Source organism: Gorilla gorilla, chromosome 18, assembly GCF_029281585.2.
Source record: "Gorilla gorilla gorilla isolate KB3781 chromosome 18, NHGRI_mGorGor1-v2.1_pri, whole genome shotgun sequence".
Classification (NCBI taxonomy): Eukaryota; Metazoa; Chordata; class Mammalia; order Primates; family Hominidae; genus Gorilla; species Gorilla gorilla.
In genome coordinates this window covers 2,931,902-3,064,554 of record NC_073242.2, presented here as the reverse complement: position 1 = coordinate 3,064,554, position 132,653 = coordinate 2,931,902, and the positions used below count along the sequence as shown (strand labels likewise).

Genomic DNA, 132,653 nt, shown 5'->3' with positions numbered 1-132,653 from the left:
AGGGTCAGGGCCCAGGGTTAGGCTTGTTTTAGGGTCAGGGCCCAGGGTTAGGGTTGTTTTAGGGTCGTGGCCAGGGCCCAGGGTTAGGGTTGTTTTAGGGCCAGGGCCCAGGGTTAGGGTTGTTTTAGGGTCGGGGCCCAGGGTTAGGGTTGTTTTAGGGTCAGGGCCCAGGGCTAGGTCTGTTTTAGGGTCAGGGCCCAGGGTTAGGGTTGTTTTAGGGTCAGGCCCAGGGTTATGCTTGTTTTAGGGTCAGGGCCCAGGGTTAGGGTTGTTTTAGGTTCAGGGCCAGGGCCCAGGGTTAGGGTTGTTTTAGGTTTAGGGCCAGGGGCCAGGGTTAGGGTTGTTTTAGGTTCAGGGCCAGGGCCCAGGGTTAGGGTTGTTTTAGGGTCAGGGCCAGGGCCCAGGGTTAGGGTTGTTTTAGGGTCAGGGCCCAGGGTTAGGGTTGTTTTAGGGTCAGGGCCAGGGCCCAGGGTTAGGGTTGTTTTAGGGTCAGGGCCAGGGCCCAGGGTTAGGGTTGTTTTAAGTCCAGGGCTCAGGCTTAGGGTTGTTTTAGGGTCAGGGCCAGGGCCCAGGGTTAGAGTTGTTTTACGGTGAGGTCCAGGGCCCAGGGTTAGGCTTGTTTTAGGGTCAGGGCCAGAGCCCAGGGTTAGGGTTGTTTTTGGGTGAGGGCCACGGCCCAGGGGTTGGGTTGTTTTTGGGTCAGGGCCAGGGCCCAGGGTTAGGGATATTTTAGGGTCAGGGCTAGGGCCCAGGGTTAGGGTTTTTGTAGGGTGAGGTCCAGGGCCCAGGGTTAGGGTTGTTTTCGGGTCACGGCCAGGGCCCAGGTGTATGGTTGTTTTAGGGTCAGGGACAGGGCCGAGGGTTAGGGTTTTTGTAGGGTGAGGTCCAGGGCCCAGGGTTAGGGTTGTTTTATGGTGAGGGCCCAGGGTTAGGGTTGTTTTAGGGTCAGGGCCCAGGGTTAGGGTTGTTTTAGGGTCAGGGCCCAGGTTTAGGTTTGTTTTAGGGTCAGGGCCCAGGGTTAGGGTTGTTTTAGGGTCAGGGCCCAGGGTTAGGCTTGTGTTAGGGTCAGGGCCCAGGGTTAGGGTTGTTTTAGGGTCAGGGCCCAGGATTAGGGTTGTTTTAGGGTCAGGGCCCAGGGTTACGGTTGTTTCAGGGTCAGGGCCCAGGTTTAGGTTTGTTTTAGGGTCAGGGCCCAGGGTTAGGGTTGTTTTAGGGTCAGGGCCCAGGGTTAGGCTTGTGTTAGGGTCAGGGCCTAGGGTTAGGGTTGTTTTAGTGTCAGGGCCCAGGGTTAGGGTTGTTTTAGGGTCAGGTGCAGTGCCCAGGGTTAGGGTTGTTTTAGGGTAAGGGCCCAGGGTTAGGGTTGTTTTACGGTCAGGGCCCAGGTTTAGTGTTGTTTTAGGGTCAGGGCCCAGGGTTAGGGATGTTTTAGGGTCAGGGCCCAGGGTTAGGGTTGTTTTAGGGTCAGGGCCCAGGGTTAGGGTTGTTTTAGGGTGAGGGCCCAGGGTTAGGCTTGTTTTAAGGTCAGGGCCCAGGGTTAGGGTTGTTTTAGGGTCAGGGCCAGGGCCCATGGTTAGGGTTGTTTTAGGGCCAGGGCCCAGGGTTAGGGTTGTTTTAGGGTCGGGGCCCAGGGTTAGGGTTACTTTCGGGTCAGGGCCCAGGGCTAGGTTTGTTTTAGGGTCAGGGCCCAGGGTTAGGGTTGTTTTAGGGTCAGGCCCAGGGTTATGCTTGTTTTAGGCTCAGGGCCCAGGGTTAGGGTTGTTTTAGGTTCAGGGCCAGGGCCCAGTGTTAGGGTTGTTTTAGGGTCAGGGCCAGGGTCCAGGGTTAGGGTTGTTTTAGGGTCAGGGCCCAGGGTTAGGGTTGTTTTAGGGTCAGGGCCCAGGGTTAGGGTTGTTTTAGGGTAAGGGCGAGGGCCCAAGTTTAGAGTTGTTTTAGGGTCAGGGCCAGGGCCCAGGGTTAGGGTTGTTTTAGGGTCAGGGCCAGGGCCCAGGGTTAGGCTTGTTTTAGGGTCAGGGCCAGGGCCCAGGGTTAGGGTTGTTTTAAGTCCAGGGCTCAGGCTTAGGGTTGTTTTAGGGTCAGGGCCAGGGCCCAGGGTTAGAGTTGTTTTAGGGTGAGGTCCAGGGCCCAGGGTTAGGCTTGTTTTAGGGTCAGGGCCAGAGCCCAGGGTTAGGGTTGTTTTTGGGTGAGGGCCACGGCCCAGGGGTTGGGTTGTTTTTGGGTCAGGGCCAGGGCCCAGGGTTAGGGATGTTTTAGGGTCAGGGCTAGGGCCCAGGGTTAGGGTTTTTGTAGGGTGAGGTCCAGGGCCCAGGGTTAGGGTTGTTTTCGGGTCAGGGCCAGGGCCCAGGTGTATGGTTGTTTTAGGGTCACGGCCAGGGCCCAAAGTTAGGGTTGTTTTAGGGTGAGGGCCAGGGCCCAGGGTTAGGCTTGTTTTAGGGTCAGGGCCAGAGCCCAGGGTTAGGGTTGTTTTTGGGTCAGGGCCACGGCCCAGGGGTTGGGTTGTTTTTGGGTCAGGGCCCAGGGTTAGGGTTGTTTTAGGGTCAGGGCCCAGGGTTAGGCTTGTTTTAGGGTCAGGGCCCAGGGTTAGGCTTGTGTTAGGGTCAGGGCCCTGGGTTAGGGTTGTTTTAGGGTCAGGGCCTAGGATTAGGGTTGTTTTAGGGTCAGGGCCCAGGGTTACGGTTGTTTCAGGGTCAGGGCCCAGGGTTAGGGTTGTTTTAGGGTCAGGGCCCAGGGCTAGGTTTGTTTTAGGGTCAGGGCCCAGGGTTAGGGTTGTTTTAGGTTCAGGCCCAGGGTTAGGCTTGTTTTAGGGTCAGTGCCGAGGGTTAGGGTTGTTTTAGGTTCAGGGCCAGGGCCCAGGGTTAGGGTTGTTTTAGGGTCAGGGCCAGGGCCCAGGGTTAGGTTTGTTTTAGGGTCAGGGCCCAGGGTTAGGGTTGTTTTAGGGTCAGGGCCCAGGGTTAGGCTTGTGTTAGAGTCAGGGCCCAGGGTTAGGGTTGTTTTAGGGTCAGGGCCCAGGATTAGATTTGTTTTACGGTCAGGGCCCAGGGTTACGGTTGTTTCAGGGTCAGGGCCCAGGGTTAGGGTTGTTTTAGGGTCTAGGGCCAGGGCCGAAAGTTAGGGTTGTTTTAGGGTCAGGGCCAGGACCCAGGGTTAGGGTTGTTTTAGGGTCAGGGCCAGGGCCCAGGGTTAGGGTTGTTTTAGGGTCAGGGCCAGGGCCCAGGTTTAGGGTTGTTTTAGGGTCACGGCCAGGGCCCAGGGTTAGGGTTGTTTTAGGGTGAGGTCCAGGGCCCAGGGATAGGCTTGTTTTAGGGACAGGGCCAGAGCCCAGGGTTAGGGTTGTTTTTGGGTCAGGGCCAAGGCCCAGGGGTTGGGGTGTTTTTGGGTCAGGGCCAGGGCCCAGGGTTAGGGTTGTTTTAGGGTCAGGGCTAGGGCCCAGGGTTAGGGTTTTTGTAGGGTGAGGTCCAGGGCCCAGGGTTAGGGTTGTTTTCGGGTCAGGGCCAGGGCCCAGGTGTATGGTTGTTTTAGGGTCAGGGCCAGGGCCGAGGGTTAGGGTTTTTGTAGGGTGAGGTCCAGGGTCCAGGGTTAGGGTTGTTTTATGGTGAGGGCCCAGGGTTAGGGTTGTTTCAGTGTCACGGCCCAGGGTTAGGGTTGTTTTAGGGTCAGGGCCCAGGGTTAGGGTTGTTTTAGGGTCAGGGCCCAGGTTTAGGTTTGTTTTAGGGTCAATGCCCAGGGTTAGGGTTGTTTTAGGGTCAGGGCCCAGGGTTAGGCTTGTGTTAGGGTCAGGGCCCAGGGTTAGGGTTGTTTTCGTGTCAGGGCCTAGGATTAGGGTTGTTTTAGGGTCAGGGCCCAGGGTTACGGTTGTTTCAGGGTCAGGGCCCAGGGTTAGGGTTGTTTTAGGGTCAGGGCCCAGGGTTAGGGTTGTTTTAGGGTCAGGGCCCAGGGTTAGGGTTGTTTTAGGGTCAGGGCCAGGGCCCAGGGTTAGGGTTGTTTTAGGGTAAGGGCCCAGGTTTAGGGTTGTTTTAGGGTCAGGGCCCAGGTTGAGTGTTGTTTTAGGGTCAGGGCCCAGGGTTAGGGATGTTTTAGGGTCAGGGCCCAGGGTTAGGGTTGTTTTAGGGTCAGGGCCCAGGGTTAGGGTTGTTTTAGGGTCAGGGCCCAGGGTTAGGCTTGTTTTAGGGTCAGGGCCCAGGGTTAGGGTTGTTTTAGGTTCAGGGCCAGGGCCCATGGTTAGGGTTGTTTTAGGGCCAGGGCCCAGGGTTAGGGTTGTTTTAGGGTCGGGGCCCAGGGTTAGGGTTGTTTTCGGGTCAGGGCCCAGGGCTAGGTTTGTTTTAGCGTCAGGGCCCAGGGTTAGGGTTGTTTTAGGGTCAGGCCCAGGGTTATGCTTGTTTTAGGGTCAGGGCCCAGGGTTAGGGTTGTTTTAGGTTCAGGGCCAGGGCCCAGGGTTAGGGTTGTTTTAGGGTCAGGGCCAGGGCCCAGGGTTAGGGTTGTTTTAGGGTCAGGGCCCAGGGTTAGGGTTGTTTCAGGGTCAGGTCCCAGGGTTAGGGTTGTTTTAGGGTCAGGGCCCAGGTTTAGGTTTGTTTTAGGGTCAGGGCCCAGGGTTAGGGTTGTTTTAGGGTCAGGGCCCAGGGTTAGGCTTGTGTTAGGGTCAGGGCCTAGGGTTAGGGTTGTTTTAGTGTCAGGGCCCAGGGTTAGGGTTGTTTTAGGGTCAGGTGCAGTGCCCAGGGTTAGGGTTGTTTTAGGGTAAGGGCCCAGGGTTAGGGTTGTTTTACGGTCAGGGCCCAGGTTTAGTGTTGTTTTAGGGTCAGGGCCCAGGGTTAGGGATGTTTTAGGGTCAGGGCCCAGGGTTAGGGTTGTTTTAGGGTCAGGGCCCAGGGTTAGGGTTGTTTTAGGGTGAGGGCCCAGGGTTAGGCTTGTTTTAAGGTCAGGGCCCAGGGTTAGGGTTGTTTTAGGGTCAGGGCCAGGGCCCATGGTTAGGGTTGTTTTAGGGCCAGGGCCCAGGGTTAGGGTTGTTTTAGGGTCGGGGCCCAGGGTTAGGGTTACTTTCGGGTCAGGGCCCAGGGCTAGGTTTGTTTTAGGGTCTGGGCCCAGGGTTAGGGTTGTTTTAGGGTCAGGCCCAGGGTTATGCTTGTTTTAGGCTCAGGGCCCAGGGTTAGGGTTGTTTTAGGTTCAGGGCCAGCGCCCAGGGTTAGGGTTGTTTTAGGGTCAGGGCCAGGGCCCAGTGTTAGGGTTGTTTTAGGGTCAGGGCCAGGGTCCAGGGTTAGGGTTGTTTTAGGGTCAGGGCCCAGGGTTAGGGTTGTTTTAGGGTCAGGGCCCAGGGTTAGGGTTGTTTTAGGGTAAGGGCGAGGGCCCAAGTTTAGAGTTGTTTTAGGGTCAGGGCCAGGGCCCAGGGTTAGGGTTGTTTTAGGGTCAGGGCCAGGGCCCAGGGTTAGGGTTGTTTTAGGGTCAGGGCCAGGGCCCAGGGTTAGGGTTGTTTTAAGTCCAGGGCTCAGGCTTAGGGTTGTTTTAGGGTCAGGGCCAGGGCCCAGGGTTAGAGTTGTTTTAGGGTGAGGTCCAGGGCCCAGGGTTAGGCTTGTTTTAGGGTCAGGGCCAGAGCCCAGGGTTAGGGTTGTTTTTGGGTGAGGGCCACGGCCCAGGGGTTGGGTTGTTTTTGGGTCAGGGCCAGGGCCCAGGGTTAGGGATGTTTTAGGGTCAGGGCTAGGGCCCAGGGTTAGGGTTTTTGTAGGGTGAGGTCCAGGGCCCAGGGTTAGGGTTGTTTTCGGGTCAGGGCCAGGGCCCAGGTGTATGGTTGTTTTAGGGTCACGGCCAGGGCCCAAAGTTAGGGTTGTTTTAGGGTGAGGGCCAGGGCCCAGGGTTAGGCTTGTTTTAGGGTCAGGGCCAGAGCCCAGGGTTAGGGTTGTTTTTGGGTCAGGGCCACGGCCCAGGGGTTGGGTTGTTTTTGGGTCAGGGCCCAGGGTTAGGGTTGTTTTAGGGTCAGGGCCCAGGGTTAGGATTGTTTTAGGGTCAGGGCCCAGGTTTAGGTTTGTTTTAGGGTCAGGGCCCAGGGTTAGAGTTGTTTTAGGGTCAGGGCCCAGGGTTAGGGTTGTTTCAGGGTCAGGGCCCAGGGTTAGGCTTGTGTTAGGGTCAGGGCCCTGGGTTAGGGTTGTTTTAGGGTCAGGGCCTAGGATTAGGGTTGTTTTAGGGTCAGGGCCCAGGGTTACGGTTGTTTCAGGGTCAGGGCCCAGGGTTAGGGTTGTTTTAGGGTCAGGGCCAAGGGTTAGGGTTGTTTTAGGGTCAGGGCCCAGGGTTAGGGTTGTTTTAGGGTCAGGGCCAGGGCCCAGGGTTAGGGTTGTTTTAGGGTAAGGGCCCAGGGTTATGGTTGTTTTAGGGTCAGGGCCCAGGTTTAGTGTTGTTTTCGGGTCAGGGCCCAGGGTTAGGGATGTTTTAGGGTCAGGGCCAGGGGTTAGGGTTGTTTCAGGGTCAGGGCCCAGGGTTAGGGTTGTTTTAGTGTCAGGGCCCAGGGTTAGGCTTGTTTTAGGGTCAGGGCCCAGGGTTAGGGTTGTTTTAGGGTCAGGGCCAGGGCCCAGGGTTAGGGTTGTTTTAGGGCCAGGGCCCAGGGTTAGGGTTGTTTTAGGGTCGGGGCCCAGGGTTAGGGTTGTTTTCGGGTCAGGGCCCAGGGCTAGGTTTGTTTTAGGGTCAGGGCCCAGGGTTAGGGTTGTTTTAGGTTCAGGCCCAGGGTTAGGCTTGTTTTAGGGTCAGTGCCGAGGGTTAGGGTTGTTTTAGGTTCAGGGCCAGGGCCCAGGTTTAGGGTTGTTTTAGGGTCAGGGCCAGGGCCCAGGGTTAGGTTTGTTTTAGGGTCAGGGCCCAGGGTTAGGGTTGTTTTAGGGTCAGGGCCCAGGGTTAGGCTTGTGTTAGAGTCAGGGCCCAGGGTTAGGGTTGTTTTAGGGTCAGGGCCCAGGATTAGATTTGTTTTAGGGTCAGGGCCCAGGGTTACGGTTGTTTCAGGGTCAGGGCCCAGGGTTAGGGTTGTTTTAGGGTCTAGGGCCAGGGCCGAAAGTTAGGGTTGTTTTAGGGTCAGGGCCAGGACCCAGGGTTAGGGTTGTTTTAGGGTCAGGGCCAGGGCCCAGGGTTAGGGTTGTTTTAGGGTCAGGGCCAGGGCCCAGGTTTAGGGTTGTTTTAGGGTCACGGCCAGGGCCCAGGGTTAGGGTTGTTTTAGGGTGAGGTCCAGGGCCCAGGGATAGGCTTGTTTTAGGGACAGGGCCAGAGCCCAGGGTTAGGGTTGTTTTTGGGTCAGGGCCAAGGCCCAGGGGTTGGGTTGTTTTTGGGTCAGGGCCAGGGCCCAGGGTTAGGGTTGTTTTAGGGTCAGAGCTAGGGCCCAGGGTTAGGGTTTTTGTAGGGTGAGGTCCAGGGCCCAGGGTTAGGGTTGTTTTCGGGTCAGGGCCAGGGCCCAGGTGTATGGTTGTTTTAGGGTCAGGGCCAGGGCCGAGGGTTAGGGTTTTTGTAGGGTGAGGTCCAGGGTCCAGGGTTAGGGTTGTTTTATGGTGAGGGCCCAGGGTTAGGGTTGTTTCAGTGTCACGGCCCAGGGTTAGGGTTGTTTTAGGGTCAGGGCCCAGGGTTAGGGTTGTTTTAGGGTCAGGGCCCAGGTTTAGGTTTGTTTTAGGGTCAATGCCCAGGGTTAGGGTTGTTTTAGGGTCAGGGCCCAGGGTTAGGCTTGTGTTAGGGTCAGGGCCCAGGGTTAGGGTTGTTTTCGTGTCAGGGCCTAGGATTAGGGTTGTTTTAGGGTCAGGGCCCAGGGTTACGGTTGTTTCAGGGTCAGGGCCCAGGGTTAGGGTTGTTTTAGGGTCAGGGCCCAGGGTTAGGGTTGTTTCAGGGTCAGGGCCCAGGTTTAGGGTTGTTTTAGGGTCAGGGCCAGGGCCCAGGGTTAGGGTTGTTTTAGGGTAAGGGCCCAGGGTTAGGGTTGTTTTAGGGTCAGGGCCCCGGGTTAGGCTTGTGTTAGGGTCAGGGCCCAGGGTTAGGGTTGTTTTAGGGTCAGGGCCTAGGATTAGGGTTGTTTTAGTGTCAGGGCCCAGGGTTACGGTTGTTTCAGGGTCAGGGCCCAGGGTTAGGGTTGTTTTAGGGTCAGGGCCCAGGGTTAGGGTTGTTTTAGGGTCAGGGCCCAGGGTTAGGGTTGTTTTAGGGTCAGGGCCAGGGCCCAGGGTTAGGGTTGTTTTAGGGTAAGGGCCCAGGTTTAGGGTTGTTTTAGGGTCAGGGCCCAGGTTGAGTGTTGTTTTAGGGTCAGGGCCCAGGGTTAGGGATGTTTTAGGGTCAGGGCCCAGGGTTAGGGTTGTTTTAGGGTCAGGGCCCAGGGTTAGGGTTGTTTTAGTGTCAGGGCCCAGGGTTAGGCTTGTTTTAGGGTCAGGGCCCAGGGTTAGGGTTGTTTTAGGTTCAGGGCCAGGGCCCATGGTTAGGGTTGTTTTAGGGCCAGGGCCCAGGGTTAGGGTTGTTTTAGGGTCGGGGCCCAGGGTTAGGGTTGTTTTCGGGTCAGGGCCCAGGGCTAGGTTTGTTTTAGCGTCAGGGCCCAGGGTTAGGGTTGTTTTAGGGTCAGGCCCAGGGTTATGCTTGTTTTAGGGTCAGGGCCCAGGGTTAGGGTTGTTTTAGGTTCAGGGCCAGGGCCCAGGGTTAGGGTTGTTTTAGGGTCAGGGCCAGGGAACAGGGTTAGGGTTGTTTTAGGGTCAGGGCCCAGGGTTAGGGTTGTTTCAGGGTCAGGTCCCAGGGTTAGGGTTGTTTTAGGGTCAGGGCCCAGGTTTAGGTTTGTTTTAGGGTCAGGGCCCAGGGTTAGGGTTGTTTTAGGGTCAGGGCCCAGGGTTAGGCTTGTGTTAGGGTCAGGGCCTAGGGTTAGGGTTGTTTTAGGGTCAGGGCCGAGGGTTATGGTTGTTTTAGGGTCAGGTGCAGTGCCCAGGGTTAGGGTTGTTTTAGGGTAAGGGCCCAGGGTTAGGGTTGTTTTACGGTCAGGGCCCAGGTTTAGTGTTGTTTTAGGGTCAGGGCCCAGGGTTAGGGATGTTTTAGGGTCAGGGCCCAGGGTTAGGGTTGTTTTAGGGTCAGGGCCCAGGGTTAGGGTTGTTTTAGGGTGAGGGCCCAGGGTTAGGCTTGTTTTAAGGTCAGGGCCCAGGGTTAGGGTTGTTTTAGGGTCAGGGCCAGGGCCCATGGTTAGGGTTGTTTTAGGGCCAGGGCCCAGGGTTAGGGTTGTTTTAGGGTCGGGGCCCAGGGTTAGGGTTACTTTCGGGTCAGGGCCCAGGGCTAGGTTTGTTTTAGGGTCAGGGCCCAGGGTTAGGGTTGTTTTAGGGTCAGGCCCATGGTTATGCTTGTTTTAGGCTCAGGGCCCAGGGTTAGGGTTGTTTTAGGTTCAGGGCCAGGGCCCAGGGTTAGGGTTGTTTTAGGGTCAGGGCCAGGGCCCAGTGTTAGGGTTGTTTTAGGGTCAGGGCCAGGGTCCAGGGTTAGGGTTGTTTTAGGGTCAGGGCCCAGGGTTAGGGTTGTTTTAGGGTCAGGGCCCAGGGTTAGGGTTGTTTTAGGGTAAGGGCGAGGGCCCAAGTTTAGGGTTGTTTTAGGGTCAGGGCCAGGGCCCAGGGTTAGGGTTGTTTTAGGGTCAGGGCCAGGGCCCAGGGTTAGGGTTGTTTTAGGGTCAGGGCCAGGGCCCAGGGTTAGGGTTGTTTTAAGTCCAGGGCTCAGGCTTAGGGTTGTTTTAGGGTCAGGGCCAGGGCCCAGGTTTAGAGTTGTTTTAGGGTGAGGTCCAGGGCCCAGGGTTAGGCTTGTTTTAGGGTCAGGGCCAGAGCCCAGGGTTAGGGTTGTTTTTGGGTGAGGGCCACGGCCCAGGGGTTGGGTTGTTTTTGGGTCAGGGCCAGGGCCCAGGGTTAGGGATGTTTTAGGGTCAGGGCTAGGGCCCAGGGTTAGGGTTTTTGTAGGGTGAGGTCCAGGGCCCAGGGTTAGGGTTGTTTTCGGGTCAGGGCCAGGGCCCATGTGTATGGTTGTTTTAGGGTCACGGCCAGGGCCCAAAGTTAGGGTTGTTTTAGGGTGAGGGCCAGGGCCCAGGGTTAGGCTTGTTTTAGGGTCAGGGCCAGAGCCCAGGGTTAGGGTTGTTTTTGGGTCAGGGCCACGGCCCAGGGGTTGGGTTGTTTTTGGGTCAGGGCCCAGGGTTAGGGTTGTTTTAGGGTCAGGGCCCAGGGTTAGGATTGTTTTAGGGTCAGGGCCCAGGTTTAGGTTTGTTTTAGGGTCAGGGCCCAGGGTTAGAGTTGTTTTAGGGTCAGGGCCCAGGGTTAGGGTTGTTTCAGGGTCAGGGCCCAGGGTTAGGCTTGTGTTAGGGTCAGGGCCCTGGGTTAGGGTTGTTTTAGGGTCAGGGCCTAGGATTAGGGTTGTTTTAGGGTCAGGGCCCAGGGTTACGGTTGTTTCAGGGTCAGGGCCCAGGGTTAGGGTTGTTTTAGGGTCAGGGCCAAGGGTTAGGGTTGTTTTAGGGTCAGGGCCCAGGGTTAGGGTTGTTTTAGGGTCAGGGCCAGGGCCCAGGGTTAGGGTTGTTTTAGGGTAAGGGCCCAGGGTTATGGTTGTTTTAGGGTCAGGGCCCAGGTTTAGTGTTGTTTTCGGGTCAGGGCCCAGGGTTAGGGATGTTTTAGGGTCAGGGCCCAGGGTTAGGGTTGTTTCAGGGTCAGGGCCGAGGGTTAGGGTTGTTTTAGTGTCAGGGCCCAGGGTTAGGCTTGTTTTAGGGTCAGGGCCCAGGGTTAGGGTTGTTTTAGGGTCAGGGCCAGGGCCCAGGGTTAGGGTTGTTTTAGGGCCAGGGCCCAGGGTTAGGGTTGTTTTAGGGTCGGGGCCCAGGGTTAGGGTTGTTTTCGGGTCAGGGCCCAGGGCTAGGTTTGTTTTAGGGTCAGGGCCCAGGGTTAGGGTTGTTTTAGGTTCAGGCCCAGGGTTAGGCTTGTTTTAGGGTCAGGGCCGAGGGTTAGGGTTGTTTTAGGTTCAGGGCCAGGGCCCAGGGTTAGGGTTGTTTTAGGGTCAGGGCCAGGGCCCAGGGTTAGGTTTGTTTTAGGGTCAGGGCCCAGGGTTAGGGTTGTTTTAGGGTCAGGGCTCAGGGTTAGGCTTGTGTTAGAGTCAGGGCCCAGGGTTAGGGTTGTTTTAGGGTCAGGGCCCAGGATTAGATTTGTTTTAGGGTCAGGGCCCAGGGTTACGGTTGTTTCAGGGTCAGGGCCCAGGGTTAGGGTTGTTTTAGGGTCTAGGGCCAGGGCCGAAAGTTAGGGTTGTTTTAGGGTCAGGGCCAGGACCCAGGGTTAGGGTTGTTTTAGGGTCAGGGCCAGGGCCCAGGGTTAGGGTTGTTTTAGGGTCAGGGCCAGGGCCCAGGTTTAGGGTTGTTTTAGGGTCACGGCCAGGGCCCAGGGTTAGGGTTGTTTTAGGGTGAGGTCCAGGGCCCAGGGATAGGCTTGTTTTAGGGACAGGGCCAGAGCCCAGGGTTAGGGTTGTTTTTGGGTCAGGGCCAAGGCCCAGGGGTTGGGTTGTTTTTGGGTCAGGGCCAGGGCCCAGGGTTAGGGTTGTTTTAGGGTCAGGGCTAGGGCCCAGGGTTAGGGTTTTTGTAGGGTGAGGTCCAGGGCCCAGGGTTAGGGTTGTTTTCGGGTCAGGGCCAGGGCCCAGGTGTATGGTTGTTTTAGGGTCAGGGCCAGGGCCGAGGGTTAGGGTTTTTGTAGGGTGAGGTCCAGGGTCCAGGGTTAGGGTTGTTTTATGGTGAGGGCCCAGGGTTAGGGTTGTTTCAGTGTCACGGCCCAGGGTTAGGGTTGTTTTAGGGTCAGGGCCCAGGGTTAGGGTTGTTTTAGGGTCAGGGCCCAGGTTTAGGTTTGTTTTAGGGTCAATGCCCAGGGTTAGGGTTGTTTTAGGGTCAGGGCCCAGGGTTAGGCTTGTGTTAGGGTCAGGGCCCAGGGTTAGGGTTGTTTTCGTGTCAGGGCCTAGGATTAGGGTTGTTTTAGGGTCAGGGCCCCGGGTTAGGCTTGTGTTAGGGTCAGGCCCAGGGTTAGGGTTGTTTTAGGGTCGGGGCCTAGGATTAGGGTTGTTTTAGGGTCAGGGCCCAGGGTTACGGTTGTTTCAGGGTCAGGGCCCAGGGTTAGGGTTGTTTTAGGGTCAGGGCCCAGGGTTAGGGTTGTTTTAGGGTCAGGGCCCAGGGTTAGGGTTGTTTTAGGGTCAGGGCCAGGGCCCAGGGTTAGGGTTGTTTTAGGGTAAGGGCCCAGGTTTAGGGTTGTTTTAGGGTCAGGGCCCAGGTTGAGTGTTGTTTTAGGGTCAGGGCCCAGGGTTAGGGATGTTTTAGGGTCAGGGCCCAGGGTTAGGGTTGTTTTAGGGTCAGGGCCCAGGGTTAGGGTTGTTTTAGGGTCAGGGCCCAGGGTTAGGCTTGTTTTAGGGTCAGGGCCCAGGGTTAGGGTTGTTTTAGGTTCAGGGCCAGGGCCCATGGTTAGGGTTGTTTTAGGGCCAGGGCCCAGGGTTAGGGTTGTTTTAGGGTCGGGGCCCAGGGTTAGGGTTGTTTTCAGGTCAGGGCCCAGGGCTAGGTTTGTTTTAGCGTCAGGGCCCAGGGTTAGGGTTGTTTTAGGGTCAGGCCCAGGGTTATGCTTGTTTTAGGGTCAGGGCCCAGGGTTAGGTTTGTTTTAGGTTCATGGCCAGGGCCCAGGGTTAGGGTTGTTTTAGGGTCAGGGCCAGGGCCCAGGGTTAGGGTTGTTTTAGGGTCAGGGCCCAGGGTTAGGGTTGTTTCAGGGTCAGGTCCCAGGGTTAGGGTTGTTTTAGGGTCAGGGCCCAGGTTTAGGTTTGTTTTAGGGTCAGGGCCCAGGGTTAGGGTTGTTTTAGGGTCAGGGCCCAGGGTTAGGCTTGTGTTAGGGTCAGGGCCTAGGGTTAGGGTTGTTTTAGGGTCAGGGCCGAGGGTTATGGTTGTTTTAGGGTCAGGTGCAGTGCCCAGGGTTAGGGTTGTTTTAGGGTAAGGGCCCAGGGTTAGGGTTGTTTTACGGTCAGGGCCCAGGTTTAGTGTTGTTTTAGGGTCAGGGCCCAGGTTTAGGGATGTTTTAGGGTCAGGGCCCAGGGTTAGGGTTGTTTTAGGGTCAGGGCCCAGGGTTAGGGTTGTTTTAGGGTGAGGGCCCAGGGTTAGGCTTGTTTTAAGGTCAGGGCCCAGGGTTAGGGTTGTTTTAGGGTCAGGGCCAGGGCCCATGGTTAAGGTTGTTTTAGGGCCAGGGCCCAGGGTTAGGGTTGTTTTAGGGTCGGGGCCCAGGGTTAGGGTTACTTTCGGGTCAGGGCCCAGGGCTAGGTTTGTTTTAGGGTCAGGGCCCAGGGTTAGGGTTGTTTTAGGGTCAGGCCCATGGTTATGCTTGTTTTAGGCTCAGGGCCCAGGGTTAGGGTTGTTTTAGGTTCAGGGCCAGGGCCCAGGGTTAGGGTTGTTTTAGGGTCAGGGCCAGGGCCCAGTGTTAGGGTTGTTTTAGGGTCAGGGCCAGGGTCCAGGGTTAGGGTTGTTTTAGGGTCAGGGCCCAGGGTTAGGGTTGTTTTAGGGTCAGGGCCCAGGGTTAGGGTTGTTTTAGGGTAAGGGCGAGGGCCCAAGTTTAGGGTTGTTTTAGGGTCAGGGCCAGGGCCCAGGGTTAGGGTTGTTTTAGGGTCAGGGCCAGGGCCCAGGGTTAGGGTTGTTTTAGGGTCAGGGCCAGGGCCCAGGGTTAGGGTTGTTTTAAGTCCAGGGCTCAGGCATAGGGTTGTTTTAGGGTCAGGGCCAGGGCCCAGGTTTAGAGTTGTTTTAGGGTGAGGTCCAGGGCCCAGGGTTAGGCTTGTTTTAGGGTCAGGGCCAGAGCCCAGGGTTAGGGTTGTTTTTGGGTGAGGGCCACGGCCCAGGGGTTGGGTTGTTTTTGGGTCAGGGCCAGGGCCCAGGGTTAGGGATGTTTTAGGGTCAGGGCTAGGGCCCAGGGTTAGGGTTTTTGTAGGGTGAGGTCCAGGGCCCAGGGTTAGGGTTGTTTTCGGGTCAGGGCCAGGGCCCAGGTGTATGGTTGTTTTAGGGTCACGGCCAGGGCCCAAAGTTAGGGTTGTTTTAGGGTGAGGGCCAGGGCCCAGGGTTAGGCTTGTTTTAGGGTCAGGGCCAGAGCCCAGGGTTAGGGTTGTTTTTGGGTCAGGGCCACGGCCCAGGGGTTGGGTTGTTTTTGGGTCAGGGCCCAGGGTTAGGGTTGTTTTAGGGTCAGGGCCCAGGGTTAGGATTGTTTTAGGGTCAGGGCCCAGGTTTAGGTTTGTTTTAGGGTCAGGGCCCAGGGTTAGAGTTGTTTTAGGGTCAGGGCCCAGGGTTAGGGTTGTTTCAGGGTCAGGGCCCAGGGTTAGGCTTGTGTTAGGGTCAGGGCCCTGGGTTAGGGTTGTTTTAGGGTCAGGGCCTAGGATTAGGGTTGTTTTAGGGTCAGGGCCCAGGGTTACGGTTGTTTCAGGGTCAGGGCCCAGGGTTAGGGTTGTTTTAGGGTCAGGGCCAAGGGTTAGGGTTGTTTTAGGGTCAGGGCCCAGGGTTAGGGTTGTTTTAGGGTCAGGGCCAGGGCCCAGGGTTAGGGTTGTTTTAGGGTAAGGGCCCAGGGTTATGGTTGTTTTAGGGTCAGGGCCCAGGTTTAGTGTTGTTTTCGGGTCAGGGCCCAGGGTTAGGGATGTTTTAGGGTCAGGGCCCAGGGTTAGGGTTGTTTCAGGGTCAGGGCCCAGGGTTAGGGTTGTTTTAGTGTCAGGGCCCAGGGTTAGGCTTGTTTTAGGGTCAGGGCCCAGGGTTAGGGTTGTTTTAGGGTCAGGGCCAGGGCCCAGGGTTAGGGTTGTTTTAGGGCCAGGGCCCAGGGTTAGGGTTGTTTTAGGGTCGGGGCCCAGGGTTAGGGTTGTTTTCGGGTCAGGGCCCAGGGCTAGGTTTGTTTTAGGGTCAGGGCCCAGGGTTAGGGTTGTTTTAGGTTCAGGCCCAGGGTTAGGCTTGTTTTAGGGTCAGGGCCGAGGGTTAGGGTTGTTTTAGGTTCAGGGCCAGGGCCCAGGGTTAGGGTTGTTTTAGGGTCAGGGCCAGGGCCCAGGGTTAGGTTTGTTTTAGGGTCAGGGCCCAGGGTTAGGGTTGTTTTAGGTTCAGGCCCAGGGTTAGGCTTGTTTTAGGGTCAGGGCCGAGGGTTAGGGTTGTTTTAGGTTCAGGGCCAGGGCCCAGGGTTAGGGTTGTTTTAGGGTCAGGGCCTGGGCCCAGGGTTAGGGTTGTTTTAGGGTGAGGTCCAGGGCCCAGGGTTAGGGTTGTTTAAGGGTCAGGGCCTGGGCCCAGGGTTAGGGTTGTTTTAAGTCCAGGGCTCAGGCTTAGGGTTGTTTTAGGGTCAGGGCCAGGGCCCAGGGTTAGGGCTGTTTTAGGGTATAGGGCCAGGGCCGAAAGTTAGGGTTGTTGTAGGGTCAGGGACAGGACCCAGGGTTAGGGTTGTTTTAGGGCCAGGGCCAGGGCCTAGGGTTAGGGTTGTTTTAGGGTCAGGGCCAGGGGCCAGGTTTAGGGTTGTTTTAGGGTCACGGCCAGGGCCCAGGGTTAGGGTTGTTTTAGGGTGAGGGCCAGGGCCCAGGGTTAGGCTTGTTTTAGGGTCACGGCCAGAGCCCAGGGTTAGGGTTGTTTTTGGGTCAGGGCCACGGCCCAGGGGTTGGGTTGTTTTTGGGTCAGGGCCCAGGGTTAGGGTTGTTTTAGGGTCAGGGCCCAGGGTTAGGATTGTTTTAGGGTCAGGGCCCAGGTTTAGGTTTGTTTTAGGGTCAGAGCCCAGGGTTAGGGTTGTTTTAGGGTCAGGGCCCATGGTTAGGGTTGTTTCAGGGTCAGGGCCCAGGGTTAGGCTTGTGTTAGGGTCAGGGCCCTGGGTTAGGGTTGTTTTAGGGTCAGGGCCCAGGATTAGGTTTGTTTTAGGGTCAGGGCCCAGGGTTACGGTTGTTTCAGGGTCAGGGACCAGGGTTAGGGTTGTTTTAGGGTCAGGGCCCAGGGTTAGGGTTGTTTTAGGGTCAGGGCCCAGGGTTAGGCTTGTTTTAGGGTCAGGGCCCAGGGTTAGGTTTGTTTTAGGTTCAGGGCCAGGGCCCATGGTTAGGGTTGTTTTAGGGCCAGGGCCCAGGGTTAGGGTTGTTTTAGGGTCGGGGCCCAGGGTTAGGGTTGTTTTCGGGTCAGGGCCCAGGGCTAGGTTTGTTTTAGGGTCAGGGCCCAGGGTTAGGGTTGTTTTAGGGTCAGGCCCAGGGTTATGCTTGTTTTAGGGTTAGGGCCCAGGGTTAGGGTTGTTTTAGGTTCAGGGCCAGGGCCCAGGGTTAGGGTTGTTTTAGGGTCAGGGCCAGGGCCCAGGGTTAGGGTTGTTTTAGGGTCAGGGCCCAGGGTTAGGGTTGTTTTAGGGTCAGGGCCCAGGGTTAGGGTTGTTTCAGGGTCAGGGCCCAGGGTTAGGGTTGTTTTAGGGTCAGGGCCCAGGTTTAGGTTTGTTTTAGGGTCAGGGCACAGGGTTAGGGTTGTTTTAGGGTCAGGGCCCAGGGTTAGGCTTGTGTTAGGGTCAGGGCCTAGGGTTAGGGTTGTTTTAGGGTCAGGGCCCAGGGTTAGGGTTGTTTTAGGGTCAGGTCCAGTGCCCAGGGTTAGGGCTGTTTCAGGGTAAGGGCCCAGGGTTAGGGTTGTTCTAGGGTCAGGGCCCAGGTTTAGTGTTGTTTTAGGGTCAGGGCCCAGGGTTAGGGATGTTTTACGGTCAGGGCCCAGGGTTAGGGTTGTTTTAGGGTCAGGGCCCAGGGTTAGGGTTGTTTTAGGGTGAGGGCCCAGGGTTAGGCTTGTTTTAAGGTCAGGGCCAAGGGTTAGGGTTGTTTTAAGGTCAGGGCCAGGGCCCAGGGTTAGGGTTGTTTTAGGGCCAGGGCCCAGGGTTAGGGTTGTTTTAGGGTCGGGGCCCAGGGTTAGGGTTACTTTCGGGTCAGGGCCCAGGGCTAGGTTTGTTTTAGGGTCAGGGCCCAGGGTTAGGGTTGTTTTAGGGTCAGGCCCAGGGTTATGCTTGTTTTAGGCTCAGGGCCCAGGGTTAGGGTTGTTTTAGGTTCAGGGCCAGGGCCCAGGGTTAGGGTTGTTTTAGGGTCAGGGCCAGGGCCCAGGGTTAGGGTTGTTTTAGGTCAGGGCCAGGGCCCAGGGTTAGGGTTGTTTTAGGGTCAGGGCCCAGGGTTAGGGTTGTTTTAGGGTCAGGGCCCAGGGTTAGGTTTGTTTTAGGGTAAGGGCGAGGGCCCAAGTTTAGTGTTGTTTTAGGGTCAGGGCCAGGGCCCAGGGTTAGGGTTGTTTTAGGGTCAGGGCCAGGGCCCAGGGTTAGGGTTGTTTTAGGGTCAGGGCCTGGGCCCAGGGTTAGGGTTGTTTTAAGTCCAGGGCTCAGGCTTAGGGTTGTTTTAGGGTCAGGGTCAGGGCCCAGGGTTAGGGTTGTTTTAGGGTCTACGGCCAGGGCCGAAAGTTAGGGTTGTTTTAGGGTCAGGGCCAGGACCCAGGGTTGGGGTTGTTTTAGGGTCAGGGCCAGGGCCCAGGGTTAGGCTTGTTTTAGGGTCAGGGCCAGGGCCCAGGTTTAGGGTTGTTTTAGGGTCACGGCCAGGGCCCAGGGTTAGGGTTGTTTTAGGGTGAGGGCCAGGGCCCAGGGTTAGGCTTGTTTTAGGTTCAGGGGCAGAGCCCAGGGTTAGGGTTGTTTTTGGGTCAGGGCCACTGCCCAGTGGTTGGGTTGTTTTTGGCTCAGGGCGAGGGCCCATGGTTAGGGTTGTTTTAGGGTCTGGGCTAGGGCCCAGGGTTAGGGTTTTTGTAGGGTGAGGTCCAGGGCCCAGGGCTAGGGTTGTTTTAGGGTGAGGGCCAGGGCCCAGGATTAGGCTTGTTTTAGGGTCAGGGCCAGAGCCCAGGGTAGGGTTGTTTTTGGGTCAGGGCCACGGCCCAGGGTTTGGGTTGTTTTTGGGTCAGGGCCCAGGGTTAGGGTTGTTTTAGGGTCAGGGCCCAGGGTTAGGGTTGTTTTAGGGTCAGGGCCCAGGTTTAGGTTTGTTTTAGGGTCAGGGCCCAGGGTTAGGGTTGTTTTAGGGTCAGGGCCCAGAGTTAGGGTTGTTTCAGGGTCAGGGCCCAGGGTTAGGCTTGTGTTAGGGTCAGGGCCCTGGGTTAGGGTTGTTTTAGGGTCAGGGCCTAGGATTAGGGTTGTTTTAGGGTCAGGGCCCTGGGTTACGGTTGTTTCAGGGTCAGGGCCCAGGGTTAGGGTTGTTTTAGGGTCAGGGCCCAGGGTTAGGGTTGTTTTAGGGTCAGGGCCCAGGGTTAGGGTTGTTTTAGGGTCAAGGCCAGGGCCCAGTGTTAGGGTTGTTTTAGCGTAAGGGCCCAGGGTTATGGTTGTTTTAGGGTCAGGGCCCAGGTTTAGTGTTGTTTTCGGGTCAGGGCCCAGGGTTAGGGATGTTTTAGGGTCAGGGCCCAGGGATAGGGTTGTTTTAGGGTCAGGGCCCAGGGTTTGGGTTGTTTTAGTGTCAGGGCCCAGGGTTAGGCTTGTTTTAGGGTCAGGGCCCAGGGTTAGGGTTGTTTTAGGGTCAGGGCCTAGGTTTTGGTTTGTTTTAGGGTCAGGGCCCAGGGTTAGGGTTGTTTTAGGGTCAGGGCCCAGGGTTAGGCTTGTGTTAGGGTCAGGGCCCAGGGTTAGGGTTGTTTTAGGGTCAGAGCCCAGGATTAGGTTTGTTTTAGGGTCAGGGCCCAGGGTTACGGTTGTTTCAGGGTCAGGGCCCAGGGTTAGGGTTGTTTTAGGGTCTAGGGCCAGGGCCGAAAGTTAGGGTTGTTTTAGGGTCAGGGCCAGGACCCAGGGTTAGGGTTGTTTTAGGGTCAGGGCCAGGGCCCAGGTTTAGGGTTGTTTTAGGGTCACGGCCAGGGCCCAGGGTTAGGGTTGTTTTAGGGCCAGGGCCCAGGGTTAGGCTTGTTTTAGGGTCAGGGCCAGATCCCAGGGTTAGGGTTGTTTTTGGGTCAGGGCCACGGCCCAGGGGTTGGGTTGTTTTTGGGTCAGGGCCAGGGCCCAGGGTTAGGGTTGTTTTAGGGTCAGGGCTAGGGCCCATGGTTAGGGTTTTTGTAGGGTGACGTCCAGGGCCCAGGGATGGGGTTGTTTTCGGGTCACGGCCAGGGCCCAGGTGTATGGTTGTTTTAGGGTCAGGGACAGGGCCGAGGGTTAGGGTTTTTGTAGGGTGAGGTCCAGGGCCCAGGGTTAGGGTTGTTTTAGGTTCAGGGCCAGGGCCCAGGGTTAGGGTTGTTTTAGGTTGAGGGCCAGGGCCCAGGGTTAGGGTTGTTTTAGGGTCAGGGCCCAGGGTTAGACTTGTGTTAGGGTCAGGGCCCAGGGTTAGGTTTGTTTTAGGGTCAGGGCCCAGGATTAGGGTTGTTTTAGGGTCAGGGTCCAGGTTTAGGTTTATTTTAGGGTCAGGGCCCAGGGGTAGGTTTGTTTTAGGGTCAAGGCCCAGGGTTAGGCTTGTGTTAGGGTCAGGGCCCAGGGTTAGGGTTGTTTTAGGGTCAGGGCCCAGTATTAGGGTTGTTTCAGGGTCAGGGCCCAGGGTTATGGTTGTTTCAGGGTCATGGCACAGGGTTAGGGTTGTTTTAGGGTCAGGGCCCAGGGTTAGGGTTGTTTTAGGGTCGGGGCGCAGGGTTAGGGTTGTTTCCGGGTCAGGGCCCAGGGCTAGGTTTGTTTTAGGGTCAGGGCCCAGGGTTAGGGTTGTTTTAGGGTCAGGCCCAGGGTTATGCTTGTTTTAGGGTCAGGGCCCAGGGTTAGGGTTGTTTTAGGTTCAGGGCCAGGGCCCAGGGTTAGGGTTGTTTTAGGTTCAGGGCCACGGCCCAGGGTTAGGGTTGTTTTAGGGTCAGGGCCAGGGCCCAGGTTTAGGTTTGTTTTAGGGTCAGGGCCCAGGGTTAGGGTTGTTTTAGGGTCTGGGCCCAGGGTTAGGCTTGTGTTAGGGTCAGGGCCCAGGGTTAGGGTTGTTTTAGGGTCAGGGCCCAGGATTATGGTTGTTTTAGGGTCAGGGCCCAGGGTTAGGGTTGTTTTAGGGTCAGGGCCCAGGATTAGGGTTGTTTTATTGTCAGGGCCCAGGGTTACGGTTGTTTCAGGGTCAGGGACCAGGGTTAGGGTTGTTTTAGGGTCGGGGCCCAGGTTTAGGGTTGTTTTAGGGTCAGGGCCCAGGGTTAGGGTTGTTTTAGGGTCAGGTCCAGGGCCCAGGGTTAGGGTTGTTTTAGGGTAAGGGCCCAGGGTTAGGGTTGTTTTACGGTCAGGGCCCAGGTTTATTGTTGTTTTAGGGTCAGGGCCCAGGGTTAGGGATGTTTTAGGGTCAGGGCCCAGGGTTAGGGTTGTTTTAGGGTCAGGGCCCAGGGTTAGGGTTGTTTTAGGGTCAGGGCCCAGGGTTAGGCTTGTTTTAAGGTCAGGGCCCAGGGTTAGGGTTGTTTTAGGGTCAGGGCCAGGGCCCAGGGTTAGGGTTGTTTTAGGGTCAGGGCCAGGGCCCAGGGTTAGGGTTGTGTTAGGGTCAGGGCCTGGGCCCAGGGTTAGGGTTGTTTTAAGTCCAGGGCTCAGGCTTAGGGTTGTTTTAAGGTCAGGGCCAGGGCCCAGGTTTAGGGCTGTTTTAGGGTCAAGGGCCAGGGCCGAAAGTTAGGGTTGTTTTAGGGTCACGGCCAGGACCCAGGGTTAGGGTTGTTTTAGGGTCAGGGCCAGGGCCCAGGGTTAGGGTTGTTTTAGGTTCAGGGCCAGGGCCCAGGTTTAGGGTTGTTTTAGGGTCACGGCCAGGGCCCAGGGTTAGGCTTGTTTTAGGGTGAGGGCCAGGGCCCAGGGTTAGGCTTGTTTTAGGGTTAGGGCCAGAGCCCAGGGTTAGGGTTGTTTTTGGGTCAGGGCCACGGCCCAGGGGTTGGGTTGTTTTTGGGTCAGGGCCAGGGCCCAGGTTTAGGGTTGTTTTAGTGTCAGGGCTAGGGCCCAGGGTTAGGGTTTTTGTAGGGTGAGGTCTAGGGCCCAGGGTTAGAGTTGTTTTCGGGTCAGGGCCAGGGCCCAGGTGTATGGTTGTTTTAGGGTCAGGGCCAGGGCCCAGGTGTATGGTTGTTTTAGGGTCAGGGCCAGGGCCGAGGGTTAGGGTTTTTGTAGGGTGAGGTCCAGGGCCCAGGGTTAGGGTTGTTTTATGGTGAGGGCCCAGGGTTAGGGTTGTTTTAGGGTCAGGGCCCAGGGTTAGGGTTGTTTTAGGGTCAGGGCCCAGGGTTAGGGTTGTTTTAGGGTCAGGGCCCAGGTTAATTTTGTTTTGGGGTCAGGGCCCAGGGTTAGGGTTGTTTTAGGGTCAGGGCCCAGGGTTAGGCTTGTGTTAGGGTCAGGGCCCAGGGTTACGGTTGTTTTAGGGTCAGGGCCCAGGATTAGGGTTGTTTTAGGGTCAGGGCCCAGGGTTACGGTTGTTTCAGGGTCAGGGCCCAGGGTTACGGTTGTTTTAGGGTCAGGGCCCAGGGTTAGGGTTGTTTTAGGGTCAGGGCCCAGGGTTAGGGTTGTTTTAGGGTCAGGGCCCAGGGTTAGGGATGTTTTATGGTCAGGGCCCAGGGTTAGGGTTGTTTTAGGGTCAGGGCCCAGGGTTAGGCTTGTTTTAGGGTCAGGGCCCAGGGTTAGGGTTGTTTTAGGGTCAGGGCCAGGGCCCAGGGTTAGGGTTGTTTTAGGGCCAGGGCCCAGGGTTAGGGTTATTTTAGGGTCGGGGCCCAGGGTTAGGGTTGTTTTAGGGTCAGGGCCCAGGGCTAGGTTTGTTTTAGGGTCAGGGCCCAGGGTTAGGGTTGTTTTAGGGTCAGGCCCAGGGTTATGCTTGTTTTAGGGTCAGGGCCCAGGGTTAGGGTTGTTTTAGGTTCAGGGCCAGGGCCCAGGGTTAGGGTTGTTTTAGGGTCAGGGCCAGGGCCCAGGGTTAGGGTTGTTTTAGGGTCAGGGCCAGGGCCCAGGGTTAGGGTTGTTTTAGGGTCAGGGCCCAGGGTTAGGGTTGTTTTAGGGTGAGGGCCCAGGTTTAGGTTTGTTTTAGTGTCAGGGCCCAGGGTTAGGGTTCTTTTAGGGTCAGGGCCCAGGATTAGGTTTGTTTTAGGGTCAGGGCCCAGGGTTACGGTTGTTTCAGGGTCAGGGCCCAGGGTTAGGGTTGTTTTAGGGTCAGGGCCCAGGGTTAGGGTTGTTTTAGGGTCAGGGCCCAGGGTTAGGGTTGTTTTAGGGTCAGGTCCTGGGCCGAGGGTTAGGGTTGTTTTAGGGTCAGGGCCCAGGGTTAGGGTTGTTTTAGGGTCAGGGCCCAGGGTTAGGTTTGTTTTAGGGTCAGGGCACAGGGTTAGGGTTGTTTTAGGGTCAGGGCCAGGGTTAGGGTTGTTTTAGGGTCAGTGCGCAGGGTTAGGGTTGTTTTAGGGTCAGGGCCCAGGGTTAGGGTTGTTTTAGGGTCAGGGCCCAGGGTTAGGGTTGTTTTAGGGTCAGGGCCCAGGGTTAGGCTTCTTTTAGGGTCAGGGCACAGGGTCAGGGTTGTTTTAGGGTCAGGGCCCAGGGACAGGGTTGTTTTAGGGTCAGGGCCCAGGGTTAGGATTGTTTTAGGGTCAGTGCCCAGGGTTAGGGTTGTTTTAGGGTCAGGGCCCAGGGTTAGGGTTGTTTTAGGTTCAGGGCCAGGGCCCAGGGTTAGGGTTGTTTTAGGGTGAGGGCCCAGGGTTAGGGTTGTTTTAGGGTCAGGGCCCAGGGTTAGGGTTGTTTTAGGGTCAGGGCCCAGGGTTAGGGTTGTTTTAGGGTCAGGGCCCAGGGTTAGGGTTGTTTTAGGGTCAGGGCCCAGGGTTAGGGTTGTTTTAGGGTCAGGGCCCAGGGTTAGGCTTGTTTTAGGGTCAGAGCCCACGGTTAGGGTTTTAGGGTCAGGGCCAGGGCCCAGGGTTAGGGTTTTAAGGTCAGGGCCATGGCCCAGGTTTAGGGTTTTAGGCTCTTGGCCAGGGCCCAGGGTTAGGGTTTTAGGCTCAGGGCCCAGGGTTAGGGTTGTTTTAGGTTCAGTGCCCAGGGTTAGGGTTGTTTTAGGGTCAGGGCCCAGGGTTAGGGTTGTTTTAGGGTCAGGGCCCAGGGTTAGGGTTGTTTTAGGGTCAGGGCCCAGGGTTAGGCTTGTTTTAGGGTCAGGGCCCAGGTTTAGGTTTGTTTTAGGGTCAGGGCGAGGGCCCAAGGTTAGGGTTGTTTTAGGGTCAGGGCCAGGGCCCAGGGTTAGGGTTGTTTTAGGGTCAGGGCCTGGGCCCAGGGTTAGGGTTGTTTTAAGTCCACGGCTCAGGCTTAGGGTTGTTTTAGGGTCAGGGCCAGGGCCCAGGGTTAGGGTTGTTTTAGGGTCTAGGGCCAGGGCCGAAAGTTAGGGTTGTTTTAGGGTCAGGGCCAGGACCCAGGGTTAGGGTTGTTTTAGGGTCAGGGCCAGGTCCCAGGGTTAGGGTTGTTTTAGGTTCAGGGCCAGGGCCCAGGTTTAGGGTTGTTTTAGGGTCACGGCCAGGGCCCTGGGTTAGGGTTGTTTTAGGGTGAGGGCCAGGGCCCAGGGTTAGGCTTGTTTTAGGGTCAGGGCCAGAGCCCAGGGTTAGGGTTGTTTTTGGGTCAGGGCCACGGCCCAGGGGTTGGGTTGTTTTTGGGTCAGGGCCAGGGCCCAGGGTTAGGGTTGTTTTAGGGCCAGGGCTAGGGCCCAGGGTTAGGGTTTTTGTAGGGTGAGGTCCAGGGCCCAGGGTTAGGGTTGTTTTCGGGTCAGGGCCAGGGCCCAAGTGTATGGTTGTTTTAGGGTCAGGGCCAGGGCCGAGGGTTAGGGTTTTTGTAGGGTGAGGTCCAGGGCCCAGGGTTAGTTTTGTTTTATGGTGAGGGCCCAGGGTTAGGGTTGTTTTAGGGTCAGGGCCCAGGGTTAGGGTTGTTTTAGGGTCAGGGCCCAGGGTTAGGGTTGTTTTAGGGTCAGGGCCCAGGGTTAGGGTTGTTTTAGGGTCAGGGCCCAGGTTTAGGGTTGTTTTTGGGTCAGGTCCAGGGCCCAGGGTTAGGGTTGTTTTAGGGTAAGGGCCCAGTGTTATGGTTGTTTTAGGGTCAGGGCCCAGGTTTAGTGTTTTTTTAGGGTCAGGGCCCAGGGTTAGGGATGTTTAAGGGTCAGGTCCCAGGGTTAGGGTTGTTTTAGGGTCAGGGCACAGGGTTAGGCTTGTTTTAGGGTCAGGGCCCAGGGTTAGGGTTGTTTTAGGGTCAGGGCCAGGGCCCAGGGTTAGGGTTGTTTTAGGGCCAGGGCCCAGGGTTAGGGTTGTTTTAGGGTCGGGGCCCAGGGTTAGGGTTGTTTCAGGGTCGGGGCCCAGGGCTAGGTTTGTTTTAGGGTCAGGGCCCATGGTTAGGGTTGTTTTAGGGTCAGGCCCAGGGTTATGCTTGTTTTAGTGTCAGGGCCCAGGGTTAGGGTTGTTTTAGGTTCAGGGCCAGGGCCCAGGGTTAGGGTTGTTTTAGGTTCAGGGCCAGGGCCCAGGGTTAGGGTTGTTTTAGGGTCAGGGCCAGGGCCCAGGGTTAGGGTTGTTTTAGGGTCAGGGCCCAGGGTTAGGGTTGTTTTAGGGTCAGGGCGCAGGGTTAGGCTTGTTTTAGGGTCAGAGCCCACGGTTAGGGTTTTAGGGTCAGGGCCAGGGCCCAGGGTTAGGGTTTTAAGGTCAGGGCCATGGCCCAGGTTTAGGGTTTTAGGCTCTTGGCCAGGGCCCAGGGTTAGGGTTTTAGGCTCAGGGCCCAGGGTTAGGGTTGTTTTAGGTTCAGTGCCCAGGGTTAGGGTTGTTTTAGGGTCAGGGCCCAGGGTTAGGGTTGTTTTAGGGTCAGGGCCCAGGGTTAGGGTTGTTTTAGGGTCAGGGCCCAGGGTTAGGCTTGTTTTAGGGTCAGGGCCCAGGTTTAGGTTTGTTTTAGGGTCAGGGCGAGGGCCCAAGGTTAGGGTTGTTTTAGGGTCAGGGCCAGGGCCCAGGGTTAGGGTTGTTTTAGGGTCAGGGCCTGGGCCCAGGGTTAGGGTTGTTTTAAGTCCACGGCTCAGGCTTAGGGTTGTTTTAGGGTCAGGGCCAGGGCCCAGGGTTAGGGTTGTTTTAGGGTCTAGGGCCAGGGCCGAAAGTTAGGGTTGTTTTAGGGTCAGGGCCAGGACCCAGGGTTAGGGTTGTTTTAGGGTCAGGGCCAGGTCCCAGGGTTAGGGTTGTTTTAGGTTCAGGGCCAGGGCCCAGGTTTAGGGTTGTTTTAGGGTCACGGCCAGGGCCCAGGGTTAGGGTTGTTTTAGGGTGAGGGCCAGGGCCCAGGGTTAGGCTTGTTTTAGGGTCAGGGCCAGAGCCCAGGGTTAGGGTTGTTTTTGGGTCAGGGCCACGGCCCAGGGGTTGGGTTGTTTTTGGGTCAGGGCCAGGGCCCAGGGTTAGGGTTGTTTTAGGGCCAGGGCTAGGGCCCAGGGTTAGGGTTTTTGTAGGGTGAGGTCCAGGGCCCAGGGTTAGGGTTGTTTTCGGGTCAGGGCCAGGGCCCAAGTGTATGGTTGTTTTAGGGTCAGGGCCAGGGCCGAGGGTTAGGGTTTTTGTAGGGTGAGGTCCAGGGCCCAGGGTTAGTTTTGTTTTATGGTGAGGGCCCAGGGTTAGGGTTGTTTTAGGGTCAGGGCCCAGGGTTAGGGTTGTTTTAGGGTCAGGGCCCAGGGTTAGGGTTGTTTTAGGGTCAGGGCCCAGGGTTAGGGTTGTTTTAGGGTCAGGGCCCAGGTTTAGGGTTGTTTTTGGGTCAGGTCCAGGGCCCAGGGTTAGGGTTGTTTTAGGGTAAGGGCCCAGTGTTATGGTTGTTTTAGGGTCAGGGCCCAGGTTTAGTGTTTTTTTAGGGTCAGGGCCCAGGGTTAGGGATGTTTAAGGGTCAGGTCCCAGGGTTAGGGTTGTTTTAGGGTCAGGGCACAGGGTTAGGCTTGTTTTAGGGTCAGGGCCCAGGGTTAGGGTTGTTTTAGGGTCAGGGCCAGGGCCCAGGGTTAGGGTTGTTTTAGGGCCAGGGCCCAGGGTTAGGGTTGTTTTAGGGTCGGGGCCCAGGGTTAGGGTTGTTTCAGGGTCGGGGCCCAGGGCTAGGTTTGTTTTAGGGTCAGGGCCCATGGTTAGGGTTGTTTTAGGGTCAGGCCCAGGGTTATGCTTGTTTTAGTGTCAGGGCCCAGGGTTAGGGTTGTTTTAGGTTCAGGGCCAGGGCCCAGGGTTAGGGTTGTTTTAGGTTCAGGGCCAGGGCCCAGGGTTAGGGTTGTTTTAGGGTCAGGGCCAGGGCCCAGGGTTAGGGTTGTTTTAGGGTCAGGGCCCAGGGTTAGTGTTGTTTTAGGGTCAGGGCCCAGGTTTAGGTTTGTTTTAGTGTCAGGGCCGAGGGTTAGGGTTGTTTTAGGGTCAGGGCCCAGGATTAGGTTTGTTTTAGGGTCAGGGCCCAGGGTTACGGTTGTTTCAGGGTCATGGCCCAGGGTTAGGGTTGTTTTAGGGTCAGGGCCAAGGGTTAGGGTTGTTTTAGGGTCAGGGCCCAGGGTTAGGGTTGTTTTAGGGTCAGGTCCAGGGCCCAGGGTTAGGGTTGTTTTAGGGTCAGGGCCCAGGGTTAGGGTTGTTTTAGGGTCAGGGCACAGGGTTAGGTTTGTTTTAGGGTCAGGGCATAGGGTTAGGCTTGTTTTAGGGTCAGGGCCCAGGGTTAGGGTTGTTTTAGGGTCAGGGCCCAGGGTTAGGGTTGTTTTAGTGTCAGGGCCCAGGGTTAGGGTTGTTTTAGGGTCAGGGCCCAGGGTTAAGGTTGTTTTAGGGTCAGGGCCCAGGGTTAGGCTTGTTTTAGGGTCAGGGCCCAGGGTTAGGGTTGTTTTAGGGTCAGGGCACAGGGTTAGGTTTGTTTTAGGGTCAGGGCATAGGGTTAGGCTTGTTTTAGGGTCAGGGCCCAGGGTTAGGGTTGTTTTAGGGTCAGGGCCCAGGGTTAGGGTTGTTTTAGTGTCAGGGCCCAGGGTTAGGGTTGTTTTAGGGTCAGGGCCCAGGGTTAAGGTTGTTTTAGGGTCAGGGCCCAGGGTTAGGCTTGTTTTAGGGTCAGGGCCCACGGATAGGGTTTTAGGGTCAGGGCCAGGGCCCAGGGTTAGGGTTTTAACGTCAGGGCCATGGCCCAGGTTTAGGGTTTTAGGCTCTTGGCCAGGGCCCAGGGTTAGGATTTTAGGCTCAGGGCCAGGGTCCAGGGTTAGGGTTTTAGGCTCAGGGCCCAGGGTTAGGCTTGTTTTAGGGTCAGGGCCCAGGTTTAGTGTTGTTTTCGGGTCAGGGCCCAGGGTTAGGGATGTTTTAGGTTCAGGGCCCAGGGTTAGGGTTGTTTTAGGGTCAGGGACCAGGGTTAGGGTTGTTTTAGGGTCAGGGCCCAGGGTTAGGCTTGTTTTAAGGTCAGGGCCCAGGGTTAGTGTTGTTTTAGGGTCAGGGCCAGGGCCCAGGGTTAGGGTTGTTTTAGGGTCAGGGCCAGGGCCCAGGGTTAGGGTTGTTTTAGGGTCAGGGCCTGGGCCCAGGGTTAGGGTTGTTTTAAGTCCAGGGCTCAGGCTTAGGGTTGTTTTAGGGTCAGGGCCAGGGCCCAGGTTTAGGGTTGTTTTAGGGTCTAGGGCCAGGGCCGAAAGTTAGGGTTGTTTTAGGGTCAGGGCCAGGACCCAGGGTTAGGGTTGTTTTAGGGTCAGGGCCAGGTCCCAGGGTTAGGGTTGTTTTAGGCTCAGGGCCAGGGCCCAGGTTTAGAGTTGTTTTAGGGTCACAGCCAGGGCCCAGGGTTAGGCTTGTTTTAGGGTGAGGGCCAGGGCCCAGGGTTAGGCTTGTTTTAGGGTTAGGGCCAGAGCCCAGGGTTAGGGTTGTTTTTGGGTCAGGGCCACGGCCCAGGGGTTGGTTTGTTTTTGGGTCAGGGCCAGGGCCCAGGTTTAGGGTTGTTTTAGGGTCAGGGCTAGGGCCCAGGGTTAGGGTTTTTGTAGGGTGAGGTCCAGGGCCCAGGGTTAGGGTTGTTTTCGGGTCAGGGCCAGGGCCCAGGTGTATGGTTGTTTTAGGTTCAGGGCCAGGGCCGAGGGTCAGGGTTTTTGTAGGGTGAGGTCCAGGGCCCAGGGTTAGGGTTGTTTTATGGTGAGGGCCCAGGTTTAGGGTTGTTTTATGGTGAGGGCCCAGGGTTAGGGTTGTTTTAGAGTCAGGGCCCAGGGTTAGGGTTGTTTTAGGGTCAGGGCCCAGGTTTAGGTTTGTTTTGGGGTCAGGGCCCAGGGTTAGGGTTGTTTTAGGGTCAGGGCCCAGGGTTAGGCTTGTGTTAGGGTCAGGGCCCAGGGTTACGGTTGTTTTAGGGTAAGGGCCCAGGATTAGGGTTGTTTTAGGGTCAGGGCCCAGGGTTACGGTTGTTTCAGGGTCAGGGCCCAGGGTTAGGGTTGTTTTAGGGTCAGGGCCCAGGGTTAGGGTTGTTTTAGGGTCAGGGCCCAGGGTTAGGGTTGTTTTAGGGTCAGGGCCAGGGCCCAGGGTTAGGGTTGTTTTAGGGTAAGGGCCCAGGGTTAGGGTTGTTTTAGGGTCAGGGCCCAGGTTTAGTGTTGTTTTAGGGTCAGGGCCCAGGGTTAGGGATGTTTTAGGGTCAGGTCCCAGGGTTAGGGTTGTTTTAGGGTCAGGGCCCAGGGTTAGGCTTGTTTTAGGGTCAGGGCCCAGGGTTAGGGTTGTTTTAGGGTCAGGGCCAGGGCCCAGGGTTAGGGTTGTTTTAGGGCCAGGGCCCAGGGTTAGGGTTATTTTAGGGTCGGGGCCCAGGGTTGGGGTTGTTTTAGGGTCAGGGCCCAGGGCTAGGTTTGTTTTAGGGTCAGGGCCCAGGGTTAGGGTTGTTTTAGGGTCAGGCCCAGGGTTATGCTTGTTTTAGGGTCAGGGCCCAGGGTTAGGGTTGTTTTAGGTTCAGGGCCAGGGCCCAGGGTTAGGGTTGTTTTAGGGTCAGGGCCAGGGCCCAGGGTTAGGGTTGTTTTACGGTCAGGGCCAGGGCCCAGGGTTAGGGTTGTTTTAGGGTCAGGGCCCAGGGTTAGGGTTGTTTTAGGGTGAGGGCCCAGGTTTAGGTTTGTTTTAGTGTCAGGGCCCAGGGTTAGGGTTGTTTTAGGGTCAGGGCCCAGGATTATGTTTGTTTTAGGGTCAGGGCCCAGGGTTACGGTTGTTTCAGGGTCAGGGCCCAGGGTTAGGGTTGTTTTAGTGTCAGGGCCCAGGGTTAGGGTTGTTTTAGGGTCAGGGCCCAGGGTTAGGGTTGTTTTAGGGTCAGGTCCTGGGCCCAGGGTTAGGGTTGTTTTAGGGTCAGGGCCCAGGGTTAGGGTTATTTTAGGGTCAGGGCCCAGGGTTAGGTTTGTTTTAGGGTCAGGGCATAGGGTTTGGTTTGTTTTAGGGTCAGGGCCAGGGTTAGGGTTGTTTTAGGGTCAGGGCGAGGGCCCAGGGTTAGAGTTGTTTTAGGGTCAGGGTCAGGGCCCAGGATTAGGGTTGTTTTAAGGTCGGGGCCAGGGCCCATGGTTAGGCTTGTTTTAGGATCAGGGCCAGGGCCCAGGGTTAGGCTTGTTTTAGGGTCAGGGCCAGGGCCCAGGGTTAGGGTTGTTTTCGGGTCAGGGCCAGGGCCCAGGGTTAGGGTTGCTTTAGGGTCAGGGCCATGGCCCAGGGTTAGGGTTGTTATAGGGTCAGGGCCAGGGCCCAGGGTTAGGGTTGTTTTACGGTCGGGGCCCAGGGTTAGGGTTGTTTTAGGGTCGGCGCCCAGGGTTAGGTTTCTTTTAGGGTCGGGGCCCAGGGTTAGGGTTGTTTTAGGGTCGGGGCCCTGGGTTAGGCTTGTTTTACGGTCAGTTCCCAGGGTTAGGCTTGTTTTATGGTCGGGGCCCAGGGTTAGGCTTGTTTTAGGGTCAGGGCCAGGGCCCAGGGTTAGGGTTGTTTTACGGTCAGGGCCAGGGCCGAAGGTTAGGGTTGTGTTTGGGTCAGGGCCAGGGCCCAGGGTTAGGGTTGTTTTAGGGTCAGGGCCAGGGCCCTGGGTTAGGTTTGTTTTTGGGTCAGGACCAGGGCCCAGGGTTAGGGTTGTTTTAGGGTCAGGGCCAAGGCCCAGGTGTAGGGTTGTTTTAGCTTCAGGGCCAGGGCCCACGGTTAGGCTTGTTTTAGGGTCAGGGCCAGGGCCCAGGTTTAGGGTTGTTTTTGGGTCAGGGTCAGCACCCAGGGTTAGGTTTGTTTCAGAATCAGGGCCAGGGCCCAGGGTTAGGGTTGTTTTAGGGTCAGGGCCAGGGCGCAGGGTTAGGGTTGTTTTAGTGTCAGGGGCAGGGCCCAGTGTTAGGGTTGTTTTAGGGTCAGGGCCAGGGCCCAGGGTTAGGGTTGTTTTAGGGTCAGGGCCAGGGCCCAGGATTAGGGTTTTAGGCACAGCCCCAAGGCCCTGGGTTAGGGTTTTAGGCTCAGGGCCAGGGCCCAGGGTGAGGGTTTTAGGCTCAGGGCCCAGGGTTAGGGTTGTTTTAGGGTCAGGGCCCAGGGTTAGGGTTGGTTTAGGGTCAGGGCCCAGGGTTAGCGTGATTTCCAGGAAGTGACCTCACAGTGACTCAAGCTACCACTTACTGTTGATTGTGACACAATGCCAGCTGAGGCACATGCCTTGGGAGCTAAATGGTTGTTGCCCTTGACTACTATGAGGAGTGGTGTGGGAAGGGTCGCTTTGGATGCACTTGAGCAGGGTTCCCCTACCCCTGAGCCATAGAGCCGTAAGGAGCCACACAGCGGGTGAATGGTGTCGAGTGAGGGAGTGAGGGAAGCTTCGTCTATATTTACAGCCACTCCCCTTTGCTCACATTCCCGCCTGAGCTCCACCTTCTCAGATGAGCAGCAGCATTAGATTCTCATAGGAGAACGCACCCTGTTGTGAACCGTGCATGTGAGGGATCTAGGTTGCGCTGTGCTTATGAGAATCTAATACCTATTGATCTGTCACTTTCTCCCATCATGCTCAGGTGGGACCATCCAGTTTCAGGAAAACAAGCTTAACACGCCCACTGATTCTACATGATGGTGAGTTCTATGACTATTTTATTATATATTCCGGTGTAATAATGGAAATGAAGTGCCTAATAAACGTAAATGTGCTTAAATCTTTTGGCCCAGCTCCTACCTCCCGGCAGCCTCGCCAGGCCCAGAACTCTCTCCAGTCAGCCTCTACAGACCAAGCTCATGACTCACAATGGCCTATTGAGGCCCATACCCTACCTCACAGCAGTCTCCGCAGATGAGCCTACTGCCTCACAACAGCCTCCACAGGCACAGCTCCATCGTTACAATGGCCTCTTTAGACCCAGCTCCTGCCTCCCAGCCTTCTCTCCAGGCCCTGAACTTTCTCCGTAAGTTGAGGTAGCTGGGACTGTAGGTATACATGACGATACTTGGCTAATTTTTAAATTGTTTTGCAGACATGGGGTCTCACTTTGTTGGCCAGGCTGGTGTCAAACTAATGGCCTCAAGTGACCCTTCCACCCCTGCCTCCCATCCTCGAGGTATGTGCCACCACAAGGAGCACTTGTTCAATTTTCTAAAGAAAAAATTTCTAAAGTAAGGCTGTGGGATGATGGCAGGAAGATAAAAGAAAAACAGAAGAATAAGTTAAAATGACTTATTCACACATATTCTTTTGACAGCAAGAAGAACTTTTAGTATATACATTCCTTACAAACAAACAAACGGCAGATAAACAATGTTGTATAGGAACTTCAACACACACTGTACAATATTCCCACTTTGCTGACATAAGTTATGGAAATTTCGTGGTTTCCTTGAGTGTTGCTACCAGTATTTTGCTTCTCTGATGATTTTTATCAACTTCCTCATCTGTTAACTTCTCTCCAAAGTATGTCATGGCACGACATACTGCCGCTGCACGAACACGGCCAGTGTCGTCCTGTTAAACATGTAGAATGCTTTCCTAATTTCTCTTTTTACTCTCTGTCTTTGTGTTCTGCATTTTCCTTACTTTTATTGTCAGAAACTCCAGAAAGTCAATCGTACTAATTTATCACGATTTGCTTTATTAATTTATACTTTGCTTATATGGAATTTTGCCCAACAGACCTCATTACAATTTCTAACCTGTTTTATTTTGTTTTTTTTTTTTCTGAGACAGGGTGTCCCTCTGTTGTGCAAGGCTGGAGGGTAGTAGTGCTATCGCAGCTGACTGCAGCCTCAACCTTCCAGGCTGAAGCGATCCTCCCATCTCAACCTCCCACGTGGCTGAGACTACAGGTGCTTGCCTCTATGCCCACCTAATATTTGGTATTTTTGTATACGTGGATTCCAGAGGGGTGACAGCGAAACGTGAGTAAGCATGGATTTTGGTATATGCAGAGATGGGGGTCTGTAACTAATTCTGTATACTGAGGGACGGCAACTGTATATGTTTTTACAATTACGCTGTAGGATGCATACTGTTGCATAGCCTTGAAAATAATAATTTTTAATGGAGTGGAAGAATAATAATAATATTGTTAAAAGTAGCAGCTGGCCAGGTGTGGTGGCTCACACTGGTAATCGCAACACTTTGGGAGGCTGAGGCAGGAGGATGGCTTGAGGCCAAGAGTTTGCGATAGGCCTTGGAAACAAAGGGGGAGTCACCATCCCTACAGAAAAATACATGAATTAGCCTAGTGTGGTGGCACGTTCCTGTAGTCCCAGCTACTTGGGAGGCTGAGGTGGGAGGATCACTCAAGCCCAGGGAGGCTGAGACTGCAGTGAGTCATGATCAGGCCTCTGCACTCCAGCCTGGGTGACAGAGTGAGACCCTGTCTCAAAACAACAAAAAAGTAGCAGCTAACATCAACTGACCTTTTATACCAGGTGCCTATTGATACCATAGTTTAATTTGTTAGAACTGTTTCTTATTTCACTTACCAACTCTGTCTTCAGTTACTCCCAGATTTTTACTGTGTGTGTACAGATGACCTTTTGTTTAGATTGAATTGTCTCCCCAGAAGTAAGATTACTGTGAGTCATGGTGAATGGACATTCTCATTACCCTTGATGTAAATTGACAGGGTTTTGGGTGCCTCCCAGCTATAATCTTAGCACTTTGGGAGGCTAAGAGAGGAGGATTGCTTGAGGCCAAGAGTTGGAGGAGGCAGTATGGCAGTATGGTGAGACCCTGTCTCCATTATTTTAAAAAATTGACAAGCTTTACCCGGGAAGGCTTATACACAATTTAAACACCCCTCATAGTATAAGAAAGTGCCCATTTCACTGCACCTTTGCCAGCACAGGGTATTATAATTTAGTAAGTCATTTTTTGTTTGATTATTTTAAATAGATAAAAGACCTCATATTACTTTACTTGTCACATTTCAACATCTTTCCTTAGCTTATTAGCTCTATCTCTTTTCTGTCTGTAAATGGTTGTTGTTGTTTTGTTCTTTGAGACAGGGTCTTGCTCTGTCACCAGGCTGGACTGTAGTGGCATAATCATGCCTCGCTGCAGCCTTGACCTCCCAGGCTCAAACTTCAGCATTCCGAGTAGCTGGGACTACAAGTGTGCACCACCACTCCCAGCTAACTTTTTTCTTCTTTTGGATAGAGACAGGTTCTCACTGTGTTGTCCAGACCGGTCTCTAGCTCCTGGCCTTAAGCAATCCTCCTGCATTAGCTTCTCAAATTGCTGGAATTTCAGGCATGAGCCACCATGCCTGGCCTGGGCTAGTCCTGTATTCTCTAGAGTTCTCTTTACTTTGTGCTAGCCAATCTCTCATTATGCTGTTCACCTGTTATAATAAATAATTCTCCGTATTAAATTTTACCACTTTAAACTTTTGAGTGGTTTATGCTTCCTGATTGGACTCTGACTAATATGTTAGGAAGGGTCCCAGGAGATAAACCCACACAGATGGGATTTGGGCATAGGTTTGGTTTCCCAGGGGGCAGTGCTGAGCTCTTTGCCAGTGGGAAATGGGATGCTGGTGATTTCCAGGAAGTGACCTCACAGTGACTCAAGCTACCACTTACTGTTGATTGTGACGAAATGCCAGCTGAGGCACATGCCTTGGGAGCTAAGTGGTTGCTGCCCTTGACCACTATGAAGACTGGTGTGGGAAGGGTCGCTTTGGATGCACTTGAGCAGGTGTCCCCAACCCCTGAGCCATGGAGCCGTAGGGAGCCACACAGCAGGAGGTGAGTGGTGTCGAGTGAGGGAGTGAGGGAAGCTTCGTCTGTATTTACAGCCACTCCCCTTTGCTCACATTCCCGCTTGAGCTCCACCTTCTCAGATGAGCAGCAGCATTAGATTCTCATAGGAGAACGCACCCTGTTGTGAACCGTGCATGTGAGGGATCTAGGTTGCGCTGTGCTTATGAGTATCTAATACCTATTGATCTGTCACTTTCTCCCATCACGCTCAGGTGGGACCATCCAGTTTCAGGAAAACAAGCTTAACACACCCACTGATTCTACATTATGGTGAGTTGTATAATTATTTTATTATATATGGGATATATAATATGTATATATATTTATATATATGTAATAATGGAAATAAAGTGCCTAATAAATGTAAATGTGCTTAAATCTTTTTAAGCAGATTCTTCAGGCCCAGCATCTGCCTCACTGTGGACCCCCCAAGCCAAGCTCCCAACCTTTCAGCAGCTTCTACACACCCAGCTCCCGCCTGCCAGTGGCCTCTTCAGGCCCATGGGGCTCATTCCTCACAACAGCCTTTCCAGTCCCAGTTTTTCCCTTCCGGCGGCCTCTCCGGGCTGAGAACCTCCTCAAGTCGGCCTCTCCAGACCCACTTGCACCCTCCAGGCGTCCTCTCCGGGCCAAGCTCCTCTTCCTGGCTGCGTCTCCAGGCCTGACTCCTGCCTCTCAACAACCTCTTTGGACTCAGTGCCTACCCATCTCCTGGCGTCCTTGGTCGGCCCACAGCTTCATCAAGCCAAGCTCCCCAGGCCCAGGTCAGGCCTCACGGTGCCCCCTCCACGATGAGCTCCTGCCCTCCAATGGCACCTGCAGGCCCCAAATGGTCTCCGGTCGGTGGGCTCCTCCACGCCAAGCTTGGGCCTCCCGGTGACCTCTGCAGGCCCAAGTTGTCCTGAAGTCGGCATCTCCCGGCCGTGCCTCCCAGCAAGTAAGCAAGCTCTTTTGGCTCAACTCCTGCCCAGCTCCCAACCGCCTTTGTAGGTCCCGAACTTTCTCCAGCCAAGTTCTTTGGGCCTCATTCCTGCCGCCCGGTGGCCTGTACGGGCCCAGCAATGGTTGGAGAACGGCCTCTGCAGGTCCCGCTCTTGCCTCCCAGGGGCCTCTCCAGGCCCAGCTCTTGCCCTCACGGCGGCCACCCGGGGCCAAGTCCCTGCCTGCCTCCCAGCAGCCCTCATGCGGCCCAGCTCCTCCCTCACGGTGGCCTGTTGATGCCCATGCCTCTGGTACCCTGCCCAGAGGCATGAGCCCCTGCCACACACTGGCTCCTCCTATGCTGAGAGAGGTCAGCGTGAGCCCTTGCCTCACACCGGCCCCTCCCACGCTGAGAGAGGTCAGCGTGAGCCCCTTGCCTCACACCGGCCCCTCCCACGCTGAGAGAGGTCGGCGTGAGCCCTTGCCTCACACCGGCCCCTCCCACGGTGAGAGAGGTCAGCGTCAGCCCCTTGCCTCACACCGGCCCCTCCCACGCTGAGAGAGGTCGGCGTGAGCCCTTGCCTCACACCGGCCCCTCCCACGGTGAGAGAGGTCAGCGTCAGCCCCTTGCCTCACACCGGCCCCTCCCACGCTGAGAGAGGTCGGCGTGAGCCCTTGCCTCACACCGGCCCCTCCCACGCTGAGAGAGGTCAACGTGAGCCCCTTGCCTCACACCGGCCCCTCCCACGGTGAGAGAGGTCAGTGTGAGCCCTTGCCTCACACCGGCCCCTCCCACGGTGAGAGAGGTCAGCATCAGCCCCTTGCCTCACACGGGCCCCTCTCACTCTGACAGAGGTCAGCCTGAGCCCTTGTCTCACACCGGCCCCTCCCACGCTGAGAGAGGTCGGCGTGAGCCCTTGCCTCACACGGGCCCCTCTCACTCTGACAGAGGTCAGCCTGAGCCCTTGTCTCACACCGGCCCCTCCCACGCTGAGAGAGGTCAACGTGAGCCCCTTGCCTCACACCGGCCCCTCCCACGCTGAGAGAGGTCAACGTGAGCCCCTTGCCTCACACCGGCCCCTCCCACGCTGAGAGAGGTCAGCGTGAGCCCTTGCCTCACACCGGCCCCTCCCACGCTGAGAGAGGTCGGCATGAGCCCCTTGCCTCACACGGGCCCCTCTCACTCTGACAGAGGTCAGCCTGAGCCCTTGTCTCACACCGGCCCCTCCCACGCTGAGAGAGGTCAGCCTGAGCCCTTGCCTCACCCCGGCCCCTCCCACGCTGAGAGAGGTCAGCCTGAGCCCTTGCCTCACACCGGCCTCTCCCACGCTGAGAGAGGTCAGCCTGAGCCCTTGCCTCACACCGGCCCCTCCCACGCTGAGAGAGGTCAGCCTGAGCCCTTGCCTCACCCCGGCCCCTCCCACGCTGAGAGAGGTCAGCGTGAGCCCTTGCCTCACACCGGCCCCTCCCACGCTGAGAGAAGTTGGCGTGAGCCCTTGCCTCACACCAGCCCCTCCCACGGTGAGAGAGGTCAGCGTCAGCCCCTTGCCTCACACTGGCCCCTCCCATGCTGAGAGAGGTCGGCGTGAGCCCTTGCCTCACACCGGCCCCTCCCACGCTGAGAGAGGTCAGCGTGAGCCCCTTGCCTCACACCGGCCCCTCCCACGCTGAGAGAGGTCAGCGTGAGCCCTTGCCTCACACCGGCCCCTCCCACGCTGAGAGAGGTCAGCGTGAGCCCCTTGCCTCACCCTGGCCCCTCCCACGCTGAGAGAGGTCGGCGTGAGCCCTTGCCTCACACCGGCCCCTCCCACGGTGAGAGAGGTCAGCGTGAGCCCCTGCCTCAACAGGCCACCGTGAGGGAGGAGCAGGGTCGCACGCAGGCTGCTGTGAGGCAGGCAGCGACTTGGGCCTGGGAGGTCGTGGTGGGGTGAGAGCTGGGCTTGGAGACTCCCCTGGGAGGCAACAGCAGGGCCTACAGACTCTGTTCTCCAGCCGGAGCTGGGACTGTTCAGGTACTGGGAGGTGGGATGTGGGTCTGAAGAGCTTGGTTGCAGAAACTTCGGGGTCTACAAACGCAGGCGGGAGCTGAGCCAAAAAAGCTTGTTTGCTGGGAGGTGGGAGATGTAGTCAGGAGAAACAGCTGTGCCTGCAGAGGCCGCCATGCGGGAGGTGGAGGCCGGGCCTCCTCAAATCGGCCTCTCCAGACCCACTTGCAGCCTCCCGGCATCCTCTCCGGGCCCAGCTCTTCCTCCCGGCTGCGTCTCCAGGCCTGACTCTGGCCTCCCAACAACGTCTTTGGACTCAGCTCCTGCCCAGCTCCCAGCAGGCCCAAGTCGTCGTCAAGTCGGCCTGGAATTGGGCCCAGAAGAGCAGCAAGTCGGCCTCCCCGGGCCCAGCTCCGTCCTCTCGGCGGCCTCTCCAGGTGCAAAACTTCCTCGAGTCAGCCTCTCCAGGCCCGGCTCCTCCTGCCTCCCAGTGGCCTCTTTCAGCCCAGACCAGCTCATGGCTCTTGGCGGCCTTCCCAGGCCCCGCTTTTGACTTTTGGTGGCCTCTTCAGGCCCAGAACTTGACCTCCAGTGGGCCTTTGCAGGCCCGGCCTCCTGCCTCTCGAAGGCCTGCACGGGCCCGGACTCACAGCGGACTCACAGCGGACTCTCCATGCCCAGCTAGCTCTCGCCTCATTGCGGCCTCCCGAGTCCAAAGCTCCTGCCTCTCGGCCGCTTCGGCAGGCCCAGCTCCCGCCTGCCAGTGGCCTCTTTAGGCCCAGCTCATTCCTCACAACGGCCTTCCCAGGCCCCGTTTTTCCCTTCTGGCAGCCTCTTGGCCTCTAATTTGTTTATCTTTTGTGTATAAATCCCAAAATATTGAATTTTGGAATATTTCCACCATTATGTAAATATTTTGGTAGGTGATTTATTTGGGGTGAGTTTCTGCACCAAGCCCGAATTTTTTATTTTATTTTCCTTATTATTTGGTGTTAAACAGGTTTAATGACGGTCATGGCAACTGTTTGGCACAATGAAAAATATCGCCCATGATCAACGTGTTCTGTTCTGGGGAAGGGGGCAAAGGCAGGGTGAATCACTTTCTTAAAAAGTATAGCTCAAGTTGGGAGTGCAGAGGGAATGGGGAGAAAACCCTCCCGCTGCCTGTGTCGAAGTGCAGGAGCCCCCACTCCCATACTCACCTGAGTCCAGCCCCTCTGGGGAAAGAAGGGGTGCATGAACTCCCCCTAGTCCACAGGTACCTTCCTGTGGCCCAAGGCCCTCTTCACACTCCATCTTGTAGCCCCAACAGGAGCTATTTTCCGAAAAGTGAAAAGCTCTGAAGGTCCCACAATTCATGGTATGTACACCTCCCTCACCAGGGGCTGCAAAGTGGCCTGCAGCTCCATACTGAGTAGAAGTCTTTGGGCCAGAGTCAGCATCTGGCTGACGGTCTGGATATCCTGGTTGGAGTGACCCTGGTGCACCCTGCCAGGGCCTGGTGCCGCTTGCTGAAGATCATGACCGCCACTCATGGGCCACCGATGTGGTCCTTGTCCCATTTGTTGGGGCTGCATCCATCCTTCTCAGAAGATGAGTCCTGTTCCTTGCGCAGGGCACTGAGGGACTGGGCCTGACATCATCTGAGTGGTAGAGGCAACTGGGTGTCAGGAGACATGATGGAGAGGAAAGCATCATCATGGTCATTCTCTGTCTCACTGTCCAGCAGGGACTCCCCTGAGGGGCCCAGGGCTCCTCCTCCATGGTGGGAGGTGAGCTTTTAACAGGTTCCACCACCCCCAAAGTGTGTGGGGTTGCGGGCCCTGGGCTTTCAGGGCAGGTGGCTCCAGGGGGCCGCCCAGGGTCAACACTCCCTGTGCCACCTGGTGGATGCTCATGAGCAACAGCTGCCAACTTGGCAGGTTGTTTTCTCTGGTTGGAGGCCACTGAGTAACTGGCAGGTTGCTGGGCCTCGTGTGGCTGCAGGGAGGGGTCAGGAAGGGGATGGAGTACCAGGGGAACACGGCCACAGAGTGACCTTCCACATTCCTCCACACGAACATGCTGACGCCACGGGAGGCCTCACTGAATGCAGGCCTGGGGGCCGAGTACTTGGTCCGGGCAGGGAGTTCCTGGCAGGGGCTCACACCTCACCCCCTCCTCAGCCCAGGTGGCTTGGGCCCAGAGAAGTGGGGGTTGGAGAGGAGCAGAAGGCCAGGCCTCAAGTTTTGTTTTTTTTGTTTGTTTTTTTTGTTTTTGAAATGCAGTTTGACTCTTGTCACCCAGGCTGGAGTGCAGTGGCACGATCTCAGTGGCCTTCATACCTGGCTAATTTTTTGTATTTTTACTGGGGGTGGGGTTTTGCCATGTTGGCCAGGCTGGTCTTGACCTCCCGACCTCAGGTGATCCACCCACCTCAGCCTCCCAAAATGGGATTACGGGCGTGAGCCACTGCTCCCAACTTCATTCATTTTTACTTGAAAAACTCCGTTAAGCATTTTTTTAAGGTAGACCTAGTGGTCCTGAATGCCCTCAGCTTTGTTTGTCGAGGAAGCACGTTATTTCTTTTTTCTTTCTGAAGGACAGCTTTGTCAGACATAGTATTAGTTGCTGGCACTTTTTTTCTTTCAGCACTTTGAATGTATTATTCGATTCTGTCCTGACCTGCAAAGTTTCTTTAACTTTTGACTATTTGATTATATTGTGACTTGGTGAGTATCTATTTGGTTTGAACCTCTTTAGGAATCTTTAAGCTTCATGGATTTAGATGTCTAAATCTTTCCCATGATTTAGGCAGTCTTCAGCCATTGTTTAAATAAGCTTTCTTCTCCTTTCTCTACTTTCCTTCTCAAACTCCTATAACCTGACAATGGTTTGCCTAATGGTGTCTTGTTGGCTTTCTTTTCTCTGTCTTTTTTTCTTTTTTCTTTTTTTTTTTTTTGAGACAGAGTCATGCTCTGTCACCCAGGCTGGAGTGCAATGTGTGGTCTAGGCTCACTAGGGTTAGGGTTAGGGTTTTAGGGTAAGGGTGAAGGGTTAGGGTTTTAGGGTAAGGGCGAAGGGTTAGGGTTTTAGGGTAAGGGCGAAGGGTTAGGGATTTAGGGTAAGGGCGAAGAGTTAGGGTTTTAGGGTCAGGGCCCAGGGTCAGGGTTTTAGGGTCAGGGCGAAGGGTTAGGGTTTTAGGGTCAGGGCGAAGGGTTAGGGTTTTAGGGTCAGGGCCCAGGGTTGGGGTTTTAGGGTCAGGGCCCAGGGTTAGGGTTTTAGGGTCAGGGCCCAGGGTTAGTGTTTTAGGGTCAGGGCCCAGGGTTAGGGTTTTAGGGTCAGGGCCCAGAGTTAGTAGGGTTTTAGGGTCAGGGCTCAGGGTTAGTAGGGTTTTAGGGTCAGGGCCAAGGGTTAGTAGGGTTAAGGGTCAGGGCCCAGGGTTAGGGTTTTAGGGTCAGGGCCCAGAGTTAGTAGGGTTTTAGGGTCAGGGTTCAGGGTTAGTAGGGTTTTAGGGTCAGGGCCAAGGGTTAGTAGGGTTAAGGGTCAGGGCCCAGGGTTAGGGTTTTAGGGTCAGGGCCCAGGGCCCAGGGTTAGGGTTTTAGGGTCAGGGCCCAGGGCCAAGGGTTAGGGTTTCAGTGTCAGGGCCTGGGGCCCAGGGTTAGGGCTTCAGTGTCAGGGCCTGGGGCCCAGGGTTAGGGCTTCAGGGCCAGGGCCCGGGGCCCAGGGTTAGGGCTTCAGGGACAGGGCCGGGAGCCCAGGGTTAGGGCTTCAGGGACAGGGCCGGGAGCCCAGGGTTAGGGATTCAGGGTCAGGGCCCGGGGCCCAGGGTTAGGGCTTCAGGGTCAGGGCCCGGGGCCCAGGGTTAGGGCTTCAGGGCCAGGGCCCGGGGCCCAGGGTTAAGGCTTCAGGGCCAGGGCCCGGGGACCAGGGTTAGGGCTTCAGGACCAGGGCCCGGGGACCAGGGTTAGGGCTTCAGGACCAGGGCCCGGGGCCCAGGGTTAGGGCTTCAGGGTCAGGGCCCGGGGCCCAGGGTTAGGGCTTTAGGGCCAGGGCCCGGGGCCCAGGGTTAGGGCTTTAGGGCCAGGGCCCGGGGCCCAGGGTTAGGGCTTTAGGGTCAGGGCCGGGGTCCCAGGGTTAGGGCTTTAGGGTCAGGGCCCGGGGCCCAGGGTTAGGGTGATTTCCAGGAAGTGACCTCACAACGACTCAAGCTACCACTTACTGTTGATTGTGATGAAATGCCAGCTGAGGCACACGCCTTGGGAGCTAAGTGGTTGCTGCCCTTGACTACTATGAAGACTGGTGTGGGAAGGGTCGCTTTGGATGCACTTGAGCAGGGGTCCCCAACCCCTGAGCCATGGAGCCGTAAGGAGCCACACAGCAGGTGAGTGGTGTCGAGTGAGGGAGTGAGGGAAGCTTCGTCTGTATTTACAGCCACTCCCCTTTGCTCACATTCCCGCCTGAGCTCCACCTTCTCAGATGAGCAGCAGCATTAGATTCTCATAGGAGAACGCACCCTGTTGTGAACCGTGCATGTGAGGGATCTAGGTTGCGCTGTGCTTATGAGAATCTAATACCTATTGATCTGTCACTTTCTCCCATCACGCTCAGGTGGGACCATCCAGTTTCAGGAAAACAAGCTTAACACGCCCACTGATTCTACATGATGGTGAGTTCTATAATTATTCTATTATATATTCCGGTGTAATAATGGAAATGAAGTGCCTAATAAACGTAAATGTGCTTAAATCTTTTGGCCCAGCTCCTACCTCCCGGCAGCCTCGCCAGGCCCAGAACTCTCTCCAGTCAGCCTCTACAGACCAAGCTCATGACTCACAATGGCCTATTGAGGCCCATACCCTACCTCACGGCAGTCTCCGCAGATGAGCCTACTGCCTCACAACAGCCTCCACAGGCACAGCTCCATCGTTACAATGGCCTCTTTAGACCCAGCTCCTGCCTCCCAGCCTTCTCTCCAGGCCCTGAACTTTCTCCGTAAGTTGAGGTAGCTGGGACTGTAGGTATACATGACGATACTTGGCTAATTTTTAAATTGTTTTGCAGACATGGGGTCTCACTTTGTTGGCCAGGCTGGTGTCAAACTAATGGCCTCAAGTGACCCTTCCACCCCTGCCTCCCATCCTCGAGGTATGTGCCACCACAAGGAGCACTTGTTCAATTTTCTAAAGAAAAAATTTCTAAAGTAAGGCTGTGGGATGATGGCAGGAAGATAAAAGAAAAACAGAAGAATAAGTTAAAATGACTTATTCACACATATTCTTTTGACAGCAAGAAGAACTTTTAGTATATACATTCCTTACAAACAAACAAACGGCAGATAAACAACGTTGTATAGGAACTTCAACACACACTGTACAATATTCCCACTTTGCTGACATAAGTTATGGAAATTTCGTGGTTTCCTTGAGAGTCGCTACCAGTATTTTGCTTCTCTGATGATTTTTATCAACTTCCTCATCTGTTAACTTCTCTCCAAAGTATGTCATGTCACGACATACTGCCAATCCACGAACACGGCCAGTGTCTTCCTATTAAACATGTAGAATGCTTTCCTAATTTCTCTTTTTACTCTCTGTCTTTGTGTTCTGCATTTTCCTTACTTTTATTGTCAGAAACTCCAGAAAGTCAATCGTACTAATTTATCACGATTTGCTTCATTAATTTATACTATGCTTATATGGAATTTTGCCCAACAGACCTCATTACAATTTGGGCCAGGGCCCAGGGTTAGGGTTGTTTTAGGGTCAGGGCCAGGGCCCAGGGTTAGGGTTGTTTTAGGGTCAGGGCCAGGGCCCAGGGTTAGGGTTGTTTTAGGGTCAGGGCCCAGGGTTAGGGTTGTTTTAGGGTCAGGGCCCAGGGTTAGGGTTGTTTTCGGGTCCGGGCCCAGGGTTAGGTTTGTTTTAGGGTCAGGGCCCAGGGTTAGGGTTGTTTTAGGGTCAGGGCCCAGGGTTAGGCTTTTTTTAGGGTCAGGGCCCAGGGTTAGGGTTGTTTTAGGGTCAGGGCCCAGGGTTAGGGTTGTTTTAGGGTCAGGGCCCAGGGTTAGGTTTGTTTTAGGGTCAGGGCCCAGGGTTAGGTTTGTTTTAGGGTCAGGGCCCAGGGTTAGGTTTGTTTTAGGGTCAGGGCCCAGGGTTAGGCTTGTTTTAGGGTCAAGGCACAGGGTTAGGGTTGTTTTAGGGTCAGGGCCAGGTCCCAGGGTTAGGGTTGTTTTAGGGTAAGGGCCCAGGGTTAGGGGTGTTTTAGGGTCAGAGCCCAGGGTTAGGGTTGTTTTAGGATCAGGGCCCAGGGTTAGGGTTGTTTTAGGGTCAGGGCCGAGGGTTAGGGTTGTTTTAGGGTCAGGGCCCAGGGTTAGGGTTGTTTTAGGGTCAGGGCCCAGGGTTAGGCTTGTTTTAGGGTCAGGGCCCACGGTTAGGGTTTTAGGGTCAGGGCCCAGGGTTAGGGTTTTAGGGTCAGGGCCCAGGGTTAGGGTTTTAGGGTCAGGGCCCAGGGTTAGGGTTTTAGGGTCAGGGCCCAGGGTTAGGGTTTCAGGGTCAGGGCCTAGAGTTAGTAGGGTTTTAGGGTCAGGGCCCAGGGTTAGTAGGGTTTTAGGGTCAGGGCCAAGGGTTAGTAGGGTTAAGGGTCAGGGCCCAGGGTTAGGGTTTTAGGGTCAGGGCCTAGGGTTAGGGTTTTAGGGTTAGGGCCCAGGGTTAGGGTTTTAGGGTCAGGGCCCAGGGTTAGGTTTGGTTTAGGCTCAGGGCCATTGGCCAGGGTTAGGGTTGTTTTAGGGTCAGGTCCAGGGCCCAGGGTTAGGGTTGTTTTAGGGTCAGGGCCCAGGGTTAGGGTTGTTTGAGGGTCAGGAACCAGGGTTAGGTTTGTTTTAGGGTCCGGGCCCAGGGATAGGCTTGTTTTAGGGTGAGGGCCCAGGGTTAGGGTTGTTTTAGGGTCAGGGCCCAGGGTGAGGGTTGTTTTGGGGTCAGGGCCAGGGCCCAGGGTTAGGGTTGTTTTAGGGTCAGGGCCCAGGGTTAGGCTTGTTTTAGGGTCAGGGCCCAGGGTTAGGGTTGTTTTAGGGTCAGGGCCAGGGCCCAGGGTTAGGGTTGTTTTAGGGTAAGGGCCCAGGGTTAGGGTTGTTTTAGGGTCAGGGCCCAGGGTTAGGGTTGTTTTAGGGTCAGGGCCCAGGGTTAGGGGTGTTTTAGGGTCAGGGCTCAGGGTTAGGGTTGTTTTAGGGTCAGGGTCCAGGGTTAGGGTTGTTTTAGGGTCAGGGCCCAGGGTTAGGGTTGTTTTAGGGTGAGGGCCCAGGGTGAGGGTTGTTTTAGGGTCAGGGTCAAGGTCCAGGGTTAGCCTTGTTTTAGGGTCAGAGCCCAGGATTACGGTTGTTTTAGGGTCAGGGCCCAGGGTTAGGGTTGTTTTAGGGTCAGGGCCCAGGGTTAGGGTTGTTTTAGGGTCAGGGCCAGGGCCCAGGTTTATGGTTGTTTTAGGGTCAGGGCCCAGGGTTAGGCTTGTTTTAGGGTCAGGGCCCAGGGTTAGGGTTGTTTTAGGGTCAGGGCCAGGGCCCAGGGTTAGGGTTGTTTTAGGGTAAGGGCCCAGGGTTAGGGTTGTTTTAGGGTCAGGGCCCAGGGTTAGGGTTGTTTTAGGGTCAGGGCCCAGGGTTAGGCTTGTTTTAGGGTCAGGGCCCAGGGTTAGGGTTTTAGGGTCAGGGCCAGGGCCCAGGGTTAGGGTTTTAAGGTCAGGGCCACGGCCCAGGTTTAGGGTTTTAGGCTCTTGGCCAGGGCCCAGGGTTAGGGTTTTAGGCTCTTGGCCAGGGTCCAGGGTTAGGGTTTTAGTCTCAGGGCCCAGGGTTAGGGTTTTAGGGTCAGGGCCCAGGGTTAGGGTTTTAGGGTCAGGCCCAGGGTTAGGGTGATTTCAAGGAAGTGACCTCACAATGACTCAAGCCACCTCTTACTGTTGATTGTGACGAAATGCCAGCTGAGGCACATGCCTTGGGAGCTAAGTGGTTGCTGCCCTTGACTACTATGAAGACTGGTGTGGGAAGGGTCGCTTTGGATGCACTTGAGCAGGGGTCCCCAACCCCTGAGCCATGGAGCCGTAAGGAGCCACACAGCAGGTGAGTGGTGTCGAGTGAGGGAGTGAGGGAAGCTTCGTCTGTATTTACAGCCACTCCCCTTTGCTCACATTCCCGCCTGAGCTCCACCTTCTCAGATGAGCAGCAGCATTAGATTCTCATAGGAGAACGCACCCTGTTGTGAACCGTGCATGTGAGGGATCTAGGTTGCCCTGTTCTTATGAGAATCTAATACCTATTGATCTGTCACTTTCTCCCATCACGCTCAGGTGGGACCATCCAGTTTCAGGAAAACAAGCTTAACACGCCCACTGATTCTACATGATGGTGAGTTCTATAATTATTTTATGATATATTCCAGTGTAATAATGGAAATGAAGTGCCTAATAAACGTAAATGTGCTTAAATCTTTTGGCCCAGCTCCTACCTCCCGGCAGCCTCGCCAGGCCCAGAACTCTCTCCAGTCAGCCTCTACAGACCAAGCTCATGACTCACAATGGCCTATTGAGGCCCATACCCTACCTCACGGCAGTCTCCGCAGATGAGCCTACTGCCTCACAACAGCCTCCACAGGCACAGCTCCATCGTTACAATGGCCTCTTTAGACCCAGCTCCTGCCTCCCAGCCTTCTCTCCAGGCCCTGAACTTTCTCCGTAAGTTGAGGTAGCTGGGACTGTAGGTATACATGACGATACTTGGCTAATTTTTAAATTGTTTTGCAGACATGGGGTCTCACTTTGTTGGCCAGGCTGGTGTCAAACTAATGGCCTCAAGTGACCCTTCCACCCCTGCCTCCCATCCTCGAGGTATGTGCCACCACAAGGAGCACTTGTTCAATTTTCTAAAGAAAAAATTTCTAAAGTAAGGCTGTGGGATGATGGCAGGAAGATAAAAGAAAAACAGAAGAATAAGTTAAAATGACTTATTCACACATATTCTTTTGACAGCAAGAAGAACTTTTAGTATATACATTCCTTACAAACAAACAAACGGCAGATAAACAACGTTGTATAGGAACTTCAACACACACTGTACAATATTCCCACTTTGCTGACATAAGTTATGGAAATTTCGTGGTTTCCTTGAGTGTCGCTACCAGTATTTTGCTTCTCTGATGATTTTTATCAACTTCCTCATCTGTTAACTTCTCTCCAAAGTATGTCATGTCACGACATACTGCCGCTGCACAAACACGGCCAGTGTCTTCCTATTAAACATGTAGAATGCTTTCCTAATTTCTCTTTTTACTCTCTGTCTTTGTGTTCTGCATTTTCCTTACTTTTATTGTCAGAAACTCCAGAAAGTCAATCGTACTAATTTATCACGATTTGCTTCATTAATTTATACTATGCTTATATGGAATTTTGCCCAACAGACCTCATTACAATTTGGGCCAGGGCCCAGGGTTAGGGTTGTTTTAGGGTCAGGGCCAGGGCCCAGGGTTAGGGTTGTTTTAGGGTCAGGGCCAGGGCCCAGGGTTAGGGTTGTTTTAGGGCCAGGGCCCAGGGTTAGGGTTGTTTTCGGGTCAGGGCCCAGGGTTAGGTTTGTTTTCGGGTCAGGGCCCGGGGTTAGGGTTGTTTTAGGGTCAGGGCCCAGGGTTAGGCTTTTTTTAGGGTCAGGGCCCAGGGTTAGGGTTGTTTTAGGGTCAGGGCCCAGGGTTAGGGTTGTTTTAGGGTCAGGGCCCAGGGTTAGGGTTGTTTTAGGGTCAGGGCCCAGGGTTAGGTTTGTTTTAGGGTCAGGGCCGAGGGTTAGGCTTGTTTTAGGGTCAAGGCACAGGGTTAGGGTTGTTTTAGGGTCAGGGCCAGGTCCCAGGGTTAGGGTTGTTTTAGGGTAAGGGCCCAGGGTTAGGGGTGTTTTAGGGTCAGGGCCCAGGGTTAGGGTTGTTTTAGGGTCAGGGCCCAGGGTTAGGGTTGTTTTAGGGTCAGGGCCGAGGGTTAGGGTTGTTTTAGGGTCAGGGCCCAGGGTTAGGGTTGTTTTAGGGTCAGGGCCCAGGGTTAGGCTTGTTTTAGGGTCAGGGCCCACGGTTAGGGTTTTAGGGTCAGGGCCCAGGGTTAGGGTTTTAGGGTCAGGGCCCAGGGTTAGGGTTTTAGGGTCAGGGCCCAGGGTTAGGGTTTTAGGGTCAGGGCCCAGGGTTAGGGTTTCAGGGTCAGGGCCTAGAGTTAGTAGGGTTTTAGGGTCAGGGCCCAGGGTTAGTAGGGTTTTAGGGTCAGGGCCAAGGGTTAGTAGGGTTAAGGGTCAGGGCCCAGGGTTAGGGTTTTAGGGTCAGGGCCTAGGGTTAGGGTTTTAGGGTTAGGGCCCAGGGTTAGGGTTTTGGGGTCAGGGCCCAGGGTTAGGTTTGGTTTAGACTCAGGGCCATTGGCCAGGGTTAGGGTTGTTTTAGGGTCAGGTCCAGGGCCCAGGGTTAGGGTTGTTTTAGTGTCAGGGCCCAGGGATAGGGTTGTTTTAGGGTCAGGGCCCAGGGTTAGGGTTGTTTGAGGGTCAGGACCCAGGGTTAGGTTTGTTTTAGGGTCCGGGCCCAGGGATAGGCTTGTTTTAGGGTGAGGGCCCAGGGTTAGGGTTGTTTTAGGGTCAGGGCCCAGGGTGAGGGTTGTTTTGGGGTCAGGGCCAGGGCCCAGGGTTAGGGTTGTTTTAGGGTCAGGGCCCAGGGTTAGGCTTGTTTTAGGGTCAGGGCCCAGGGTTAGGGTTGTTTTAGGGTCAGGGCCAGGGCCCAGGGTTAGGGTTGTTTTAGGGTAAGGGCCCAGGGTTAGGGTTGTTTTAGGGTCAGGGCCCAGGGTTAGGGTTGTTTTAGGGTCAGGGCCCAGGGTTAGGGGTGTTTTAGGGTCAGGGCTCAGGGTTAGGGTTGTTTTAGGGTCAGGGCCCAGGGTTAGGGTTGTTTTAGGGTCAGGGCCCAGGGTTAGGGTTGTTTTAGGGTCAGGGCCCAGGGTGAGGGTTGTTTTAGGGTCAGGGCCCAGGGTTAGGGTTGTTTTAGGGTCAGTGCCCAGGGTTAGGGTTGTTTTAGGGTCAGGGCCCAGGGTTAGGGTTGTTTTATGCTCAGGGCCAGTGCCCAGGGTTAGGGTTGTTTTAGGGTCAGGGCCCAGGGTTAGGGTTGTTTTAGGGTCAGGGCCCAGGGTTAGGGTTGTTTTAGGGTCAGGGCCCAGGGTTAGGGTTGTTTTAGGGTCAGGGCCCAGGGTTAGGCTTGTGTTAGGGTCAGGGTCCACGGTTAGGGTTTTAGGGTCAGGGCCAGGGCCCAGGATTAGGGTTTTAAGGTCAGGGCCATGGCCCAGGTTTGGGGTTTAGGCTCTTGGCCAGGGCCCAGGGTTAGGATTTTAGGCTCAGGGCCAGGGTCCAGGGTTACGGTTTTAGGCTCAGGGCCCAGGGTTAGGGTTTTAGGGTCAGGGCCCAGGGTTTAGGTTTTAGGGTCAGGGCCCAGGGTTAAGGTTTTAGGGTCAGGGCCCAGGGTTAGGGTTTTAGGGTCAGGGCCCAGAGTTAGTAGGGTTTTAGGGTCAGGGCCCAGGGTTAGTAGGGTTTTAGGGTCAGGGCCCAGTGTTAGTAGGGTTAAGGTTCAGGGCCCAGGGTTAGGGTTTTAGGGTCAGGGCCCAGGGTTAGGGTTTTAGGGTTAGGGCCCAGGGTTAGGGTTTTAGGGTCAGGGCCCAGGGTTAGGTTTGGTTTAGGCTCAGGCCATGGGCCAGGGTTAGGGTTGTTTTAGGGTCAGGGCCAGGGCCCAGGACTAGGGTTCTTTTAGGGTCAGGGCGAGGGCCCAGGGTTAGGGTTTTTTTAGGGTCAGGGCCAGGGCCCAGGGATAGGGTTGTTTTAGGGTCAGGGCCAGGGCCCAGGGTTAGGGTTGTTTTAGGGTCAGGGCCAGGGCCCAGGATTAGGGTTGTTTTAGGGTCAGGGCCTGGGCCCAGGGTTAGGGTTGTTTTAAGTCCAGGGCTCAGGCTTAGGGTTGTTTTAGGGTCAGGGCCAGGGCCCAGGGTTAGGGTTGTTTTAGGGTCTAGGGCCAGGGCCGAAAGTTAGGGTTGTTTTAGGGTCAGGGCCAGGACCCAGGGTTAGGGTTGTTTTAGGGTCAGGGCCAGGGCCCAGGGTTAGGGTTGTTTTAGGGTCTGGGTCAGGGCCCAGGTTTAGGGTTGTTTTAGGGTCACGGCCAGGGCCCAGGATTAGGGTTGTTTTAGGGTGAGGGCCAGGGCCCAGGGTAAGGCTTGTTTTAGGGTCAGGGCCAGGGCCCAGGGTTAGGGTTTTAGGCTCAGGGCCAGGGTCCAGGGTTAGGGTTTTAGGCTCAGGGCCCAGGGTTAGGGTTTTAGGGTCAGGGCCCAGGGTTAGGGTTTTAGGGTCAGGGCCCAGGGTTAGGGTTTTAGGGTCAGGGCCTAGAGTTAGTAGGGTTTTAGGGTCAGGACCCAGGGTTAGTAGGGTTTTAGGGTCAGGGCCAAGGGTTAGTAGGGTTATGGGTCAGGGCCCAGGGTTAGGGTTTTAGGGTCAGGGCCTAGGGTTAGGGTTTTAGGGTTAGGGCCCAGGGTTAGGGTTTTAGGGTCAGGGCCCATGGTTAGGTTTGGTTTAGGGTCAGGGCCATTGGCCAGGGTTAGGGTTGTTTTAGGGTCAGGGCCAAGGCCCAGGGTTAGGGTTGTTTTAGGGTCAGGGCCAGGGCCCAGGGTTAGGGTTGTTTTAGGATCAGGGCATGGGCCCAGGATTAGGGTTGTTTTAAGGCCAGGGCCCAGGGTTAGGGTTGTTTTAGGGTCAGGGCCAGGGCCCAGGGTTAGGGTTGTTTTAGGGTCTAGGGCCAGGGCGGAGTGTTAGGGTTGTTTTAGGGTCAGGGCCAGGACCCAGGGTTAGGGTTGTTTTAGGGTCAGGGCCAGGGCCCAGGGTTAGGGTTGTTTTAGGGTCAGGGCCAGGGCCCAGGGTTAGGGTTGTTTTAGGGTGAGGGCCAGGGCCCAGGGTTAGGGTTGTTCTATGGTCAGGGCTAGGGCCCAGGGTTAGCGTTGTTTTAGGGTCAGGGCCAGGGCCCAGGGTTAGGGTTTTTGTAGGGTGAGGGCCAGGGCCCAGGGTTAGGGTTGTTTTTGGGTCAGGGCCAGGGCCCAGGTGTAGGGTTGTTTTAGGGTCAGGGCCAGGGCCCAGGGTTAGGGTTGTTTTAGGGTCAGGGCCAGGGCCCAGGTTTAGGGTTGTTTTAGGGCCAGTGCCCAGGGTTAGGGTTGTTTTAGGGTCGGGGCCCAGGGTTAGGGTTGTTTTCGGGTCAGGGCCCAGGGCTAGGTTTGTTTTAGGGTCAGGGTCCAGGGTTAGGGTTGTTTTAGGGTCAGGCCCAGGGTTATGCTTGTTTTAGGGTCAGGGCCCAGGGTTAGGGTTGTTTTAGGTTCAGGGCCAGGGCCGAGGGTTAGGGTTGTTTTAGGGTCAGGGCCAGGGCCCAGGGTTAGGGTTGTTTTAGGGTCAGGGCCAGGGCCCAGGGTTAGGGTTGTTTTAGGGTCAGGGCTCAGGGTTAGGGTTGTTTTAGGGTCAGCGCCCAGGGTTAGGGTTGTTTTAGGGTCAGGGCCCAGGGTTAGGTTTGTTTTAGGGTCAGGGCCCAGGGTAAGGGTTGTTTTAGAGTCAGGGCCCAGGGTTAGGCTTGTTTTAGGGTCAGGGCCCAGGGTTACGGTTGTTTTAGGGGTAGGGCCCAGGGACAGGGTTGTTTTATTGTCAGGGTTCAGGGTTAGGGTTGTTTTAGGGTCAGTGCCCAGGGTTAGGGTTGTTTTAGGGTCAGGGCCCAGGGTTAGGGTTGTTTTAGGGTCAGGGCCAGGGCCCAGGGTTAGGGTTGTTTTAGGGTCAGGGCCCAGGGTTAGGGTTGTTTTAGGGTCAGGGCCCAGGGTTAGGGTTGTTTTAGGGTCAGGGCCCAGGGTTAGGGTTGTTTTAGGGTCAGGGCCCAGGGTTAGGGTTGTTTTAGGGTCAGGGCCCAGGGTTAGGGTTGTTTTAGGGTCAGGGCCCAGGGTTATGCTTGTTTTAGGGTCTGGGCCCACGGTTAGGGTTTTAGGGTCAGGGCCAGGGCCGAGGTTTAGGGTTTTAGGCTCTTGGCCAGGGCCCAGGGTTAGGATTTTAGGCTCAGGGCCAGGGTTAGGGTTTTAGGGTCAGGGCCCAGGGTTTAGGTTTTAGGGTCAGGGCCCAGGGTTAGGGTTTTAGGGTCAGGGCCCAGGGTTAGTAGGGTTTTAGGGTCAGGGCCCAGTGTTAGTAGGGTTAAGGTTCAGGGCCCAGGGTTAGGGTTTTAGGGTCAGGGCCCAGGGTTAGGGTTTTAGGGTTAGGGCCCAGGGTTAGGGTTTTAGGGTCAGGGCCCAGGGTTAGGTTTGGTTTAGGCTCAGGCCATGGGCCAGGGTTAGGGTTGTTTTAGGGTCAGGGCCAGGGCCCAGGACTAGGGTTCTTTTAGGGTCAGGGCGAGGGCCCAGGGTTAGGGTTTTTTTAGGGTCAGGGCCAGGGCCCAGGGATAGGGTTGTTTTAGGGTCAGGGCCAGGGCCCAGGGTTAGGGTTGTTTTAGGGTCAGGGCCAGGGCCCAGGATTAGGGTTGTTTTAGGGTCAGGGCCTGGGCCCAGGGTTAGGGTTGTTTTAAGTCCAGGGCTCAGGCTTAGGGTTGTTTTAGGGTCAGGGCCAGGGCCCAGGGTTAGGGTTGTTTTAGGGTCTAGGGCCAGGGCCGAAAGTTAGGGTTGTTTTAGGGTCAGGGCCAGGACCCAGGGTTAGGGTTGTTTTAGGGTCAGGGCCAGGGCCCAGGGTTAGGGTTGTTTTAGGGTCAGGGCCAGGGCCCAGGTTTAGGGTTGTTTTAGGGTCACGGCCAGGGCCCAGGATTAGGGTTGTTTTAGGGTGAGGGCCAGGGCCCAGGGTAAGGCTTGTTTTAGGGTCAGGGCCAGGGCCCAGGGTTAGGGTTTTAGGCTCAGGGCCAGGGTCCAGGGTTAGGGTTTTAGGCTCAGGGCCCAGGGTTAGGGTTTTAGGGTCAGGGCCCAGGGTTAGGGTTTTAGGGTCAGGGCCCAGGGTTAGGGTTTTAGGGTCAGGGCCTAGAGTTAGTAGGGTTTTAGGGTCAGGACCCAGGGTTAGTAGGGTTTTAGGGTCAGGGCCAAGGGTTAGTAGGGTTATGGGTCAGGGCCCAGGGTTAGGGTTTTAGGGTCAGGGCCTAGGGTTAGGGTTTTAGGGTTAGGGCCCAGGGTTAGGGTTTTAGGGTCAGGGCCCATGGTTAGGTTTGGTTTAGGGTCAGGGCCATTGGCCAGGGTTAGGGTTGTTTTAGGGTCAGGGCCAAGGCCCAGGGTTAGGGTTGTTTTAGGGTCAGGGCCAGGGCCCAGGGTTAGGGTTGTTTTAGGATCAGGGCATGGGCCCAGGATTAGGGTTGTTTTAAGGCCAGGGCCCAGGGTTAGGGTTGTTTTAGGGTCAGGGCCAGGGCCCAGGGTTAGGGTTGTTTTAGGGTCTAGGGCCAGGGCGGAGTGTTAGGGTTGTTTTAGGGTCAGGGCCAGGACCCAGGGTTAGGGTTGTTTTAGGGTCAGGGCCAGGGCCCAGGGTTAGGGTTGTTTTAGGGTCAGGGCCAGGGCCCAGGGTTAGGGTTGTTTTAGGGTGAGGGCCAGGGCCCAGGGTTAGGGTTGTTCTATGGTCAGGGCTAGGGCCCAGGGTTAGCGTTGTTTTAGGGTCAGGGCCAGGGCCCAGGGTTAGGGTTTTTGTAGGGTGAGGGCCAGGGCCCAGGGTTAGGGTTGTTTTTGGGTCAGGGCCAGGGCCCAGGTGTAGGGTTGTTTTAGGGTCAGGGCCAGGGCCCAGGGTTAGGGTTGTTTTAGGGTCAGGGCCAGGGCCCAGGTTTAGGGTTGTTTTAGGGCCAGTGCCCAGGGTTAGGGTTGTTTTAGGGTCGGGGCCCAGGGTTAGGGTTGTTTTCGGGTCAGGGCCCAGGGCTAGGTTTGTTTTAGGGTCAGGGTCCAGGGTTAGGGTTGTTTTAGGGTCAGGCCCAGGGTTATGCTTGTTTTAGGGTCAGGGCCCAGGGTTAGGGTTGTTTTAGGTTCAGGGCCAGGGCCGAGGGTTAGGGTTGTTTTAGGGTCAGGGCCAGGGCCCAGGGTTAGGGTTGTTTTAGGGTCAGGGCCAGGGCCCAGGGTTAGGGTTGTTTTAGGGTCAGGGCTCAGGGTTAGGGTTGTTTTAGGGTCAGCGCCCAGGGTTAGGGTTGTTTTAGGGTCAGGGCCCAGGGTTAGGTTTGTTTTAGGGTCAGGGCCCAGGGTAACGGTTGTTTTAGAGTCAGGGCCCAGGGTTAGGCTTGTTTTAGGGTCAGGGCCCAGGGTTACGGTTGTTTTAGGGGTAGGGCCCAGGGACAGGGTTGTTTTATTGTCAGGGTTCAGGGTTAGGGTTGTTTTAGGGTCAGTGCCCAGGGTTAGGGTTGTTTTAGGGTCAGGGCCCAGGGTTAGGGTTGTTTTAGGGTCAGGGCCAGGGCCCAGGGTTAGGGTTGTTTTAGGGTCAGGGCCCAGGGTTAGGGTTGTTTTAGGGTCAGGGCCCAGGGTTAGGGTTGTTTTAGGGTCAGGGCCCAGGGTTAGGGTTGTTTTAGGGTCAGGGCCCAGGGTTAGGGTTGTTTTAGGGTCAGGGCCCAGGGTTAGGGTTGTTTTAGGGTCAGGGCCCAGGGTTATGCTTGTTTTAGGGTCTGGGCCCACGGTTAGGGTTTTAGGGTCAGGGCCAGGGCCGAGGTTTAGGGTTTTAGGCTCTTGGCCAGGGCCCAGGGTTAGGATTTTAGGCTCAGGGCCAGGGTTAGGGTTTTAGGGTCAGGGCCCAGGGTTTAGGTTTTAGGGTCAGGGCCCAGGGTTAGGGTTTTAGGGCCAGGGCCCAGGGTTAGGGTTTTAGGGTCAGGGCCCAGAGTTAGTAGGGTTTTAGGGTCAGGGCCCAGGGTTAGTAGGGTTTTAGGGTCAGGGCCCAGTGTTAGTAGGGTTAAGGGTCAGGGCCCAGGGTTAGGGTTTTAGGGTCAGCGCCCAGGGTTAGGGTTTTAGGGTTAGGGCCCAGGGTTAGGGTTTTAGGGTCACGGTCCAGGGTTAGGTTTGGTTTAGGGTCAGGGCCATGGGCCAGGGTTAGGGTTATTTTAGGGTCAGGGCCAGGGCCCAGGATTAGGGTTCTTTTAGGGTCAGGGCGAGGGCCCAGGGTTAGGGATGTTTTAGGGTCAGGGCCAGGGCCCAGGTTTAGGGTTGTTTTAGGGTCACGGCCAGGGCCCAGGGTTAGGGTTGTTTTAGGGTGAGGTCCAGGGCCCAGGGTTAGGCTTGTTTTAGGGTCAGGGCCAGAACCCAGGGTTAGGGTTGTTTTTGGGTCAGGGCCACGGCCCAGGGGTTGGGTTGTTTTTGGGTCAGGGCCAGGTCCCAGGGTTAGGGATGTTTTAGGGTCAGGGCTAGGGCCCAGGGTTAGGGTTTTTGTAGGGTGAGGTCCAGTGCCCAGGGTTAGGGTTGTTTTCGGGTCAGGGCCAGGGCCCAGGTGTATGGTTGTTTTAGGGTCAGGGCCAGGGACGAGGGTTAGGGTTTTTGTAGGGTGAGGTCCAGGGCCCAGGGTTAGGGTTGTTTTATGGTGAGGGCCCAGGGTTAGGGTTGTTTTAGGGTCAGGGCCCACGGTTAGGGTTGTTTTAGGGTCAGGGCCCAGGGTTAGGGTTGTTTTAGGGTCAGGGCCCAGGTTTAGGTTTGTTTTAGGGTCAGGGCCCAGGGTTAGGGTTGTTTTAGGGTCAGGGCACAGGGTTAGGCTTGTGTTAGGGTCAGGGCCCAGGGTTAGGGTTGTTTTAGGGTCAGGGCCCAGGATTAGGGTTGTTTTAGGGTCAGGGCCCAGGGTTACGGTTGTTTCAGGGTCAGGGCCCAGGTTTAGGTTTGTTTTAGGGTCAGGGCCCAGGGTTAGGGTTGTTTTAGGGTCAGGGCCCAGGGTTAGGGTTGTTTTAGGGTCAGGGCCCAGGGTTAGTCTTGTTTTAGGGTCAGGGCCCAGGGTTAGGGTTGTTTTAGGGTCGTGGCCAGGGCCCAGGGTTAGGGTTGTTTTAGGGCCAGGGCCCAGGGTTAGGGTTGTTTTAGGGTCGGGGCCCAGGGTTAGGGTTGTTTACGGGTCAGGGCCCAGGGCTAGGTCTGTTTTAGGGTCAGGGCCCAGGGTTAGGGTTGTTTTAGGGTCAGGCCCAGGGTTATGCTTGTTTTAGGGTCAGGGCCCAGGGTTAGGGTTGTTTTAGGTTCAGGGCCAGGGCCCAGGGTTAGGGTTGTTTTAGGTTCAGGGACAGGGCCCAGGGTTAGGGTTGTTTTAGGGTCAGGGCCAGGGCCCAGGTTTAGGGTTGTTTTAGGGTCAGGGCCCAGGGTTAGGGTTGTTTTAGGGTCAGGGCCAGGGCCCAGGGTTAGGGTTGTTTTAGGGTCAGGGCCCAGGGTTAGGGTTGTTTTAGGGTCAGGGCCCAGGGTTAGGGTTGTTTTAGGGTCAGGGCCCAGGGTTAGGGTTGTTTTAGGGTCAGGGCCCAGGGTTAGGGTTGTTTTAGGGTCAGGGCCCAGGGTTATGCTTGTTTTAGGGTCAGGGCCCACGGTTAGGGTTTTAGGGTCAGGGCCAGGGCCCAGGTTTAGGGTTTTAGGCTCTTGGCCAGGGCCCAGGGTTAGGATTTTAGGCTCAGGGCCAGGGTTAGGGTTTTAGGGTCAGGGCCCAGGGTTTAGGTTTTAGGGTCAGGGCCCAGGGTTAGGGTTTTAGGGCCAGGGCCCAGGGTTAGGGTTTTAGGGTCAGGGCCCAGAGTTAGTAGGGTTTTAGGGTCAGGGCCCAGGGTTAGTAGGGTTTTAGGGTCAGGGCCCAGTGTTAGTAGGGTTAAGGGTCAGGGCCCAGGGTTAGGGTTTTAGGGTCAGCGCCCAGGGTTAGGGTTTTAGGGTTAGGGCCCAGGGTTAGGGTTTTAGGGTCACGGTCCAGGGTTAGGTTTGGCTTAGGGTCAGGGCCATGGGCCAGGGTTAGGGTTGTTTTAGGGTCAGGGCCAGGGCCCAGGATTAGGGTTCTTTTAGGGTCAGGGCGAGGGCCCAGGGTTAGGGTTGTTTTAGTGTCAGGGCCAGGGCCCAGGGTTAGGGATGTTTTAGGGTCAGGGCCAGGGCCCAGGTTTAGGGTTGTTTTAGGGTCACGGCCAGGGCCCAGGGTTAGGGTTGTTTTAGGGTGAGGTCCAGGGCCCAGGGTTAGGCTGGTTTTAGGGTCAGCGCCAGAGCCCAGGGTTAGGGTTGTTTTTGGGTCAGGGCCACGGCCCAGGGGTTGGGTTGTTTTTGGGTCAGGGCCAGGTCCCAGGGTTAAGGATGTTTTAGGGTCAGGGCCAGGTCCCAGGGTTAAGGATGTTTTAGGGTCAGGGCTAGGGCCCAGGATTAGGGTTGTTTTAGGGTGAGGGCCAGGGCCCAGGGTAAGGCTTGTTTTAGGGTCAGGGCCAGGGCCCAGGGTTAGGGTTTTAGGCTCAGGGCCAGGGTCCAGGGTTAGGGTTTTAGGCTCAGGGCCCAGGGTTAGGGTTTTAGGGTCAGGGCCCAGGGTTAGGGTTTTAGGGTCAGGGCCCAGGGTTAGGGTTTTAGGGTCAGGGCCTAGAGTTAGTAGGGTTTTAGGGTCAGGACCCAGGGTTAGTAGGGTTTTAGGGTCAGGGCCAAGGGTTAGTAGGGTTATGGGTCAGGGCCCAGGGTTAGGGTTTTAGGGTCAGGGCCTAGGGTTAGGGTTTTAGGGTTAGGGCCCAGGGTTAGGGTTTTAGGGTCAGGGCCCATGGTTAGGTTTGGTTTAGGGTCAGGGCCATTGGCCAGGGTTAGGGTTGTTTTAGGGTCAGGGCCAAGGCCCAGGGTTAGGGTTGTTTTAGGGTCAGGGCCAGGGCCCAGGGTTAGGGTTGTTTTAGGATCAGGGCATGGGCCCAGGATTAGGGTTGTTTTAAGGCCAGGGCCCAGGGTTAGGGTTGTTTTAGGGTCAGGGCCAGGGCCCAGGGTTAGGGTTGTTTTAGGGTCTAGGGCCAGGGCGGAGTGTTAGGGTTGTTTTAGGGTCAGGGCCAGGACCCAGGGTTAGGGTTGTTTTAGGGTCAGGGCCAGGGCCCAGGGTTAGGGTTGTTTTAGGGTCAGGGCCAGGGCCCAGGGTTAGGGTTGTTTTAGGGTGAGGGCCAGGGCCCAGGGTTAGGGTTGTTCTATGGTCAGGGCTAGGGCCCAGGGTTAGCGTTGTTTTAGGGTCAGGGCCAGGGCCCAGGGTTAGGGTTTTTGTAGGGTGAGGGCCAGGGCCCAGGGTTAGGGTTGTTTTTGGGTCAGGGCCAGGGCCCAGGTGTAGGGTTGTTTTAGGGTCAGGGCCAGGGCCCAGGGTTAGGGTTGTTTTAGGGTCAGGGCCAGGGCCCAGGTTTAGGGTTGTTTTAGGGCCAGTGCCCAGGGTTAGGGTTGTTTTAGGGTCGGGGCCCAGGGTTAGGGTTGTTTTCGGGTCAGGGCCCAGGGCTAGGTTTGTTTTAGGGTCAGGGTCCAGGGTTAGGGTTGTTTTAGGGTCAGGCCCAGGGTTATGCTTGTTTTAGGGTCAGGGCCCAGGGTTAGGGTTGTTTTAGGTTCAGGGCCAGGGCCGAGGGTTAGGGTTGTTTTAGGGTCAGGGCCAGGGCCCAGGGTTAGGGTTGTTTTAGGGTCAGGGCCAGGGCCCAGGGTTAGGGTTGTTTTAGGGTCAGGGCTCAGGGTTAGGGTTGTTTTAGGGTCAGCGCCCAGGGTTAGGGTTGTTTTAGGGTCAGGGCCCAGGGTTAGGTTTGTTTTAGGGTCAGGGCCCAGGGTAAGGGTTGTTTTAGAGTCAGGGCCCAGGGTTAGGCTTGTTTTAGGGTCAGGGCCCAGGGTTACGGTTGTTTTAGGGGTAGGGCCCAGGGACAGGGTTGTTTTATTGTCAGGGTTCAGGGTTAGGGTTGTTTTAGGGTCAGTGCCCAGGGTTAGGGTTGTTTTAGGGTCAGGGCCCAGGGTTAGGGTTGTTTTAGGGTCAGGGCCAGGGCCCAGGGTTAGGGTTGTTTTAGGGTCAGGGCCCAGGGTTAGGGTTGTTTTAGGGTCAGGGCCCAGGGTTAGGGTTGTTTTAGGGTCAGGGCCCAGGGTTAGGGTTGTTTTAGGGTCAGGGCCCAGGGTTAGGGTTGTTTTAGGGTCAGGGCCCAGGGTTAGGGTTGTTTTAGGGTCAGGGCCCAGGGTTATGCTTGTTTTAGGGTCTGGGCCCACGGTTAGGGTTTTAGGGTCAGGGCCAGGGCCGAGGTTTAGGGTTTTAGGCTCTTGGCCAGGGCCCAGGGTTAGGATTTTAGGCTCAGGGCCAGGGTTAGGGTTTTAGGGTCAGGGCCCAGGGTTTAGGTTTTAGGGTCAGGGCCCAGGGTTAGGGTTTTAGGGCCAGGGCCCAGGGTTAGGGTTTTAGGGTCAGGGCCCAGAGTTAGTAGGGTTTTAGGGTCAGGGCCCAGGGTTAGTAGGGTTTTAGGGTCAGGGCCCAGTGTTAGTAGGGTTAAGGGTCAGGGCCCAGGGTTAGGGTTTTAGGGTCAGCGCCCAGGGTTAGGGTTTTAGGGTTAGGGCCCAGGGTTAGGGTTTTAGGGTCACGGTCCAGGGTTAGGTTTGGTTTAGGGTCAGGGCCATGGGCCAGGGTTAGGGTTATTTTAGGGTCAGGGCCAGGGCCCAGGATTAGGGTTCTTTTAGGGTCAGGGCGAGGGCCCAGGGTTAGGGATGTTTTAGGGTCAGGGCCAGGGCCCAGGTTTAGGGTTGTTTTAGGGTCACGGCCAGGGCCCAGGGTTAGGGTTGTTTTAGGGTGAGGTCCAGGGCCCAGGGTTAGGCTTGTTTTAGGGTCAGGGCCAGAACCCAGGGTTAGGGTTGTTTTTGGGTCAGGGCCACGGCCCAGGGGTTGGGTTGTTTTTGGGTCAGGGCCAGGTCCCAGGGTTAGGGATGTTTTAGGGTCAGGGCTAGGGCCCAGGGTTAGGGTTTTTGTAGGGTGAGGTCCAGTGCCCAGGGTTAGGGTTGTTTTCGGGTCAGGGCCAGGGCCCAGGTGTATGGTTGTTTTAGGGTCAGGGCCAGGGACGAGGGTTAGGGTTTTTGTAGGGTGAGGTCCAGGGCCCAGGGTTAGGGTTGTTTTATGGTGAGGGCCCAGGGTTAGGGTTGTTTTAGGGTCAGGGCCCACGGTTAGGGTTGTTTTAGGGTCAGGGCCCAGGGTTAGGGTTGTTTTAGGGTCAGGGCCCAGGTTTAGGTTTGTTTTAGGGTCAGGGCCCAGGGTTAGGGTTGTTTTAGGGTCAGGGCACAGGGTTAGGCTTGTGTTAGGGTCAGGGCCCAGGGTTAGGGTTGTTTTAGGGTCAGGGCCCAGGATTAGGGTTGTTTTAGGGTCAGGGCCCAGGGTTACGGTTGTTTCAGGGTCAGGGCCCAGGTTTAGGTTTGTTTTAGGGTCAGGGCCCAGGGTTAGGGTTGTTTTAGGGTCAGGGCCCAGGGTTAGGGTTGTTTTAGGGTCAGGGCCCAGGGTTAGTCTTGTTTTAGGGTCAGGGCCCAGGGTTAGGGTTGTTTTAGGGTCGTGGCCAGGGCCCAGGGTTAGGGTTGTTTTAGGGCCAGGGCCCAGGGTTAGGGTTGTTTTAGGGTCGGGGCCCAGGGTTAGGGTTGTTTACGGGTCAGGGCCCAGGGCTAGGTCTGTTTTAGGGTCAGGGCCCAGGGTTAGGGTTGTTTTAGGGTCAGGCCCAGGGTTATGCTTGTTTTAGGGTCAGGGCCCAGGGTTAGGGTTGTTTTAGGTTCAGGGCCAGGGCCCAGGGTTAGGGTTGTTTTAGGTTCAGGGACAGGGCCCAGGGTTAGGGTTGTTTTAGGGTCAGGGCCAGGGCCCAGGTTTAGGGTTGTTTTAGGGTCAGGGCCCAGGGTTAGGGTTGTTTTAGGGTCAGGGCCAGGGCCCAGGGTTAGGGTTGTTTTAGGGTCAGGGCCCAGGGTTAGGGTTGTTTTAGGGTCAGGGCCCAGGGTTAGGGTTGTTTTAGGGTCAGGGCCCAGGGTTAGGGTTGTTTTAGGGTCAGGGCCCAGGGTTAGGGTTGTTTTAGGGTCAGGGCCCAGGGTTATGCTTGTTTTAGGGTCAGGGCCCACGGTTAGGGTTTTAGGGTCAGGGCCAGGGCCCAGGTTTAGGGTTTTAGGCTCTTGGCCAGGGCCCAGGGTTAGGATTTTAGGCTCAGGGCCAGGGTTAGGGTTTTAGGGTCAGGGCCCAGGGTTTAGGTTTTAGGGTCAGGGCCCAGGGTTAGGGTTTTAGGGCCAGGGCCCAGGGTTAGGGTTTTAGGGTCAGGGCCCAGAGTTAGTAGGGTTTTAGGGTCAGGGCCCAGGGTTAGTAGGGTTTTAGGGTCAGGGCCCAGTGTTAGTAGGGTTAAGGGTCAGGGCCCAGGGTTAGGGTTTTAGGGTCAGCGCCCAGGGTTAGGGTTTTAGGGTTAGGGCCCAGGGTTAGGGTTTTAGGGTCACGGTCCAGGGTTAGGTTTGGCTTAGGGTCAGGGCCATGGGCCAGGGTTAGGGTTGTTTTAGGGTCAGGGCCAGGGCCCAGGATTAGGGTTCTTTTAGGGTCAGGGCGAGGGCCCAGGGTTAGGGTTGTTTTAGTGTCAGGGCCAGGGCCCAGGGTTAGGGATGTTTTAGGGTCAGGGCCAGGGCCCAGGTTTAGGGTTGTTTTAGGGTCATGGCCAGGGCCCAGGGTTAGGGTTGTTTTAGGGTGAGGTCCAGGGCCCAGGGTTAGGCTGGTTTTAGGGTCAGCGCCAGAGCCCAGGGTTAGGGTTGTTTTTGGGTCAGGGCCACGGCCCAGGGGTTGGGTTGTTTTTGGGTCAGGGCCAGGTCCCAGGGTTAAGGATGTTTTAGGGTCAGGGCTAGGGCCCAGGGTTAGGGTTTTTGTAGGGTGAGGTCCAGTGCCCAGGGTTAGGGTTGTTTTCGGGTCAGGGCCAGGGCCCAGGTGTATGGTTGTTTTAGGGTCAGGGCCAGGGACGAGGGTTAGGGTTTTTGTAGGGTGAGGTCCAGGGCCCAGGGTTAGGGTTGTTTTATGGTGAGGGCCCAGGGTTAGGGTTGTTTTAGGGTCAGGGCCCAGGGTTAGGGTTGTTTTAGGGTCAGGGCCCAGGGTTAGGGTTGTTTTAGGGTCAGGGCCCAGGTTTAGGTGTGTTTTAGGGTCAGGGCCCAGGGTTAGGGTTGTTTTAGGGTCAGGGCCCAGGGTTAGGCTTGTGTTAGGGTCAGGGCCCAGGGTTAGGGTTGTTTAAGGGTCAGGGCCCAGGATTAGGGTTGTTTTAGGGTCAGGGCCCAGGGCTAGGTCTGTTTTAGGGTCAGGGCCCAGGGTTAGGTTTGTTTTAGGGTCAGGCCCAGGGTTATGCTTGTTTTAGGGTCAGGGCCCAGGGTTAGGGTTGTTTTAGGTTCAGGGCCAGGGCCCAGGGTTAGGGTTGTTTTAGGGTCAGGGCCCAGGTTTAGGTTTGTTTTAGGGTCAGGGCCCAGGGTTAGGGTTGTTTTAGGGTCAGGGCCCAGGGTTAGGCTTGTGTTAGGGTCAGGGCCCAGGGTTAGGGTTGTTTTAGGGTCAGGGCCCAGGATTAGGGTTGTTTTAGGGTCAGGGCCCAGGGTTATGGTTGTTTCAGGGTCAGGGCCCAGGTTTAGGTTTGTTTTAGGGTCAGGGCCCAGGGTTAGGGTTGTTTTAGGGTCAGGGCCCAGGGTTAGGGTTGTTTTAGGGTCAGGGCCCAGGGTTAGGCTTGTTTTAGGGTCAGGGCCCAGGGTTAGGGTTGTTTTAGGGTCGTGGCCAGGGCCCATGGTTAGGGTTGTTTTAGGGCCAGGGCCCAGGGTTAGGGTTGTTTTAGGGTCGGGGCCCAGGGTTAGGGTTGTTTACGGGTCAGGGCCCAGGGCTAGGTCTGTTTTAGGGTCAGGGCCCAGGGTTAGGGTTGTTTTAGGGTCAGGCCCAGGGTTATGCTTGTTTTAGGGTCAGGGCCCAGGTTTAGGGTTGTTTTAGGGTCAGGGCCCAGGGTTAGGGTTGTTTTAGGGTCAGGGCCAGGGCCCAGGTTTAGGGTTGTTTTAGGGCCAGGGCTCAGGGTTAGGGTTGTTTTAGGGTCGGGGCCCAGGGTTAGGGTTCTTTTCGGGTCAGGGCCCAGGGGTAGGTTAGTTTTAGGGTCAGGTCCCAGGGTTAGGGTTGTTTTAGGGTCAGGCCCAGTGTTATGCTTGTTTTAGGGTCAGGGCCCTGGGTTAGGTTTGTTTTAGGTTCAGGGCCAGGGGCCACGGTTAGGGTTGTTTTAGGGTCAGGGCCAGGGCCCAGGGTTAGGGTTGTTTTAGGGTCAGGGCCAGGGCCCAGGGTTAGGGTTGTTTAAGGGTCAGGGCCCAGGGTTAGGGTTTTAGGGTCAGGGCCCAGGGTTAGGGTTTTAGGGTCAGGGCCCAGAGTTAGTAGGGTTTTAGGGTCAGGGCCCAGGGTTAGTAGGGTTTTAGGGTCAGGGCCCAGTGTTAGTAGGGTTAAGGGTCAGGGCCCAGGGTTAGGGTTTTAGGGTCAAGGCCCAGGGTTAGGGTTTTAGGGTTAGGGCCCAGGGTTAGGGTTTTAGGGTCAGGGCCCAGGGTTAGGTTTGGTTTAGGGTCAGGGCCATGGGCCAGGGGTAGGGTTGTTTTAGGGTCAGGGCCAGGGCCCAGGACTAGGGTTCTTTTAGGGTCAGGGCGAGGGCCCAGGGTTAGGGTTTTTTTAGGGTCAGGGCCAGGGCCCAGGGATAGGGTTGTTTTAGGGTCAGGGCCAGGGCCCAGGGTTAGGGTTGTTTTAGGGTCAGGGCCAGGGCCCAGGATTAGGGTTGTTTTAGGGTCAGGGCCTGGGCCCAGGGTTAGGGTTGTTTTAAGTCCAGGGCTCAGGCTTAGGGTTGTTTTAGGGTCAGGGCCAGGGCCCAGGGTTAGGGTTGTTTTAGGGTCTAGGGCCAGGGCCGAAAGTTAGGGTTGTTTTAGGGTCAGGGCCAGGACCCAGGGTTAGGGTTGTTTTAGGGTCAGGGCCAGGGCCCAGGGTTAGGGTTGTTTTAGGGTCAGGGCCAGGGCCCAGGTTTAGGGTTGTTTTAGGGTCACGGCCAGGGCCCAGGATTAGGGTTGTTTTAGGGTGAGGGCCAGGGCCCAGGGTAAGGCTTGTTTTAGGGTCAGGGCCAGGGCCCAGGGTTAGGGTTTTAGGCTCAGGGCCAGGGTCCAGGGTTAGGGTTTTAGGCTCAGGGCCCAGGGTTAGGGTTTTAGGGTCAGGGCCCAGGGTTAGGGTTTTAGGGTCAGGGCCCAGGGTTAGGGTTTTAGGGTCAGGGCCTAGAGTTAGTAGGGTTTTAGGGTCAGGACCCAGGGTTAGTAGGGTTTTAGGGTCAGGGCCAAGGGTTAGTAGGGTTATGGGTCAGGGCCCAGGGTTAGGGTTTTAGGGTCAGGGCCTAGGGTTAGGGTTTTAGGGTTAGGGCCCAGGGTTAGGGTTTTAGGGTCAGGGCCCATGGTTAGGTTTGGTTTAGGGTCAGGGCCATTGGCCAGGGTTAGGGTTGTTTTAGGGTCAGGGCCAAGGCCCAGGGTGAGGGTTGTTTTAGGGTCAGGGCCAGGGCCCAGGGTTAGGGTTGTTTTAGGATCAGGGCATGGGCCCAGGATTAGGGTTGTTTTAAGGCCAGGGCCCAGGGTTAGGGTTGTTTTAGGGTCAGGGCCAGGGCCCAGGGTTAGGGTTGTTTTAGGGTCTAGGGCCAGGGCGGAGTGTTAGGGTTGTTTTAGGGTCAGGGCCAGGACCCAGGGTTAGGGTTGTTTTAGGGTCAGGGCCAGGGCCCAGGGTTAGGGTTGTTTTAGGGTCAGGGCCAGGGCCCAGGGTTAGGGTTGTTTTAGGGTGAGGGCCAGGGCCCAGGGTTAGGGTTGTTTTACGGTCAGGGCCCAGGTTTAGTGTTGTTTTATGGTCAGGGCCCTGGGTTAGGGATGTTTTAGGGTCAGGGCCCAGGGTTAGGGTTGTTTTAGGGTCAGGGCCCAGGGGTAGGGTTGTTTTAGGGTGAGGGCCCAGGGTTAGGCTTGTTTTAAGGTCAGGTCCCAGGGTTAGGGTTGTTTTAGGGTCAGGGCCAGGGCCCAGGGTTAGGGTTGTTTTAGGGCCAGGGCCCAGGGTTAGGGTTGTTTTAGGGTCGGGGCCCAGGGTTAGGGTTACTTTCGGGTCAGGGCCCAGGGCTAGGTTTGTTTTAGGGTCAGGGCCCAGGGTTAGGGTTGTTTTAGGGTCAGGTCCAGGGTTATGCTTGTTTTAGGCTCAGGGCCCAGGGTTAGGGTTGTTTTAGGTTCAGGGCCAGGGCCCAGGGTTAGGGTTGTTTTAGGGTCAGGGCCAGGGCCCAGGGTTAGGGTTGTTTTAGGGTCAGGGCCAGGGCCCAGGGTTAGGGTTGTTTTAGGGTCAGGGCCCAGGGTTAGGGTTGTTTTAGGGTCAGGGCCCAGGGTTAGGGTTGTTTTAGGGTAAGGGCGAGGGCCCAAGTTTAGTGTTGTTTTAGGTTCAGGGCCAGGGCCCAGGGTTAGGGTTGTTTTAGGGTCAGGGCCAGTGCCCAGGGTTAGGGTTGTTTTAGGGTCAGGGCCTGGGCCCAGGGTTAGGGTTGTTTTAAGTCCAGGGCTCAGGCTTAGGGTTGTTTTAGGGTCAGGTTCAGGGCCCAGGGTTAGGGTTGTTTTAGGGTCTACGGCCATGGCCGAAAGTTAGGGTTGTTTTAGGGTCAGGGCCAGGACCCAGGGTTGGGGTTGTTTTAGGGTCAGGGCCAGGGCCCAGGGTTAGGCTTGTTTTAGGGTCAGGGCCAGGGCCCAGGTTTAGGGTTGTTTTAGGGTCACGGCCAGGGCCCAGGGTTAGGGTTGTTTTAGGGTGAGGGCCAGGGCCCAGGGTTAGGCTTGTTTTAGGTTCAGGGGCAGAGCCCAGGGTTAGGGTTGTTTTTGGGTCAGGGCCACTGCCCAGTGGTTGGGTTGTTTTTGGCTCAGGGCGAGGGCCCAGGGTTAGGGTTGTTTTAGGGTCTGGGCTAGGGCCCAGGGTTAGGGTTTTTGTAGGGTGAGGTCCAGGGCCCAGGGCTAGGGTTGTTTTAGGGTGAGGGCCAGGGCCCAGGATTAGGCTTGTTTTAGGGTCAGGGCCAGAGCCCAGGGTAGGGTTGTTTTTGGGTCAGGGCCACGGCCCAGGGGTTGGGTTGTTTTTGGGTCAGGGCCCAGGGTTAGGGTTGTTTTAGGGTCAGGGCCCAGGGTTAGGGTTGTTTTAGGGTCAGGGCCCAGGTTTAGGTTTGTTTTAGGGTCAGGGCCCAGGGTTAGGGTTGTTTTAGGGTCAGGGCCCAGGGTTAGGGTTGTTTCAGGGTCAGGGCCCAGGGTTAGGCTTGTGTTAGGGTCAGGGCCCTGGGTTAGGGTTGTTTTAGGGTCAGGGCCTAGGATTAGGGTTGTTTTAGGGTCAGGGCCCTGGGTTACGGTTGTTTCAGGGTCAGGGCCCAGGGTTAGGGTTGTTTTAGGGTCAGGGCCCAGGGTTAGGGTTGTTTTAGGGTCAGGGCCCAGGGTTAGGGTTGTTTTAGGGTCAAGGCCAGGGCCCAGTGTTAGGGTTGTTTTAGCGTAAGGGCCCAGGGTTATGGTTGTTTTAGGGTCAGGGCCCAGGTTTAGTGTTGTTTTAGGGTCAGGGCCCAGGGTTAGGGATGTTTTAGGGTCAGGGCCCAGGGATAGGGTTGTTTTAGGGTCAGGGCCCAGGGTTTGGGTTGTTTTAGTGTCAGGGCCCAGGGTTAGGCTTGTTTGAGGGTCAGGGCCCAGGGTTAGGGTTGTTTTAGGGTCAGGGCCTAGGTTTTGGTTTGTTTTAGGGTCAGGGCCCAGGGTTAGGGTTGTTTTAGGGTCAGGGCCCAGGGTTAGGCTTGTGTTAGGGTCAGGGCCCAGGGTTAGGGTTGTTTTAGGGTCAGGGCCCAGGATTAGGTTTGTTTTAGGGTCAGGGCCCAGGGTTACGGTTGTTTCAGGGTCAGGGCCCAGGGTTAGGGATGTTTTAGGGTCTAGGGCCGGGGCAGAAAGTTAGGGTTGTTTTAGGGTCAGGGCCAGGACCCAGGGTTAGGGTTGTTTTAGGGTCAGGGCCAGGGCCCAGGTTTAGGGTTGTTTTAGGGTCACGGCCAGGGCCCAGGTTTAGGGTTGTTTTAGGGTGAGGGCCAGGGCCCAGGGTTAGGCTTGTTTTAGGGTCAGGGCCAGAGCCCAGGGTTAGGGTTGTTTTTGGGTCAGGGCCACGGCCCAGGGGTTGGGTTGTTTTTGGGTCAGGGCCAGGGCCCAGGGTTAGGGTTGTTTTAGGGTCAGGGCAAGGGCCCAGGGTTAGGGTTTTTGTAGGGTGACGTCCAGGGCCCAGGGATAGGGTTGTTTTCGGGTCAGGGCCAGGGCCCAGGTGTATGGTTGTTTTAGGGTCAGGGACAGGGCCGAGGGTTAGGGTTTTTGTAGGGTGAGGTCCAGGGCCCAGGGTTAGGGTTGTTTTATGGTGAGGGCCCAGGGTTAGGGTTGTTTTAGGGTCAGGGCCCAGGGTTAGGTTTGTTTTAGGGTCAGGGCCCAGGGTTAGGGTTGTTTTAGGGTCAGGGCCCAGGGTTAGGCTTGTGTTAGGGTCAGGGCCCTGGGTTAGGGTTGTTTTAGGGTCAGGGCCTAGGATTAGGGTTGTTTTAGGGTCAGGGCCCTGGGTTACGGTTGTTTCAGGGTCAGGGCCCAGGGTTAGGGTTGTTTTAGGGTCAGGGCCCAGGGTTAGGGTTGTTTTAGGGTCAGGGCCCAGGGTTAGGGTTGTTTTAGGGTCAAGGCCAGGGCCCAGTGTTAGGGTTGTTTTAGCGTAAGGGCCCAGGGTTATGGTTGTTTTAGGGTCAGGGCCCAGGTTTAGTGTTGTTTTAGGGTCAGGGCCCAGGGTTAGGGATGTTTTAGGGTCAGGGCCCAGGGATAGGGTTGTTTTAGGGTCAGGGCCCAGGGTTTGGGTTGTTTTAGTGTCAGGGCCCAGGGTTAGGCTTGTTTGAGGGTCAGGGCCCAGGGTTAGGGTTGTTTTAGGGTGAGGGCCTAGGTTTTGGTTTGTTTTAGGGTCAGGGCCCAGGGTTAGGGTTGTTTTAGGGTCAGGGCCCAGGGTTAGGCTTGTGTTAGGGTCAGGGCCCAGGGTTAGGGTTGTTTTAGGGTCAGGGCCCAGGATTAGGTTTGTTTTAGGGTCAGGGCCCAGGGTTACGGTTGTTTCAGGGTCAGGGCCCAGGGTTAGGGTTGTTTTAGGGTCTAGGGCCAGGGCCGAAAGTTAGGGTTGTTTTAGGGTCAGGGCCAGGACCCAGGGTTAGGGTTGTTTTAGGGTCAGGGCCAGGGCCCAGGTTTAGGGTTGTTTTAGGGTCACGGCCAGGGCCCAGGGTTAGGGTTGTTTTAGGGTGAGGGCCAGGACCCAGGGTTAGGCTTGTTTTAGGGTCAGGGCCAGAGCCCAGGGTTAGGGTTGTTTTTGGGTCAGGGCCACGGCCCAGGGGTTGGGTTGTTTTTGGGTCAGGGCCAGGGCCCAGGGTTAGGGTTGTTTTAGGGTCAGGGCAAGGGCCCAGGGTTAGGGTTTTTGTAGGGTGACGTCCAGGGACCAGGGATAGGGTTGTTTTCGGGTCAGGGCCAGGGCCCAGGTGTATGGTTGTTTTAGGGTCAGGGACAGGGCCGAGGGTTAAGGTTTTTGTAGGGTGAGGTCCAGGGCCCAGGGTTAGGGTTGTTTTATGGTGAGGGCCCAGGGTTAGGGTTGTTTTAGGGTCAGGGCCCAGGGTTAGGTTTGTTTTAGGGTCAGGGCCCAGGGTTAGGGTTGTTTTAGGGTCAGGGCCCAGGGTTAGGCTTGTGTTAGTGTCAGGGCCCAGGGTTAGGATTGTTTTAGGGTCAGGGCCCAGGATTAGGGTTGTTTTAGGGTCAGGGCCCAGGGTTACGGTTGTTTCAGGGTCAGGGCCCAGGGTTAGGGTTGTTTTAGGGTCAGGGCCCAGGGTTAGGGTTGTTTTAGGGTCAGGGCCCAGGGTTAGGGTTGTTTTAGGGTCAGGGTCAGGGCCCAAGGTTAGGGTTGTTTTAGGGTCAGGCCCAGGGTTATGGTTGTTTTAGGGTCAGTGCCAGGGTTAGGGTTGTTTTAGGTTCAGGGCCAGGGCCCAGGGTTAGGGTTGTTTTAGGTTCAGGGCCAGGGCCCAGGGTTAGGGTTGTTTTAGGGTCAGGGCCCAGGGTAAGGCTTGTGTTAGGGTCAGGGCCCAGGGTTAGGGTTGTTTTAGGGTCAGGGCACAGGATTAGGGTTGTTTTAGGGTCAGGGCCCAGGTTTAGGTTTATTTTAGGGTCAGGGCCCAGGGGTAGGGTTGTTTTAGGGTCAGGGCCCAGGGTTAGGCTTGTGTTAGGGTCAGGGCCCAGGGTTAGGCTTGTTTTAGGGTCAGGGCCCAGGATTAGGGTTGTTTCACGGTCAGGGCCCAGGGTTATGGTTGTTTCAGGGTCAGGGCCCAGGGTTAGGGTTGTTTTAGGGTCAGGGCCCAGGGTTAGGGTTGTTTTAGGGTCAGGGCCCAGATTTAGGGTTGTTTTAGGGTAAGGGCCCAGGGTTAGGGTTGTTTTAGGGTGAGGGCCCAGGTTTAGTGTTGTTTTAGGGTCAGGGCCCAGGGTTAGGGATGTTTTAGGGTCAGGGCCCAGGGTTAGGTTTGTTTTAGGGTCAGGGCCCAGGTTTAGGGTTGTTTTAGGGTCAGGGCCCAGGATTAGGCTTGTTTTAGGGTCAGGGCCGAGGGTTAGGGTTGTTTTAGGGTCAGGGCCAGGGCCCAGGGTTAGGGTTGTTTTAGGGCCAGGGCCCAGGGTTAGGGTTGTTTTAGGGTCGGGGCCCAGGGTTAGGGTTGTTTTCGGGTCAGGGCCCAGGGCTTGGTTTGTTTTAGGGTCAGGGTCCAGGGTTAGGGTTGTTTTAGTGTCAGGCCCAGGGTTATGCTTGTTTTAGGGTCAGGGCCCAGGGTTAGGGTTGTTTTAGGTTCAGGGCCAGGGCCCAGGGTTAGGGTTGTTTTAGGTCCAGGGCCAGGGCCAAGGGTTAGTGTTGTTTTAGGGTCAGGGCCAGGGCCCAGGTTTAGGTTTGTTTTAGGGTCAGGGCCCAGGGTTAGGGTTGTTTTAGGGTCTGGGCCCAGGGTTAGGCTTGTGTTAGGGTCAGGGCCCAGGGTTAAGGTTGTTTTAGGGTCAGGGCCCAGGATTAGGGTTGTTTTAGGGTCAGGGCCCAGGGTTAGGGTTGTTTTAGGGTCAGGGCCCAGGATTAGGGTTGTTTTATGGTCAGGGCCCAGGGTTACGGTTGTTTCAGGGTCAGGGACCAGGGTTAGGGTTGTTTTAGGGTCGGGGCCCAGGTTTAGGGTTGTTTTAGGGTCAGGCCCCAGGGTTAGGGTTGTTTTAGGGTCAGGTCCAGGGCCCAGGGTTAGGGTTGTTTTAGGTTAAGGGCCCAGGGTTAGGGTTGTTTTACGGTCAGGGCCCAGGTTTATTGTTGTTTTAGGGTCAGGGCCCAGGGTTAGGGATGTTTTAGGGTCAGGGCCCAGGGTTAGGGTTGTTTTAGGGTCAGGGCCCAGGGTTAGGGTTGTTTTAGGGTCAGGGCCCAGGGTTAGGCTTGTTTTAAGGTCAGGGCCCAGGGTTAGGGTTGTTTTAGGGTCAGGGCCAGGGCCCAGGGTTAGGGTTGTTTTAGGGTCAGGGCCAGGGCCCAGGGTTAGGGTTGTTTTAGGGTCAGGGCCTGGGCCCAGGGTTAGGGTTGTTTTAAGTCCAGGGCTCAGGCTTAGGGTTGTTTTAGGGTCAGGGCCAGGGCCCAGGTTTAGGATTGTTTTAGGGTCTAGGGCCAGGGCCGAAAGTTAGGGTTGTTTTAGGGTCACGGCCAGGACCCAGGGTTAGGGTTGTTTTAGGGTCAGGGCCAGGGCCCAGGGTTAGGGTTGTTTTAGGTTCAGGGCCAGGGCCCAGGTTTAGGGTTGTTTTAGGGTCACGGCCAGGGCCCAGGGTTAGGCTTGTTTTAGGGTGAGGGCCAGGGCCCAGGGTTAGGCTTGTTTTAGGGTTAGGGCCAGAGCCCAGGGTTAGGGTTGTTTTTGGGTCAGGGCCACGGCCCAGGGGTTGGGTTGTTTTTGGGTCAGGGCCAGGGCCCAGGTTTAGGGTTGTTTTAGGGTCAGGGCCAGGGCCCAGGGTTAGGGTTGTTTTAGGGTCAGGGCCAGGGCCCAGGGTTAGGGTTGTTTTAGGGTCAGGGCCCAGGGTTAGGGTTGTTTTAGGGTCAGGGCCCAGGGTTAGGGTTGTTTTAGGGTAAGGGCGAGGGCCCAAGTTTAGTGTTGTTTTAGGGTCAGGGCCAGGGCCCAGGGTTAGGGTTGTTTTAGGGTCAGGGCCAGGGCCCAGGGTTAGGGTTGTTTTAGGGTCAGGGCCTGGGCCCAGGGTTAGGGTTGTTTTAAGTCCAGGGCTCAGGCTTAGGGTTGTTTTAGGGTCAGGGTCAGGGCCGAGGGTTAGGGTTGTTTTAGGGTCTACGGCCAGGGCCGAAAGTTAGGGTTGTTTTAGGGTCAGGGCCAGGACCCAGGGTTGGGGTTGTTTTAGGGTCAGGGCCAGGGCCCAGGGTTAGGCTTGTTTTAGGGTCAGGGCCAGGGCCCAGGTTTAGGGTTGTTTTAGGGTCACGGCCAGGGCCCAGGGTTAGGGTTGTTTTAGGGTGAGGGCCAGGGCCCAGGGTTAGGCTTGTTTTAGGTTCAGGGGCAGAGCCCAGGGTTAGGGTTGTTTTTGGGTCAGGGCCACTGCCCAGTGGTTGGGTTGTTTTTGGCTCAGGGCGAGGGCCCAGGGTTAGGGTTGTTTTAGGGTCTGGGCTAGGGCCCAGGGTTAGGGTTTTTGTAGGGTGAGGTCCAGGGCCCAGGGCTAGGGTTGTTTTAGGGTGAGGGCCAGGGCCCAGGATTAGGCTTGTTTTAGGGTCAGGGCCAGAGCCCAGGGTAGGGTTGTTTTTGGGTCAGGGCCACGGCCCAGGGGTTGGGTTGTTTTTGGGTCAGGGCCCAGGGTTAGGGTTGTTTTAGGGTCAGGGCCCAGGGTTAGGGTTGTTTTAGGGTCAGGGCCCAGGTTTAGGTTTGTTTTAGGGTCAGGGCCCAGGGTTAGGGTTGTTTTAGGGTCAGGGCCCAGGGTTAGGGTTGTTTCAGGGTCAGGGCCCAGGGTTAGGCTTGTGTTAGGGTCAGGGCCCTGGGTTAGGGTTGTTTTAGGGTCAGGGCCTAGGATTAGGGTTGTTTTAGGGTCAGGGCCCTGGGTTACGGTTGTTTCAGGGTCAGGGCCCAGGGTTAGGGTTGTTTTAGGGTCAGGGCCCAGGGTTAGGGTTGTTTTAGGGTCAGGGCCCAGGGTTAGGGTTGTTTTAGGGTCAAGGCCAGGGCCCAGTGTTAGGGTTGTTTTAGCGTAAGGGCCCAGGGTTATGGTTGTTTTAGGGTCAGGGCCCAGGTTTAGTGTTGTTTTAGGGTCAGGGCCCAGGGTTAGGGATGTTTTAGGGTCAGGGCCCAGGGATAGGGTTGTTTTAGGGTCAGGGCCCAGGGTTTGGGTTGTTTTAGTGTCAGGGCCCAGGGTTAGGCTTGTTTGAGGGTCAGGGCCCAGGGTTAGGGTTGTTTTAGGGTGAGGGCCTAGGTTTTGGTTTGTTTTAGGGTCAGGGCCCAGGGTTAGGGTTGTTTTAGGGTCAGGGCCCAGGGTTAGGCTTGTGTTAGGGTCAGGGCCCAGGGTTAGGGTTGTTTTAGGGTCAGGGCCCAGGATTAGGTTTGTTTTAGGGTCAGGGCCCAGGGTTACGGTTGTTTCAGGGTCAGGGCCCAGGGTTAGGGTTGTTTTAGGGTCTAGGGCCAGGGCCGAAAGTTAGGGTTGTTTTAGGGTCATGGCCAGGACCCAGGGTTAGGGTTGTTTTAGGGTCAGGGCCCAGGGTTAGGGTTGTTTTAGGGTCAGGGCCCAGGTTTAGGTGTGTTTTAGGGTCAGGGCCCAGGGTTAGGGTTGTTTTAGGGTCAGGGCCCAGGGTTAGGCTTGTGTTAGGGTCAGGGCCCAGGGTTAGGGTTGTTTAAGGGTCAGGGCCCAGGATTAGGGTTGTTTTAGGGTCAGGGCCCAGGGTTACGGTTGTTTCAGGGTCAGGGCCCAGGTTTAGGTTTGTTTTAGGGTCAGGGCCCAGGTTTAGGGTTGTTTTAGTGTCAGGGCCCAGGGTTAGGGTTGTTTTAGGGTCAGGGCCCAGGGTTAGGCTTGTTTTAGGGTCAGGGCCCAGGGTTAGGGTTGTTTTAGGGTCGTGGCCAGGGCCCAGGGTTAGGGTTGTTTTAGGGCCAGGGCCCAGGGTTAGGGTTGTTTTAGGGTCGGGGCCCAGGGTTAGGGTTGTTTTAGGGTCAGGGCCCAGGGCTAGGTCTGTTTTAGGGTCAGGGCCCAGGGTTAGGTTTGTTTTAGGGTCAGGCCCAGGGTTATGCTTGTTTTAGGGTCAGGGCCCAGGGTTAGGGTTGTTTTAGGTTCAGGGCCAGGGCCCAGGGTTAGGGTTGTTTTAGGGTCAGGGCCCAGGTTTAGGTTTGTTTTAGGGTCAGGGCCCAGGGTTAGGGTTGTTTTAGGGTCAGGGCCCAGGGTTAGGCTTGTGTTAGGGTCAGGGCCCAGGGTTAGGGTTGTTTTAGGGTCAGGGCCCAGGATTAGGGTTGTTTTAGGGTCAGGGCCCAGGGTTATGGTTGTTTCAGGGTCAGGGCCCAGGTTTAGGTTTGTTTTAGGGTCAGGGCCCAGGGTTAGGGTTGTTTTAGGGTCAGGGCCCAGGGTTAGGGTTGTTTTAGGGTCAGGGCCCAGGGTTAGGCTTGTTTTAGGGTCAGGGCCCAGGGTTAGGGTTGTTTTAGGGTCGTGGCCAGGGCCCATGGTTAGGGTTGTTTTAGGGCCAGGGCCCAGGGTTAGGGTTGTTTTAGGGTCGGGGCCCAGGGTTAGGGTTGTTTACGGGTCAGGGCCCAGGGCTAGGTCTGTTTTAGGGTCAGGGCCCAGGGTTAGGGTTGTTTTAGGGTCAGGCCCAGGGTTATGCTTGTTTTAGGGTCAGGGCCCAGGTTTAGGGTTGTTTTAGGGTCAGGGCCCAGGGTTAGGGTTGTTTTAGGGTCAGGGCCAGGGCCCAGGTTTAGGGTTGTTTTAGGGCCAGGGCTCAGGGTTAGGGTTGTTTTAGGGTCGGGGCCCAGGGTTAGGGTTCTTTTCGGGTCAGGGCCCAGGGGTAGGTTAGTTTTAGGGTCAGGTCCCAGGGTTAGGGTTGTTTTAGGGTCAGGCCCAGTGTTATGCTTGTTTTAGGGTCAGGGCCCTGGGTTAGGTTTGTTTTAGGTTCAGGGCCAGGGGCCAGGGTTAGGGTTGTTTTAGGGTCAGGGCCAGGGCCCAGGGTTAGGGTTGTTTTAGGGTCAGGGCCAGGGCCCAGGGTTAGGGTTGTTTAAGGGTCAGGGCCCAGGGTTAGGGTTTTAGGGTCAGGGCCCAGGGTTAGGGTTTTAGGGTCAGGGCCCAGAGTTAGTAGGGTTTTAGGGTCAGGGCCCAGGGTTAGTAGGGTTTTAGGGTCAGGGCCCAGTGTTAGTAGGGTTAAGGGTCAGGGCCCAGGGTTAGGGTTTTAGGGTCAAGGCCCAGGGTTAGGGTTTTAGGGTTAGGGCCCAGGGTTAGGGTTTTAGGGTCAGGGCCCAGGGTTAGGTTTGGTTTAGGGTCAGGGCCATGGGTCAGGGGTAGGGTTGTTTTAGGGTCAGGGCCAGGGCCCAGGACTAGGGTTCTTTTAGGGTCAGGGCGAGGGCCCAGGGTTAGGGTTTTTTTAGGGTCAGGGCCAGGGCCCAGGGATAGGGTTGTTTTAGGGTCAGGGCCAGGGCCCAGGGTTAGGGTTGTTTTAGGGTCAGGGCCAGGGCCCAGGATTAGGGTTGTTTTAGGGTCAGGGCCTGGGCCCAGGGTTAGGGTTGTTTTAAGTCCAGGGCTCAGGCTTAGGGTTGTTTTAGGGTCAGGGCCAGGGCCCAGGGTTAGGGTTGTTTTAGGGTCTAGGGCCAGGGCCGAAAGTTAGGGTTGTTTTAGGGTCAGGGCCAGGACCCAGGGTTAGGGTTGTTTTAGGGTCAGGGCCAGGGCCCAGGGTTAGGGTTGTTTTAGGGTCAGGGCCAGGGCCCAGGTTTAGGGTTGTTTTAGGGTCACGGCCAGGGCCCAGGATTAGGGTTGTTTTAGGGTGAGGGCCAGGTCCCAGGGTAAGGCTTGTTTTAGGGTCAGGGCCAGGGCCCAGGGTTAGGGTTTTAGGCTCAGGGCCAGGGTCCAGGGTTAGGGTTTTAGGCTCAGGGCCCAGGGTTAGGGTTTTAGGGTCAGGGCCCAGGGTTAGGGTTTTAGGGTCAGGGCCCAGGGTTAGGGTTTTAGGGTCAGGGCCTAGAGTTAGTAGGGTTTTAGGGTCAGGACCCAGGGTTAGTAGGGTTTTAGGGTCAGGGCCAAGGGTTAGTAGGGTTATGGGTCAGGGCCCAGTGTTAGGGTTTTAGGGTCAGGGCCTAGGGTTAGGGTTTTAGGGTTAGGGCCCAGGGTTAGGGTTTTAGGGTCAGGGCCCATGGTTAGGTTTGGTTTAGGGTCAGGGCCATTGGCCAGGGTTAGGGTTGTTTTAGGGTCAGGGCCAAGGCCCAGGGTGAGGGTTGTTTTAGGGTCAGGGCCAGGGCCCAGGGTTAGGGTTGTTTTAGGATCAGGGCATGGGCCCAGGATTAGGGTTGTTTTAAGGCCAGGGCCCAGGGTTAGGGTTGTTTTAGGGTCAGGGCCAGGGCCCAGGGTTAGGGTTGTTTTAGGGTCTAGGGCCAGGGCGGAGTGTTAGGGTTGTTTTAGGGTCAGGGCCAGGACCCAGGGTTAGGGTTGTTTTAGGGTCAGGGCCAGGGCCCAGGGTTAGGGTTGTTTTAGGGTCAGGGCCAGGGCCCAGGGTTAGGGTTGTTTTAGGGTGAGGGCCAGGGCCCAGGGTTAGGGTTGTTTTACGGTCAGGGCCCAGGTTTAGTGTTGTTTTATGGTCAGGGCCCTGGGTTAGGGATGTTTTAGGGTCAGGGCCCAGGGTTAGGGTTGTTTTAGGGTCAGGGCCCAGGGGTAGGGTTGTTTTAGGGTGAGGGCCCAGGGTTAGGCTTGTTTTAAGGTCAGGTCCCAGGGTTAGGGTTGTTTTAGGGTCAGGGCCAGGGCCCAGGGTTAGGGTTGTTTTAGGGCCAGGGCCCAGGGTTAGGGTTGTTTTAGGGTCGGGGCCCAGGGTTAGGGTTACTTTCGGGTCAGGGCCCAGGGCTAGGTTTGTTTTAGGGTCAGGGCCCAGGGTTAGGGTTGTTTTAGGGTCAGGTCCAGGGTTATGCTTGTTTTAGGCTCAGGGCCCAGGGTTAGGGTTGTTTTAGGTTCAGGGCCAGGGCCCAGGGTTAGGGTTGTTTTAGGGTCAGGGCCAGGGCCCAGGGTTAGGGTTGTTTTAGGGTCAGGGCCAGGGCCCAGGGTTAGGGTTGTTTTAGGGTCAGGGCCCAGGGTTAGGGTTGTTTTAGGGTCAGGGCCCAGGGTTAGGGTTGTTTTAGGGTAAGGGCGAGGGCCCAAGTTTAGTGTTGTTTTAGGTTCAGGGCCAGGGCCCAGGGTTAGGGTTGTTTTAGGGTCAGGGCCAGTGCCCAGGGTTAGGGTTGTTTTAGGGTCAGGGCCTGGGCCCAGGGTTAGGGTTGTTTTAAGTCCAGGGCTCAGGCTTAGGGTTGTTTTAGGGTCAGGTTCAGGGCCCAGGGTTAGGGTTGTTTTAGGGTCTACGGCCAGGGCCGAAAGTTAGGGTTGTTTTAGGGTCAGGGCCAGGACCCAGGGTTGGGGTTGTTTTAGGGTCAGGGCCAGGGCCCAGGGTTAGGCTTGTTTTAGGGTCAGGGCCAGGGCCCAGGTTTAGGGTTGTTTTAGGGTCACGGCCAGGGCCCAGGGTTAGGGTTGTTTTAGGGTGAGGGCCAGGGCCCAGGGTTAGGCTTGTTTTAGGTTCAGGGGCAGAGCCCAGGGTTAGGGTTGTTTTTGGGTCAGGGCCACTGCCCAGTGGTTGGGTTGTTTTTGGCTCAGGGCGAGGGCCCAGGGTTAGGGTTGTTTTAGGGTCTGGGCTAGGGCCCAGGGTTAGGGTTTTTGTAGGGTGAGGTCCAGGGCCCAGGGCTAGGGTTGTTTTAGGGTGAGGGCCAGGGCCCAGGATTAGGCTTGTTTTAGGGTCAGGGCCAGAGCCCAGGGTAGGGTTGTTTTTGGGTCAGGGCCACGGCCCAGGGGTTGGGTTGTTTTTGGGTCAGGGCCCAGGGTTAGGGTTGTTTTAGGGTCAGGGCCCAGGGTTAGGGTTGTTTTAGGGTCAGGGCCCAGGTTTAGGTTTGTTTTAGGGTCAGGGCCCAGGGTTAGGGTTGTTTTAGGGTCAGGGCCCAGGGTTAGGGTTGTTTCAGGGTCAGGGCCCAGGGTTAGGCTTGTGTTAGGGTCAGGGCCCTGGGTTAGGGTTGTTTTAGGGTCAGGGCCTAGGATTAGGGTTGTTTTAGGGTCAGGGCCCTGGGTTACGGTTGTTTCAGGGTCAGGGCCCAGGGTTAGGGTTGTTTTAGGGTCAGGGCCCAGGGTTAGGGTTGTTTTAGGGTCAGGGCCCAGGGTTAGGGTTGTTTTAGGGTCAAGGCCAGGGCCCAGTGTTAGGGTTGTTTTAGCGTAAGGGCCCAGGGTTATGGTTGTTTTAGGGTCAGGGCCCAGGTTTAGTGTTGTTTTAGGGTCAGGGCCCAGGGTTAGGGATGTTTTAGGGTCAGGGCCCAGGGATAGGGTTGTTTTAGGGTCAGGGCCCAGGGTTTGGGTTGTTTTAGTGTCAGGGCCCAGGGTTAGGCTTGTTTGAGGGTCAGGGCCCAGGGTTAGGGTTGTTTTAGGGTCAGGGCCTAGGTTTTGGTTTGTTTTAGGGTCAGGGCCCAGGGTTAGGGTTGTTTTAGGGTCAGGGCCCAGGGTTAGGCTTGTGTTAGGGTCAGGGCCCAGGGTTAGGGTTGTTTTAGGGTCAGGGCCCAGGATTAGGTTTGTTTTAGGGTCAGGGCCCAGGGTTACGGTTGTTTCAGGGTCAGGGCCCAGGGTTAGGGATGTTTTAGGGTCTAGGGCCGGGGCAGAAAGTTAGGGTTGTTTTAGGGTCAGGGCCAGGACCCAGGGTTAGGGTTGTTTTAGGGTCAGGGCCAGGGCCCAGGTTTAGGGTTGTTTTAGGGTCACGGCCAGGGCCCAGGTTTAGGGTTGTTTTAGGGTGAGGGCCAGGGCCCAGGGTTAGGCTTGTTTTAGGGTCAGGGCCAGAGCCCAGGGTTAGGGTTGTTTTTGGGTCAGGGCCACGGCCCAGGGGTTGGGTTGTTTTTGGGTCAGGGCCAGGGCCCAGGGTTAGGGTTGTTTTAGGGTCAGGGCAAGGGCCCAGGGTTAGGGTTTTTGTAGGGTGACGTCCAGGGCCCAGGGATAGGGTTGTTTTCGGGTCAGGGCCAGGGCCCAGGTGTATGGTTGTTTTAGGGTCAGGGACAGGGCCGAGGGTTAGGGTTTTTGTAGGGTGAGGTCCAGGGCCCAGGGTTAGGGTTGTTTTATGGTGAGGGCCCAGGGTTAGGGTTGTTTTAGGGTCAGGGCCCAGGGTTAGGTTTGTTTTAGGGTCAGGGCCCAGGGTTAGGGTTGTTTTAGGGTCAGGGCCCAGGGTTAGGCTTGTGTTAGTGTCAGGGCCCAGGGTTAGGATTGTTTTAGGGTCAGGGCCCAGGATTAGGGTTGTTTTAGGGTCAGGGCCCAGGGTTACGGTTGTTTCAGGGTAAGGGCCCAGGGTTAGGGTTGTTTTAGGGTCAGGGCCCAGGGTTAGGGTTGTTTTAGGGTCAGGGCCCAGGGTTAGGGTTGTTTTAGGGTCAGGGTCAGGGCCCAAGGTTAGGGTTGTTTTAGGGTCAGGCCCAGGGTTATGCTTGTTTTAGGGTCAGGGCCAGGGTTAGGGTTGTTTTAGGTTCAGGGCCAGGGCCCAGGGTTAGGGTTGTTTTAGGTTCAGGGCCAGGGCCCAGGGTTAGGGTTGTTTTAGGGTCAGGGCCCAGGGTTAGGCTTGTGTTAGGGTCAGGGCCCAGGGTTAGGGTTGTTTTAGGGTCAGGGCACAGGATTAGGGTTGTTTTAGGGTCAGGGCTGAGGTTTAGGTTTATTTTAGGGTCAGGGCCCAGGGGTAGGGTTGTTTTAGGGTCAGGGCCCAGGGTTAGGCTTGTGTTAGGGTCAGGGCCCAGGGTTAGGGTTGTTTTAGGGTCAGGGCCCAGGATTAGGGTTGTTTCAGGGTCAGGGCCCAGGGTTATGGTTGTTTCAGGGTCAGGGCCCAGGGTTAGGGTTGTTTTAGGGTCAGGGCCCAGGGTTAGGGTTGTTTTAGGGTCAGGGCCCAGATTTAGGGTTGTTTTAGTGTAAGGGCCCAGGGTTAGGGTTGTTTTAGGGTCAGGGCCCAGGTTTAGTGTTGTTTTAGGGTCAGGGCCCAGGGTTAGGGATGTTTTAGGGTCAGGGCCCAGGGTAAGGTTTGTTTTAGGGTCAGGGCCCAGGGTTAGGGTTGTTTTAGGGTCAGGGCCCAGGGTTAGGCTTGTTTTAGGGTCAGGGCCCAGGGTTAGGGTTGTTTTAGGGTCAGGGCCAGGGCCCAGGGTTAGGGTTGTTTTAGGGCCAGGGCCCAGGGTTAGGGTTGTTTTAGGGTCGGGGCCCAGGGTTAGGGTTGTTTTCGGGTCAGGGCCCAGGGCTTGGTTTGTTTTAGGGTCAGGGCCCAGGGTTAGGGTTGTTTTAGGGTCAGGCCCAGGGTTATGCTTGTTTTAGGGTCAGGGCCCAGGGTTAGTGTTGTTTTAGGTTCAGGGCCAGGGCCCAGGTTTAGGGTTGTTTTAGGTCCAGGGCCAGGGCCCAGGGTTAGGGTTGTTTTAGGGTCAGGGCCAGGGCCCAGGTTTAGGTTTGTTTTACGGTCAGGGCCCAGGGTTAGGGTTGTTTTAGGGTCTGGGCCCAGGGTTAGTCTTGTGTTAGGGACAGGGCCCAGGGTTAGGGTTGTTTTAGGGTCAGGGCCCAGGATTAGGGTTGTTTTAGGGTCAGGGCCCAGGGTTAGGGTTGTTTTAGGGTCAGGGCCCAGGATTAGGGTTGTTTTATGGTCAGGGCCCAGGGTTACGGTTGTTTCAGGGTCAGGGACCAGGGTTAGGGTTGTTTTAGGGTCGGGGCCCAGGTTTAGGGTTGTTTTAGGGTCAGGGCCCAGGGTTAGGGTTGTTTTAGGGTCAGGTCCAAGGCCCAGGGTTAGGGTTGTTTTAGGGTAAGGGCCCAGGGTTAGGGTTGTTTTACGGTCAGGGCCCAGGTTTATTGTTGTTTTAGGGTCAGGGCCAAGGGTTAGGGATGTTTTAGGGTCAGGGCCCAGGGTTAGGGTTGTTTTAGGGTCAGGGCCCAGGGTTAGGGTTGTTTTAGGGTCAGGGCCCAGGGTTAGGCTTGTTTTAAGGTCAGGGCCCAGGGTTAGGGTTGTTTTAGGGTCAGGGCCAGGGCCCAGGGTTAGGGTTGTTTTAGGGTCAGGGCCAGGGCCCAGGGTTAGGGTTGTTTTAGGGTCAGGGCCTGGGCCCAGGGTTAGGGTTGTTTTAAGTCCAGGGCTCAGGCTTAGGGTTGTTTTAGGGTCAGGGCCAGGGCCCAGGTTTAGGGTTGTTTTAGGGTCTAGGGCCAGGGCCGAAAGTTAGGGTTGTTTTAGGGTCACGGCCAGGACCCAGGGTTAGGGTTGTTTTAGGGTCAGGGCCAGGGCCCAGGGTTAGGGTTGTTTTAGGTTCAGGGCCAGGGCCCAGGTTTAGGGTTGTTTTAGGGTCACGGCCAGGGCCCAGGGTTAGGCTTGTTTTAGGGTGAGGGCCAGGGCCCAGGGTTAGGCTTGTTTTAGGGTTAGGGCCAGAGCCCAGGGTTAGGGTTGTTTTTGGGTCAGGGCCACGGCCCAGGGGTTGGGTTGTTTTTGGGTCAGGGCCAGGGCCCAGGTTTAGGGTTGTTTTAGGGTCAGGGCCAGGGCCCAGGGTTAGGGTTGTTTTAGGGTCAGGGCCAGGGCCCAGGGTTAGGGTTGTTTTAGGGTCAGGGCCCAGGGTTAGGGTTGTTTTAGGGTCAGGGCCCAGGGTTAGGGTTGTTTTAGGGTAAGGGCGAGGGCCCAAGTTTAGTGTTGTTTTAGGGTCAGGGCCAGGGCCCAGGGTTAGGGTTGTTTTAGGGTCAGGGCCAGGGCCCAGGGTTAGGGTTGTTTTAGGGTCAGGGCCTGGGCCCAGGGTTAGGGTTGTTTTAAGTCCAGGGCTCAGGCTTAGGGTTGTTTTAGGGTCAGGGTCAGGGCCGAGGGTTAGGGTTGTTTTAGGGTCTACGGCCAGGGCCGAAAGTTAGGGTTGTTTTAGGGTCAGGGCCAGGACCCAGGGTTGGGGTTGTTTTAGGGTCAGGGCCAGGGCCCAGGGTTAGGCTTGTTTTAGGGTCAGGGCCAGGGCCCAGGTTTAGGGTTGTTTTAGGGTCACGGCCAGGGCCCAGGGTTAGGGTTGTTTTAGGGTGAGGGCCAGGGCCCAGGGTTAGGCTTGTTTTAGGTTCAGGGGCAGAGCCCAGGGTTAGGGTTGTTTTTGGGTCATGGCCACTGCCCAGTGGTTGGGTTGTTTTTGGCTCAGGGCGAGGGCCCAGGGTTAGGGTTGTTTTAGGGTCTGGGCTAGGGCCCAGGGTTAGGGTTTTTGTAGGGTGAGGTCCAGGGCCCAGGGCTAGGGTTGTTTTAGGGTGAGGGCCAGGGCCCAGGATTAGGCTTGTTTTAGGGTCAGGGCCAGAGCCCAGGGTAGGGTTGTTTTTGGGTCAGGGCCACGGCCCAGGGGTTGGGTTGTTTTTGGGTCAGGGCCCAGGGTTAGGGTTGTTTTAGGGTCAGGGCCCAGGGTTAGGGTTGTTTTAGGGTCAGGGCCCAGGTTTAGGTTTGTTTTAGGGTCAGGGCCCAGGGTTAGGGTTGTTTTAGGGTCAGGGCCCAGGGTTAGGGTTGTTTCAGGGTCAGGGCCCAGGGTTAGGCTTGTGTTAGGGTCAGGGCCCTGGGTTAGGGTTGTTTTAGGGTCAGGGCCTAGGATTAGGGTTGTTTTAGGGTCAGGGCCCTGGGTTACGGTTGTTTCAGGGTCAGGGCCCAGGGTTAGGGTTGTTTTAGGGTCAGGGCCCAGGGTTAGGGTTGTTTTAGGGTCAGGGCCCAGGGTTAGGGTTGTTTTAGGGTCAAGGCCAGGGCCCAGTGTTAGGGTTGTTTTAGCGTAAGGGCCCAGGGTTATGGTTGTTTTAGGGTCAGGGCCCAGGTTTAGTGTTGTTTTAGGGTCAGGGCCCAGGGTTAGGGATGTTTTAGGGTCAGGGCCCAGGGATAGGGTTGTTTTAGGGTCAGGGCCCAGGGTTTGGGTTGTTTTAGTGTCAGGGCCCAGGGTTAGGCTTGTTTGAGGGTCAGGGCCCAGGGTTAGGGTTGTTTTAGGGTGAGGGCCTAGGTTTTGGTTTGTTTTAGGGTCAGGGCCCAGGGTTAGGGTTGTTTTAGGGTCAGGGCCCAGGGTTAGGCTTGTGTTAGGGTCAGGGCCCAGGGTTAGGGTTGTTTTAGGGTCAGGGCCCAGGATTAGGTTTGTTTTAGGGTCAGGGCCCAGGGTTACGGTTGTTTAAGGGTCAGGGCCCAGGGTTAGGGTTGTTTTAGGGTCTAGGGCCAGGGCCGAAAGTTAGGGTTGTTTTAGGGTCAGGGCCAGGACCCAGGGTTAGGGTTGTTTTAGGGTCAGGGCCAGGGCCCAGGTTTAGGGTTGTTTTAGGGTCACGGCCAGGGCCCAGGGTTAGGGTTGTTTTAGGGTGAGGGCCAGGGCCCAGGGTTAGGCTTGTTTTAGGGTCAGGGCCAGAGCCCAGGGTTAGGGTTGTTTTTGGGTCAGGGCCACGGCCCAGGGGTTGGGTTGTTTTTGGGTCAGGGCCAGGGCCCAGGGTTAGGGTTGTTTTAGGGTCAGGGCAAGGGCCCAGGGTTAGGGTTTTTGTAGGGTGACGTCCAGGGACCAGGGATAGGGTTGTTTTCGGGTCAGGGCCAGGGCCCAGGTGTATGGTTGTTTTAGGGTCAGGGACAGGGCCGAGGGTTAAGGTTTTTGTAGGGTGAGGTCCAGGGCCCAGGGTTAGGGTTGTTTTATGGTGAGGGCCCAGGGTTAGGGTTGTTTTAGGGTCAGGGCCCAGGGTTAGGTTTGTTTTAGGGTCAGGGCCCAGGGTTAGGGTTGTTTTAGGGTCAGGGCCCAGGGTTAGGCTTGTGTTAGTGTCAGGGCCCAGGGTTAGGATTGTTTTAGGGTCAGGGCCCAGGATTAGGGTTGTTTTAGGGTCAGGGCCCAGGGTTACGGTTGTTTCAGGGTCAGGGCCCAGGGTTAGGGTTGTTTTAGGGTCAGGGCCCAGGGTTAGGGTTGTTTTAGGGTCAGGGCCCAGGGTTAGGGTTGTTTTAGGGTCAGGGTCAGGGCCCAAGGTTAGGGTTGTTTTAGGGTCAGGCCCAGGGTTATGGTTGTTTTAGGGTCAGTGCCAGGGTTAGGGTTGTTTTAGGTTCAGGGCCAGGGCCCAGGGTTAGGGTTGTTTTAGGTTCAGGGCCAGGGCCCAGGGTTAGGGTTGTTTTAGGGTCAGGGCCCAGGGTAAGGCTTGTGTTAGGGTCAGGGCCCAGGGTTAGGGTTGTTTTAGGGTCAGGGCACAGGATTAGGGTTGTTTTAGGGTCAGGGCCCAGGTTTAGGTTTATTTTAGGGTCAGGGCCCAGGGGTAGGGTTGTTTTAGGGTCAGGGCCCAGGGTTAGGCTTGTGTTAGGGTCAGGGCCCAGGGTTAGGCTTGTTTTAGGGTCAGGGCCCAGGATTATGGTTGTTTCACGGTCAGGGCCCAGGGTTATGGTTGTTTCAGGGTCAGGGCCCAGGGTTAGGGTTGTTTTAGGGTCAGGGCCCAGGGTTAGGGTTGTTTTAGGGTCAGGGCCCAGATTTAGGGTTGTTTTAGGGTAAGGGCCCAGGGTTAGGGTTGTTTTAGGGTCAGGGCCCAGGTTTAGTGTTGTTTTAGGGTCAGGGCCCAGGGTTAGGGATGTTTTAGGGTCAGGGCCCAGGGTTAGGTTTGTTTTAGGGTCAGGGCCCAGGTTTAGGGTTGTTTTAGGGTCAGGGCCCAGGATTAGGCTTGTTTTAGGGTCAGGGCCCAGGGTTAGGGTTGTTTTAGGGTCAGGGCCAGGGCCCAGGGTTAGGGTTGTTTTAGGGCCAGGGCCCAGGGTTAGGGTTGTTTTAGGGTCGGGGCCCAGGGTTAGGGTTGTTTTCGGGTCAGGGCCCAGGGCTTGGTTTGTTTTAGGGTCAGGGTCCAGGGTTAGGGTTGTTTTAGGGTCAGGCCCAGGGTTATGCTTGTTTTAGGGTCAGGGCCCAGGGTTAGGGTTGTTTTAGGTTCAGGGCCAGGGCCCAGGGTTAGGGTTGTTTTAGGTCCAGGGCCAGGGCCCAGGGTTAGTGTTGTTTTAGGGTCAGGGCCAGGGCCCAGGTTTAGGTTTGTTTTAGGGTCAGGGCCCAGGGTTAGGGTTGTTTTAGGGTCTGGGCCCAGGGTTAGGCTTGTGTTAGGGTCAGGGCCCAGGGTTAAGGTTGTTTTAGGGTCAGGGCCCAGGATTAGGGTTGTTTTAGGGTCAGGGCCCAGGGTTAGGGTTGTTTTAGGGTCAGGGCCCAGGATTAGGGTTGTTTTATGGTCAGGGCCCAGGGTTACGGTTGTTTCAGGGTCAGGGACCAGGGTTAGGGTTGTTTTAGGGTCGGGGCCCAGGTTTAGGGTTGTTTTAGGGTCAGGCCCCAGGGTTAGGGTTGTTTTAGGGTCAGGTCCAGGGCCCAGGGTTAGGGTTGTTTTAGGTTAAGGGCCCAGGGTTAGGGTTGTTTTACGGTCAGGGCCCAGGTTTATTGTTGTTTTAGGGTCAGGGCCCAGGGTTAGGGATGTTTTAGGGTCAGGGCCCAGGGTTAGGGTTGTTTTAGGGTCAGGGCCCAGGGTTAGGGTTGTTTTAGGGTCAGGGCCCAGGGTTAGGCTTGTTTTAAGGTCAGGGCCCAGGGTTAGGGTTGTTTTAGGGTCAGGGCCAGGGCCCAGGGTTAGGGTTGTTTTAGGGTCAGGGCCAGGGCCCAGGGTTAGGGTTGTTTTAGGGTCAGGGCCTGGGCCCAGGGTTAGGGTTGTTTTAAGTCCAGGGCTCAGGCTTAGGGTTGTTTTAGGGTCAGGGCCAGGGCCCAGGTTTAGGGTTGTTTTAGGGTCTAGGGCCAGGGCCGAAAGTTAGGGTTGTTTTAGGGTCACGGCCAGGACCCAGGGTTAGGGTTGTTTTAGGGTCAGGGCCAGGGCCCAGGGTTAGGGTTGTTTTAGGTTCAGGGCCAGGGCCCAGGTTTAGGGTTGTTTTAGGGTCACGGCCAGGGCCCAGGGTTAGGCTTGTTTTAGGGTGAGGGCCAGGGCCCAGGGTTAGGCTTGTTTTAGGGTTAGGGCCAGAGCCCAGGGTTAGGGTTGTTTTTGGGTCAGGGCCACGGCCCAGGGGTTGGGTTGTTTTTGGGTCAGGGCCAGGGCCCAGGTTTAGGGTTGCTTTAGGGTCAGGGCCAGGGCCCAGGGTTAGGGTTGTTTTAGGGTCAGGGCCAGGGCCCAGGGTTAGGGTTGTTTTAGGGTCAGGGCCCAGGGTTAGGGTTGTTTTAGGGTCAGGGCCCAGGGTTAGGGTTGTTTTAGGGTAAGGGCGAGGGCCCAAGTTTAGTGTTGTTTTAGGGTCAGGGCCAGGGCCCAGGGTTAGGGTTGTTTTAGGGTCAGGGCCAGGGCCCAGGGTTAGGGTTGTTTTAGGGTCAGGGCCTGGGCCCAGGGTTAGGGTTGTTTTAAGTCCAGGGCTCAGGCTTAGGGTTGTTTTAGGGTCAGGGTCAGGGCCGAGGGTTAGGGTTGTTTTAGGGTCTACGGCCAGGGCCGAAAGTCAGGGTTGTTTTAGGGTCAGGGCCAGGACCCAGGGTTGGGGTTGTTTTAGGGTCAGGGCCAGGGCCCAGGGTTAGGCTTGTTTTAGGGTCAGGGCCAGGGCCCAGGTTTAGGGTTGTTTTAGGGTCACGGCCAGGGCCCAGGGTTAGGGTTGTTTTAGGGTGAGGGCCAGGGCCCAGGGTTAGGCTTGTTTTAGGTTCAGGGGCAGAGCCCAGGGTTAGGGTTGTTTTTGGGTCAGGGCCACTGCCCAGTGGTTGGGTTGTTTTTGGCTCAGGGCGAGGGCCCAGGGTTAGGGTTGTTTTAGGGTCTGGGCTAGGGCCCAGGGTTAGGGTTTTTGTAGGGTGAGGTCCAGGGCCCAGGGCTAGGGTTGTTTTAGGGTGAGGGCCAGGGCCCAGGATTAGGCTTGTTTTAGGGTCAGGGCCAGAGCCCAGGGTAGGGTTGTTTTTGGGTCAGGGCCACGGCCCAGGGGTTGGGTTGTTTTTGGGTCAGGGCCCAGGGTTAGGGTTGTTTTAGGGTCAGGGCCCAGGGTTAGGGTTGTTTTAGGGTCAGGGCCCAGGTTTAGGTTTGTTTTAGGGTCAGGGCCCAGGGTTAGGGTTGTTTTAGGGTCAGGGCCCAGGGTTAGGGTTGTTTCAGGGTCAGGGCCCAGGGTTAGGCTTGTGTTAGGGTCAGGGCCCTGGGTTAGGGTTGTTTTAGGGTCAGGGCCTAGGATTAGGGTTGTTTTAGGGTCAGGGCCCTGGGTTACGGTTGTTTCAGGGTCAGGGCCCAGGGTTAGGTTTGTTTTAGGGTCAGGGCCCAGGGTTAGGGTTGTTTTAGGGTCAGGGCCCAGGGTTAGGGTTGTTTTAGGGTCAAGGCCAGGGCCCAGTGTTAGGGTTGTTTTAGCGTAAGGGCCCAGGGTTATGGTTGTTTTAGGGTCAGGGCCCAGGTTTAGTGTTGTTTTAGGGTCAGGGCCCAGGGTTAGGGATGTTTTAGGGTCAGGGCCCAGGGATAGGGTTGTTTTAGGGTCAGGGCCCAGGGTTTGGGTTGTTTTAGTGTCAGGGCCCAGGGTTAGGCTTGTTTGAGGGTCAGGGCCCAGGGTTAGGGTTGTTTTAGGGTGAGGGCCTAGGTTTTGGTTTGTTTTAGGGTCAGGGCCCAGGGTTAGGGTTGTTTTAGGGTCAGGGCCCAGGGTTAGGCTTGTGTTAGGGTCAGGGCCCAGGGTTAGGGTTGTTTTAGGGTCAGGGCCCAGGATTAGGTTTGTTTTAGGGTCAGGGCCCAGGGTTACGGTTGTTTCAGGGTCAGGGCCCAGGGTTAGGGTTGTTTTAGGGTCTAGGGCCAGGGCCGAAAGTTAGGGTTGTTTTAGGGTCAGGGCCAGGACCCAGGGTTAGGGTTGTTTTAGGGTCAGGGCCAGGGCCCAGGTTTAGGGTTGTTTTAGGGTCACGGCCAGGGCCCAGGGTTAGGGTTGTTTTAGGGTGAGGGCCAGGGCCCAGGGTTAGGCTTGTTTTAGGGTCAGGGCCAGAGCCCAGGGTTAGGGTTGTTTTTGGGTCAGGGCCACGGCCCAGGGGTTGGGTTGTTTTTGGGTCAGGGCCAGGGCCCAGGGTTAGGGTTGTTTTAGGGTCAGGGCAAGGGCCCAGGGTTAGGGTTTTTGTAGGGTGACGTCCAGGGCCCAGGGATAGGGTTGTTTTCGGGTCAGGGCCAGGGCCCAGGTGTATGGTTGTTTTAGGGTCAGGGACAGGGCCGAGGGTTAAGGTTTTTGTAGGGTGAGGTCCAGGGCCCAGGGTTAGGGTTGTTTTATGGTGAGGGCCCAGGGTTAGGGTTGTTTTAGGGTCAGGGCCCAGGGTTAGGTTTGTTTTAGGGTCAGGGCCCAGGGTTAGGGTTGTTTTAGGGTCAGGGCCCAGGGTTAGGCTTGTGTTAGTGTCAGGGCCCAGGGTTAGGATTGTTTTAGGGTCAGGGCCCAGGATTAGGGTTGTTTTAGGGTCAGGGCCCAGGGTTACGGTTGTTTCAGGGTCAGGGCCCAGGGTTAGGGTTGTTTTAGGGTCAGGGCCCAGGGTTAGGGTTGTTTTAGGGTCAGGGCCCAGGGTTAGGGTTGTTTTAGGGTCAGGGTCAGGGCCCAAGGTTAGGGTTGTTTTAGGGTCAGGCCCAGGGTTATGCTTGTTTTAGGGTCAGTGCCAGGGTTAGGGTTGTTTTAGGTTCAGGGCCAGGGCCCAGGGTTAGGGTTGTTTTAGGTTCAGGGCCAGGGCCCAGGGTTAGGGTTGTTTTAGGGTCAGGGCCCAGGGTAAGGCTTGTGTTAGGGTCAGGGCACAGGATTAGGGTTGTTTTAGGGTCAGGGCCCAGGTTTAGGTTTATTTTAGGGTCAGGGCCCAGGGGTAGGGTTGTTTTAGGGTCAGGGCCCAGGGTTAGGCTTGTGTTAGGGTCAGGGCCCAGGGTTAGGCTTGTTTTAGGGTCAGGGCCCAGGATTAGGGTTGTTTCACGGTCAGGGCCCAGGGTTATGGTTGTTTCAGGGTCAGGGCCCAGGGTTAGGGTTGTTTTAGGGTCAGGGCCCAGGGTTAGGGTTGTTTTAGGGTCAGGGCCCAGATTTAGGGTTGTTTTAGGGTAAGGGCCCAGGGTTAGGGTTGTTTTAGGGTCAGGGCCCAGGTTTAGTGTTGTTTTAGGGTCAGGGCCCAGGGTTAGGGATGTTTTAGGGTCAGGGCCCAGGGTTAGGTTTGTTTTAGGGTCAGGGCCCAGGGTTAGGGTTGTTTTAGGGTCAGGGCCCAGGATTAGGCTTGTTTTAGGGTCAGGGCCCAGGGTTAGGGTTGTTTTAGGGTCAGGGCCAGGGCCCAGGGTTAGGGTTGTTTTAGGGCCAGGGCCCAGGGTTAGGGTTGTTTTAGGGTCGGGGCCCAGGGTTAGGGTTGTTTTCGGGTCAGGGCCCACGGCTTGGTTTGTTTTAGGGTCAGGGTCCAGGGTTAGGGTTGTTTTAGGGTCAGGCCCAGGGTTATGCTTGTTTTAGGGTCAGGGCCCAGGGTTAGGGTTGTTTTAGGTTCAGGGCCAGGGCCCAGGGTTAGGGTTGTTTTAGGTCCAGGGCCAGGGCCCAGGGTTAGTGTTGTTTTAGGGTCAGGGCCAGGGCCCAGGTTTAGGTTTGTTTTAGGGTCAGGGCCCAGGGTTAGGGTTGTTTTAGGGTCTGGGCCCAGGGTTAGGCTTGTGTTAGGGTCAGGGCCCAGGGTTAAGGTTGTTTTAGGGTCAGGGCCCAGGATTAGGGTTGTTTTAGGGTCAGGGCCCAGGGTTAGGGTTGTTTTAGGGTCAGGGCCCAGGATTAGGGTTGTTTTATGGTCAGGGCCCAGGGTTACGGTTGTTTCAGGGTCAGGGACCAGGGTTAGGGTTGTTTTAGGGTCGGGGCCCAGGTTTAGGGTTGTTTTAGGGTCAGGCCCCAGGGTTAGGGTTGTTTTAGGGTCAGGTCCAGGGCCCAGGGTTAGGGTTGTTTTAGGTTAAGGGCCCAGGGTTAGGGTTGTTTTACGGTCAGGGCCCAGGTTTATTGTTGTTTTAGGGTCAGGGCCCAGGGTTAGGGATGTTTTAGGGTCAGGGCCCAGGGTTAGGGTTGTTTTAGGGTCAGGGCCCAGGGTTAGGGTTGTTTTAGGGTCAGGGCCCAGGGTTAGGCTTGTTTTAAGGTCAGGGCCCAGGGTTAGGGTTGTTTTAGGGTCAGGGCCAGGGCCCAGGGTTAGGGTTGTTTTAGGGTCAGGGCCAGGGCCCAGGGTTAGGGTTGTTTTAGGGTCAGGGCCTGGGCCCAGGGTTAGGGTTGTTTTAAGTCCAGGGCTCAGGCTTAGGGTTGTTTTAGGGTCAGGGCCAGGGCCCAGGTTTAGGGTTGTTTTAGGGTCTAGGGCCAGGGCCGAAAGTTAGGGTTGTTTTAGGGTCACGGCCAGGACCCAGGGTTAGGGTTGTTTTAGGGTCAGGGCCAGGTCCCAGGGTTAGGGTTGTTTTAGGTTCAGGGCCAGGGCCCAGGTTTAGGGTTGTTTTAGGGTCACGGCCAGGGCCCAGGGTTAGGCTTGTTTTAGGGTGAGGGCCAGGGCCCAGGGTTAGGCTTGTTTTAGGGTTAGGGCCAGAGCCCAGGGTTAGGGTTGTTTTTGGGTCAGGGCCACGGCCCAGGGGTTGGGTTGTTTTTGGTTCAGGGCCAGGGCCCAGGTTTAGGGTTGTTTTAGGGTCAGGGCTAGGGCCCAGGGTTAGGGTTTTTGTAGGGTGAGGTCCAGGGCCCAGGGTTAGGGTTGTTTTCGGGTCAGGGCCAGGGCCCAGGTGTATGGTTGTTTTAGGGTCAGGGCCAGGGCCGAGGGTTAGGGTTTTTGTAGGGTGAGGTCCAGGGCCCAGGGTTAGGGTTGTTTTATGGTGAGGGCCCAGGTTTAGGGTTGTTTTAGGGTCAGGGCCCAGGGTTAGGGTTGTTTTAGGGTCAGGGCCCAGGGTTAGGGTTGTTTTAGGGTCAGGGCCCAGGTTTAGGTTTGTTTTGGGGTCAGGGCCCAGGGTTAGGGTTGTTTTAGGGTCTGGGCCCAGGGTTAGGCTTGTGTTAGGGTCAGGGCCCAGGGTTACGGTTGTTTTAGGGTCAGGGCCCAGGATTAGGGTTGTTTTAGGGTCAGGGCCCAGGGTTACGGTTGTTTCAGGGTCAGGGCCCAGGGTTAGGGTTGTTTTAGGGTCAGGGCCCAGGGTTAGGGTTGTTTTAGGGTCAGGGCCCAGGGTTAGGGTTGTTTTAGGGTCAGGGCCAGGGCCCAGGGTTAGGGTTGTTGTAGGGTCAGGCCCAGGGTTATGCTTGTTTTAGGGTCAGGGCCAGGGTTAGGGTTGTTTTAGGTTCAGGGCCAGGGCCCAGGGTTAGGGTTGTTTTAGGTTCAGGGCCAGGGCCCAGGGTTAGGGTTGTTTTAGGGTCAGGGCCCAGGGTAAGGCTTGTGTTAGGGTCAGGGCCCAGGGTTAGGGTTGTTTTAGGATCAGGGCACAGGATTAGGGTTGTTTTAGGGTCAGGGCCCAGGTTTAGGTTTATTTTAGGGTCAGGGCCCAGGGGTAGGGTTGTTTTAGGGTCAGGGCCCAGGGTTAGGCTTGTGTTAGGGTCAGGGCCCAGGGTTAGGCTTGTTTTAGGGTCAGGGCCCAGGATTAGGGTTGTTTCAGGGCCAGGGCCCAGGGTTAGGGTTGTTTTAGGGTCAGGGCCCAGGGTTAGGCTTGTGTTAGGGTCAGGGCCCAGGGTTAGGGTTGTTTTAGGGTCAGGGCACAGGATTAGGGTTGTTTTAGGGTCAGGGCCCAGGTTTAGGTTTATTTTAGGGTCAGGGCCCAGGGGTAGGGTTGTTTTAGGGTCAGGGCCCAGGGTTAGGCTTGTGTTAGGGTCAGGGCCCAGGGTTAGGGTTGTTTTAGGGTCAGGGCCCAGGATTAGGGTTGTTTCAGGGTCAGGGCCCAGGGTTATGGTTGTTTCAGTGTCAGGGCCCAGGGTTAGGGTTGTTTTAGGGTCAGGGCCCAGGGTTAGGGTTGTTTTAGGGTCAGGGCCCAGATTTAGGGTTGTTTTAGTGTAAGGGCCCAGGGTTAGGGTTGTTTTAGGGTCAGGGCCCAGGTTTAGTGTTGTTTTAGGGTCAGGGCCCAGGGTTAGGGATGTTTTAGGGTCAGGGCCCAGGGTAAGGTTTGTTTTAGGGTCAGGGCCCAGGGTTAGGGTTGTTTTAGGGTCAGGGCCCAGGGTTAGGCTTGTTTTAGGGTCAGGGCCCAGGGTTAGGGTTGTTTTAGGGTCAGGGCCAGGGCCCAGGGTTAGGGTTGTTTTAGGGCCAGGGCCCAGGGTTAGGGTTGTTTTAGGGTCGGGGCCCAGGGTTAGGGTTGTTTTCGGGTCAGGGCCCAGGGCTTGGTGTGTTTTAGGGTCAGGGCCCAGGGTTAGGGTTGTTTTAGGGTCAGGCCCAGGGTTATGCTTGTTTTAGGGTCAGGGCCCAGGGTTAGTGTTGTTTTAGGTTCAGGGCCAGGGCCCAGGTTTAGGGTTGTTTTAGGTCCAGGGCCAGGGCCCAGGGTTAGGGTTGTTTTAGGGTCAGGGCCAGGGCCCAGGTTTAGGTTTGTTTTAGGGTCAGGGCCCAGGGTTAGGGTTGTTTTAGGGTCTGGGCCCAGGGTTAGGCTTGTGTTAGGGTCAGGGCCCAGGGTTAGGGTTGTTTTAGGGTCAGCGCCCAGGATTAGGGTTGTTTTAGGGTCAGGGCCCAGGGTTAGGGTTGTTTTAGGGTGAGGTCCCAGGATTAGGGTTGTTTTATGGTCAGGGCCCAGGGTTACGGTTGTTTCAGGGTCAGGGACCAGGGTTAGGGTTGTTTTAGGGTCGGGGCCCAGGTTTAGGGTTGTTTTAGGGTCAGGGCCCAGGGTTAGGGTTGTTTTAGGGTCAGGTCCAGGGCCCAGGGTTAGGGTTGTTTTAGGGTAAGGGCCCAGGTTTAGGGTTGTTTTACGGTCAGGGCCCAGGTTTATTGTTGTTTTAGGGTCAGGGCCCAGGGTTAGGGATGTTTTAGGGTCAGGGCCCAGGGTTAGGGTTGTTTTAGGGTCAGGGCCCAGGGTTAGGGTTGTTTTAGGGTCAGGGCCCAGGGTTAGGCTTGTTTTAAGGTCAGGGCCCAGGGTTAGGGTTGTTTTAGGGTCAGGGCCAGGGCCCAGGGTTAGGGTTGTTTTAGGGTCAGGGCCAGGGCCCAGGGTTAGGGTTGTTTTAGGGTCAGGGCCTGGGCCCAGGGTTAGGGTTGTTTTAAGTCCAGGGCTCAGGCTTAGGGTTGTTTTAGGGTCAGGGCCCAGGGTTAGGCTTGTTTTAAGGTCAGGGCCCAGGGTTAGGGTTGTTTTAGGGTCAGGGCCAGGGCCCAGGGTTAGGGTTGTTTTAGGGTCAGGGCCAGGGCCCAGGGTTAGGGTTGTTTTAGGGTCAGGGCCTGGGCCCAGGGTTAGGGTTGTTTTAAGTCCAGGGCTCAGGCTTAGGGTTGTTTTAGGGTCAGGGCCAGGGCCCAGGTTTAGGGTTGTTTTAGGGTCTAGGGCCAGGGCCGAAAGTTAGGGTTGTTTTAGGGTCACGGCCAGGACCCAGGGTTAGGGTTGTTTTAGGGTCAGGGCCAGGGCCCAGGGTTAGGGTTGTTTTAGGTTCAGGGCCAGGGCCCAGGTTTAGGGTTGTTTTAGGGTCACGGCCAGGGCCCAGGGTTAGGCTTGTTTTAGGGTGAGGGCCAGGGCCCAGGGTTAGGCTTGTTTTAGGGTTAGGGCCAGAGCCCAGGGTTAGGGTTGTTTTTGGGTCAGGGCCACGGCCCAGGGGTTGGGTTGTTTTTGGGTCAGGGCCAGGGCCCAGGTTTAGGGTTGTTTTAGGGTCAGGGCCCAGGGTTAGGGTTGTTTTAGGGTAAGGGCGAGGGCCCAAGTTTAGTGTTGTTTTAGGGTCAGGGCCAGGGCCCAGGGTTAGGGTTGTTTTAGGGTCAGGGCCAGGGCCCAGGGTTAGGGTTGTTTTAGGGTCAGGGCCTGGGCCCAGGGTTAGGGTTGTTTTAAGTCCAGGGCTCAGGCTTAGGGTTGTTTTAGGGTCAGGGTCAGGGCCCAGGGTTAGGGTTGTTTTAGGGTCTACGGCCAGGGCCGAAAGTTAGGGTTGTTTTAGGGTCAGGGCCAGGACCCAGGGTTGGGGTTGTTTTAGGGTCAGGGCCAGGGCCCAGGGTTAGGCTTGTTTTAGGGTCAGGGCCAGGGCCCAGGTTTAGGGTTGTTTTAGGGTCACGGCCAGGGCCCAGGGTTAGGGTTGTTTTAGGGTGAGGGCCAGGGCCCAGGGTTAGGCTTGTTTTAGGTTCAGGGGCAGAGCCCAGGGTTAGGGTTGTTTTTGGGTCAGGGCCACTGCCCAGTGGTTGGGTTGTTTTTGGCTCAGGGCGAGGGCCCAGGGTTAGGGTTGTTTTAGGGTCTGGGCTAGGGCCCAGGGTTAGGGTTTTTGTAGGGTGAGGTCCAGGGCCCAGGGCTAGGGTTGTTTTAGGGTGAGGGCCAGGGCCCAGGATTAGGCTTGTTTTAGGGTCAGGGCCAGAGCCCAGGGTAGGGTTGTTTTTGGGTCAGGGCCACGGCCCAGGGGTTGGGTTGTTTTTGGGTCAGGGCCCAGGGTTAGGGTTGTTTTAGGGTCAGGGCCCAGGGTTAGGGTTGTTTTAGGGTCAGGGCCCAGGTTTAGGTTTGTTTTAGGGTCAGGGCCCAGGGTTAGGGTTGTTTTAGGGTCAGGGCCCAGGGTTAGGGTTGTTTCAGGGTCAGGGCCCAGGGTTAGGCTTGTGTTAGGGTCAGGGCCCTGGGTTAGGGTTGTTTTAGGGTCAGGGCCTAGGATTAGGGTTGTTTTAGGGTCAGGGCCCTGGGTTACGGTTGTTTCAGGGTCAGGGCCCAGGGTTAGGGTTGTTTTAGGGTCAGGGCCCAGGGTTAGGGTTGTTTTAGGGTCAGGGCCCAGGGTTAGGGTTGTTTTAGGGTCAAGGCCAGGGCCCAGTGTTAGGGTTGTTTTAGCGTAAGGGCCCAGGGTTATGGTTGTTTTAGGGTCAGGGCCCAGGTTTAGTGTTGTTTTAGGGTCAGGGCCCAGGGTTAGGGATGTTTTAGGGTCAGGGCCCAGGGATAGGGTTGTTTTAGGGTCAGGGCCCAGGGTTTGGGTTGTTTTAGTGTCAGGGCCCAGGGTTAGGCTTGTTTGAGGGTCAGGGCCCAGGGTTAGGGTTGTTTTATGGTGAGGGCCTAGGTTTTGGTTTGTTTTAGGGTCAGGGCCCAGGGTTAGGGTTGTTTTAGGGTCAGGGCCCAGGGTTAGGCTTGTGTTAGGGTCAGGGCCCAGGGTTAGGGTTGTTTTAGGGTCAGGGCCCAGGATTAGGTTTGTTTTAGGGTCAGGGCCCAGGGTTACGGTTGTTTCAGGGTCAGGGCCCAGGGTTAGGGTTGTTTTAGGGTCTAGGGCCAGGGCCGAAAGTTAGGGTTGTTTTAGGGTCAGGGCCAGGACCCAGGGTTAGGGTTGTTTTAGGGTCAGGGCCAGGGCCCAGGTTTAGGGTTGTTTTAGGGTCACGGCCAGGGCCCAGGGTTAGGGTTGTTTTAGGGTGAGGGCCAGGGCCCAGGGTTAGGCTTGTTTTAGGGTCAGGGCCAGAGCCCAGGGTTAGGGTTGTTTTTGGGTCAGGGCCACGGCCCAGGGGTTGGGTTGTTTTTGGGTCAGGGCCAGGGCCCAGGGTTAGGGTTGTTTTAGGGTCAGGGCAAGGGCCCAGGGTTAGGGTTTTTGTAGGGTGACGTCCAGGGCCCAGGGATAGGGTTGTTTTCGGGTCAGGGCCAGGGCCCAGGTGTATGGTTGTTTTAGGGTCAGGGACAGGGCCGAGGGTTAGGGTTTTTGTAGGGTGAGGTCCAGGGCCCAGGGTTAGGGTTGTTTTATGGTGAGGGCCCAGGGTTAGGGTTGTTTTAGGGTCAGGGCCCAGGGTTAGGTTTGTTTTAGGGTTAGCGCCCAGGGTTAGGGTTGTTTTAGGGTCAGGGCCCAGGGTTAGGCTTGTGTTAGTGTCAGGGCCCAGGGTTAGGATTGTTTTAGGGTCAGGGCCCAGGATTAGGGTTGTTTTAGGGTCAGGGCCCAGGGTTACGGTTGTTTCAGGGTCAGGGCCCAGGGTTAGGGTTGTTTTAGGGTCAGGGCCCAGGGTTAGGGTTGTTTTAGGGTCAGGGCCCAGGGTTAGGGTTGTTTTAGGGTCAGGGTCAGGGCCCAAGGTTAGGGTTGTTTTAGGGTCAGGCCCAGGGTTATGCTTGTTTTAGGGTCAGGGCCAGGGTTAGGGTTGTTTTAGGTTCAGGGCCAGGGCCCAGGGTTAGGGTTGTTTTAGGTTCAGGGCCTGGGCCCAGGGTTAGGGTTGTTTTAAGTCCAGGGCTCAGGCTTAGGGTTGTTTTAGGGTCAGGGTCAGGGCCCAGGGTTAGGGTTGTTTTAGGGTCTACGGCCAGGGCCGAAAGTTAGGGTTGTTTTAGGGTCAGGGCCAGGACCCAGGGTTGGGGTTGTTTTAGGGTCAGGGCCAGGGCCCAGGGTTAGGCTTGTTTTAGGGTCAGGGCCAGGGCCCAGGTTTAGGGTTGTTTTAGGGTCACGGCCAGGGCCCAGGGTTAGGGTTGTTTTAGGGTGAGGGCCAGGGCCCAGGGTTAGGCTTGTTTTAGGTTCAGGGGCAGAGCCCAGGGTTAGGGTTGTTTTTGGGTCAGGGCCACTGCCCAGTGGTTGGGTTGTTTTTGGCTCAGGGCGAGGGCCCAGGGTTAGGGTTGTTTTAGGGTCTGGGCTAGGGCCCAGGGTTAGGGTTTTTGTAGGGTGAGGTCCAGGGCCCAGGGCTAGGGTTGTTTTAGGGTGAGGGCCAGGGCCCAGGATTAGGCTTGTTTTAGGGTCAGGGCCAGAGCCCAGGGTAGGGTTGTTTTTGGGTCAGGGCCACGGCCCAGGGGTTGGGTTGTTTTTGGGTCAGGGCCCAGGGTTAGGGTTGTTTTAGGGTCAGGGCCCAGGGTTAGGGTTGTTTTAGGGTCAGGGCCCAGGTTTAGGTTTGTTTTAGGGTCAGGGCCCAGGGTTAGGGTTGTTTTAGGGTCAGGGCCCAGGGTTAGGGTTGTTTCAGGGTCAGGGCCCAGGGTTAGGCTTGTGTTAGGGTCAGGGCCCTGGGTTAGGGTTGTTTTAGGGTCAGGGCCTAGGATTAGGGTTGTTTTAGGGTCAGGGCCCTGGGTTACGGTTGTTTCAGGGTCAGGGCCCAGGGTTAGGGTTGTTTTAGGGTCAGGGCCCAGGGTTAGGGTTGTTTTAGGGTCAGGGCCCAGGGTTAGGGTTGTTTTAGGGTCAAGGCCAGGGCCCAGTGTTAGGGTTGTTTTAGCGTAAGGGCCCAGGGTTATGGTTGTTTTAGGGTCAGGGCCCAGGTTTAGTGTTGTTTTAGGGTCAGGGCCCAGGGTTAGGGATGTTTTAGGGTCAGGGCCCAGGGATAGGGTTGTTTTAGGGTCAGGGCCCAGGGTTTGGGTTGTTTTAGTGTCAGGGCCCAGGGTTAGGCTTGTTTGAGGGTCAGGGCCCAGGGTTAGGGTTGTTTTAGGGTGAGGGCCTAGGTTTTGGTTTGTTTTAGGGTCAGGGCCCAGGGTTAGGGTTGTTTTAGGGTCAGGGCCCAGGGTTAGGCTTGTGTTAGGGTCAGGGCCCAGGGTTAGGGTTGTTTTAGGGTCAGGGCCCAGGATTAGGTTTGTTTTAGGGTCAGGGCCCAGGGTTACGGTTGTTTCAGGGTCAGGGCCCAGGGTTAGGGTTGTTTTAGGGTCTAGGGCCAGGGCCGAAAGTTAGGGTTGTTTTAGGGTCAGGGCCAGGACCCAGGGTTAGGGTTGTTTTAGGGTCAGGGCCAGGGCCCAGGTTTAGGGTTGTTTTAGGGTCACGGCCAGGGCCCAGGGTTAGGGTTGTTTTAGGGTGAGGGCCAGGGCCCAGGGTTAGGCTTGTTTTAGGGTCAGGGCCAGAGCCCAGGGTTAGGGTTGTTTTTGGGTCAGGGCCACGGCCCAGGGGTTGGGTTGTTTTTGGGTCAGGGCCAGGGCCCAGGGTTAGGGTTGTTTTAGGGTCAGGGCAAGGGCCCAGGGTTAGGGTTTTTGTAGGGTGACGTCCAGGGCCCAGGGATAGGGTTGTTTTCGGGTCAGGGCCAGGGCCCAGGTGTATGGTTGTTTTAGGGTCAGGGACAGGGCCGAGGGTTAGGGTTTTTGTAGGGTGAGGTCCAGGGCCCAGGGTTAGGGTTGTTTTATGGTGAGGGCCCAGGGTTAGGGTTGTTTTAGGGTCAGGGCCCAGGGTTAGGTTTGTTTTAGGGTTAGCGCCCAGGGTTAGGGTTGTTTTAGGGTCAGGGCCCAGGGTTAGGCTTGTGTTAGTGTCAGGGCCCAGGGTTAGGATTGTTTTAGGGTCAGGGCCCAGGATTAGGGTTGTTTTAGGGTCAGGGCCCAGGGTTACGGTTGTTTCAGGGTCAGGGCCCAGGGTTAGGGTTGTTTTAGGGTCAGGGCCCAGGGTTAGGGTTGTTTTAGGGTCAGGGCCCAGGGTTAGGGTTGTTTTAGGGTCAGGGTCAGGGCCCAAGGTTAGGGTTGTTTTAGGGTCAGGCCCAGGGTTATGCTTGTTTTAGGGTCAGGGCCAGGGTTAGGGTTGTTTTAGGTTCAGGGCCAGGGCCCAGGGTTAGGGTTGTTTTAGGTTCAGGGCCTGGGCCCAGGGTTAGGGTTGTTTTAAGTCCAGGGCTCAGGCTTAGGGTTGTTTTAGGGTCAGGGTCAGGGCCCAGGGTTAGGGTTGTTTTAGGGTCTACGGCCAGGGCCGAAAGTTAGGGTTGTTTTAGGGTCAGGGCCAGGACCCAGGGTTGGGGTTGTTTTAGGGTCAGGGCCAGGGCCCAGGGTTAGGCTTGTTTTAGGGTCAGGGCCAGGGCCCAGGTTTAGGGTTGTTTTAGGGTCACGGCCAGGGCCCAGGGTTAGGGTTGTTTTAGGGTGAGGGCCAGGGCCCAGGGTTAGGCTTGTTTTAGGTTCAGGGGCAGAGCCCAGGGTTAGGGTTGTTTTTGGGTCAGGGCCACTGCCCAGTGGTTGGGTTGTTTTTGGCTCAGGGCGAGGGCCCAGGGTTAGGGTTGTTTTAGGGTCTGGGCTAGGGCCCAGGGTTAGGGTTTTTGTAGGGTGAGGTCCAGGGCCCAGGGCTAGGGTTGTTTTAGGGTGAGGGCCAGGGCCCAGGATTAGGCTTGTTTTAGGGTCAGGGCCAGAGCCCAGGGTAGGGTTGTTTTTGGGTCAGGGCCACGGCCCAGGGGTTGGGTTGTTTTTGGGTCAGGGCCCAGGGTTAGGGTTGTTTTAGGGTCAGGGCCCAGGGTTAGGGTTGTTTTAGGGTCAGGGCCCAGGTTTAGGTTTGTTTTAGGGTCAGGGCCCAGGGTTAGGGTTGTTTTAGGGTCAGGGCCCAGGGTTAGGGTTGTTTCAGGGTCAGGGCCCAGGGTTAGGCTTGTGTTAGGGTCAGGGCCCTGGGTTAGGGTTGTTTTAGGGTCAGGGCCTAGGATTAGGGTTGTTTTAGGGTCAGGGCCCTGGGTTACGGTTGTTTCAGGGTCAGGGCCCAGGGTTAGGGTTGTTTTAGGGTCAGGGCCCAGGGTTAGGGTTGTTTTAGGGTCAGGGCCCAGGGTTAGGGTTGTTTTAGGGTCAAGGCCAGGGCCCAGTGTTAGGGTTGTTTTAGCGTAAGGGCCCAGGGTTATGGTTGTTTTAGGGTCAGGGCCCAGGTTTAGTGTTGTTTTAGGGTCAGGGCCCAGGGTTAGGGATGTTTTAGGGTCAGGGCCCAGGGATAGGGTTGTTTTAGGGTCAGGGCCCAGGGTTTGGGTTGTTTTAGTGTCAGGGCCCAGGGTTAGGCTTGTTTGAGGGTCAGGGCCCAGGGTTAGGGTTGTTTTAGGGTGAGGGCCTAGGTTTTGGTTTGTTTTAGGGTCAGGGCCCAGGGTTAGGGTTGTTTTAGGGTCAGGGCCCAGGGTTAGGCTTGTGTTAGGGTCAGGGCCCAGGGTTAGGGTTGTTTTAGGGTCTAGGGCCAGGGCCGAAAGTTAGGGTTGTTTTAGGGTCAGGGCCAGGACCCAGGGTTAGGGTTGTTTTAGGGTCAGGGCCAGGGCCCAGGTTTAGGGTTGTTTTAGGGTCACGGCCAGGGCCCAGGGTTAGGGTTGTTTTAGGGTGAGGGCCAGGGCCCAGGGTTAGGCTTGTTTTAGGGTCAGGGCCAGAGCCCAGGGTTAGGGTTGTTTTTGGGTCAGGGCCACGGCCCAGGGGTTGGGTTGTTTTTGGGTCAGGGCCAGGGCCCAGGGTTAGGGTTGTTTTAGGGTCAGGGCAAGGGCCCAGGGTTAGGGTTTTTGTAGGGTGACGTCCAGGGCCCAGGGATAGGGTTGTTTTCGGGTCAGGGCCAGGGCCCAGGTGTATGGTTGTTTTAGGGTCAGGGACAGGGCCGAGGGTTAGGGTTTTTGTAGGGTGAGGTCCAGGGCCCAGGGTTAGGGTTGTTTTATGGTGAGGGCCCAGGGTTAGGGTTGTTTTAGGGTCAGGGCCCAGGGTTAGGTTTGTTTTAGGGTTAGGGCCCAGGGTTAGGGTTGTTTTAGGGTCAGGGCCCAGGGTTAGGCTTGTGTTAGTGTCAGGGCCCAGGGTTAGGATTGTTTTAGGGTCAGGGCCCAGGATTAGGGTTGTTTTAGGGTCAGGGCCCAGGGTTACGGTTGTTTCAGGGTCAGGGCCCAGGGTTAGGGTTGTTTTAGGGTCAGGGCCCAGGGTTAGGGTTGTTTTAGGGTCAGGGCCCAGGGTTAGGGTTGTTTTAGGGTCAGGGTCAGGGCCCAAGGTTAGGGTTGTTTTAGGGTCAGGCCCAGGGTTATGCTTGTTTTAGGGTCAGGGCCAGGGTTAGGGTTGTTTTAGGTTCAGGGCCAGGGCCCAGGGTTAGGGTTGTTTTAGGTTCAGGGCCAGGGCCCAGGGTTAGGGTTGTTTTAGGGTCAGGGCCCAGGGTAAGGCTTGTGTTAGGGTCAGGGCCCAGGGTTAGGGTTGTTTTAGGGTCAGGGCACAGGATTAGGGTTGTTTTAGGGTCAGGGCCCAGGTTTAGGTTTATTTTAGGGTCAGGGCCCAGTGGTAGGGTTGTTTTAGGGTCAGGGCCCAGGGTTAGGCTTGTGTTAGGGTCAGGGCCCAGGGTTAGGCTTGTTTTAGGGTCAGGGCCCAGGATTAGGGTTGTTTCAGGGTCAGGGCCCAGGGTTATGGTTGTTTCAGGGTCAGGGCCCAGGGTTAGGGTTGTTTTAGGGTCAGGGCCCAGGGTTAGGGTTGTTTTAGGGTCAGGGCCCAGATTTAGGGTTGTTTTAGGGTAAGGGCCCAGGGTTAGGGTTGTTTTAGGGTCAGGGCCCAGGTTTAGTGTTGTTTTAGGGTCAGGGCCCAGGGTTAGGGATGTTTTAGGGTCAGGGCCCAGGGTTAGGTTTGTTTTAGGGTCAGGGCCCAGGGTTAGGGTTGTTTTAGGGTCAGGGCCCAGGATTAGGCTTGTTTTAGGGTCAGGGCCCAGGGTTAGGGTTGTTTTAGGGTCAGGGCCAGGGCCCAGGGTTAGGGTTGTTTTAGGGCCAGGGCCCAGGGTTAGGGTTGTTTTAGGGTCGGGGCCCAGGGTTAGGGTTGTTTTCGGGTCAGGGCCCAGGGCTTGGTTTGTTTTAGGGTCAGGGTCCAGGGTTAGGGTTGTTTTAGGGTCAGGCCCAGGGTTATGCTTGTTTTAGGGTCAGGGCCCAGGGTTAGGGTTGTTTTAGGTTCAGGGCCAGGGCCCAGGGTTAGGGTTGTTTTAGGTCCAGGGCCAGGGCCCAGGGTTAGTGTTGTTTTAGGGTCAGGGCCAGGGCCCAGGTTTAGGTTTGTTTTAGGGTCAGGGCCCAGGGTTAGGGTTGTTTTAGGGTCTGGGCCCAGGGTTAGGCTTGTGTTAGGGTCAGGGCCCAGGGTTAAGGTTGTTTTAGGGTCAGGGCCCAGGATTAGGGTTGTTTTAGGGTCAGGGCCCAGGGTTAGGGTTGTTTTAGGGTCAGGGCCCAGGATTAGGGTTGTTTTATGGTCAGGGCCCAGGTTTACGGTTGTTTCAGGGTCAGGGACCAGGGTTAGGGTTGTTTTAGGGTCGGGGCCCAGGTTTAGGGTTGTTTTAGGGTCAGGCCCCAGGGTTAGGGTTGTTTTAGGGTCAGGTCCAGGGCCCAGGGTTAGGGTTGTTTTAGGTTAAGGGCCCAGGGTTAGGGTTGTTTTACGGTCAGGGCCCAGGTTTATTGTTGTTTTAGGGTCAGGGCCCAGGGTTAGGGATGTTTTAGGGTCAGGGCCCAGGGTTAGGGTTGTTTTAGGGTCAGGGCCCATGGTTAGGGTTGTTTTAGGGTCAGGGCCCAGGGTTAGGCTTGTTTTAAGGTCAGGGCCCAGGGTTAGGGTTGTTTTAGGGTCAGGGCCAGGGCCCAGGGTTAGGGTTGTTTTAGGGTCAGGGCCAGGGCCCAGGGTTAGGGTTGTTTTAGGGTCAGGGCCTGGGCCCAGGGTTAGGGTTGTTTTAAGTCCAGGGCTCAGGCTTAGGGTTGTTTTAGGGTCAGGGCCAGGGCCCAGGTTTAGGGTTGTTTTAGGGTCTAGGGCCAGGGCCGAAAGTTAGGGTTGTTTTAGGGTCACGGCCAGGACCCAGGGTTAGGGTTGTTTTAGGGTCAGGGCCAGGGCCCAGGGTTAGGGTTGTTTTAGGTTCAGGGCCAGGGCCCAGGTTTAGGGTTGTTTTAGGGTCACGGCCAGGGCCCAGGGTTAGGCTTGTTTTAGGGTGAGGGCCAGGGCCCAGGGTTAGGCTTGTTTTAGGGTTAGGGCCAGAGCCCAGGGTTAGGGTTGTTTTTGGGTCAGGGCCACGGCCCAGGGGTTGGGTTGTTTTTGGTTCAGGGCCAGGGCCCAGGTTTAGGGTTGTTTTAGGGTCAGGGCTAGGGCCCAGGGTTAGGGTTTTTGTAGGGTGAGGTCCAGGGCCCAGGGTTAGGGTTGTTTTCGGGTCAGGGCCAGGGCCCAGGTATATGGTTGTTTTAGGGTCAGGGCCAGGGCCGAGGGTTAGGGTTTTTGTAGGGTGAGGTCCAGGGCCCAGGGTTAGGGTTGTTTTATGGTGAGGGCCCAGGGTTAGGGTTGTTTTAGGGTCAGGGCCCAGGGTTAGGGTTGTTTTAGGGTCAGGGCCCAGGGTTAGGGTTGTTTTAGGGTCAGGGCCCAGGTTTAGGTTTGTTTTGGGGTCAGGGCCCAGGGTTAGGGTTGTTTTAGGGTCAGGGCCCAGGGTTAGGCTTGTGTTAGGGTCAGGGCCCAGGGTTACGGTTGTTTTAGGGTCAGGGCCCAGGATTAGGGTTGTTTTAGGGTCAGGGCCCAGGGTTACGGTTGTTTCAGGGTCAGGGCCCAGGGTTAGGGTTGTTTTAGGGTCAGGGCCCAGGGTTAGGGTTGTTTTAGGGTCAGGGCCCAGGGTTAGGGTTGTTTTAGGGTCAGGGCCAGGGCCCAGGGTTAGGGTTGTTGTAGGGTCAGACCCAGGGTTATGCTTGTTTTAGGGTCAGGGCCAGGGTTAGGGTTGTTTTAGGTTCAGGGCCAGGGCCCAGGGTTAGGGTTGTTTTAGGTTCAGGGCCAGGGCCCAGGGTTAGGGTTGTTTTAGGGTCAGGGCCCAGGGTAAGGCTTGTGTTAGGGTCAGGGCCCAGGGTTAGGGTTGTTTTAGGGTCAGGGCACAGGATTAGGGTTGTTTTAGGGTCAGGGCCCAGGTTTAGGTTTATTTTAGGGTCAGGGCCCAGGGGTAGGGTTGTTTTAGGGTCAGGGCCCAGGGTTAGGCTTGTGTTAGGGTCAGGGCCCAGGATTAGGCTTGTTTTAGGGTCAGGGCCCAGGATTAGGGTTGTTTCAGGGTCAGGGCCCAGGGTTATGGTTGTTTCAGGGTCAGGGCCCAGGGTTAGGGTTGTTTTAGGGTCAGGGCCCAGGGTTAGGGTTGTTTTAGGGTCAGGGCCCAGATTTAGGGTTGTTTTAGGGTAAGGGCCCAGGGTTAGGGTTGTTTTAGGGTCAGGGCCCAGGTTTAGTGTTGTTTTAGGGTCAGGGCCCAGGGTTAGGGATGTTTTAGGGTCAGGGCCCAGGGTTAGGTTTGTTTTAGGGTCAGGGCCCAGGGTTAGGGTTGTTTTAGGGTCAGGGCCCAGGGTTAGGCTTGTTTTAGGGTCAGGGCCCAGGGTTAGGGTTGTTTTAGGGTCAGGGCCAGGGCCCAGGGTTAGGGTTGTTTTAGGGCCAGGGCCCAGGGTTAGGGTTGTTTTAGGGTCGGGGCCCAGGGTTAGGGTTGTTTTCGGGTCAGGGCCCAGGGCTTGGTTTGTTTTAGGGTCAGGGTCCAGGGTTAGGGTTGTTTTAGGGTCAGGACCAGGGTTATGCTTGTTTTAGGGTCAGGGCCCAGGGTTAGGGTTGTTTTAGGTTCAGGGCCAGGGCCCAGGGTTAGGGTTGTTTTAGGTCCAGGGCCAGGGCCCAGGGTTAGTGTTGTTTTAGGGTCAGGGCCAGGGCCCAGGTTTAGGTTTGTTTTAGGGTCAGGGCCCAGGGTTAGGGTTGTTTTAGGGTCTGGGCCCAGGGTTAGGCTTGTGTTAGGGTCAGGGCCCAGGGTTAAGGTTGTTTTAGGGTCAGGGCCCAGGATTAGGGTTGTTTTAGGGTCAGGGCCCAGGGTTAGGGTTGTTTTAGGGTCAGGGCCCAGGATTAGGGTTGTTTTATGGTCAGGGCCCAGGGTTACGGTTGTTTCAGGGTCAGGGACCAGGGTTAGGGTTGTTTTAGGGTCGGGGCCCAGGTTTAGGGTTGTTTTAGGGTCAGGCCCCAGGGTTAGGGTTGTTTTAGGGTCAGGTCCAGGGCCCAGGGTTAGGGTTGTTTTAGGTTAAGGGCCCAGGGTTAGGGTTGTTTTACGGTCAGGGCCCAGGTTTATTGTTGTTTTAGGGTCAGGGCCCAGGGTTAGGGATGTTTTAGGGTCAGGGCCCAGGGTTAGGGTTGTTTTAGGGTCAGGGCCCAGGGTTAGGGTTGTTTTAGGGTCAGGGCCCAGGGTTAGGCTTGTTTTAAGGTCAGGGCCCAGGGTTAGGGTTGTTTTAGGGTCAGGGCCAGGGCCCAGGGTTAGGGTTGTTTTAGGGTCAGGGCCAGGGCCCAGGGTTAGGGTTGTTTTAGGGTCAGGGCCTGGGCCCAGGGTTAGGGTTGTTTTAAGTCCAGGGCTCAGGCTTAGGGTTGTTTTAGGGTCAGGGCCAGGGCCCAGGTTTAGGGTTGTTTTAGGGTCTAGGGCCAGGGCCGAAAGTTAGGGTTGTTTTAGGGTCACGGCCAGGACCCAGGGTTAGGGTTGTTTTAGGGTCAGGGCCAGGGCCCAGGGTTAGGGTTGTTTTAGGTTCAGGGCCAGGGCCCAGGTTTAGGGTTGTTTTAGGGTCACGGCCAGGGCCCAGGGTTAGGCTTGTTTTAGGGTGAGGGCCAGGGCCCAGGGTTAGGCTTGTTTTAGGGTTAGGGCCAGAGCCCAGGGTTAGGGTTGTTTTTGGGTCAGGGCCACGGCCCAGGGGTTGGGTTGTTTTTGGTTCAGGGCCAGGGCCCAGGTTTAGGGTTGTTTTAGGGTCAGGGCTAGGGCCCAGGGTTAGGGTTTTTGTAGGGTGAGGTCCAGGGCCCAGGGTTAGGGTTGTTTTCGGGTCAGGGCCAGGGCCCAGGTGTATGGTTGTTTTAGGGTCAGGGCCAGGGCCGAGGGTTAGGGTTTTTGTAGGGTGAGGTCCAGGGCCCAGGGTTAGGGTTGTTTTATGGTGAGGGCCCAGGGTTAGGGTTGTTTTAGGGTCAGGGCCCAGGGTTAGGGTTGTTTTAGGGTCAGGGCCCAGGGTTAGGGTTGTTTTAGGGTCAGGGCCCAGGTTTAGGTTTGTTTTGGGGTCAGGGCCCAGGGTTAGGGTTGTTTTAGGGTCAGGGCCCAGGTTTAGGTTTGTTTTGGGGTCAGGGCCCAGGGTTAGGGTTGTTTTAGGGTCAGGGCCCAGGGTTAGGCTTGTGTTAGGGTCAGGGCCCAGGGTTACGGTTGTTTTAGGGTCAGGGCCCAGGATTAGGGTTGTTTTAGGGTCAGGGCCCAGGGTTACGGTTGTTTCAGGGTCAGGGCCCAGGGTTAGGGTTGTTTTAGGGTCAGGGCCCAGGGTTAGGGTTGTTTTAGGGTCAGGGCCCAGGGTTAGGGTTGTTTTAGGGTCAGGGCCAGGGCCCAGGGTTAGGGTTGTTGTAGGGTAAGGGCCCAGGGTTAGGGTTGTTTTAGGGTCAGGGCCCAGGGTTAGTGTTGTTTTAGGGTCAGGGCCCAGGGTTAGGGATGTTTTAGGGTCAGGGCCCAGGGTTAGGGTTGTTTTAGGGTCAGGGCCCAGGGTTAGGCTTGTTTTAGGGTCAGGGCCCAGGGTTAGGGTTGTTTTAGGGTCAGGGCCAGGGCCCAGGGTTAGGGTTGTTTTAGGGCCAGGGCCCAGGGTTAGGGTTATTTTAGGGTCGGGGCCCAGGGTTAGGGTTGTTTTAGGGTCAGGGCCCAGGGCTAGGTTTGTTTTAGGGTCAGGGCCCAGGGTTAGGGTTGTTTTAGGGTCAGGCCCAGGGTTTTGCTTGTTTTAGGGTCAGGGCCCAGGGTTAGGGTTGTTTTAGGTTCAGGGCCAGGGCCCAGGGTTAGGGTTGTTTTAGGGTCAGGGCCAGGGCCCAGGGTTAGGGTTGTTTTAGGGTCAGGGCCAGGGCCCAGGGTTAGGGTTGTTTTAGGGTCAGGGCCAGGGCCCAGGGTTAGGGTTGTTTTAGGGTCAGGGCCCAGGGTTAGGGTTGTTTTAGGGTGAGGGCCCAGGTTTAGGTTTGTTTTAGTGTCAGGGCCCAGGGTTAGGGTTGTTTTAGGGTCAGGGCCCAGGATTAGGTTTGTTTTAGGTTCAGGGCCCAGGGTTACGGTTGTTTCAGGGTCAGGGCCCAGGGTTAGGGTTGTTTTAGGGTCAGGGCCCAGGGTTAGGGTTGTTTTTGGGTCAGGGCCCAGGGTTAGGGTTGTTTTAGGGTCAGGTCCTCGGCCCAGGGTTAGGGTTGTTTTAGGGTCAGGGCCCAGGGTTAGGGTTGTTTTAGGGTCAGGGCCCAGGGTTAGGTTTGTTTTAGGGTCAGGGCACAGGGTTAGGGTTGTTTTAGGGTCAGGGCCAGGGTTAGGGTTGTTTTAGGGTCAGTGCGCAGGGTTAGGGTTGTTTTAGGGTCAGGGCCCAGGGTTAGGGTTGTTTTAGGGTCAGGGCCCAGGGTTAGGGTTGTTTTAGGGTCAGGGCCCAGGGTTAGGCTTCTTTTAGGGTCAGGGCACAGGGTCAGGGTTGTTTTAGGGTCAGGGCCCAGGGACAGGGTTGTTTTAGGGTCAGGGCCCAGGGTTAGGATTGTTTTAGGGTCAGTGCCCACGGTTAGGGTTGTTTTAGGGTCAGGGCCCAGGGTTAGGGTTGTTTTAGGTTCAGGGCCAGGGCCCAGGGTTAGGGTTGTTTTAGGGTCAGGGCCAGTGCCCAGGGTTAGGGTTGTTTTAGGGTCAGGGCCAGGGCCAGGGTTAGGGTTGTTTTAGGGTCAGTGCGCAGGGTTAGGGTTGTTTTAGGGTCAGGGCCCAGGGTTAGGGTTGTTTTAGGGTGAGGGCCCAGGTTTAGGTTTGTTTTAGTGTCAGGGTCCAGGGTTAGGGTTGTTTTAGGGTCAGGGCCCAGGATTAGGTTTGCTTTAGGGTCAGGGCCCAGGGTTACGGTTGTTTCAGGGTCAGGGCCCAGGGTTAGGGTTGTTGTAGGGTCAGTGCCCAGGATTAGGGTTGTTTTAGGGTCAGGGCCCAGGGTTAGGGTTGTTTTAGGGTCAGGTCCTGGGCCCAGGGTTAGGGTTGTGTTAGGGTCAGGGCCCAGGGTTAGGGTTGTTTTAGGGTCAGGGCCCAGGGTTAGGTTTGTTTTAGGGTCAGGGCACAGGGTTAGGGTTGTTTTAGGGTCAGGGCCAGGGTTAGGGTTGTTTTAGGGTCAGTGCGCAGGGTTAGGGTTGTTTTAGGGTCAGGGCCCAGGGTTAGGGTTGTTTTAGGGTCAGGGCCCAGGGTTAGGGTTGTTTTAGGGTCAGGGCCCAGGGTTAGGCTTCTTTTAGGGTCAGGGCACAGGGTCAGGGTTGTTTTAGGGTCAGGGCCCAGGGACAGGTTTGTTTTAGGGTCAGGGCCCAGGGTTAGGATTGTTTTAGGGTCAGTGCCCAGGGTTCGGGTTGTTTTAGGGTCAGGGCCCAGGGTTAGGGTTGTTTTAGGGTCAGGGCCAGGGCCCAGGGTTAGGGTTGTTTTAGGGTCAGGGCCCAGGGTTAGGCTTGTTTTAGGGTCAGGGCCCAGGGTTAGGGTTGTTTTAGGGTCTGGGCCCAGGGTTAGGGTTGTTTTAGGGTCAGGGCCCAGGGTTAGGGTTGTTTTAGGGTCAGGGCCCAGGGTTAGGGTTGTTTTAGGGTCAGGGCCCAGGGTTAGGCTTGTTTTAGGGTCAGAGCCCACGGTTAGGGTTTTAGGGTCAGGGCCAGGGCCCAGGGTTAGGGTTTTAAGGTCAGGGCCATGGCCCAGGTTTAGGGTTTTAGGCTCTTGGCCAGGGCCCAGGGTTAGGATTTTAGGCTCAGGGCCAGGGTCCGGGGTTAGGGTTTTAGGCTCAGGGCCCAGGGTTAGGGTTGTTTTAGGTTCAGTGCCCAGGGTTAGGGTTGTTTTAGGGTCAGGGCCCTGGGTTAGGGTTGTTTTATGGTCAGGGCCCAGGGTTAGGGTTGTTTTAGGGTCAGGGCCCAGGTTTAGGCTTGTTTTAGGGTCAGGGCCCAGGTTTAGGTTTGTTTTAGGGTCAGGGCGAGGGCCCAAGGTTAGGGTTGTTTTAGGGTCAGGGCCAGGGCCCAGGGTTAGGGTTGTTTTAGGGTCAGGGCCAGGGCCCAGGGTTAGGGTTGTTTTAGGGTGAGGGCCTGGGCCCAGGGTTAGGGTTGTTTTAAGTCCAGGGCTCAGGCTTAGGGTTGTTTTAGGGTTAGGGCCAGGGCCCAGGGTTAGGGTTGTTTTATGGTCTAGGACCAGGGCCGAAAGTTAGGGTTGTTTTAGGGTCAGGGCCAGGACCCAGGGTTAGGGTTGTTTTAGGGTCAGGGCCAGGTCCCAGGGTTAGGGTTGTTTTAGGGTCAGGGCCAGGGCCCAGGTTTAGGGTTGTTTTAGGGTCACGGCCAGGGCCCAGGGTTAGGGTTGTTTTAGGGTGAGGGCCAGGGCCCAGGGTTAGGCTTGTTTTAGGGTCAGGGCCAGAGCCCAGGGTTAGGGTTGTTTTTGGGTCAGGGCCACGGCCCAGGGGTTGGGTTGTTTTTGGGTCAGGGCCAGGGCCCAGGGTTAGGGTTGTTTTAGGGCCAGGGCTAGGGCCCAGGGTTAGGGTTTTTGTAGGGTGAGGTCCAGGGCCCAGGGTTAGGGTTGTTTTCGGGTCAGGGCCAGGGCCCAAGTGTATGGTTGTTTTAGGGTCAGGGCCAGGGCCGAGGGTTAGGGTTTTTGTAGGGTGAGGTCCAGGGCCCAGGGTTAGGGTTGTTTTATGGTGAGGGCCCAGGGTTAGGGTTGTTTTAGGGTCAGGGCCCAGGGTTAGGGTTGTTTTAGGGTCAGGGCCCAGGTTTAGGTTTGTTTTACGGTCAGGGCCCAGGGTTAGGTTTGTTTTAGGGTCATGGCCCAGGGTTAGGTTTGTTTTAGGGTCAGGGCCCAGGGTTAGGGTTGTTTTAGGGTCAGGGCCCAGGGTTACGGTTGTTTCAGGGTCATGGCCCAGGGTTAGGGTTGTTTTAGGGTCAGGGCCCAGGGTTAGGGTTGTTTTAGGGTCAGGGCCCAGGTTTAGGGTTGTTTTTGGGTCAGGTCCAGGGCCCAGGGTTAGGGTTTGTTGTCCAAGTATCACAAAAGCAAAGGGCCTCTCGTCCTTATGAAACTAACTTCTTAAAAATACCCCAGCATTTGCCAGTTCAATAGTTTTGGAATGACTTATGGGCATTAAAACCTTTTTCTCTTAAGAGGAAAAATTCCCAGCCAGGCCGAGAAAGCTCATATCAAGTTTCAGCTTGATTCATTTCAAAACGACCATGAAAATTGGGACATTTTCTCCACACCACAATGGGTTAGTCATGGAAATTCTGCCTTAATCGCAGCTACCATGGCCACAGCCATGAAGCATGTGCTCTGTGCCTCTGAAAAGTGATGTGACAGTATTGGAGAATTTCTCCCCTTCACTGTCGGAAAGCAGAAATGCATTACAGTTCATGGTCTATGGAAAAATGCCAGGGTAACCTGAGGTTCCCTTTTCAGCAAGCAATCTGATATTTGATACTTTTTTTTTCTGTATCGCAGTTTGGTTTGGTAGCTGTTTCCAAAAAGTGCTCTTTCCAAACTAAAACTATACAAAGTTAAACTTAGCAGAAATGTGCATTAAGCTGGGTGTAGTGGTTCACGCCTGTAATCCCAGCACTTTGGGTGGCCGAGGTGGGTGGATCACCTGAGGTCAGGAGTTTGAGACCAGCCCGGCCAACAAGGTGAAACCCCGTCTCTACTAAAAATACAAAAATTAGCCAGGTGTGGTGGCGCGTGCCTGTAATCCAAGCTCCTCGGGAGGCTGAGGCAGGAGAATTGCTTGAACCCAGGAGGCAGAGGTTGCAGTGAGCCGCGATTGTATCACTGCACTGCAGACTGAGGGACAGAGCAAGACTCTGTCTCAAAAATATATATATATGATATATTAATATAATATATGAGATATATTAATATAATATATATGATATATTAATATAATATATGAGATATATTAATATAATATATATGAGATATTAATGTAATATATGAGATATATTAATATAATATATATGAGATATTAATATAATATATATGAGATATTAATATAATATATGTGAGATATTAATATAATATATATGAGATATTAATATTATATATATGAGATATTAATATTATATATGAGATATTAATATTATATATGAGATATTATATATATGAGATATTAATATTATATATATGAGATATTAATATAATATATATGAGATATTAATATTATATATATGCGATATTAATATTATATATATGAGATATTAATATTATATATATGAGATATTAATATATATTAGATATTAATATAATATGTTATATATTATATAATATATATAATATATTATATAATATATAATATATTAATATATTATCTAATATATTAATATAATATATAATATATTAATATAATATATAATATATTAATATATTATATAATATATTAATATATTATATATTAATATAATAGATAATATATTAATATAATATAATATATATTAATATAATATATTAATATAATATAATATATATTAATATAATACCTATTAATATAATATATAATATATTATATAATATATAATATATTATATATTATATTAATATATTATATAATATATAATATATTAATATAATATATAATATATTAATATAATATATATAATATTAATATAATATATAATATATTAATATAATATATTATAATATATTAAATATATTATATATTAAAATATATGTTTAAAAAACATATTGTAATATATTATATTTTAATACAATATATAATATATTTTAATATAATATATAATATATTTTAATATAATATATATTTTAATATAATATATAATATATATTATATATAATATATGTAATATATTATATTTTAATATATATAATATATAATATATATTATATATTATATATTAGTATACTAGATAATATTATATTTTAATATAACAGATAATATTATATTTTAATATAATATATGTTATATCTTAATATAATATATATTATATCTTAATATAATATATATTATATTTTGATATAACATATATTATATTTTAATATTAAGCTGAGTAGGGATTCTGAGTAGCAGAGTTCTTTGGGAGCTCCTAAATGGTTCTCTGCATTCATTATAGCATGTTGCTGTGCACTTTAAACAGAGCTTTAGGATATAAGTTTGCTTACAGCTAAAACCTGGCAATGTCGCTACCTCCCAATATCTCTGGAAGCCATCTCTTCTCCTCCACACCCTGTCTCAGATTATTAAGGCCGCTGAATTTCTTGCCTGGAACCACTGTTAATAGATTTCTCACTTCAAGCCCCTTACCATTCAGATGCTGCCACCAGAGAGGTGTACAGTCCCCATCTGAGTATGTCCCTTCAGGGCTTCCTCTCCTGACTAATTCCTTCAGTGCCACAACTGAGGCCTCTTCCAAGAAGCCAGACTGCACCCTAAGACCTGGGTTGGGTGCATCCCTACTCACTTAATATTAAATATTAAATTAGATATTATATTTAAATATTAAATATAATATTTAATATATTATGTTTTAATATATAATATATATAATATATATATGCATTAAGAGGTTAAGAGTGGCTTCCCCTGAGGTATTCGGACCTTCCTCTTACTCATGAGTGACAGAAATAGAGCAGTCTTCTCTGCCATATGTCCTGGAGACTCTTGGTAAGTGTGGCCAGGCTTCACTGTGCATAGGTCTTCTTAGTGCAAACCTCAACCAGTAAAACAGAATGGGCCATTCCGCCTTCTCTGCATCCATAGCAGAGAATGCTTCTTCAGCCTTGAAGCTACTCACATCCCGCTAGGAGCCACTTCTATAAGCTACATTCCTGGTTTTTTTCTTGAGATAGTTTGTTCATTTGTTCGCTTGTTCCTTTATTGACAGAGGAACCAGCATGTTTTCCCTCGGAACATTCTAGACTTTGGGAACACAAGGATGAGTTGCTGCCCTCCTGGGGCTCACAGCCTAAGTGCGGGAGACAGACATCACACTTCTGGGTTGTTTTAAAAGTATAACTCATTACAGACTGCCACCTCACACATTCTGAAATCCTAAACTGCCCGGTGGACTTAATTCAGTGGGCCCAGGAGGGTCGGGGGATGGCAAAGATGGAATCCTCCCTGGAGTCCTGGCAGAAGTTTCCCGGTGTGAACTTGTCCACCCCTGCACACAAGTGGACTTACCAAGTCCATCCTAAGAGGGGCCCAAAGCTGTCCCATCCCCTCCTCTTGCTCCCTGCATTCCTCTCCCACCCCACTGTTATGCTGGGTCACATCTCGGGCCTCTTCCTGGCTCCAGCTGCAGTGTGTCTGACCTGCCACCAATCATTCGAGCCTTTGGCCACCATTTTCGTCAAGTGCTCCAGCACCTCTGTGGCCCTCCAAATCGGGCCAGCGCTCCTCAGCCCAGCATGGGAGGACCCACTGTTAGAGAGCCCAGGCAGGCTCTCTATTCACTGGGCCCTGGAACACCCTTCAGTCACTTGGTGGCCTCTCCACTCCTCCGCTTGGCCAAATCCTCACTCCCTTCCCTCCCCTCAGCCCCCAGCCTCTTCTAGAGCAGTGCTTCTCAGCTTTTGCCGCATGTTCACATCCCCTGGGGAGATTGACATCTGCTTGTGCCCAGGATGCACCCTAGATGGGGTGAGTCAGTTCCTGGGATGCAGTGGTGTTTTGTTTTTTTAAATTGTCCAGGTGATTCCTCTGTGCAGCTGAGTTGGAGAAGCAGTGTTAATTAGCCTTTCGTTGTTCTTTAGTCACTTCATCCTGTTCAGTTTTTGCTCCTGAGCTTGTTTTAGTTTCCTGGACAGAGCCATGATATAGCTTTGTCCAGCTCTGCCCCTGGTAGCTACCAGCCAAGGCCGTTGGCATCTGCCTGTTTGCTGGAAACTTTAACAGCCCCCTCTTCCATCTCCTTCACTGGCTGCCAGTCAGCATCTGCTTCTTGCGTTTTTGTCCTCTCTCCTCTCCCCGAGCCTTCCTCTGCCCCTCGTTATGCCTCTGTCCTCCCCAACCAGCACCCCGCCCGGCCCCCAACAAACCTCCCTGTCCTGGGCCTTATTTCCTTCTTCCAGAACAGTTGGAGATCTGCACGGATAAGCTGCTACACTCATTATGTGTAGAGTACATGCAAGGATATTTGTGCGGCGCTCTTCCAAAACCGTAAACCATAGGAGGGGGAAATGATTTGGAAACTAGCTATCCAACAAATGGGGTTGATTAATTGCAGTGCAACAACAATTAAAACATTTACAAAGAATTTTTAGAGACATGGCATATCCGGTTAAGGGAAATAAGCAGAATGCAATATTACATATAGTATGAGCTATACTATCTACAGGAAAAGAAGCCTGGAGGAGAATATACCAAAATACTAACAGTGCTTGTCTTGAAGTGGTAAGATTATAGCTGACTTTCTTTCGTTGTTACAATTTCGTGTTTTGTTTTTTAAAGATTATACGCTCATCATGTATTACATTTATCATCAGGGGAAAGTGATTTAAAAAGATGAATTGGGGGGGTTGTTCATGTCAGATGGTGGCTTTTTGCATCCATCCAAGTGTGTAATGGGGAATTTTCATTTTAGACAACATGGACTCAGTAGAGGAGAGTCCCAGGGTAGAGTCTGGAGGAGAACCTTTTAAGAAAATAAGTTTCTCCAGCCTGGGCAACATGTCAAAACCCCGTTTCTACAAAAATTAGCCAGGTATGGTGTTGCGTGCCTGTAGGGAGGCTGAGATGGAACAATCACCTGAGTCCAGGAGGTTGAGGCTACAGTGAGCCAAGATTGTGCCACTGCCCTCCAGCCTGGGAGACAGAGCAAGACCCTGTCAAAAAAAAAAAAAAAAAAAAAGAGGGAGGGAGGGGAAGAAAAGAAAGAAAGAAAAAATAATAATAAGGTTCTCTTAAAGGGAAGGCCCCTGAGAGGGGTCAGCTTAGTGAGCCAGGACTGGAGAAGCACATTCTAGCAGGGGGAATCTTTGCCCTCCCCTGGCCAGGGTCCTCCTGGCACCCTGCTGAGCCCAGCTAGAGAGATGGGTGTTTATGAGCCTCATTCAGGTACTGGATGCTGGTAGGCTCCCTCTTGGCTTCAGAGCACCACTGATGTTTTCCTTTGTGCCATCTCTGCGGATGGTTAACCTTTCATTATACCTGCCTTGCCCTGATAAGAGGAGTTATCATCAGGTGCTAGGATAATGTCACTTAATATAATCCCAGGTGTAATTTAATGGCTTCTCCTGACCAGTGACTTGTGCTTGATTTTGCATATTCTACTAAAGAAAATAGTTTGCAGATAACACCTGCCTGTTCATTAATAGAATAAAGCTGTCATACAGCCAGATCACTTACTATAACCATCAGCAAAAGAATTATCCCCAAAATAAAGTGAGGGGAAATGCACATCATTTTTTTTAACTTCTCTGTCCTGGACCAGTATAGCTGCAGTTATGGCAGTTAGGATGTTTTTAGCTGCAAATAAAGAATATCTGATTAAAACTGGCTGAAATAACAGGCGTTTGTTAATTTCACATGGCAAGAAGTCTGGGCACTAGATCATCCCAGGGTTGCAACCCATCGGGGTTGTCAGTTAACATTTTCCATTTTTCTGCCTTGCCATCCTGTGACTAGATGGCCACATGGTCACCAGATGGCTGCCACAGCTCCAGACATCCTGTCCTTACACAGTAGCATCCCAAGCAGGAAAGAAGAGGAACAGCAGCACAAAAGGCCTTCTCACTTGCCTCTCTCTGGACAGAGAGAAAAATTTGTTTCCCACAGGCTCTCAGTATACTGCCCTATATTGCTCAGTAACTCAAATTGGACTACATAGCTGCCTCTAGACCAGTCACAAGTGCAGAGGAGCAGGACTGCCATCTCTTCTTGTCTTTTGGAATCAATGACCGGCATCCACTCGCTTGTGGCTGTTGTACCTTGTAATAACTGCCTTTTGTGTCGAGACTGCCAGAGTGTTCTGTCTACTAAAATGGACTTGGATTTGTGGAAAAAAGAGGATTCTTCCTCTCATCCTCTTTCTGTAGCTTTTTAAAGATTTATGGATATAGCTGTAGAAGGGAAAAAGAAAAATCCTGTTTCTCTCTCTTCCATGCAATAGCTTGTTAAACTAAGAAGGACATGATTATTCCATTCAGTTTGAATCCTGTTTATTGAATGACCAAAGGACGTAAACAGCCTTTGTAAAAGATGAAGTGTAATCCAGACAGAAAGTATTATTATTGAGGAAGAGAGGTGCTTATGACATATCATAAGAGTCTTTGCTCCTATTTTGGCTCTTAAAACTGTTTTACTTTTGTTTTAGACTTAGAAGGTTTTGACTCCGTGGTATCATCTACTGAGAAACTCAGTCATCCGACCACAAGCAGACCAAAAGCTACAGGGAGGCGGCCTCTGTCCCAGTCCCTCACATCTGTAAGTGTCTCCTCAAACTGTATGTCCCCTTACTTCTCTACAGCGGAAAAGCAGGACAGATTAGAAACTCTAGCTAAGGACTCTTCTGCAAGCAGCCGATTTGTGGACACCCTGGGAGAGGGAGGCCATGAGATACACTGCCAACCAAAAGTGATTTCAGTCTTCTTGACTTGAGCGGCATTTATTTCTATTTGTTCTTTGTGTTTCTGCCAGCAAGGTAGGTGCTCCGTATTCCTACTTTCCTTTTCTTTCCTTCCAGACTGATTCTTATTTGAACCTGAAATGAAATGGGTAAGAAAAAAAATCACGTTTTATGGGTGGGGAGAGGAGAATGAGGCTGGTTTGGTGTGTAAACAAAACAAAACTTTACTAAATAAAGATCTGCTCCTATATAGCGCCAGGCAGCAGCCGAACCTTTCTCTCTCAAATCCCCGTTGCCTGTGCCCCTCCACAGAATACCACACAGACCTTCAGGAGATTGTTTTCAAACATATGAGGCACCTGGTGATGAAGGAGAGACTGATTGGAACACTCAGGATAATCCATAGAAGATTTTTGTTTGGGTCGTTTTGAATGACTTTTTATTGCAAACCTATTACACGTTTATTGTACCAAATTTGAACTACAAAATGTGTAAAGAAGAAAGTGATCTGTAATCCTGCTCCCCAGTGCAAAGAACCGTTAACTTTTTGTTATACAGCCTTAGCTTTTTTAAAAAAAAATTATTTGTATATATAAAATTATTTCTTCACAGATAGGATTACGTAGTACGCATCGTTGTGAAACTTGCTTTTCTCCTCTTCTGTTGTGTGCCTTTCTCCCCAGTCATGACACATTCTTCCCTGACATCACATTTCATGGCTGCCCATTTTTCTAACCTATGAGTATGTGAGCGTTTAGCCAATGTATTGTTATTGGGCATTTATGTTGTTTCCAGTTCCTCATTATAAACAACACTCAAATGAATGCCACTGCAGAAAAATCTTGATGCTGCTCTAAAATTATTGACTTGGGTAAAAATTTTCTGGAAGTGGGTCAAAGGGAAATGTATGCTTTGCTTTTGCCACAGGTTGTTCTGTCCCCTCCAAGCTCACCTTCCACAAGTTGTGTTTGTGTATAAGTTCGATCTCTCTCTCTCTCTCTCTCTCTCTCTCTCTATTTATTTCCATATAGCACATTGCCTTGTTCCAGTGAGTCTAAGTCCTTATAACCTCTACCCAGATAAACCAAGGAATTAACCTTTTGCAGGTTTCCCAGGACACTTCCTATTTTCATGTCATCACTGATCCCACCTAAGGTGTCATCATTTAGAAGAAAAAGAATGTCACTTCCTTGGAACCTCTTCTCTCATATCTAGAGTATGGAAGTATGGTTTGAGTCATCCTATTTTTCCTCTTAGTATGAAAAACCTAACTGCATTGACAGCTTTTTGGGTGAAACACTTTTAAAAGTAGCTGACTTTTTTATTGTTATACAGACTTCTCTGTCAACACCACCTTCTTTCCCTTCTCCCTCTCACCTCTTCACACCCCACCCCAACACCCCTCTTATACCCACGACCTGTTTAGTTGGTTCTTAGTATCTCTATATTTTGTTTTTCAGTCCTACCTCCTCCATCTTCTCTGTAAATCCTTGATCATTTTTGTCTTCCTTCCAAATTCTTCCCAACTTTTCAAGGTCTAGAGAGCCTTGTGACTTCCAGAATTACAGAAAGGTTTAAATTACCATCTCTTGTCCCACCTTTGGTCCATACATCCCATGCCTGAGAGTTCGTATGTATTTGGGGGATGTGGTGAGGACATATCATCTTCACTGCCTTCGGACTACACAGTTGTTCATTCATTCAACAACTCTTTATAGACATCTATCCCCTATGGGCTCGGCACTGTGCCAGGTACCAAAGATACAACTGGAATGAAAAGCACATGGTCACTGCCTGCAGGAAGCTTACGGCACAATGACTCGAAGTTTGGCATTTTATATGAAGTGATTTCATTTGCAGACTTAAAACAAAAGGATATATTTGTGCTTTAAAGTATAAATATTATATTCTCTTCATTCCCATTCATCCCTACTTGGATGTGTACATTGAATTCCTATTTACTCTTCTTCAGTTAGCACCTGTGGATTTTTCATAGGCAAGTGGAGGCTTAGTGGATATGGGCGTATTCCTCAAAGGTCACTGGGGGAAATGATGGAGGAAATGCACCAGTCATGATTCCCCAGCCTGGGGCCTCTGACCCTAGCTGAAGTTCTTTATGTTTATAGGACTCAAAGAGCAAGCTTTGATTGGCAGCTCATGAACCCTAGGTTGTAATGGAGGGAACTGGCTTTTTGAATAAAATCTCAAAATGAAAGGATTCAGGCATGGTATGGTGGCTAAGCAGTTAAGCCTAGATTAATAAGAAGGCTTGGTGGTGGGGGAAACGTTATTCTAGGTAATTGGATTTTCAGATTAAATGAAGGTTAACAAATAAAACCTGTTAAATTGAAAAATTTGCTTAAAAATTCCCTAAAATGCATTAGGTTTCTGCCTTAAGTAAACAGAAGAAAACATACTATATTTTTGGGTGTAATTTTTCTATAATGACGCCAAGTGGTGACTTTAAATGGGACTGTTTTTCTACCACCAGGGTAGAAAGCATAGAGATGAAGCTGAAGATGAGCTTGCTGAAAGAGATCTGTGGAAGATTCTTCATTATAAAGGATTCCTTGCTATAGGAACTCTTATTTTAATTTGCTTTGTTCCAAAATAGGGAAATTCTAGCCCAGTGATCATCTGTGACCAAGTGAATTCCAGTGAATTGGTCCAGAATTTTTTTTTTTTTTTCCAGACAGGGTCCCCACTCTTTTGTCCAGGCTGGAGTGCAGTGGTGCAATGTCAATGGCTCACTGCACCCTCGACCTCCGGGGCTCAAGTGATCCTTCCACCTCAGCCTCCCGAGTAGCTGGGACTCCAGGTGCACACCACCATGCCTGGCTAATTTTTGTATTTTTCGTAGAGATGGAGTTTCGCCATGTTGCCCAGGCTGGTCCCAAATTCCTGGGCTCAAGAGATCCTCCCGCCTCATAATCCCCGTGTTGGGATTACGGTCATGAGCCACTGCATCTGGCCTCATCTGGCTTTTTTATCTTTATAGTGATCTTCACAGTGAGGCAGAAAGAACAGGGGTGTCGTCCTATATTTTACCAAAAGATGCTGCCATTCTGTAAATATACTATAGCAATACAGACTCCAAAATGAATGTTGACTGTCAGCAATAATGAGGGCAGAGATTTAGCAGCAGGTACGAAAGGAGATATGAGCTTGTTGCACTAGCGAGCAGGGCTGTGCTCTCAAGCTGAGGAAACACTGGTCACTGGACCACAAGCCTGGTGAGCCCTTATCCCTGGAAATGGTTTTCTCTCAGACACATCCTTTAGGGCACTTCCGTATGCAGCAGATTTAGTGATCATGGAAAAGGTCAAGGAAAAGGAAGAGGAGGGAATGGAGGAGAGGCAGATTAGAGCAGCCTCTTGTTGACCTGTGTGTTCTTCCCTGGTAGACTGTCAGCCCTGTGAGGGCAGGCATCCTGTGCGGCATGTCACTAAGTCTGCAGTACAAGCTCACTGCTTGGCACATGGTAGCAAATGTTTAGAGGAAGGAGCAGGAAAGGATGGACGATGGATGCTTGCAAGGATGAAGTGATTGATGGACATCAGTGGCAAGATCCCTGGTTTAGGAAACCTTGCTTCTTAGTCGCAGTTCTGCCACTAATCAGCTATGTGACTTGAGCGCGTGGATAACAGCACACTTTTTTGCCTCACAGGGTTATCGTGAGAAGACAAAATAACAGTGTCAAGTGCTTTGGAAAGCATACAGCATTATATTAACGAAAGTGGTGTCAGCTAAGGTGTAATTCTGACAAAAGCATTTTCTTTTGGCTTTATCAGTCATCCCTTTCAAGCCCTGATATCTTCGACTCCCCATGTCCCAAAGAGGATAAGGAGGAACACATTTCACTTGCGCACAGAGGAGTGGATGCGTCAAAGAAAACTTCCAAGACTGTTACCATATCCCAAGTGAGTCACCAGCCATGGCGAGGGTGTCCCTGTCATTTCATGCATGTGCTAATGATGGGTTATAAACCAAACAAAGATACACAAACAGTGCAGGTGTTTGTCATTCTTCAGTGACAGCGATTCTGTTACTCATCAAAATCCCCAAGGCATGTTGCAGTCTCCGAAACTAGGCAGAATCCCTGAGATACAAGTTCAGTTGTTTATTTCCCATGTTGTTCTCTTGTGGTTTGATCTCCTCTTCATACCATCACACACACATTCACAAATACCTTCACACACTACCACCATCACCACAACCAGAACAATTTAAAAAGCCTTGAGGCATCTAGAGAGAAGACATTAAATATATTAAATGCTGTGCCCTCTGCCCACAGATCTTGTCTTTTATGTTCAAAGCTGGTCACAAATTATAGTTGGAAGATCATAAATATAAATAACTAATGTGGTCTCTTAAAGAAAATTGATTTGGAGTCACATTCTATGATAAATTTATAGTCTAAAAACACTTTAATTTTATTCCATGCCCAGAGAATAGTACAGATACTTTATTAGTTTATGAGAAACAAGGAAGACATTTAACTTTTAGCTACTGCATGTAACTTTTGAGGAGCATCTTGTGCAAATTTTCTTCCTGTGAATACGAACCAAGATTTTAAAATTCCATTTTCTCCCACTAAGAAAACCAAGTCAATTGGAATTATTTTCTCTGAATATTAGCAACTTCTTTCTGTCTAAAAGCAGAAAACTATAGTCACTTGAAGCAGGAATAGCACAAAGAAATCAAAGGTTACCGTGGAATTTTCCTTCTCCATAGATTTAAGAATTTACATGTATAGATTTTCTGAAAAATCTGATACAGTAAGCAAAACGTGATCCTATACAACAGATCAGTTGTAATTATTCAAAAACCGAAGCATTCTTTCTTTATAAAAGGATTCCATCTGCAGAAATTGCATTTAGACCCGTTTTTTCTGGTGACCGTAGGTATAGTTTCATTTGACATCCCTGGGGTGTCTCTACAGTGACATCTACTGGTGGACAGTGGGTTTTCGTGGTTCTGATTTACACAGTATCCCATTAGCCTATTTCACTTCCCCGGAGTTGTCATGTTGTGCTCTTCAGTGCTTCTAGAAATTCCACTTGAACTAATTTGATCAAGGAGGGCGGTGGCCTATACTCTGTGAGGGCTTTAAGTAGCCGAAATGGGCCGGGAGAGCATGTCATATAGGAAATGCCAAGAGAAGCATTGATTCAAGAAGTGTCTGGAAGTCAGTCAGTGCAAAGGCATTGGTGGGTCACAGGAGTATGGGAGGTCCGCAAGGATGCAGGATGGGCAACAGGAAAAGGCATAAGCCCAGGAATAGGTGACAAGCAAAGGAGAGGACAGGAGAGTGCGAATCTTCAGACTGAGGCAGCCACAGTCGCAGTGCTGGACTTGAGGGATCCAGTTGATAGGGAATTGATCCCCTGTTCTGCCAGTTATTACCTATGAGTCTTCGGGAACTACTCAGCCACTTCTCTAAGCCTCAGTTTTCTGCTTGGTAAAATGCTTGTGCCAACCGATCGTTGCTCAAATTGTCTAGCCGGTGTCCGGCATGTGATCATTGCTCCAGAAACGTCAGTTCCTCTTCCCTCTTACTCTGACTCCTACTAATGATAATGCACAGGCTGGCGGAGCGCTATTCCTGGCAGCAGAGAGCACTTTTCCTCAATGGTAACTTGGCAGAAAAAAGGCGAGCAGAGAGGCTGGGAATGATGGCCCATCTGCTTTTGGCTTTCTCTGCCCAGTCTCTCCCTCTAGCACAGCCTGAATCCAGACTCTGCCTCCTCGCCATGCCAGCCAAGCCCCTTTTGGCTCCTGCGCTGGGGTAGCCTGCTGGGTACCTGCTGCTGGAGGGAGTCTCACGGCCGCGTTGCCAGGCTTCACCACCAGCCTCTACTTCTGCCCTGCTGCTCATCGCCCCCGCCTCCCAACATCCTGTCCCACTCTTTTCCCTCCTCGCCACCTGCCTCCCAGCTCCCTTGTTGGTGCCTTCTCCCCCAGGGGCCTACTGGGCACCCCTCTTCTCTCTCGCCCATGACTGTCCTTCTTCCTCGGCCCTCCTGGCCTCCTCAGGACACTTCTCCATCAGGCCTCCCCCGCCAGTCTCCTCCATCTTCAGCCTGGCCCTTCGCTGGCTCTTTCTCTCAGCATATCGTGCAGCTTAGGGTCTCCCCAGTCCTGGAAAGTGAACAGAGCCCTTCCCTGATCCCACCTCCCCCTGAAGCTTCCGCATGAGCATGCTCCCTCTCTCCCATCTTCCTGCCTTAACCAAGTTTCTGGAAAGAGAGTCCTAAACTTGCAGGCCACACCTTCACCTCCCATCCAGGTGCTCATCTGCCAGGAGCAGCTTTCTGTCTCCCTGGCTCCACCAAGTGGACTCCACCCAGTTTTCCTCTCAGCACCCTTCACCCACGCATGCAACCACTTCGTTCCTTCTGGACTCTCCTCCAGGCCTGTCTTCTGCTTCATCCCCTCTTCCTCCCCTCTTTCCCAGTCACTGAGGGCTCCTAAAATCCAATGTGTCAAAAACGGAAATCATTATCTGATTCTTCAATCTGCTGTTTCTCCCATGAAAGGTACAATCTCGATGCCTGGTGTGTGCACCACACCCGTGGTCCCTGATCTGTCCTTCCTCCTCCACCCTCTGCATCCTGTCCAGGACCACATCTCCCTGCTCACAAGGCGTCTGTTTCATGAGGGCAGGGTCTCCATCCTCCTGGCCCACTCCTGCCCCCAGCACTGGGAACAATGCCTGGTGCTCTATGTCGGCTGTGCTTGCCTTTGCCACATCACTCAAAGTTGTCTTGTGTCTATCCTCCTAGCCACTGCCTGGGTCCAACCCTGACCGCTTCTAGCTTACGTTGTGTAAGACTCTCCCAGCAGTTCTCTCCAGCTCCACATCTGCCAACCCTTCAGCCTTTCTGCAGCCAGCATGGTCCTCAGCACCGTGTGCCCTCCTCTCACCCTTTCACCTAGCCGCTTGTACTTCCCAGCCTTAGCTCTGCCCCCAAGGCCCTCTCTTGCCCCCTTTGACGGTCTAGCAGTACTTCCCACCAATGCATTTTTCTCTGCGGTCTCTAGACCTTTGCCTGGCGTGTTCCCTCCCGCTGCAGCTTCTTTCTCTAAGCGCCCCTCCTTTCCTCTGGCTACTTCTTGGTCCTCCTCCAAGACGGGACTGTCAGCACCTGCTTGCGATGCCTGCCCGTCTGGATGGCTGGCCCCTTTTCTGTGTTTCTGGAGCTCTGTATGCTCACCTCCCTCTATGCAGTCGTCCCCCCATCTCAGTGCGTTGGTCTGTCTGTCTGTCTGCGCCCCACTGGGTTCTGAGCTCCCTGGAGACCAGGAGAATGCCTATTAAGGCATGTCTTGTTCACTTCAGAGTTTGTGGTGCCTGGCAAGTAGTTGGGCATCTCAATGTGTATATTGAACCAGTCGGAAACTCTCTGTCCAGAAAGAAGGTCACATTTAAAATACATAGAAGGCAGCATGTGAGTAAGGGGGAAATGCCTGTACCAAGCAGGCCCTTGGTGGCTTGTGGATGAAGGAACAAGTGAATGGAGTGTGTGGAGAGAGGCGGGGACAGTGGTGTTAACGGAGAGTTTGACTAACCAGGACAAAGACGCAGCACACAAATCCCCGGCCCTGAACCCTCCCTGCCTTCCCTCGTCACAGGTGTCTGACAACAAAGCATCCCTGCCGCCCAAGCCAGGGACCATGGCAGCAGGTGGCGGTGGGCCAGCCCCTCTGTCCTCAGCGGCGCCCTCCCCCCTGTCATCCTCTTTGGGAACAGCTGGACACAGAGCCAACTCCCCGTCTCTGTTCGGCACGGAAGGAAAACCAAAGATGGAGCCTGCGGCCAGCAGCCAGGCGGCCGTGGAGGAGCTAAGGACACAGGTCCGCGAGCTGAGGAGCATCATCGAGACCATGAAGGACCAGCAGAAGTGAGTGCCTGGGGACTCTTGGGGGCCGTCACCCAGGTTGCTCTCTGCCAGGCCAGCACCTAGTTCTGAAAGCATGGATCCCAGCCTGCCTTGGAGGGCGGGCCTGGTCTCCCCGGTGATGGTGGCAGCAATGGTGGGAGTGCGTGTAGACCCCGAGAGTCTTAATTTATACCTAAATTTTGCTGCATGTTTTTGCTGGACTTACTGTGTGCAGGAAGGGCACGGGCTGGCCATGGGGCATAGAGGGATGAGTCCATTGCAGGGACTGATGCTCTCAGCAGGCTGCTAAGAAGAAAAGCATTTAAATCCCCCATAAAATACAGTATGTACATGAACCACTTCTTAAATAAGCTCAACAGCTAGCTTTTCCTCTTGCAACAGAAAAATGGCAATTTCTTCACTTAGCTGCCAGATGAAGCAGTTGGCCTGCATTGAGGTACAAGTAATGTATGAAGAAGATGTAGGGAATCTTGAAGCCCAAGATTTTACACTCAGTAAGATGTTCTCACCATGAGACTGCAGTGGGCGGGGCGGGGCAGTGGGGGTCTTTCTTCCTGCATGGCTGCACACACACTCTCGCCACATCTCTAATCCTCAAGGAGCACTTTGTTGAGGAGAAAGACCTGGACACAAAAATAAGTATCATACATCATTATCATCCAGGATGTGGTTTGCAATGACAAAGCCCATAGGAGGATTAGAAGTAGAGAATGGGCATGGTGGCTCATGCCTGTAATCTCAGCACTTTGGGAGGCCAAGGCAGGTGAATCACCTGAGGTCAGGAGTTTGAGACTAGCCTGGCCAACATGGCGAAACCCTGTCTCTACTAAAAATACAAAAAAATTAGTTGGCCGTGGTGGCTTGCACCTGTAATCCCAGCCACTTGGGAGGCTGAGGCAGGAGAATTGCTTGAACCCAGGAGGAGGAGGTTGCAGTGAGCTAAGATTGCGCCACTGCACTCCAGCATGGGTGACAGAGCGAGACTCCGTCTAAAAAAAAAAAAAAGTAGGGAGGCACTGCTCTGAGTAAACTGAGGCTCGAGGAGTTTAGGGATCAGTTAGCTGTTTCTTGAGAGAATCAAGGGAGGTACCTCAAAGAGTTATTTCCCGGGTAGGATTTTGAACGATGATTTAGGATTGCCAAGAGCACACTACTCCAGCAGCGAAAACATCATGTTGATTCCTGGCCACACGGGGCAGCCTAGTGAGGTCAACACATCCCCAGATGACTGGCCTCCTTGGATTGGAGGTGCCTGAGGTGGTGACAGGAGATGCAGCCAGAGACTTACAGCGATGAAGCCCTCTGCCAGTCTGAGGTCAGCAGAAGCCCTGTCACCTGCCTCCCTCTACGTGGCTTGAGGGCCCTAATGTGTTTTGTGGTCACTTTGGGGGGATAACTGGGTTAAGCAAACTTAAGTTCTTTTCTGAAGGGCTCTTCAGAGCCTTCGCTTTGCATTGGGAGGATGGAGAGGATAGCATATGCAAGGTGTCCCACACCTGCTTAATCACAGAACCTTTTTTTTCCAGAGCATCCTAGGATGAGGGTTCCATGGAATTCGCTTTGAGTAATGTGGCTCTAAGCGGGTTCTGTTCCACTCAGGCTGGGAGGGAATTGAAGCCTCTTGGACTTACCCCAGCCTGGAAGAGATCCATCAGATTAATATACAGGACTGACAGATGGTACTTGAGAAGGAATCCTGGGGCCAGCCAGGCTACCTCTAACCCCTTAAAGTCCCCAGCTCCTAGCTGGCTCTGGAGGTTACTCATTTGGGTACCCAAAGGCCCCATCCACGTCCAGGTGACCTGTGTCCCTTTCCTAGACAGGACATCCCAGAGGCCCCAGGATACCCCAGAGCATTGGTTATTGCCTTCTGAACAGGACCATCATGGCATCAGACTGGCTTGAGTTCAGGGCTTTAGCCGTTTGGACCCTCTGAGAGGTGCCTGCAACATCTGAAATGCCCTGTGCTTCCGGGCTGCCACACCATGTTTCTCCCCCACTGTGAAGCCTGCAAATAGTTGGTGGGAATTGTCTTTCCCCGGCCAACATCTCTTGAGTCAACACCCCACAGTGGCCTCTCTTCCAAAGCCTGCCTTTTGCTGCCTACGTCAGTCTGGCCTTCGTGCCCAGGGTCAGTGGGTCCCTACTAGTCTCTTGTATTAGTTCTTCATGTCAGTTTCCTGTTAGCCTTCAACTCAAGTCCACACCAGCTCTCCTTATCCCCAAATAAGCTGGTTCTCACCTCCCTGCTTTTCTCTGGCTTTTCTCTGTCAATTCCCCTGTGTTTCTTCCTCCTCATAGACTTACGCTCATTTTCATTTCACTAGTTCAAGACTTAGTGACTTTCTTTGGACTGCTTTCCCCAGTTAACTCCCCACAGCTGGACTGCTTGAGGCTTTGCCTGCCAGTCTCCTGGGGTTGGAGCATTTGCTTGGAGTCTCACCTTCCTTCCTAATCCCTAAGTAGTACCCACTGAGATATGGGTGCATGATGTGTGCTTAAATAAATACAGTAATGAATCACAACTGGTTCATATTCGTTGTGATATAAACCCAGTATGTTGACAGCAGAGCTGGGACACTGCCCCAGAGAATAGGGACCATCATCGTGCTCATCCGAAGTGAGAAAATGCAATATAACTTCCACCTTATTTTACTGTGGTGTCTCAGGCATCTTTGTTTCTTGATTTTCCAATCCAGTCTGTAAAAATATGCATGTAAAATGGAGGGTTGGATACCTGAAAATGGAGGACAGCTCTCTGCCCAGTGTTTGGATGGTTGCAGTGTCCTAAGTATAGAGCCCTAACTTTGTGGGATGGTTAGTGCTGTGCACTTCATTATTTTTCATGTTGGAAAGGGCATTAGGCCGTGGATCCTAAGTCATGCCAGTTTCTCTAAGACATGATTGCCATACCGTTACTCCAATTATTTTACCCCCAAGTTTTTGGGACTTACTGTGTAGGATTTTGTGAGAATCCATGAAAACATACCAGTAACCTTTCAGCAATTAAAAACCCTATTGAAAATAAAGGAAATAGGCCAGGTGTGGTGGCTTATGCCTGTAATCCTAGCACTTTGGGAGGCTGAGGTGGGCTGATCACCTGAGGTGAGGGGTTCGGGACCAGCCTGGCCAACATGATGAAACCCCGTCTCTACTAAAAATACAAAAATTAGCCAGGCATGGTGGTGTGTGCCTGTAATCCCAGCTCCTCGGGAGGCTGAGGCAGGAGAATCGCTTGAACCCAGGAGGCAGAGGTTGCCGTGAGCCGAGATCACCCCACTGAACTCCAGCCTGGGCAACAGAGTGAGACTCCATCTCAAAAAATAATAATAATGAAAATAAATAAATAAATAAATAAAATAAAGGAAATATATATGGAGTGGTAAAAACATCTGCAATAAAAATTACAAGAAGAGCCAGGCTTAGTGGTTCATGTCTGTAATCCTAGCACTTTGGGAGGCCAAGGCAGGAGGATTGCTAGAGCCCAGGAGTTCAAGACCAGCCTGGGCAACATAGACCCCCATCTCTACAAAAATAATTTTAAAAATTGGCCTGGCATGGTAGTGTGCGCTTATAGTCCTAGCTACTCAGGAGGCTGAGGCAGGAGGATCGCTTGAGTTTGGGAGGTTGAGGCTGCAGTGACCTGTGATCGTGCCACTGCACTTCAGCCTGAACAATAGAGCAAGCCCCTGTCTCAAAAAAAAAATTATAATAAGTACATTTAAAGCCCAGTGATTTTGTAATAAAGGAATGGTTATGGGGAAGATGACAGAATATGAACCTGTCATATTCTGACAGGTTACGTGAAGTCTAGTAATTGGGCAAGTCAGGCCACCACGCTGGGCCTCAGTTTCCCCATCTTATCCTTTTGAGAGAAGTTTGGACTAAGGGATTTCAAAGATCACTTCCGCACCCACCAGTTGCTGGCTACATATTTTAGGGGCCCCAGAATAATGGTGAGCCTTACTGTCTGAAACAAATTTTAAGCAGTAACAATGCAAAGAAAATAATGATGTTTTGTCCACAGTTTCTTTGTAAAAAAGGATCAGATGGATTTTGTAGTGATAATAAGAGATTTCTGATCTCTGATGAAGGAAGTCTGGGATTTTGGTTAATTTCATTGCCATTTGCTTTTCAGACGAGAGATTAAACAGTTATTGTCTGAGTTGGATGAAGAGAAGAAAATCCGGCTTCGGTTGCAGGTGCGTCCCTTTGGGTTCTGCTGCCCGTGAGTCCTAGGCTCAGTGGGGCAGGACATTGTCAGGGCTTTTATTTCAAAAATAAATGATTGTCACCTCTCTGCAGATCTGGATACATTTCCTGTGACCATCTTCTTAGAATCGTATGGGCTTACTACATATCGTTTCCCCAGGAAGTCTTGGGGAAGGGAAACACTAGGAAATGTGCCCCAAATTGGGTTTCTCATTTGGAATTTATCTTTTTTTTTTTTTCCTTTTTGAGACGGAGTCTCGCTCTGTGACCCAGGCTGGAGTGCAATGGCGCCATTTTGGCTCCCTGCAACCTCCGCCTCCCGGGTTCAAGCAATTCTCCTGCCTCAGACTCCCGATTAGCTGGGACTACAGGCATGTGCCACCACACCTGGCTAATTTTTTGTATTTTTAGTAGAGACGGGGTTTCACTGTGTTAGCCAGGATGGTCTCGATCTCCTGACCTCAGGTGATCCGCCTGCCTCAGCCTCCCAAAGTGCTGGGATTACAGGTGTGAGCCACCGCACCCAGCCTGGAATTTATCTTAAACATCTCTGTGAAAAGCCCCTCTCCCACCTCCATTTCCAAGAGGCCTCATTATATGTGGTCACTATGGCTCCAGGGGCCACAGCTGTCCACGTTCGGGGGCATTTGCTCTTGATTTCTCAGTGATGGCCATTTCTGTCCTGCCAGGGTGTTAGAGCTCTGTCCCCTGTAGCCTCTGATTCAACACTGCTGTTACCAAATGGCAGAGAATGAGTGGGAGTTCTGATTGACCGAAGGTAGACTTTTAGCTTTCATCCAGTTGGCACCCTTGTGGTGATGGGGACCCATGCTGCTTAACAAAGGATAGGTAGCTGCTTGCCATCATTTTGGGGGTGCTGACAGACACCCCCTTGAGCCAACCACAGATGCCTTCCAACACTGCCAGATGGCCCAGCCTGTTAGGACCGCCTGCTCTACCCTCTGGCTAAGAAACTGGAATTATTGCTGCTTTTGACAAACTTTGCAGCCTGGCAGCCTGAGAATCAAAATGTGCACCATTTCCTAGTGCCTCGTGTCTGTGTGCCTGTTCTGTGTTGATGTCACTTCTGGCATTGCTGTTGATTGTCTATTCAGATGTCATGTCACCTTTAAAATTGTCAGATTGATTGTTTTCTTTCAGTCGACCAGGTTGATAATCTTTCAGCTTCTATAAAACCAGCCAATTCATTATGACTTTGTTCCATTCTTATTTTTCTCTTTCTAGATGGAAGTGAACGACATAAAGAAAGCTCTACAATCAAAATGAATACTTGATCAATGAAATGTCACATTATTCATCCTGAGTCCGAGACTCAAATTTTCTGCCCCAGCCAAAATAATCTTGTGCCAAAAGATTAAAGGTTTGCCTCAAAATGTCCCTGTTTGAAAGATTAGCACAAAAGTCTTGATAGCACAACACAAATTCCATCCAAGAGGAGAATCTTCCCCAGGGTTTAGTCCTGGGGCTGGCACTCGTTGTGACTTACACAGAGCAAAATTGTGCTAAAGGCTTTTCTACTCTGAGATCTCAATGCGAAATGAAAACTCAGGCAGCTTAGTCCATAGTGGTACTATTTTGATGATATTTTCCATTAATAAAATGTAATTTCAGATTATTCGTTTACAAGCTTTATAATTTTATGATTTTTTAATCGTGTTTTGTCACAGACTTCCCTAGTGTTTGTACTACACGTAGTCAGAAGCGAGTGTCCTTTTCTTTTGCTTCAGGCTAAGAGCTGCCTCGCTCTTTGTCCCCCCATTAGGATTCTATTACATATGCAATTGTAGGTTCAACCTGTCCCTTTCCCTGCCAGCAAACCCCACCACCCTAAGAGAAATTTTAGCTTATATATGATGGTATATTTACAAAAAGAGAAAGAGAAAGTCTGGTATTTGCAATGATCTGTGCCTTCTTTTTACCACCCTCTTGATTGGAGCTTTTGTGATGCAGCTACCATGATTCAAAAAAATTAAAAATTAAAAAAAAAAATCTGCCACTTATCCAAGTCCACTAGAGGCCACTGTCTTCAAAGCTTCTCTCACCCTAGCCAAAGGTCCTAAGAGGAGACAGCTGTGAAGTTGGGCGTGCTCTGTGGTACCAGCTGTGACTTTTCTATTTCTCCTAGTTTTAGGTTGTTCATGAAACTAGAAATGTCATCCTGCTTGATTTTTCATCAGCCAAGTTAAACTCCTGCTTTCTGTCCTTTGCACCTTTTGCGTGAACAGAATATGCATTATTAAAGCAAAAATAAATAAAAGTAAAATGCAAATGAAAACAAGGGAGGGAAAGTTGTATTATTTCCTGCACTGGGTTACCCGTGTGTGTTATCGTTTAAACTGTATTCACATAATGTCATTTGCCTTGCTCACTTGTAACCCCTTCCTCAGGTCCAAGAGAATGGGAGGAGGGTCATGTTGAAGTGTAGCCATTGGAACTTTCTTGCATTTATGGAGTTGCTTTTTCTTTCCCAAGGAAACTGATGTTTGCCTGTCCGCTTTATCTTTGTAGTATATGAACAGTTCAGCCTTAGACTATGTAACTGTTTTCTCATCCTTAGCTGAAAATGAGGTGCCTACTGTATTGCGAGACTGTTCAGGGGTAGGGGTGGAGGGGGTGGTCCCTTAATGGCCCCTGAAGATGTTGGATGTGTTTCTCAAAAGCTGCTTTGTCTATTTCCTGAGTTTAATAGTGAAACTACTAAACATTAATAGATTTGCACAGCCACAAAGAATGAGAGTTGATAATACTGAAGAAGTGATGCAAAAACAAGAAATCACATTATTGATCATTGATAGTATTACAAATAAATGTCTCTTCCTTTCTCTTCCTCCCTCCCTCCTCCTGCCTTCCTCTTAACCTATGTGCTCATCCTTGCTACTTGAGGCTGTTATTTCCCTCCGAGTATTTAAGGAGCCCAAACACCTTGGTCTTCCTGGGTGGGGGCATAATTAAGGGAAGGGAGTGTATAAGGAAGGAAACCTCATACCCTCCATTCCCATCCCTGGATATATTGCCTTTTCAGCAGCCTCGGGTTCAGTGTGCTTGGGGTCAGGAGTGACAGGTTCCCAAGAGTAGCGTAAAATATCCATGTACCCTTGACAGTTATAAGCATTTCTGCGTTAAACTTGAAGATTCCAGAGATTCCCCACGACCTAATGATCTAAGAATGCAGATTGGATTCTTTGATGTTCAAATTTCTCATCTACTTATGAAAATCCCTAATTATATAGTTTTATATAATGTGTATACAGAGTAGGATTGTTGATGAAATTGAGCGGTTGGAACACCCTCATGGAGCACTGGCAACATGGAATGTAGAGAGCTGATGTCTTCCCCCTCATAGAGGCCATTGGCTTCCTTTGTATAAGGAGAGGGAGAAGTGATTCTGGAAGGAGAAGTTGGTATGTCTAGCTTCATTGCTGCCCCTCGGGCTACCCAGCAAGAGGATTCTGCGTCAAGGAACTGGAGGAGCCGCTACCCAAACTGCCACCATCTTTACTCTTTACAAAATGGACACATCGAGAATGTTGAAAAGCTTGGAAGTATCACTTTTGAAAAAAAAAAATTATTTTGCATTCAGCATGGACTCGACCAGGCATCTACGGAGATTATTTTTTTGCTTCATTTTATAAAGTTGTATTTAGAAAAGTCTTAAGTATTGTGCTTTGTAAAGAAGATGATTAAAATGAAATTTTGTGAGAATACTTTTGTTCAAAGTTGTCATGGTCCAAGAGGAATGATTTTTTTTTTTTTGGAATACCATTTTTCTCCACTTTATACAATTAGATTTCTCTTATAGAAATATCTTTAGAAGACATGGAATATAGTGCCTCTCCCCCATCTTTCCCAAGTGAACAGAAATAATCTGTGAAATCTGTGCCTGTGAATTCTATTTTTTAAATTGTTCAGTTTTATACTCATATCTAATCAGAAAATGCCAGTTAGGTATAAATTCTTTTTTAGTGTAAAAAATTTTAAGTCATCATTATTCAAATAACTGTGTACTGTCACCCAGGCTGGAGTGTGATGTTGCGATCTCTGCTCACTGCAACCTCCGCCTCCTGGGCTCGAGTGATTCTCCTGCCTCAGCCTCCCCAGTAGCTGGGATTACAGGTGCCTGCCACCGCGCCTAACTAATTTTTGTATTTTTAGGAGAGACGAGGTTTCGCCATGTTGGCCAGGCTGGTCTCGAACTCCTGACCTCAGGTGATCTGCCCACCTCGGCCTCCCAAAGTGCTGGGATTACAGGCATGAGCCACCGCACCTGGCCAAGCCACTTTTATTCACACACAGTCCTCTAGGTGGCACACTCAAGTACATAATTTGTTTTCTTCCATAAGGACATCCTGTATGTATCCTCACACGTGTCTTTGCTTATTAGTGGCAGGGTTTTCTTTCCTTTCATAACCCGCTCCTTGATGGGAAAACTGCAGGATGTATAATTTATTGCTCAAATTCGCCACGGTCTGTATAAAAATAATCCCCAGGTCCCACAAAGGCCTTTGTATTGTAACTCGAGGTCATCCTGGTCTCCTTTTTGTGGTATGAGATTAGGTTTTAGTCCTCTAGTTATTTTAGCACAAATTAACATCGAGATGTTTTGGCACCAAGGGGGCTTGGTGAAAGCTTCCCTCTTTGATTTTGTACAAACGAGAACCATAACAAAGCACGCATGCGTGGGTGACCGGCATTCAGAGTGACTGATTGTGGCATCCGACAGAGGCAAGCCTTGGCACTTAGGACCCAGGGAAGAAGATGCTGTGCCCAAAATTAGCACGAGTGAAGGCGCACAACGGCCAAGCCAGAAATAAATATCAGTGGTGTAAGGACAGGCAGGGACCAGGTCTCTTAAGGGGATGAACTTTTCCTGTCACTCCTAGTCCTATTCCTAGGGTCACCAAGGCTTGGTTCCCAACATGTGGAGCAGAGGCGGCCTGTGCAACTGACAAGAATCCATGAAGTCAGTACAGGTTCCCACATGGTGGTTTTACTTTATGCCCTTTTTCTTTTTTGAAGTGGAGTCTCACTCTGTCACCCAGGCTGGAGTACAGTGGTGCAATCTTGGCTCACTTCAATCTCCGCCTCCCGGGTTCAAGTGATTCTCCCACCTCAGCCTCCTGAGTAGCTGGGACTACAGGCGCCCACAACCATGCCCAGCTAATTTTTGTATTTTTAGTAGAGATCGGGTTTCACCATGTTGGCCAGGCTGGTCTCGAACTCCTGACTTCAGGTAATCCGCCCACCTCGGCCTCCCAAAGTGCTGGGATTACAGGCGTGAGCCACCGCACCCGGCCTATTTCATGTGTTCTGAATTGATTCCAAATTGAAGTGGCTGTGGGGGCAGCCCCTTCCCACATATGACGGGGTGCTCATTGTGTTTGTGAATTTGGAATTCACAATAAAATGGGCTCTTCCTTTTTTCTTGTTGGAGCAATAGGTGATAACTTATTTCAACCAAACAACAGAACAAGGTGATGTAGTAGGTTGTAGCTAGAATTTTCTGAGGGAAAAGAAAACAAAAACAAAAATAAACTGAATTCCTGGCAAACCAGCTTCATGGAGCTGTTCTCTTTAAGTGACAACAAGTTTAATTAAATTATGCAGATAACTATGTAACAATGTCATTTTAGTCTTGAATGCTCCCTGTTCCCACCCACCCCATAGAATATTACCAGTTCTCCAGAAAGCTAATATTTGTTTGCAAGCTTTGAGCTCTTTGATGGGGAGGTGCCCTGGAAATGCAAATTTTCGTTATAGCTTCTATTAAAAAAAAAAAAAAAAAAAGGCCAGGCGCGGTGGCTCATGCCTGTAATCCCAGCACTTTGGGAGGCCGAGGCGGGCGGATCACCTGAGGTCAGCAGTTCAAGTCCAGCCTGACCAACATGGTGAAACCCAGTCTCTACTAAAAATACAAAAATTAGCTGGGTGTGGTGGCGGGCGCCTGTAATCGTAGCTACTCAGGAGGCTGAGACAGGAGAATTGCTTGAACTCAGGAGGCAGAGGTTGCAGTGAGCCAAGATCACGCCATTGCACTCCAGCCTGAGCAACAAGAGCGAAGCTCCATCTCAAAAAAAAAAAAAAAAAAAAGGGCCAGGCATGGTGGCTGACGCCTGTAATCCCAGCAATTTGGGAGACTGAGGTGGGCGGATCATGAGGTCAAAGAGATCGAGACCATCCTGACCAACATGGTGAAACTCTATGTCTCTACTAAAAATACAAAAAAAAAAAAAAAATTAGCTGGGTGTGGTGGCACGCCTGTAGTCCCAGCTACTCGGGAGGCTGAGGCAGGAGAATCACTTAAACTTGGGAGGGGGAGGTTGCAGTGAGCCAAGATCACGCCACTGCACTGCAGCCTGGTGACAGAGTGATACTCTGTCTCAAAAAAATAAATAAAAA

At 54.0% G+C, this 132,653-nt stretch overlaps 1 protein-coding gene and 1 long non-coding RNA gene across 5 annotated transcripts; both read left to right on the top strand.

Annotated features, from left to right (window-relative positions):
- Positions 1-30,932: 30,932 nt before the first annotated feature.
- On the top strand, positions 30,933-36,764 carry LOC134757480 (uncharacterized). 4 transcript variants are annotated; one of them, XR_010131465.1, is made up of 5 exons: positions 30,949-31,185; positions 31,962-32,156; positions 34,219-34,276; positions 34,398-35,975; positions 36,170-36,763. It is a non-coding gene; the product is annotated as an uncharacterized lncRNA (long non-coding RNA). The 4 variants fall into 4 exon arrangements; XR_010131466.1 differs by having other exon boundaries at positions 30,953-31,185; positions 34,398-35,588; positions 35,637-36,764; XR_010131463.1 differs by having other exon boundaries at positions 30,933-31,185; positions 34,398-36,764.
- Positions 36,765-45,385: 8,621 nt separating this feature from the next.
- Positions 45,386-128,535, top strand: LOC129527796 (SH3 domain-containing kinase-binding protein 1-like). Its single transcript, XM_063699816.1, has 6 exons — positions 45,386-45,600; positions 113,869-113,978; positions 117,912-118,040; positions 121,756-122,024; positions 126,163-126,226; positions 127,482-128,535. The coding sequence occupies exons 1-6, from the start codon at positions 45,489-45,491 to the stop codon at positions 127,521-127,523; spliced, it is 726 nt and encodes a 241-aa protein (XP_063555886.1). The 5' UTR covers positions 45,386-45,488; the 3' UTR covers positions 127,524-128,535.
- The last annotated feature ends 4,118 nt before the right edge of the window (positions 128,536-132,653 follow it).

What these genes read in the sequence shown, in the direction of transcription:
- LOC129527796 (XM_063699816.1), top strand. Translation starts at nt 45,489, where the DNA reads ATGAGCCTACTGCCTCACAACAGCCTCCACAGGCACAGCTCCATCGTT. An exon ending in TGTCCCAGTCCCTCACATCT is followed by an intron (nt 113,979 to 117,911) that starts GTAAGTGTCTCC and finishes TGGCTTTATCAG; the next exon opens with TCATCCCTTTCAAGCCCTGA. An exon ending in ACCATGAAGGACCAGCAGAA is followed by an intron (nt 122,025 to 126,162) that starts GTGAGTGCCTGG and finishes TTTGCTTTTCAG; the next exon opens with ACGAGAGATTAAACAGTTAT.